This window comes from Magnolia sinica, chromosome 13 (assembly GCF_029962835.1).
Source record: "Magnolia sinica isolate HGM2019 chromosome 13, MsV1, whole genome shotgun sequence".
In the NCBI taxonomy this organism is placed as follows: Eukaryota; Viridiplantae; Streptophyta; class Magnoliopsida; order Magnoliales; family Magnoliaceae; genus Magnolia; species Magnolia sinica.
In genome coordinates this window covers 44,891,852-45,036,030 of record NC_080585.1, presented here as the reverse complement: position 1 = coordinate 45,036,030, position 144,179 = coordinate 44,891,852, and the positions used below count along the sequence as shown (strand labels likewise).

Sequence of the window (144,179 nt, the reverse complement as noted above, 5' to 3'; positions counted from 1 at the left end):
TCAGCACTTTACCTTTCCTTTACCCTTGCCCTTGGATTTGGATTTAGAACTTAAAGACCCTGTACCTTGTTCAGAATTCCCGCTCCTCGTAAACAGTGCATCAGAAGATGTCCTCATGTCATTATTTAGCTTTCTCATAGCCTTCCCTTGAAAGGTTGAGATAACGGTGTCGACACTCAGGGTTTTATTCGTGGTGCACATTGTGTCCTTAAATGACTCATACGATGGTGGAAGAGAATTTAGTAACATACATGTTTGATCCTCATCTTTTATCACTTTCTCCATATCTAGCAATTTGCAAACCAATTTATTAAAGTTGTTGATGTGAGCCTCCAGATCTCCACCCTCTGCCATCTTGAAGTTATATCACTGATGCTTCAAGTGTTGGCGATTTTCAAAGAATTTTTTCACATATACATCCTCTAACTTTGCCCATAATTGAACCGTCATTTTCTCCCTCATGACATTATGGAGAACCTCATCCGTGAGACATAAACGGATTGAGGATAAGGCCTTCTTATCAAGAGTATTCCAATCATGATCAGTCATAGTAGATTTTCACTCCTCAAGAGCACCATCCTCACCTTGCTTAGTTAAAAAACTGATCATCTTGATATTCCATAACTCAAAGTTATTGTTCCCTGATTACTTCTCAATATCATACCTAGTGCTTACCATTATTGTTTATCCCTTAAATTCAGATCTGTGCCCCAAAGATTGCTCTGATACCACTTATTGGGATTTAGTCTGCGGAATCACACAGATATGGATCTAAGATAGTGATCCAAGAGCACCAAGCAAACATAAGAGAACACAAAGATTTAACATGGAAAACCCTTTCGGAAAAAAATCATGGCACAAAGCGACAGAATTCCACTATGAAAATAGAAATTACAAAGAGAAAGGACTTCTCGATTCAAACAACCTTGAATCTCACCCTTGCTACACCCTTTAAAAATCCTAAAAACCTATTAAGAACCCTTGGAATACCTTTAGAAAACCTTAGCATACATGAGAATGGCCATAGGGACTCCTATTTATAGATGGGGAAACCCCACTTATACACCTCCCTAGAAATTGCCTCAAATTTATGCAGTCCGCGTAGAATCCGCGCACCATCTACGTAACCTTTAACTGGTCGAGCCTCCCGAAAATTCCAAATACACCGTCGCTAGACTTCAAGTCGAGTAGGTTTCGACCAGTCGAAGGGACCTTCGACTAGTCAAGCCAGTCCCTCGACTGGTCAAGCAGCACGGTGAACAAGATTTAAGACATCTGTTTTACAACAATAGTTAATTGAAGTAGATAAGTAAGATGTGGATTCATAAATTTTATTTTAAGTTTTAAGTTTTGGTTATTATGGCTTGGATGGTTAGTCGTTTGGTTTGGATATATGATGTATTGAATGTAAATGTGATGAATAACCGTAAATAATTTAGTTCACACCTTAAAACTCAAGATCAGGATCATTGTACTTAGGTTCTGAATTTTAGGGCGTGATACCATCCTTTGAATCCTCATTTGCAATAATATTAAATTTCTAGAATATAACTATATGTATAAATGGTAGAGTTTATACTTACATGCGATGTACACAATTCAAATGTCTGTGATAGAGATATCCTAAACCAATGAGTCTCTCCCTGATCTATCCCAGCACTGGAGAATCAAAATAGCCCAAAGTCTAATCATTTGGTAGGTGTTGGAGAAAACATATACCGTCCACAAAAGTAGACAATATGTGAGGATGATAAAAGAAGGTGGAGTGGATCTTATCTCTTTCTCTCAAACTTTCTATCTTTTCCTCACACTCACACATCCCATGGGTGTGGACATCCAAGGCTAGCTCTAACTCTCCTCTGTGATAAGATCATATAAATAAGGAGGGGTTAGGATTTCAAGGGTGCACCTAGTATGGTGATCTGACACTCTATGGACTTCTGTGTAACCTATTGTGAAGTAAGAATGTCAATCTACCTTATCCACACATAGATTCATGGTCCAACCCCTCCACTGTTATGGCTATCCACTAATGATCATATCACATGCCAAACAAAAGTGAATCATCATATATGAGTAGTCATGTCATCATTAAGTATGGTCAAAATAGTTTAATGTTTAAAACAAAAACTTCAACGATTGTAAACTTTTGAAAAACTTGTTTAAAACATTTCAAGTGTTAGTCCTGATGAGTCCATGATATACATGAATCAAAGTCATATATATGTTCCTATGAAAACTAGCAGATCCCTTGTTGGCCCATGCAAGAATTAATGACTCTTGATAGAAGCACCTAGCTACATCTACTTTATTGACCCTTGCATGAACCTCATAGGATGAGCCAAAGCTAACTAGTTAAGATCACAACTCTTACACATCCTCAATTTCGAAAATCAAACCATCTTTTATGCATTATTAGTCTTAATTTCATAATCTCAATCCAAGCTAATGAGCCTCCAGATTGTTAACTTGATCTCGATCCACAAATGTGAGTGACCAAAGGTCCAAATCTGAATCCTTTATTCATGGCACACTCACACTCTTCTGCAAGGTAAGGGTAAGACATTAACTAACACTAAGTTAGCTCCCGATGGTGAAGACTATTCATCCTAACCCAAGTTAGTCCCTTCATATAAGATGACTATACATCTCATGACCTAATGTCCACAAGTATATCCTACATACTTGTGAAGGTCATGCTTTAACATGGTACTAAGATCCATGGACCATGACTCTCTTAGGTCAATGACCATTATGTCCCATCTCAAGTTCCCAAAGACTACCAGAGGAATCACTCCTCAACAAACCTAATAAATATAAGATGAGAATAACACTAAATCTGTTTAAGGCATATCGAATGTTCAATCTAAGGCCCATGGTCATCATGATCAATGACTGTGATCCACCTGATCACATCCACATGGCTAGTGGATTAGGCCGCAAATGGTTTTCTAGGGCATTGACTCTAACAGAATCACCGGCGCAATAGTTACCCGCTTAGAATTTTTCTAAATGAATGTGAAACCTATTTTTTAGAATGAGGGTTTAAAAGAAGTAAACATATCCATTAAAATCAATATATTCATTAGAATCCTTGGTCATAGATTCATTTTGACTTGGAGTTTTTATAAATAAATATGAAACATGCTTTTTGAAACCAAAGCTCTTAAAAGGATTATGCCATGAGAATTATATCTGCAAGAGAGTTCGAAAGGACACATCTACACATTAGTGAGAGTAGCCTTATAACATATTAGGTTCTTATGACTAAGTGGGAGATCTTGGCACATTGGTAGTTGTAAAGCCTTTAGTTGTAATAAATTAAGTTTATTGATTAAATATTTATTTCAAATAAACTTTAAATACAAAAAAGTAGGAATCCACTTGTTACAAGTGGAGACAAATCTTTCTCAATAGGCCGTTAATAATCAAAACGTCTAAGGCATTTAATCAATCATCTAGGTATTATATATAGTGACAACAACACCTGTGTAAAATGTCTAAATTAACAAAGGGAAATTACATATAGAAAGATCTAAAGGGTTCTAAGCGATCACTTGTCTCATGACGTCCACTCTGCCTTGCTTATGTAATGTTTTGGATTTGATCATGTTCTAACATTATAAGACCGTACTTGGATGATTAAGATAATTAGTCTAAATTCGAGGTTGGATTGTTCCTCATTGCAATCAAGCAAAATATTGTTGAAAAAATTTCTCTTTTTTTCATTAATGCTTTAAAATTACTTAAATAGTTATGGCATTTTACAAAATTCAAATTCAAAACTTAAATTTACACTTAAGGCTAATCCATTATCCTACAATCAAGGCCAAATATTCCCTTAATTGTTCGACTATTATTCCAAACTCAAATTTTAAATTGAAATTTATTGTAGATCTTAAGTGAGGATGCTTAACCCCCTCTGTTTGCCCGAATGGTTTGGCCCACTAATTGACCTATGGATTATAACATTCTTCACCCATTGAGCAACAATATTGTCATCAAGCTTGGCATTGGAAAATCAGTGCAAAAGATAATCTTGGTCAATCCATGAAGCATTATGGACACTCTCCTACAGCGTGATTGCCCCCACGCAAATCTACGTATGGAGTGGAAGCTCATGTGTGGATTCTTGATCGAGGGATATAATATTGACTCAAGATGATATATGTATGGCTTAGAGTCGTCACTAGTCAAATAACTCATAATCTACAGTCGGTTAAACACCGTTGAATAACTTTCAGTTGAGAAATCAAAACTCCAATTAAAATTACTATTTGAATGGTCTGTGGCATAAAATTCTATGTAAGGACATCGATGGCAAAGAAGGAAGGGGTTAGGCACATTTCTTCGTCTACACTCATGTACGATTTCTACTTTGTGAGATTTTAGAATTTTTAGGAATTTTGTTGTGTACTAGATAGCCTTATTAACTAGTTAGTTGTAAACAAGATCTGAAATTTGCTAGGGAACTACCACTCAACTCAAATCACTACTTAAGAAATCACAATGTCTTAGCCTTAATAGTGATTTGAGGAAACTATAGTTACAAGAAGGAAAATAAAATAAAAGTTAAGTGTCCCTTAGTTTTTGATGTACTTGGATTTGAGATCTCGGCAAGGCATAAGTCATACACCCATTTATGACTTAAAAGAGTAAGGGGTGTATAAGAAGATAGATGGACAATATAAATAAAAGCATAATAAATAGATGGTTAAATCGCAGCCCATGAATGTAGAGATTTGAGAGAAGTGAGATTTATGACACTTATCCTAAAAGAAGATGATTGTGGATCTTAGATCCCGACCCCAATCCGATTGACTAGGCTAGATGGTTGGGATCAAATGGATGGATGGGAGTGCACACCCTTTATTTTTCATTCTTTCTTTCTCACACTCACACTTGCTCTTATTGTCCCCTTAGTAGAGAAAATGTGTTAGTGTGTGTGAAATGAGGAACGGTGAGGGGTATTTATAGATTCGATGATGACATTTGGGTAATAAGTCAGAAGTTTAAGGGTGAAAATGCTATTTGGAGAGACTTGGTTGATTGTTGGACATGTGGCTTCTTCTGATTGGCTTGATAAGTGATAAAACTTATAATTTTACTACGATTCAGGAGTAAATCATGATTTTATTGTCGTCGGGTATTTAAATATCAGTACAACTAACTTAGAGATCTTAGAGATTTTTGGGCAACTCTTTAGAAATTATAGTTAACTTTTGTTTGGCAACGGCAATATGATTGTCAATACCTCTAACACTTACATTTTCTCCACGTAGGCTGCCTGTGATGGTCCAATGTCACGCCCCGAACTCAGAAACCGGGCTCACAAAATTTTCGATCGCGGAATCCGGCGCCGACAACCTCCGTAGAACCCCATTCTCGGCTCCCGGCACTCATTCACCAGGTTTCGATCCTGGGATACTACAAGGAGGATTTATATTCATCAGTCTGATTCATAATGAGCATAACAGAAGCATAACCCATGAACAATAAACACAAGAACACCACCACAAAATCCACTATGATCAAAAAATTTTGAGTACAATGCGTCTGAAAGGGGAAATACAATGTAATACAAAAGATAGAAACTCCAAAGCTCGTCTGCACGCTCCTGCTGGTACTATGCTATGGCTGCGTCCTGGCGTCACCTGCACGCATCAATCGTGCATAAGCTTATAGGAAGCTTAAAGGGTGGTGTAAGTATGTGCGCGATATAAGCGTGCTCAGAACGCAAGGTCAGAGTAATGCGGAATCATGGTGATGAGTACATGAATGCAATCAGCCGTACCAAGGCTATGCAGTGCAAGATATGAATGTCATCGGCCATAACACGGCCATGCAATGCAAGATGCAACTCAAGCATGTCAATCCTCATCATATATTAGTACAGTTCTCATTTTGGATAATCACCGGGGTTTAGTACACTCCAAGAGGTACTGCCGCTCTCCAAGCCACACAGTCCAAATGAGAGTAAGAAACCTCACTATCCGCCTGGCCAATAGTTTGCCAATACCTATCCGGCACATCGATAGCGGACCCATTCGCGAGCTGGTCAAACTCAGCCTAGTATTACCCCCTACCCTCGGGCGAGTAAGGCCACACCCCTTTCCAACCGACCACGACAAAGTGGGAGACGCGGCCTCCTGGTATTCGGCCCTCGTGCACTCATATATCCACTCGGTCTCGACATTGGAGTCATCCTCTGGTACCATCGGGTTTAGGAATTTTCACCCAGGGACGTCTATGGCGCCCGTATGCTAGAACCAAACATTTTCGGTATCCAACCCAGCCATCCACGATGTGTCTATGAAGGCTATGGCCCTGATGTCGCTAGGGCATACAGTAATTACAATCACACAAATACAAGTGCATGAGTCACACTATCAGTCATGCAACAGTCCTGTATATACCATGCACTTATATGGGGTAACTCCGTCAATCAGGGAGCCCATAAACAGTCTGCCTAAAGGCATATGCTATGATCAGTCACTCCTCACATCAGGCATACATATGGTGCGAATGATCATGAATCATAGATCTATACTAAACATGTATAAAGAGATGGGCTCTGGGTATAACGGAGATGGGCCTAGACGGCCTACTTACCACAAATATGGGCCTATCAGTGGGCCTTAGGGAGAGTTATAATGCGGACATTTAACTAATATTATCCATTCAATGTGGACGTCAAACCAGCATTGCTCCCAAGGTGTGGCCCGCTACAAAATCAATACATATACCATGGTGGAATTACACTACATTGGGCCTTATGTACGTCCTATTGGGCCTTGACCCATAGGCCTCCAGTACCATAAATGGGCCCCATATATGGGTCTCGTATATACATATCAAGGTGGGCCTCAATGACGGGCCACAAACGCATCAACATGGGCCTAGTCACATGGGCTTAAAATATTTTCCAAAATGATTGGACGGTTGGATGAAACATATGCATCATGGTAGGACCCACACTAATGGAGGGTGTGGATCACAATATATACTTAAGTGGGTCCCAAGTGGGGCCTACCATAATGTTTATTTTCCACCCGACCTAAGCCCAATGTAATGTTTAATTGCCATCCAACCATTCATAAGGTCACTTGGACCAAGTAGGGCCCACTGTAATATTTATTTTCTACCCAACCTTTTGATAAGGTCACACGTGACCCGGGCCCACTGTAATATTTATTTGCCACACCACCCGGTCAAAGGGTCACGTGGACCTGGGGTAAGGCCCACTGGACTGGGGCCCACTGGAATGTTTACTTTCCACCCAAGCTGTCCCTAAGGTCACACGGCCAGCGGGGGGGGGGAGCACGGTAATGTTTATTTGCCATTCAAATTGTTGATGAGGCCACCCGATTCTGGGGCCCACCATAATGTGGTCCACAGATCCAGCCCGACCATTATGCGTGTCGCACTTGGCTGACCGTTCAGACCAAGTTTCAACTGCATCCAAATTTCAGGTAGGCCCCACCAACTGATTTTATATGTTTCAGCATGTCTTCTCATGATTTTAAATGGTATGGCCCACCTGAGTTCCGTATACATCTGATTTTTGAGATGGACGGCTGGTACGTGGGGACCCATCCAATTCATGGAGCAGATGTTCGAAACGCATCACTGTGGGGCCCACAGGTGGGGCCGTGACCCCCAGCCGGTCCGTCAGTCGTCGGGCGCAGGCAGCACCTGTGGCGCTCTAATAGCAGCAGCAGCGCTGCTGCATGCTGTTTTTATTATTATTTTTTTTAAAAAAAATCTGAAGTTTTTCAGAGGTATGGCCCATATCTGAAAAATCCAATCCGTTCATTGGATTCTACGGCCTCTGATTGGCTAAATGAGACCAATAAGTAACGTAGTCTCGACGAATAGAAGATTCAAAGTGTTTTCTTAACGGTAATACCGCTGTCTCTTATGGTCTGGCCCATTCAAGAATCGGATTGGTCCCAAAATTTGGCTCAACACCTAAAATGATCTGAGGAGAAGGATGAACGGCTTGGATTGTGTATATACATCAAGGTGGGGCCTTCATGAACGGCCCACCCCAAAAGTAGCTTTTCCTTTTTTTTTTGTTAGTACACACCTGCATCAGTATATACACTCCATGTTGACTACCCCTGCCTCACGTCCAGTGTCCAGGGCTGGGATAAACACACTGTCATGGTGGGTCCCACATGTATGTGGCCCACCGGTTTGGACCATTCGATATTTATGTTTTCCCCCTCCATCCGGGCCCGCTAATGGGCTAGATGGGGTAGATCCAACACACCCGTCAGGTGGGTCCCACATGAAGATGAATGGCATGGATAAAATTTAAACTTCATGGTGGGACACACAATAGATGGGCCACACACCCATTCATCATCACTATTTTACAAAGAAAGAGAGAGAGAGAGAGAGAGAGAGAAGATACGGTGAGATAGAGAGGAAGGACCCCGCCACTATGGGCCCTCCATTGATACAACACATACATCAAGTGGGTCCCACAACAAGTGGCCTAAATTTTAAAATTACCAGTGGATCACCCACCTTTAAGCCTCCTCCTTGCTCCCTTGGCCTCAAATACTCCTTGCCTTGCTTTTTGATGGAGGTTGATGGAAGATCGATGGTGTGGATGAGAGATGAGAGGGTGGACCACACTTGGGAGGGAGAGGGAAGCTTGGACGTGTGAGGCTTGAGTTGTTTTGGGAGATTTGAGAAATGAGAGAGAGAGAGAGAGAGAGAGAGAGAGAGATGATATGGATGGATGAGGTGTGATGGGTGATGGATTGGGTTGAAAATTTATAAAAGTGGTATGGTTGAGGTTGAAATTTGGAAAAAGAGGAGTGGTGAGGTGGAAAGAGAGTGGACTTTTGAAAAAGTAGGGATGGGTTGATGTACTTGGGATAAGGGATGCATTTATGGTTGATTGATGGGACTAATTGTAAAGATTCCCTCGAAATCCGCAACGCGCGGTGTTTCTTCGGAATAAACGCAGATCGACATCTTCTTGCCTGGGTATCGGTTCGGTACGCAAGTCGCGGGGTTGGAACCGCGGCGACGACGCAGTTGCCAAGACATAGGTTTCGGATCGAGCCGACGTCGGTGTGCGGGACCTGACTTAGGATCGCGCGCAAACGTCGGATACAGAGCGAAGGTTGCCGGAATTCGACTGGAAGGACCGCGGAAGCTAACGGAACGGTACGGACTGGGACACGGGTCTTACATCCAAGGTGTCATTTAGTGGGTTCAGATTTGCCAAAAGATAGTAGAAGTAATTAGATGGATGTTAGTATGAATTTTACACTTTGGCCTCTTCTACTTGGCCCAAGTGCGTCGGTAGGGTTCCCGTCATGCCCTGAGCCCAATACATAGATATACACAATCTTGATACTGCACTGGGGATGAGACTAAGTATTTGACATTCACATTCTACAAATTTAAAGATATGTCATCATAAATATCCATAAAATAATCAAGGAAAGAAATCATCATTTCATAATCATTCGGCAATTAGTTTTCAAAATAATAATAATCATCCACAATTAAGTAAAATCTGAACTCAAATTTATTATAAAGAAATGTTTAATTAATTACAGAACTAAAAAAATAAAATAAACCATCATTTCTTTGGCACATTGCCCGATCTTGTAAATCATCAACCATAATTTTGGATGAGCTAATGGCAAAATGAATAAATCTCTACATAAACATTTTAAAAAATAAGGCATGAATATTTTTAAAAGATTATAAAAAATCATGAATTTGAGAAAAATAAAATAGATACAATGCATGGATAAGTGATGGGATGCATAAAGGGTTAGCCACAATAATTAATACATTTGTTTATATTGAACAGAAAAGCTACTTTACTATAGTTGGCCTCAACTCTTTTAAACACCTCACTTGGTTGTGTAGGTAATCTGTTGCACCCAACTATGCTCACCCACCTGGCTATTATCAATGAGGGGATTGATTCTTATGTTGGTTGGTCATACTACTACTCCACATGGCCAGTGTAAGTGTAGGTGGTTTGTTGTTGTAATATACTCAGAAATTTTGGGAGTATAAAATAATTTTTTATTGTTTTACTTATAACCGACCATCAGGTGGATCATCTGGACCATTTAAACCCAGATCTATGACAATTCATCTGTTGGACACTAATCTAAACCATGAATTGTTCTCCAAACCATCTAGATTGAAGATTGACCATTGGATTATGAAACTTATTGTTAAAACCTTCATTTGATAGACAAATTGTCAATATCTTAAAATTTAACCATTGGATCACATGATTGATTTAATGATCACCATCCACTTTGTTTCCTACTACATTAATAGTGAGATTATATGAGTTTCATAGCCTGATCATAAGAAAAGACTCAAATTAAGGGCTTAGAATGTTGATGGACATGATTAACTGATGATTTCAAATGATTTAGTTGACCCTCATAAAGCTAAATGACTCTAGTATATCCAATGTGAATAGATCTTATGATATGTAGTTTAATTGTTATTTGTTTTTATGTGAAACCAAGTTTATTCAAGCATACATCCATGGCCATTAATCATGAATGTGATATATCCTACTCATCACACACTTTTGGTCACTAAAATTATTTTTTCCAGGACATTTGGTATCATGAGCATCGTGATGATACCATCTGATCATTGTAGATCATATGCATATACATTATACAAGTGTGGTGAACATACTTGATACTTACACCCGCACATGTGGGAGTGTGTGAGTGCACTTGTCAGGTGCACCCTCATCTATATGAATGCACAAGACACTTATCTTTCAAACTAAGCATCATTTGATTATAGAACCAATTTTAATACCTTGCCCTCGTTCTAGCCATCATTTTTACTATCTCGGATCGTGTGGACTAGACACATTGGACCTGTGCTTGTGTGGCTTGATCGCCAAACTCCTCATGCACCCTCATGGATTAGCTACCGGCGACTTCAGTAGCGAGATTCGATGTCATGAAGTTCCGTGAGCCCAACATGATGTATGTGTTGTATTCACACCGCACATACATTTTGACAAATCATTTTAGGGCATGAGCTGAAGAATGAGGCAGATCTAAAGCATAAGTGGGCCCATGACAGAAAATAGTGGGGATTGAACACCTACCATTAAAAACTTCCTAAGGCCATAGAAGTTTTCGATGAAGTTAGACATTTGTATTTCCCCTTGAGATTTTTCCCACTGTAAATCTCACCTTTTATCCATCAGCTTTTTTAAATCTCCCAAACTTTACTTTTCGTAATTAAACCACTGTTGTATGGATTAACTCTTTGTAGATAAAAATACCTTTACTTTCACAGTGGCACCATGATATCAGTAGTGACACCGGACTTTGTATTGTCTACGGTGTCACAGTGCCATCGTCCACTACTAGAAAAAGGGTCAAAGGGCATGGCTAAAGACATATGGTTACGGATTATAATTGTAGCAAGGCCGTAGCCATTGGTAGCGTCGTCATTGCTTCATTAGATTCGTAGTTAATAGTTTTATAGCTATAGATCTAATCTGTAGCCATTGCTTCTGTAGTAAAAAGTATATACAACTACGGATAATTGATCGAGCCTAACATAAAATTGAGCGAACTTCAAATGAAATTGAGCTAGCTTCACATGAAATTAAGCGAACCTAACATGAAATTAAGTGAGCTTCACATGAAATTGAGTGAGCTTAACATGAAACTGAGCGAGCTTCACATAAAATTGAGTGAGCCTAACATGAAATTGAGCGAGCTTCAAATGAATTTGAACGAGCTTCACATGAAATTGAGCGAGCTTCAAATGAAATTAAGCGAGCCTAACATGAAATGGAGTAAGCTTCAAATGAAATTGAGCAAGCCTAACATGAAATTGAGCGAGTTTCAAATGAAATTGAGTGAACTTAACATGAAATTGAGCGAGCTTCAAATGAAATTGAACGAGCCTAACATGAAATTGAGCGAACTTCAAATGCCTAACATGAAATTGAAAGAGCTTTAAATGAAATTGAGCGAGCCTAACATGAAATTAAGCGAGCTTCAAATGAAATTGAGCAAGCTTCACACGAAATTGAGTGAGCTTCAAATGAAATTGAGCGAGCCTAATATGAAATTGAGCAAGATTCAAATGAAATTGAGCGAGCTTTACATGAAATTCAACAAGCCTCAAATGAAATTGACCAAGCATCACATGAAATTGACCGAGCTTCACATGAAATTGACCGAGCCTAATGTGAAATTGATCGAGGTTCACATCAATGTATGTGGTCTATCCATGCCATCCATCAGTTTTTCTATCTAATTCAAGGGGTTAAGCCTAAAATTGAAGCATATCCAAAGATCAAGTGGATCATACCATAGGAAATAGTGGGGATAATCATTTCCACTATTGAAACCTTACTAGGCCCCACAGTGATGTTTTATTTGTCATCCAACGTGTTCATAGGATGATGTAAACATGGATGAACGAAAAACATAGATACAAGCTTGATCCAAAACTTCTATGGCCTACAAGATATTTTTTTTTGGTTTTGGTTTAGGTCAATTTGATCAAATATACATGTAATGCATGCTTTCTTCGATGGATACACCATTTTTATCCTTTCTTGACAAACTAAAATGAAGACAAAGAAGTAATGATATGGTGGCAAGGTATTCTTATATCAAGAAGAGAAAAGATTTCAAAAAATGGGTTTTAGGTAGATGGGTATTACTGTATGAAGAGGATAGAAGATTTTACAAAATGTGTTATAGATAGAGGGGTATTGCTGTATGAAGAGGAGAGAAGGATCCAGAAAATGAGTTTTTGCAGAAGATGATAGGAGAGTATATTATAGAAAATGGGTTTGTAATGTAGGGGTATTTTCGTCCAAAAAAAGGCAATGGTTTAATCTTGGAAAGTAAAGTTTGGGAGCATTCAAAAAAGCCAGTGGATGAAACGTGAGATTTACAGTCAGAAAAATATCTTTTCCCTTCGTCCGTGTCTTTGTGAACTCATGAACAGGTTGGAATATCTCAAATATATTATGATCACCAAGTTCCATGGACCCACCATGATGTATGTGTTGGATCCACATGGTCCATACATAAGACATGAGGTGAAGAATGAGGCAGATATAAAGTTCAAGGCAACCTACAACAAAAAATAGTAGGGATCGAACACTTACTATTAAAAAAATTTAGGGCCAAAGAAGTTTCTGATCAAGTTGATGTTTGTCTTTTCCCTTCGTCCATGTCCACGTGAATTTATGAACAGGTTAGATCTCAAATAAACATCATAATGGGCCTTGGGAAGGTTTAAACGATGAGCATTACTATCCCACTATTGTTTGTGAAGAGAACGCTTGAGCTTTAGATCTGCCTCATTCTTTGGTTCATGTTCTAAAAGATCTCGCCAAATGAATGGATGGTGTCGATGCAAAACATACATCATGGTCAGCCCCACATAAGTTTGTGACGTCACTTCAATGGCGAGATTTGCTGTTGAAGGCATCAGTAGCTATCCGCATCCCTATCCCCTCCTTGATTCTCTCCCTCTCATAATGCATATCGGTTATGAGAGGGGGAGCTCCCTACAAAAGAGGGAGCGTCTTATGCAACCACTTATACACACGTAGAGAGAGATCGAGATCCTAGTAGGTGGGTCTAGAGCTGTACACGAGCAGAGTTAGCTCAGTAGCTCACTCGACTCGACTCGGATTGAAGCTGAGTTCGAACAGAGTCAAGCTGATTTTTGGAGCTCGAAACGAGTTCGAGCCGAGTTCGATCTTGCCCCAGCTCGACTCAACTCGACTCGAATACTGCTTGAGCTCAGCTCGACTCGGTACAGGGTATATGTACCCTTCAAAAAAAAACCCCTACCCCCTTTTCAAAATACATCCCGCCTGCACGACCCAAACCCTACCCCACCGACCTCTTCCTCCCTCTCTGTCAGTCCGGCCAGCGAAGCTCCTCCCTCTCTCTCTCTACTCTCCCTCATCCTCCCTTACCCGCATGGCCGCACCGACGCACGGCCATCTTCCTCCCTCTCTGTCAGTCCGGCCGGCGAAGCTCCTCCCTCTCTCTCTCTCTCTAATCTCTCCCTCATCCTTCCTTACTCGCACCGACGCACGGCCTGTCTTCCTCCCTCTCTGTCAGTCTGGTTGCCCCTGCGGCCCTGCCACTTTAGCTCGTCCACTATGGTCGCCCCTACGGGCCTGCCACTGCTCGGTCGCTCTTGCGGGCCTGCCACTACTCAGTTGCCCTTGCGGGCCTGCCACTGCTCTATCAGTCTGATCGGCCCAAGCCAGTCCGGTAAGCCCCTGCCCTTTTTTATATCATGTATGAATTAATTAATTTGATTTTTGTTAAAGAAATCTGTATGATTTGGGCATATTTTACTGTTAAGAGCATGTTGTTGGTTTATGAATTGATTTATGTTAAAGAATTGATTAATTGATTTATGAATTAATTTTTTGTATCATATATGAATTGATCATAGTTTATGAATTAATTGGTTTATGAATTTTTATTGTTAAGATCATGTATGTTGTTGTATCATGTATGAATTGATTAATTCATTTATAAATTAATTTTTTGTTAAAACTTTGTTAAAAACACATTACCCACTTAGAACTCAAAACATTACAGGAAAAAAATGCATTATAGTTTTCCATTGTTTAGAAGAAAATATTTTGTCTTGTCGGCTACAAGTGATGCAATTATATCCAAAATGAGTTCATATCATTCAAATGCCATACAATACAAGCATAAAACACAAATGCTAGGACGAGTTGATTAGTTATGTGGAAACAATAAGATCCATTATATTCTCATTCAATTTCAAGCTCTCAACAGCCCGTTTGGTAGAAGAGGTAACACCTCTAGTTGTGCTCTCTGAGCAGTAGCTCCTTTAGATCTCGTTTTCACATCGGCCCAAGGGTCTTAGCGTGAAACTACCAGATTTGCTCGTTGAGTCTAAAAGAGAGACACAATGTTTTTTTTATTTTTGTTAGCTAGTCTTAATTTATGTTTATATCCATTGGCTATTGGATATCTTTTATTTTTATAAATGTTTTTAATAGTTATTCTTTCAGCCTGCCCTTTTATTTACATAAATATTAATTATTTTTATTATTCTAGTTGTAGTATAGGATAATCAATTGCCCATTTGAGGATTTCTATATTGCCAGACATAAATTCAGTGTGTTCTTGGATGCATAGAAATTCTCAAATTGTTCCTTTTTGAACAGTTCAGGGTTAGATAGATTGTAATGTCTTCATTTATTCCAATTTAAATGCATATGCCTATTCTGGTTTCGTCTCTCATTTTTCTCTCTAAATATATTTCTTGTATTTATTTCCGTCATCAAATGTCCACACTTTGTGTAGATGATTGACATGAGAATCAAATATAGGATTAATATATTTTGGAGAGATAAGGGGAGATGCTGCTGAAATTTCGGCGTAGCATTTAAATTGAAAAATGAAGGCATTACAATCTATCAAATCTTGAATGGGTGACTGATTTAGACAATTAAGTAAGTATGCTCGTCTAGTGGTCTAGGTATAGCCGTAGGCATTACATCCTGCAATTATATATAACGGTGTAGTGGAGATTATAATATATCAAGAACTTTATTTTATAGATGACTAATCAAGACAAAAGCCCAAATACTCCTGGAATGGGTGCATCAGCCACATCTCTTCTAATCGTAGAGGAAGACACGTTAACTACAGGCAAAGGAAAGAAGAAGAGATCAGCAGTGTGGGATGACTTCGAAGAAGTCACAGTTAACGGTGTGATGAAGATAAAGTGTAATCATTGCAAAGAGTTATAAGCAAGATTCCAGGAGGATCTATAACACATTTAAACAAACATTTACAGATGTGTCGTAAGAGACCAAGACTCCCTCTTCCCGGCCAACAATTACTGTCATTTACAAAGTCAGAAGTGGATGACTCACAAGGCGTGGTGTCCACTCGTAAGTTTGATAAAGATAAACTAAAAGAGTGGCATGCTAGATTAGTGATTCTAGAAGAAAAACCTTTCAGAATAATAAAAAGTAAAGGGTTTAGGTCTTTCTGTCAATTTCTGTAACGCCCTGAAAATCGGGGGTCAAGCAGGAGCCCAACTCCCAAGTTCCAACACATCACTTATGCAACATAAATAATGATGATTAAATGTTGTCTGTATTAGTGCATTAAACATGAGTGGGATTATACCAAATCAACATATCATACTTCAAAGACAGTTAAATTACACAAGCGGAAGACTGTGATAAGTATATAAAATGTATAAGTGATTGTACGTCCCCAGAGTATGAAAGTTACCACGTTAAGCATTTACATGTATAATTCCAAAAATAACAAAATGATAAAATGTGATATCGTCTATCTATATCCTTGTAGCCCCGATGCGCAACTCTAGGCCTACATAGACCCGCCAGAGAGTTGCATGTAGGAGAACTCCTCCTCGTCATCATAAAAGTCCAGCTCCGCTACGTAAGCATCGCCATCATCTGCAACTACAACAGGGTTTGGTTGGTGTTTAAAGCACCGTCTCAGAACGTGGGAGTGAGTAATCAACTCAGTGGAGCTATAAAGCAAAGGTTAACATGTTATCAATTCAGTCAAGCAGTAATGATAAAGCAGTACAACAATCATGTCCTAAGTACTCTTGTTAATACAAGTATGAAATGCGATAATGATGCATGCCCTCGCCTACACTCTCTCAGCGACATCATCTCATGATCACGGTATGCAACACTCTCGCTGTGTTCAACTCCAATGCCAAAGGCACATGCAGTGCGGTGCATGTGCGTGATTAGCCAAGTTCTTAGATAAGCATATTCATACAGTAGGATTAGGAACCTAAGGTACCTCCGTTTATAACATTGCCCCAAACATTGATCCATCTAGGGTCGTTAGTCCTAATTAGTTACATAAGAAGAACAGTTCCAGGTAGCTGCGGAGCAGTTCGTCACCTCGGCACAGGCTTGGTTTATACTCGAGGTTACTATGGAAAGGCTCGTCACCTTAACGTAGTCCTAGTGTATACTCGAGGTCACTACGAGCTCGTCACCTGATCGTAGGCCGATAGCTCAAATACAGTGTCCCATACCACCGTATTCGGCTCACGAATTTGGTTTGCTCATTAGTCACTACGGGGAGGCTCGTCGCCCCAGCGTAGGCAGACAGCTCGACCACAGTGTCCCATACTACCATGCTCAGCTCATGAGTCTTAGCGGATCGAGGTACTAAGGTTAAACAGGCTCACATTGGTAAGTTGGTACCTTAGGTTCAAGCAGTAGCATCCATACATGGTGAACATATATTAGGCCAATCGGATTACTTGACAAGCTCGACTAGTACGAGAGTACGTTGAGTTAATCGACATGGAGCGCGTACGCACTCCGTGTGGCCTAACCACTATCGTTAATCACCGTACGACTCGGATTCATCGGAACGTGTCCAACGTAGCCAGAATAGTTCAGCCTCTGATCGTAAACCATTGTCGATCGCCTGGACTACATCGTAGCCCCAAGTACACTTCAAAACAATAGCATTCACATGTGATAGTCAAAGACAACATGTGATAACCAATCCAAATATAAATCTTATTTGAGCATTTTACCAACACAGTGTACATGTAGCATACATAGGCATTTCATCCACAAATCACATAATAGTAAGATAGGTTACATAAAGGAAACTGTAACTATAGATAAGGGAATTGAGAATCCCATCTCAACACCCTCGTCAAATACATTTCAATAAGCATGTTCTCATTAAAGCATTTTATCAAACACTTAGACTACACATATCAATATACATGTAATATTTTGATTATAACATATATTATGGCAAGTCCTTTCTTAAAGGAGTTGTCACACCTACAACAATCATGTACTTACAATTAATAATTATGGCAAGCACAAATCCAAATTTCATATTTATTCAAACATTTCAACAAACACATGGATTGCATTATAATCAACATAGTGTATATGTGTGTGTGTGTGTAATACGCGAAAAACATCGTATCTAAGCATATGTGATAGCAATCAAGTCAAACATAAATCATTGCTGACATTGAAAGCCTTGAAAACTATAACCTAAACATTTATAGTCCGCACCTTTCACCGGTAGACTCGTAACGAACTCAGTTTAAACACTAAGTCTTTGTCTACGGCGCCACAACAACCTATAGCATGAAATAGGTTAGTTATTCCACCATTTGCTCTATTTGAATCTCTAAAACAGGTTAAGGTTAGGATTTCTTACCCAAGAACGGAGTCGGAATCCCCGGAATAGCGATATAGAAAGGCTGATTCAGCACGTGGGGTGGTGGGATTGAATCCCAGGGACTGTCTCCTACTTTCTCTCTCTTTCCTTCTGTCCTTGCTCTCCTCTCTCTCCTGGGGTTTGGAATTCGTATGGAATGAGACAGGGGTGGATTAAGGCCCTTATATAGGCCCAGAACTGATGAGATTGGCCCCAGGGTGATGGTATACTTAGGTTATAGCCAAAAGTTAGCTGTTTCGATCCAACGAAGAGCATCTGGAGGCCCCTTTTCTGCATACGGTCGGGAGTAAATCCTCTGACGATGGATCTATGCCAGGTTAAGTTTTCGGTCCGATCGGATTTACAGATCAACCACGGAAGACCAGTTTCAGTTCAACGGTTTTGACAATCGATCAGGGTCACAAGTACATCGACCTGTGTTGGAAAATTTTCCTGATCCGAGGGTGTAGTTGGGTCAGAATCTGACGGTATGTAGCCTTAGATTCGGCCTACAAGTGAACGACTCAATTCACTTAAGTTTCGGTTCATTTCTTAAAGATATTCGCGTTCCTCACACACTTCGCTCTGGGCTCAAGTTGTGCGTTTCTAGATACTATTAGGACTTGGTTTTCGAGATGGTAGTCAAGCCCAATAAGGCGGTCATAACCGTATAGTTTTGCGATAATCGGACTTTCAACGCACGGTTCGGGTCCGATACGGAGTTTCGTGATGCTCTTGAGAGCAACTGGGTTTTGAGATGGATCTTAGATTTTTAGGCAATGTAACGTTAGCGGTTCTACTAGTTTTGGGTCTTGCAGTTCGTATTGAAAGCTGTCCAAGCTAATTCGACAGGTGATTTAGTTTAGCACTTAATTAATCTTCGTCAAATTTCTAAAGGATTTGATCCTTAATGATTTCTGCCTAAGGTGGTCCTCAGGTCTTTATACAGATTTTTCTAAGACGTTACAATTCCTTAACCCTCGAGCGAAGAATGTCTCCCGCGTCACAGTGTAGAGAGAGTGCATGAAAATGTACGCAAAGGAGAAGATGAAACTGAAAGAAGTTTTCACTTCAGTGTCCAGAGTAGGTTTGACGTCTGATTTATGGATGACGTCTAATCAAAGAAAAGGATACATTTCGTTAATCGCTCACTATATAGATAAAGATTGAAAACTCTGTAAGAGAATTTTGAAGTTGTGCAACCTTCCTCCTCCACATACTGGTTTACTTATTTCAGATTGTATCTACAGTTGTTTACAAGACTGGGGCATCAAGAAGAAAATTTCAGCAATAACTTTAGATAATGCTTCAGCAAATGACAGTGTCATTTCATGCTTACGTAACTAGTTCAGGGCTACAGGAAATTTATTTTTTGATGAAAAAATATTCCAAGTCAGATGTTGTGACCATATTCTAAATTCGATTGTAAAAGAAGCGCTTAAAGAAATTGACCACACTGTAGAGAACATAAGAGAAAGTGTGAAATATATAAGGGGGTCGTCATCGAGACTGAGTGTATGGAATGACATCATCCAACATTTGAATGTGTCATTTAAAAAAATGTTAAAGTTGGATATGTGTACACGTTGAAACTCGACATATGAAATGTTAGATGCGACAATGGAATTACAGCTTGCATTTTCTGAATATGCGGCGCATGACAGAACGTATTCTTAGTTGCTGAGCACAGATGATTGGGCCAAAGAAAAACAAGTTCACACCTTTTTCAAAGTTTTCTACAATTGCACGAAGATTATTTTTGGGAATCAGTATCTAACTGCGAATCTATTTCTTTCATCTCTTTGGAAGATTAAGGATGCTCTACAGAAAAATGCTAGTGCGGGGCCAAATTTCATATCCCAGATGACAGTTGGTATAAAGACAAAGTTCGATAAATATTGGGACGAATGTCATCTGTTGATGTCCTTAGCAATTATTCTTGATCCTCATTATAATATGGGGTTAGTTAAGTGTAACACCCTGAAAATCGAGGGTCGAGCAGATGCCCAACTCCCGAGTTCCAACGCATCACTTATGTAACATAGATAATGATGATTAAATGTTGTCCATATTAGTGCATTAAACATGAATGAGATTATACAAAATTAACATATCATACTCCAGAGACAATTGGATTACGCAAGCGGAAGACTATGATAAGTATATAAAGTATATAAGTGGTTGTAGGTCCCCAGAGTATGAACATGATACCAGATTAAATAATTACATGTTTAGTTCCAAAATATACAAAATAATAAAGTGTGATGTCATCTAATCCATATCCCTGTAGCCCCGGTGATGCAACTCCAGGTATATATAGACCCGCCAGAGAGTTGCAGGTAAGAGAACTCCTCCTCGTCATCATAGAAGTCAGGGTCCGCCTCGTAAGCATCGACATCACCTGAAACTACAACAGAGTCTGGTTGGTGTTTTGAAACACCATCCCAGAGTGGAAGTGAGTGATCAACTCAGTGGAGCTATAAGGTAAAGGTTAACATGGTATCAATTCAGTCAAGCAGTAACGATAAAGCAATACAACAAGCATTCCTAAATACTCTGGTTAATGTAAGGATGATATGTATTAATGATGTATGCCCTCGCCTGCACTCCCTCTGCGATATCATCTCACAGTCGCGCATGTAACACTCTCGCTGTGCTCAACTCCGACGCCAAAGGGATATGCAATGCAGTGCATGCACGTGATTAGCCAAGTTCTTAATTAGACTTATTCATACAACATGTTTGAGAAGCTAAGGTACCTCCCTTTATATCATTGACCTAAACGATGATCCATCTAGGGTCGTCAATCCTACTTAATCACATACGATAGGCAAGTTCGCGAGTTTACACTATAGGTTACTATGGGAGGCTCGTCACCTTAGCATAGGCTTAAATCATACTCGAGGTCACACCACCAACGCCCTACCAACTGGCAGTCTATTTTTGAAGGCTCGTCACCAACCCGACTGGGGACCACACTCAGGCTACGCCAGGGTAGGCATATTTTATAATCGAGGTATAAGACCCATGTCTTAATCCGTACCATTCCGTTGGCTTCCGCGGTTCTTTCGGTCAAATTCCGGCAACCTTCGCATCGTATTCGGTGTTTGCGCACAATCCTAACCCAGGTCCCGCGCACCGACGTCAGCTTGATCCGAAAGTTGTATCATAGCGACCGCGTCGTCGCCGCGGTCCCAACGCCGTGACTTGCGCACCGAACCGATACCCAGGCAAGAAGATGCCGATCTGCGTTTATTCCGAAGAAACATCACGCGTTGCGGATTTCGAGGGAATCTCTACATAATTAGTCCCATCAATCAACCATAAATGCAACCATACCTCAAGTACAACAACCCATCCTTCCTTCTCCACAAAGTCAACTCTCTCTCTCTTCACCCATCTCTCTTTTACTCACCTTTCAAACAAACCCATGCTTCATTAATTACACCCATCACTCAATCACCTCATATCACTCCCATCCTCTCATTTTCTCTCTCATTTCTCAAATCTCTCCAAGCAACTCAACCCCCCACACGTCCAACCCTTCTCTCCCTCCCAAGTGTGGTCCACCTTCTCATCTTCCATCTCAACCATCTAAACCCCATCAACCTCCATCAAAGTTGAAGCTAAGGAGCATTGGAGTCTAAGGGACTAAGAAGAAGGAAGATAAGGTGGGTGATTTGCCATTATTTTAAATTTTAGGGCCCACTTGTTGGTGGGACCCATTTGGATGTATGTGATTTAATCAAGAGGGCCCATAGTGGCGGGGTTCCTCTATCTCACCATATATCTCTCTCTATCTCTCTATCTCTCTCTTTCTTTGTAATGGTGTGGATCCCACCAATATGTGTTACATCTACCCCGTCCATCTACATCAGACGGTGTGGCCCACTCTATTACAGGTGATGATCCACACCATCCACTGTTCGGATGGGCCCAAGGCATTTCTTTTGTTTATATACATGTTTTATTTTATATAATATAATATATATATATATATATAATATAATATGTATTATATATATATATATATACATATATATTATAAGATGTATATTATATGTATATGTATATACATATATGTTGGTGGGCCACGTCCACGTGGGACCCACCACGATAATGTGTTTACGCACGGGACGCTGGACGCTGGCAAACAGGGAAGTGTAAACTGGCATGGGCTGTACTATCTAGCTAGCCGAGAGGAGGGAGTGGTGGGCCACTCATGCAGGCCCCACCTTGATGTATATATAAAATCCAAGCCGTCCATTTTGTTCCCCATCTCATTTTAGGCGTTGAGCCGAGAAATGAAGTTGATCCCCTTCCTTAGCGGGCCATACCATAGGAAACAGTGTTCTCACCTTCAGTTTACTCCCTGATGCTCCTGTATATCAAAAATAGCCCAATATTGGACTCTATGGGCCTGTATCAAGCCACAGGGACCCATGGCTGGAGTGGATCTTGCGAATACGGGCCCCATCTACTAAAATCCGTAGGAAAACAAAAATAAAAAAAAAAGGAAAGCAGCAGTGTTGCTGCTGTTGTCAGCGCTTATGCAGGCGCTGCCTGCGCTGGTCGCTGACGGGCGGACGGGCTGGGGGCTCACGGCCCCGGCTGTGGGCCCCACCTTGATGCGTTTCGACGATCAACACCGTGCATTTGATGGGTCCCCTCGATCCACACATCCATCCCAAAAATCAACCTTATACGCAACTTAGGTGGGCCATACCATTTAAAATCATGTGAAGACATGCCAAAACATATAAAATCACTCGGTGGGGCCTACTTGAGTTTTGGATGTTACTGAAATTTGGTCTGGACCGTTAGTCCAGTGGGACACACAAAATGGGTGGGCTAGATCGTGGACCACATCACGGTGGTCCCCAGATTTGGGTGGTTCCTCAACGGTTGGAATGGCAAGTAAACATCACCGTGCCGTGGGCCTGGTCCACGTGAACTCCCACGCCAACACAAAAATAATAATAATAATAATAATAATAATAATAATAATAATGATGATGATAAGTATTATGGTGGGCCCCCTGGTCCACGTGACCTTATGAAGAGATTGGATGAAAAATAAATATTACAGTGGGCCCTATCCAGGCCCACGTGACCTTATGAAGAGATTGGATGAAAAATAAATATTACAGTGGGCCCTATCCAGGCCGACGTGACCTTATGAAGAGATTGGATGATAAATAAATATTACAGTGGGCCCTATCCAGGCCCACGTGACCTTATGAAGAGATTAGATGATAAATAAATATTATAGTGGGCCCTACCCTGGTCCACATGACCATATGAACAGTTGGTTGGAAAATAAACATTATGTTGGGCCCTAGGTTGTTTGGAAAATAAACACTACTATGGGCCCCGGCCTGAATGACCTTAACAATGGGTTGGATGGGAAATAAACATTATGGTAGGTCCCTCATGGGACCCACTTATGTAAGTATTGTAAACCACACCCTCCATTAGTGCGGGCTCCATCATGATGCATGTGTTCCATCCAACTGTCCAACCATTTTGGAGATAATTTAATGCCCATTTTATGAGGCCCATTGTGATGTATGCAAGGCCCATGTGACTAGGCCCATGTGGATGCATTTGTGGCCCGTCATTGAGGCCTACCTTGATATATGTATACGAGACCCATGCATGAGGCCCATTCCATGATTTATGTGTTGACCCTTATAGCGGCAGTGCCTTGGGAGCAATGATGGTTTGATGTCCACATTGTAAGGTTAATGTTGGTTAAATGTCCGCATTACGACTCTCCCTAAGGCCCATTTATAGGCCCATGTCTGTAGTATATAGGCCGTCTAGGCCCATCTTCATGTTGATCAGAGCCCATCACCACATAACATGTATAGCATAGATCCATGATTCATGATCATACGCATCATATGTATGCCTGATATGAGAAGTGACTGATCATAGCATATGCCTTCGGGTAGATCGTTATGGGCTCCCTGATAGGCGGAGTTGCCCCATATAAGTGCATGGTACATGCGAGACTTTTGCATGATTGATAGTGTGATTCATGCACTTGCATTTGTGTGATTGTAGTTACTGTATGCCCTAGCGACATCAGGGCCATAGCCTCCACAGACACATCGTGGATGGTAGGATTGGATACCGAAAATATTTGATTCTAGCATACGGGCGCCATAGATGTCCCTGGGTGAAAATCTCTAAACCCGATGGTACCAGAGGATGACTCCAACGTCGAGACCGAGTGGATATATGAGAGCATGAGGGCCGAATACCAGGAGGCCGCGTCTCCCACTGTGTCGTGGTCAGTTGGAAAGGAGTGTGGCCTTACTCGCCCGAGGGTAGGGGGCAATACTAGGCTGAGTTTGACCAGCTCGCGAATGGGTCCGCTATCGACGTGCCGGATAAGTATTGGTAGACTATTGGTCAGGCGGATAGTGAGGTTTCTTACGCTCACTTGGACTGTGCGGCTAGGAGAGCGACAGTGCCATTTGGAGTATATTGAACCCCGGTGATTATCCAGAATTAGAACTGTACTGATACATGATGAGGATTGGCATACTTGAGTTGCATCTTGCATCGCATGGCTATGTTATGGCCGATAGCATTCATATCTTGCACCGCATAGCCTTGGTACGGCTGATTGCATTCATGTGCTCATTACTATGATTCCGCATTACTCTTACCTTGCATTTTGAGCACGATTATATTGCTCACATACTTATACCACCCTCTAAGCTTTCTATAAGCTTATGCACGATTGATGCGTGCAGGTGACGCTAGGACGCAGTCGCAGCCATGGTCTCGCTGTAGTTGGAGCGTGCAGCCGAGCTTCTGGAGTTTTGTTTCTTTTGTTACATTGTATTTCCCCTTTCTGCCGCATTGTACAAGTTTTTGATCATAGTGGATTTTGTGGTGGTGTTCTTGTGGTTATTGTTTGTAGGTTATACTTTTGTTATGCTCATTATGAATCAGACTGATGATTATAAATCCTCCTTGTAGTATCCCAGGATCGGAACCTGGTGAATGGGTGCCAGGGTCCAAGAATGGGGTTCTACGGAGGCTGTCGGCGCCGGAATCGGCGATCGGGAATTCTGTAAGCCTGGTTTCCGAGTTCGGGGCGTGACACTAGGTCACTACGAAAAGACTCGTCACCTTAACGTAGTCCTAGCGTATACTCGAGGTTACTACGAAAGGCTCGTCACCTGATCGTAGGCCAACAGCTTGAATATAGTGTTCCATATCACCGTATTCGGCTCACGAGTTTGGGTTGATCACTGGTCACTACGGGGAGGCTCGTCACCCCAACATAGGCCGACAGCTCAACCACGATGTCCCATACCACCATGCCCGGCTCATGAGTCTTGGAGGATCATGGTACTAAAGTTAAACTGGCTTTTCACTGGTAAATTGGTACCTTAGATTTAAGCAGTAGCGTCCATACATGGTGAACATACATTAGGTCAATCGGGTTACTTGACAAGCTTGACTGGTACGAGCGTACGTTGAATTAATCGACATGGAGCACATACGCACTCCTTGTGGCCTAACCACTGTTGATAATCACCGTACAACTCGGATTCATCGAACGTGTCCGTGGTAGCTAAACTGATTTAGCCACTCGATCGGAAGTCGTTATCGATTGCCTGGACTACATTGTAGCCCAATCACACTCCAAAATAATAGCATTCACATGTGATAGTCCAAGACAGCATGTGATAACCAATCTAAATATGAATCTCATTTGAGCATTTCAACAAACACATAGTGCACATGTTATTGTACATAGGCATTTCATCCATAAATCATGTAGTAGTAAGATAAGTTTCATGAAGGAAACTATAACTATAGATAAGGGAATTGAGAATCCTATCTCAACACCCTCATTAAATACATTTCAACAAGCATTTTCTTATTCAGGCATTTTATCAAACACTTAGTCTACTCATATCACATACATATAATAAATTAGTTAAAACGTATATTATAACAAATCCTTTCATAAGGGAGTTGCCACACGTACAACAATCATGTATTCTCAAACAACAATCATGGCAAGCACAAATCATAATTTCATATTCATACAAATATTTCAACAAACACATGAAATGCATTAATTTTAACATAGTTCATATATATATATATATATATATATATATATATATATATATATATATATATGTAATACGCAGAAAACATCGCATCTAAGCATATGTGATAGCAATCGAGTCAGTCATAAATCATTAATTGACATTGAAAGCCTTGAAAACCATAACCTAAACGTTTATAGTCCGCACCTTCCGTCGGTAAACTCATATCGAACTCAGTTCGAACACTATGTCTTTTGTTTACGGCACAACAGCTACCTGAATCACGAAATAAGTTAGCTATTTCGTCGATTCATCTACTTAAATACCTAAAACAGATTAGGATTTGGGTTTCTTACCTAAAAACGGAATCGGAATCGTCGGTGTAGCGATACAGGAGGGATGATTCGGCATGTGGAACAATGAGATCGAATCCCAGCAGCAAACCCCAACTCTCTCTCACTTCTCCTCACTTTCTCCTCTCTTTTCTCTCCTCTCTCCTAAGGTTTTGAAATCCGTATGGAATGAGAGAGGGGTGGGTTAAGGCCCTTATATAGGCCCACAACTAGTGCCAATGGCCCTAGGGCCATAGTATACTTAGGATATAGCCAAAGGGTGGCTGTTTCGAGCCAACGGAGCCCATCTGGAAGTCCATTTCCTGGATACTATCCAGTGAAATTTTCCTGCCAATGGATCTATGTCAGGTTAAGTTTTCAGTCTGATCAGATTTACAGATCGACCATGGAAGTCCAGTTTCAGTTCAACGGTCATCATTACTCGATCAGGGTCACAAGTACACTGACGTGCGTAGGGAAATTTTCCTAATCTAAGGGTGTAGTTGGGTCAGAATCTGATGGTCTGAAACCTTAGATTTAGCCTGCAAGTGAACGGCCCAAATTACTTAAGTTTGAGTTCATTTTCTAAAGACATTAGCGTTTCTCACGCACTTCCCTCCGGGCTCAAGTTGTGCGTTTTTGGATATTATTTGGATTTGATTTCTGAGATGGTTGTCAAGCCCATTAAGGCAGTCATAACCGTATAGTTTCGCGTTAATCGGACTTTCGACGCGCGGTCCAGGTCCGATACGGAGTTTCAATGTGCTCCTGAGAGCAACTAGGTTTTAGGATTGATCTCAGGTTTTTAGGTAATGTAGAGTTAGCGATTCTACTGGTTTTGGGTCTTGCAGTTCGTATAGAAAATAGTTCAAGCTAATTCGAAGATTAATTCAGTTTAGTACTTAATTAATTTTCGTCTAATTTCTAAAAAATTCGGTCCTTAGTGATTTCTGCCTGAGGTGGTATTCGGGTCTTTATACAGATTTTTCCGAGACGTTACATTAAGTTTATTTTCATAAGGATTTATTCTACTAAAAAAGTGGCAACAAATACGTGTAAGGTTCATCAAGCCGTTGAAGATTTGTACAATTCGTATGTTACTACTTTACCTGCAGTAGGTGTTGAAGAAAGTAGAAAATATATGTTTTTATACCTGATAATGAGGATGTACTAAATGAATACATATCATACTTGGCACAAGAATGAATAGGAGTTAAGACTAAGGAATCAGAGTTAGAAATGTACCTCAATGAGCCAATCATAGTGCGATCCAAATTTAATGTGTTAAAATGGTGAAAGGTGAGGGTTAGTGAATCAAAATATTTTACATTATCTGTGATGGCATGGGACATATTATCAATACCAATTTCAATAGTGGCATCAGAATCCGCATTCAGCACAGGGAGCAGGGTTGTGAGCAAGTATCGAAGCTCACTTTCACCAAATACAGTTGAAGCGTTGATTTATACGGAAGATTGGTTGCGCCTGATATGGGGATGAGATGATATGAATGATGATGAAGAAGAAGAGATTGAGATTCATGATGAGTCTCTACTTGTAGATCTGTAATTATTTTCAATTTTTCAATTCTTTTTTGTTGAAACTTAAATGATTTATAATATTATTTAACTTGAAATATAAAAGTGGTAGAATGTGATTTGTAAGACTTTGATATTTATTTACTCACTATTGTTCATTTGCTTTTATTTTTGATACATTTATATTGTTTTTATTTTGTTCTTATATCAAGTTCAAATTATTTATCCATATTTAATTTTCTTAATTAAAATTTGAGTGTAGATATGTCGTCATCTGACCCATCGACAAACATTTGGGACTACGCTTCCCTAGTTGAATCGCCACCAAGGTCTGAAAGAACAAAGATTGTGTGTGGTTTGTATGGCGCAAAGTTTGTAAATAAGACTAATCGGTTTCAGTTACACTTATCATGTCGAGGTGTTGATGCAAAACCATGCCCCAATGCCCCTAAGGATGTCCAAATTTTTTTTCAGGCTCTTTTAGATTCGAATAGAAAACCTTCCACTCCATCCAAACCTTCTAGTTCTGGATCTAATATACGAATAACTTTCACGAAAGATGTAGAGGAGGAAGTTAGATTAAAAGCTTTGGAGGAAGAACAATTCCAACTTGCCTTAAAACACAGTATGGAAGAAGTTTCTACACCTCAGCGATATTCTCAAAGACAATACAATGTTGAAGCAGGATCGAGTACGACAAGCAAGAAGAAAAAGAAGAGTAACAAATTAAAATTTTCCGCCTCGGTGAATTTTATAAGGCATTTGGTACTACATACAATTCTTCACATAAAGAAAATTTTAAAAATGTATTTCAAAGTGTAAAAGAGCACGAAGGAAATATCTCTTCACCTTCTGACTCAGAGGAAGTGAATTAATATGTATGTGAAAAAATATATAGTAGTTCGAATGGATCAGATGACAATACAGGAAAGTACTCCTCTTATGGAGGTTATTAGTTGTAAATTGTAATTATGAATAATGTAAATATGTAATTATCGAAGTTTTTTAATAGTAAATTATGCATTTTATATGTTTTATTGCTTTGTTCAACTTTGATTTCTAATTTGATAATCGAATTCAAATTCAAATGAATCTCAATTTATAATCCAACTCAGCTCAAATCTCAAACTCGAAACTCAAAACTCAGCTTGAAAACTCGAACTCGAAACAGGCTTCAAAACTCGAACTCGAAACAGGCTCGAAGACTCGAACTCGACTCGAAAACTCGACTCGAACTTGGCTGAGCTGAGCACGAGCTACTGTTTCGAGCTCGAAGGCCGAGCCGAGCACAAGCACAAGCTGGGACTCGAGCAGTCCGAGTCAAGCACAAGCTGGGCAACGCTCAACTCAGCTCGACTCATGTACACTTGTATGCGGGTCCCAACTTCAACAGTATGTGATCTGAACCATCCAACCTTCCTGAGTGCATTTTTTTGAGGTACTATTCCAGTTTTGATTTAAAAATAGCGGTTAACTCCACCTTTGTTTTGACTAAGAAAGTATGTGATCTGAACCGGCCAACCTTCCTGAGTGCATTTTTTTGAGGTACTATTCAAATTTTGATTTAAAAATAGCGGTTAACTACACCTTTGTTTTGACTAAGAAAGAGAGAAGTGGACCACACACAAGATGTGGGAATACCCATGCTGACATGTGGCAGCCATGTGGGCCCCACACGCTGGCTATTTGGTCAGACGTGTGGACCCACACATTGTCCAAAAGGATGGTGGTGTGGACCCCACACCGCTGTCCATGTGGGCAATGTGTGGGGTACATGGTAGCAGTGTGGACCCCACATACTGTCCACATGGGTCTCACACATGGCAATGCTACATGCTGTTATGTCAGCATAGTGGGCCCCTCTAACTTGGGTGTAGGTGTGGTTGGGCACCTCTGTGTGCGAAAGTAGGCCCCACTTGGGTGTATTCTTCATCCTTGCGTATTGTTAATATTGTATTGTTCCTGCAAGTTAGCCTTTTATACTGATTCTTTTTGTAGATAGATGACTCATCACAAGCCGTGATGGTGGGCCCCACAAATGAAATGATAAACAAGAAAGTGGGCCCTACCACATTGTCATGTTATGGTCAGAAAAACTTAAGGTTAGATTGGAATGTATATACTTAAGAGCCTATTGATTTGTATAATTGTGATAGTTTTAATGGTGTAGATTATATAGATTTATAGTTTAAAGTTATTATTACATGGCAATTCTAAACTTGGATTGTTAACCATTGCCTCTTTGCATTTATATTCTCATTCTATCTCTACAACCAACTACTCTTTCCCTCTCTCTTTTTAATTTATTGTTGTGGGGCTATTTAAATAGACAATTTAAAAAGGAACAGGTAAGCGTGTGAAGAGAGGTTGGGTCTTGCCGAACCTCCCCCTCAGTACTCATTCCGAGGTTCGGAAAACCCAAAGCATAAAGACTAGGTGGTGAGGCTGTGATTAGTCCACCGCCTCAAAAAATTGAAACCGGCCCTAGAATGGATGGTTTTGATCGAAACCAAACCAGTCATGGGACAGGCAGTTTTGATCAAAACCGACCATCTTATGGGAGGTTTTGAATCTTTACCCCTATCATGTAGGGCCCACCTTGATGAATATGATGTGTATATTCATGTCATCTACTTGTTTTCCTAGCTCATGACTTTTAAAATCTTTTTGTGGGCTTTTTATATTTTACCTCCATCCAGGTCTGGTTGACCTTATCAATGGGTTGGATGGTAAATAAATATTATGATGGACCTTATGAAGTTTTTAATGGTGGGAGCTCAATCACCACTACCTCCTATGGCGTGGTCCACTTGAGATTTGGGTCTACTTGATTTTCCAGACCATGCCCTAAAATGTGCTAGAAAAAGAACGAACAGCCTAGATATATGAAAAATTATCAAGGTGGACCCCACGGTAACACCTAATCTACTCCCATTCTAGATGAAACTTGAAACTCATGTCCCACATCAGCTATATTTTTTTAATTCCAACAATACCGTTACGTCATTTTGAAATGTCTCCCATGTCCTTTAAAATATATAAAATCCCCACCTTGGAAAAATCTACATGAGAGGTCAAAATGGTCCAAAACTGGGTATCATGTATAATATAGATTTACTCAAAAATACCAACCCATGCCACTTACAAATGAGCCGAATAAAGAAATATAAAATTCTCTTCGGAAACTGCCAAACAAGGACAAGAGTCCACCCACAGCTGATCAATATCCCTCCACCATGAATCATAGCTAATATTTTATGGATGAGACGTACGGTCATGTTTGGGGCTCCGTGGGCCCCACTGTGATCTATTTGTTTTATCTACACCGTCCATCTATTTTGACAGATAATTTTAAGTAATGAACCTAAAAAGGAAGTAGATAGAAGGCTCAAGTGGACCATACCATATGAAGCAGTGGGGGATTAAACTCTTACCTTTGAAAACTTTCTAAGGCCCATTGTGATGTTTATTTACCATCTAACCTTTTCATAAGGTCACATAGAACTATGCGAAAGGAAAATACAAATACGAGCTTAATCCAAAACTTCTGTGGCCCACAAGAAGTTTTCAACGGTAGATTTAAATCCCCACAGCTTCATTTTTTTGTAATCCACTTGAGCCTTTGATCTTTCTCACTTTTGGGTTCATGTCCTAAACTGATTTGTTAAAATAGATGGACAATGTGGATAAAACATATAGATCATAGTGGGCCCATAAAGCCCCATGAAGCAGATCCAACAGTCCAATGAACCACAACACAGATGACTCTTGCATTTAATGCAACTGACATTTAATGCTTCGTGCATTTTAATGCAACCAAGCATATCATTTGGTGTGATCCACCTGAGCATTGGATCTACCTCACTTTTGTGCTCGTACCTTAAAATAATATGAGAAAAGGGATTGATAGCTTGGATGTACAGATACATCACGGTGGGCCCACTCACAGAACTGCCCGTACAGAGCTAGGGACGGGCGGGGGTAGCACGCAATCCGCGTCCCCTACCTGCATCCAGCCACTTGAAATTGCATGGATTTTTGCATACACTCGTATTTCATCTGGTCATTGATATATTTAGGAGTGCCCTGTTCAGATACAAGCAGAGCAGCTGTATCTGATACATCCATTTTTTTCTTGCCAACATCTCATACGTGTAGAATATCCAATCCATGCATAAGGTGGACCACAATATTGTGATGGCTGATATGAAAATCAGGGTGATCAACTCATTGGTTGGCCACACCAGTCACTGTATCGTACCGTTGGATGTCCATTGATTTTATGTGGGGTCTCATGCTTGAGGAGTGGATCAGCCTGATTTTTATGTCAAGGGGTCATCATGGGCTGGCCTGCCTTTTGTATGGATTGGATGTTCTACACATGTAACATGCATACCGAAAAAAGTTCTGATACAACTGCTGTATGGAAACATTTCTCTTTAAAAATGTGCTTATTTCAATACCCAAAAATAAAAACGAGTCTGTACAGATCAGATCACCATGTCGCTTATGTAAGACATGATCTCATTATCTGTGGGCCCCACCATCATGATCACCTGGCAAAAAAAATCAGGCCCACCCACTCATCAGGCAAGCTAGAAAATTTTCAATTAGGGAGATGCCAAGAAGGGAAATGCTGAAAATTAACGGCTAGGAATTTCCGATTGGCGAGATTTTTGAGGCTTGGTCATCGCAAAGGACCCAAATGAATATGTCCACATGGTGATGAATCCTGACCGTCCACCAATAAGCCGATAGTTGGTCGGAGTACAAACATTCGTATGCATGCACACAAATAATGTACACGTGGCCTGCATGCACCTCTAAACAATCCAAATCGTGGGGCCCACTTCAGATGAATCGTGACCCATAAATCACACTGGCCTGTTGGGCTTAATCGACCCGTTGGAGGACATTTAATGAACGGTTGAGATGGAAACAAAAAAGTAATTCTTTGAACTCAATAAGCAGATGTCCACCTCCCATTGTACATTTGGCCCAGGGAAGATGAATCTAGACTGTCCATACAGCCCCAATGGTGTTCCAGGAAATCAACCAGTTAGGGCATAGTCCTTGGCTTTTTAATGGGAATTTTATGATCAATCCAGGAGATGAAAGAAATGATCATTCTGTTGACTGAGGCTGTGGATTGCAAATATATTCATAGCAACAAACGACCCACGAATGTCAAAGGGGCTCGCGGTAAGTGAGTTTGTGGCGAGAGCGAGATGCTTTTTGGCCAATCAAATGTTGAAGAAGAAGAGTGGACTTATGCAGATCAAGGGGTGCCTCTTGAAGAATAGACTGACGAAAAAGATAAGTGACCTATACAAATGTAGTAGGCCACACAAGAGGAAAAATTGGGGAAAGAAATACCTACCGTTGAAACCTTCCTGGGCTCCACCTTGATGTTTATATGCCATCCAAACCGTTTATAAGGTAATTACCACTAGGATGAAGTGAAAATACCAAAAAATAAAATAAAATAAAATAGCCTGACAAAAAAATGTTTCAACGGTTCTAACTGAATTCACACTGTTTCCTCTCGTGTGGCCCAACTGAGTTTTGGATCCACCTCATTTTCAGTCAAATCTATTAAAATGAGCTCGCAAAACGGATGAAGGGAGTAGATTTCTCATAAACATGGCGGTGGGCCCCACCCAGCACCGTTGCCCCGTAACTTCTGGTTTGAACTTTCACATACTATATGCTTCCTTTCCTAGCAACGTATTACTGTTAGAACATCGCAGCGGTTGAAAGAGTGGGCCATATCATGAAGATCTGCTAGCCAACAACCTGCTGATGGTCGACTTACAGGCATGCCCACCTAAATGAATGGATTCATCTGATCTTTTGCTCCGATGAGGCCCCACCTTTCTCCTGATCAGATGGGCCACACCATAGTGAGTGGATCGATCATCTCGATTTTCAACAGAGATGATCTTCATGGTGGGGCCCACCGTTTTCATGGTACGGATGTCTTACTCAACCGGTTTGTTAGACGATCTGAGTTCTCTTTCCATCTGATGGCAACCAAAAGGGACGTACGGTTATGATCATCTCGTGAATATTGCATTTAGATTACGTCCAAATCGCAGTGGTCCCCACTGTTTGAACGGGTTTCAATATGCCACGACCACCGTGGCCATGTGAAGTCTGTATCTTGCCACGTTATCTAAAACAAGAAAAACTTTGATACTCTGGCGGGGTGTGATAGACGATACGCGGGCACTAAGAAATTACTTATAATGCATACTTAGCATATGCGTAAGTTAAATTAAACTGTCCAATTTATGGTCGACAGTCTAGATGTATTACGAACCAAAAAATAAGCTTATTTGATTATCTAAATATCTCTGATAAATGAAAAATATCCAACGGTTCTATCTCAACAAAATATTGTATACGAGATCAGAGGCTAGGATTGTTTAGTCAATCTGAATTTGGGATGTACGTTAGAGACAATAGGCTACAAAGCTTAGTCGGTTTAAATGGAGTTAATATAAGCCACGTGTGCGTATCAAACTTCATCAGCCGCTCGAGTATCACATTACTCCCTATGTCGAACTGTGGAGCGGATTAGTTAAGACTCTGGCCTGACCCAAAATGGTACGCCCCCTTACAATAGGGCCTACCTTGATGTATATATTCTGTATCCACTCCGTCCATCCGTTTTTAAAGATTATTTTAATGATATAATATAAAAATTAAGAAGATCCAATTATCAGGTGTATCATACCATAGGAAATAGTGGTGAATGAACGACCTACCATTTAAAACTTCTTAAAGCGTTTATTACTATTTAAATACTTTTTATTGAAAATAAAATCTGTTGATAAGATCATATAAGCCTAGATAAAGGATAAAAATGAATATCATATTGATCCAGAACTGTTATGGGCCATTAATGGTCAATCACTACTATTTATATAGAAATAGTCACCTGATAATTGGATCTAAAATAATTTTTTGTAAAATGACTTAAAATGACCTTTAATAACAGATAGACGGTATGGATACATAATACATACATCAAGGTGGGCCTTATGGTAAGGGCCGTACCATCGTGGGTGAGTTCGGGTCTCACCTGATCCGCTCCCGAACCCAGTGTTACAAATCTCTGAATATTTTAAAATATCGCGTTTTTATCGCGATATTATATTTTGCCGACAATATTAGGAGAAAAACTTCAATTTGAAAATATCCCGAGAAATTACCGAGAACGAGATTTGTCCCGTTGTCACTCGCCGGTGCGAGGAGTCACGGGAGAGTAACTATTGCCTAGCCTGCGAGCTTTCGCGTGAGATTGATGGCTCTTTTCGTGTTATGCATGCTAACTTGACAATCTTATCCTAAGATCTGATCCATTCATCAAGTGGGCCATCACATTCTATGGCTAAGAAATTTGGATTTTTATCCCCATAGATCCGCTCACATGCTCAAGAAGATAGATGGAAATTTAAAAAGCCAATATTTAAATTTCCATTTTGAACATGTGGTAACTGGAACATCTTAGCATTATGATAATTTTATGATTTTTTAACATCCGTTAAACGGTCCAGATCTTGCTAAAATTTTCTAATTTAGTAGTTGTGATGCGAGGAATATTCTTAATATCAAGCAAGCAACTCTTGTAATTGCGTTGTTTAAGTATGAGTAACATGGAAATGAACTCGAGCGAGTTTGTTATGGTTGTCTCTTCGCACATGAAATCAGGTACCATGTGAGATACATCTTAGCCGATCATCAGACGGTCCTCATTATTTATATGCTTTCCATAAACTAAAGACTCCATTCTGATAATCAGGTGAACAGAAACTTTTTTAAGAGTTATGAACGGTTGAAGGAATTTTACTGACTCTTCACTTTTATTTTACAAGGCCCACCTGATGATCAATCAGTTAAATCAATTTCAGCATTGACAGTTTCCTGACCATCGGATCCGATCTCTCACACGTGTACCAAATTTCCATGTGTGATGCGAGCGCGTGAACAAACTTCTATCGCTCGAATGCACTTCATTTTCCGATCATCATAAGTGCGATTGACTGCTCGAATATTCCAGTAATATATTAATGATACGCGTCTGGATGCGCTGAACAGTACACGCGAGTTTTCAAGTTTGCTATGTATGGCTACGCTTCCGTAATCAAGACAGCTGGTCCACTGCGCCCCACCTAGGATCGACCTTGACCCTAAAATACGCTCAATATATTAATCTTAGGCTTTCAATTGGTGAATAGAAAAATGGGCGGTTAAGATGTGAAATAAACAGTCCATACCGAGCAGAAAATTACAAAATTAATGATCATATTATCTCAGATATATTCAGTTTATAGTCTATTCAGATGAGATTCAAGAGATGAACGGTGTAGATTATTGAATCTTTGGCTTACTTATAAGAATTGATAACGCACATGCAGTCAACAAAAAACCTCTTGCGGCGTATCATATAATTCCTAGGTTTTTCCAACTGTATGCATCACTTTTAAGCCATGGTCCACTCTCTGCCGCTCCAAACTTTTTTTACCATGCTAAAATACTTCTGTACGGATACTTTTTACCAGATTAAATTGTCCCTGCAATATCTGAAAGCTACTGGATGCCTTACGTGGACTTCATGGCTACGAATTATAACCATAGCAGTAGGCAAACATGAAATTCGATGAACCTAGTATGATATTCACCGATTCTAACTTTTTATTTTCATTTTTATTTATTATTATTAGTTTTTTTTTGTTAGATTGTTAGTATACAAGACATTCATTTTAGACTTCGCTGTTAGGGCCTGTTTGGCCAGACCGATCCCATGGTGTTAGGAGGGATGGGATCGTGATATCCTAGGATATGCATGATGAGCCAAACATACCTGGTGAACTTGTCCATGGATATAAGCAATCCTATGGATCTTAAAACAATACATTGACATCACCATCATTATCTTAAAATTGATCCCATCCTTTGGTTGGACAGATTGGAAGGTAAAATCTCGAGATGTGTCGGGCGTGCCAAACAGACCCAGTCAACTTGTCGCAGGATATAGCAATCCTATGGATCTTAAACCAATCCACGGACACTACTATCATTACCTTAAAATCCATCCCATCTCTCCTAATCCCATAGGATTCGCCTGGTCAAACAGGCCCTTAGCCACCCCTTGAAGTTGATCGAGCATAACATGAAATTCACCGAGCCTAACTTGAAATTGACCAAACCTAACATGCAATTTATCGAGCTTAACTTGAAATTCACTAAGCCGGACATGAAATTGACCGAGCCTAACGTGAAATTGAATGAGCCTATCATGAAATCCACCGAGCCTAACTTGAAATTCACCGAGCTAAACATGAAATTAACTGAGCCTAACATGAAATTGAACGAGCCTACCATGAAATTCACCGAGCCTAACTTGAAATTCACCGAGCCTACCATGAAATTGAGTGAGCCTAACATGAAATTCAACGAGGCAAACATGAAACTACTTACCTTCTCTTTGGCATCTCTTATGTTTATGAGTATTATTAAATTGTTTTGGTTTACATTGGATCCCCTCTTTCAGCACAAACTTGAAAACTTTAAACCTTTGATTCACATCCTCCTATCCATACATCGTGTGAATCGCTGCTTTTAGTTTATTTAAAGTTTTCAACTTTGAGTTAAAAAGAATGTTGATGCAACCTAATCGAAATAAAACTTAATATTTATAGTAAAAAATGAAAATAAAATAGACTTTTGGTCATCGATAGGTTGGTTGGCCAAATTAGCATCTCATACCCCAAAATCATATATGATATATCAAAAAACTTATTCCGGTTTGCAACATATAATTGTTTTAAGGTTGGACATGCAGCTAGTCAGGGTCGACCCCGACTGGACCTGGTCAACCTCATCTTACTGCTTGACCACTTAGCTACATGAAATTCAATGAGCCTCAAAGGAAATTGAGCAAGGCTAACATGAAATTCAAGGCAAACATCAATTTCATGTGAAGCTCAGTGAATTTCATGTGAAGCTCGATCAATTTCAAGTTAGGCTCGGTGAATTTCATGTGAAGCTTGTGAATTTCATCACTTCTCAGTCGATTTCACTCACTTCTCAGTAAGTTCACTCATTTCGTGGTAAAGTTCACTCACTTCGTGGTGAATTTTACTCACTTCGTGGTCAAGTTCACTCACTAATCGGTCAATTTCACTCAGTTCGTGATCAATTTCACTCATTTCAAGGTTAAGTTCACTCACTTCGCGATGAACTCCACTCACTTCGCGGTGAATTTCAATCACTTCGCAATGAATTTCAGTTACTCCGCGGTTAATGGCCTGTTTGATTTTTGAAGTAAATGGTAATTACCTGGTAGATAAGTAATAATTACTTATCAGGAAATTACCCCATTGTTTCCTGCGCCTAAGTTGACGGCATATCTTTTTGGCATTAAAATCGAAGATCGCTGCCAAATGAATATAGGGCCCACTGTGATGTAAGTGATGTATCAACACCGCTCATCCTATACGTCAGCCTCATTTAGACCATGGACCCGAAAATGAGGCAGATCCAAAGCTCCAGTGGACCACACCACAGGAAACAATGGAAATTTAATGTTTGCTCTATAAAAATTTTTGTGGCCCTTAGAAGTTTTAGCTGAAATTGATATTTGTGTTTACCCCTTATCATTGTTTTATGACCTCATGAACAAGTTAGATGACAAATAAACATTAATGTGGGCCCAATAAACAAAATAACTTTTAATGGTGGACGTTTAAGGCCATTGTTTCCTGTGATATGGGCCACTTGAGCATTGCATTTGCCTCAATTTTGGCCTTAGGCCCTAAAATCTTCTGATAAAACAAATGAACGATGTGGATATGTCATACACATCACAGTGGGGTCTACAAATGCAAGTCAGCCTTTTCAGACCAATTTTCGAGGCGAGAATGCATTTGAAAATTCAAACAGGGGAAAAGGTAATAATGACCTTTTTCAAGGGTATTTCCCTATTCCCATGAAATCAAACAGGCCCTAAGTTCACTCACTTCGCAGTGAATTTTACTTCTCGGTCAAGTTTACTCACTTTGCAATGAATTTCACTCACTTTTCGGTCAAGTTTACTCACTTCACAGTCAATTTCACTTACTTTGTGATCAATTTCAATCACTTCACGGTCAATTTCAATCACTTCACGGTCAAATTCAACGAGCCTAACATAAAATTCAATGAACCTAACATGAAATTCAACGAGCCTAATGTGAAATTCAACGAGCCTAACATGAAATTGAGCGAGCCTAACGTGAAATTGAGCAAGCCTAACGTGAAATTGAGCAAGCTTAACGTGAAATTCAATGAGCCAAACATGAAATTCAACGAGCTTAACGTGAAATTCAACGAGCCTAACATGAAATTCAACTAGCCTAACATGAAATTCATTGAGCTGAACATGAAATTCACAATATTAACATCTTCTGTAATGATTAACTACATAGGTTTAAAGTTTTCAAGTTTGAGTTAAGAAGAATGTCGGGGCAGCCTAATCGAACTAAAACTTAATATTTATAGTAAAAATGAAAATAAAATGACGACCCCGACTTGCTGCCTACCTGTCCAACCTTATATTGTAAATCGGAATGATTTTTTTGACATATCATATATGATTTTGGGGTAGGAGAAGCTGATTGAACCAACTAACCTAGCAAATTTGTGATATTCCATCAAATCAATGGCTGAAAGCCCATTTTCTTTTCGTTTTTAGTATAAATGTTAAGTTATAGTTGAATGATGTAATTCACTACTATTTAAGTCTTATAATGACTGGTTGGATATTTATGTTGACTTTATCCATTCATAATGGGTCATATGACCTATCTGGTTTGGATCGAATTGTAAGAGTACTACGTAGGTTGGATGAGACACCATAGCCTAAAAAAGAGGTAAAGTATCACCATCCATTGTCAATTTCATATTAGGCTCTATCAATTTCAAGTTCGGCTCGGTGAATTTCATGTTAGGCTCCGTCAATTTCAAGTTCGGCTCATTCAAAATCATGTTAAGCTTGTTCAGTTTCATGTTAAGCTCATTCAATTTCAAATTAGGCTCGGTGAATTTCATGTTTGCCTTAGTCAATTTCATGTTCGCCGCAGTGAATTTCATTTGAAGCTCGGTCAATTTCATGTTAGGGTTAGTGAATTTTAAGTTAGGCTCTTTCAATTTCATGAAATGCTCGTTCGAATTCATGTTAGGATGGGTTTGAACGATCTCTCTAAATGGATGAACGGTCTGGATACAAAAAAATACATCATAATGGGGCCCAATATGAATTTAGCCAAGCCCAACATAAAATTGACCAAAGCAAATATGAAATTGACCAAGCCTAACATGAAATTTACCGAGCCCAACTTGAAATTGATCGAGCCTAGCATGAATTTCACTGAGCCCAACATGAATTTAGCCGAGCTTAACATGAAATTGACTGACGCAAATATGAAATTGACTGAGCCTAACATGAAATTCACCGAGCCCAACTTGAAATCGACCGAGCCTAACATGACTTTCACCAAGCCGAACTTGAAATTGACCGAGCCTAACATGAAATTGACTAAACCCAACATGAAATTCACCGCACCTAACATGAAATTGACCGAGCCTAACTTGAAATTGACCGAGCCTAACATGAAATTCATCGAGCCCAACATGAAATTGACCGAGCCTAATATGAAATTCACCGAGCTTCCCATAAAATTCACCGAGCTTCATGTTGATTCACCGAGCTTCGCGGTGAATTTCAGTCACTTCGCGGTCAAGTTTACTCACTTTATGGTCAATTTCACTCACTTCGCGGTAAAGTTCATTCACTTCGCGGTCAATTTCACTCACTTCGTGGTAAATTTCACTCACTTCGTGGTCAATTTCAATCATTTCACAGTCAATTTCACTCACTTCGCAGCCAATTTCACTCATTTCACGGTCAAGTTCACGGTATTTCTTACAACATCAGCAAGAGATTTACATGGAATGAATGGTATAGATGCTTATTTTATATTTCTATCGTGTTGCAATAGGTTGTAGAGGAAATTGGTTTTCAGTTAGGACAGTGGGCCCATTAGCCAATGACCCATATCATTGATCTATTGGGCTCTGTGGTGGATGAAACATGCTGGTAAGATCTTCATGATGGGAAGATCATAGCCACCAATCTCTTGCCTTCTCTCAGTTGAATATGGACTAGTGTTGTATTAACTAGCTATTTGCAGGCCAAAGATAAAAACAAAGATTAGGATGGTCCAATAGAGGAGAATTTTGGGCATTTTGGATCCCCAATGGTAGCTCCCATCCAATTAACGTTCTAGATCAACCACCATTGGCCCCACTTGTCCAATTTGAAAATTTGGGTGTTTCTCATCCCACCACCACACCCGGTGACAAGATTCAGAAAGAAGAATATGGGTCTCAATCCAGAACTGAGATGATGAATATAGATTACATTATTCCTTTAGGGCCTGTTTGATTTTCATCGTTTCACCGGGAAAAGGTAAATACCTTGGAAATGGGTGATTATTACCGTTTCACCTGTTTGAATATTCATGGGGATTTCACTTCTTGGAAACTGGTTCAAAAGTAGTAATGGCTATTTTAGGACCCCATCTCGATGTATATGATATATCTGTTCCGTCAATCCACTTTATCACAACATTTTGAGATATTAGAAGAAAAATGAGTTAGATCCAACACTCAACTGGCTCATACCAAAAGAAACAATGGCCCCAAGAAGTTTTTAACGGAAAGTATTTAATTCACATTTTTCTATGGCGTGGTCCACTTGAGCATTGGATATGCCTCATTTTTTGGCTTATATCATAAATTTATCCGACATAATGGATAAACAATGTGGATATATTATATGCATGGTGGTGGGAACTACAAATGTTCTACAATATTTTTCACTTTTACCTCCAAAAAGTAGGCCATCAAATCAGTTACGGGCAACTACGGAGGGAAATAATTATTACCATTTACCGAGTTATCTTTCATTTCTTTGAAAAACAAACACACCCTTAATGTATTCTTATGCAAGTGGGTAGGGAAAGATGTGAGTGGATGAGTAATAACAAAGGAGCATGAGGGTCCCACGCAAACATTGAGATCCATGACTTGATTGCTCAGCCCCATGTAGCGTGGCGGCCTCTGATGAGGGCACGTGACACATCATCAGGCAGCCTAGCACTACCGCCGTGAAAGGAATGGAGGAGAGATTTTTGGAGTCACAACAGTTCTGTGGGTCTTATCATGAGGTATGTGTTATATCCAAACCGTCCATCTATTTAGCGAGCTCGTGTTAAGGCTTGAGACGAAAAATAAGACAGATCTAACGATCAAGTGGACCACACTGTAAAAAGCAATGGGGGATTGAACGTCTACCATTGAAACCATTTTAGGGGTCACAACAATTTTGGATCAATATGAAATTTGTTTTTCCTCTTCATCCAGGTCTTTGTGACCTTGTGAATAGATCGGGTGAAAAATAAATATTATAGTGGGCCCTATAAAATTTTTAAAGGTGAAAATCAATATCCCTGTTGCCTTTTGTGGTGTGGTCCAGTTGATCTTTGGATATGATTTTTATTTTTTTTTTATTTTTGAATAATGCTCTAAAATGATCTCCAAATATGGATGAAAGTTGTAGATATAATAAATACATAACTGTTAACTTAGTTCTCCTTTGAACCGTTCGTACAACTCGGTGGTGGAGGAGCGTCCGCGCTCGTCTTATTACACCAGCCAATCCGCTTCCGAAGGGAATGCGGGGTGCATTTTGGTTTAGTAAAAGTTGGCCCGTACAACAGGTGCTAATTTGGTACAGTAAATTCGGAGGAAACGACAAATGTGGGTGGCTTAAAAGTGTATCGTACAATGGGAAAAAAACTCACACGGATAGTATAGTGGAAAGCTCACCACGATATAGCGTGGTGTGGATTCTCTGTGGGGCCCACCGTGATGTATGTATTTTATCCACGCCGTCCATCCGTTGTTTCTGATCATTTTACGTTAAAATACTAAAATTTAAATATATTCAAAGTTTAAGTAGGCCATACCATAGGAAACAGTAGGAATTGAATACTTACCGTTATAAAAATCCTGGGGGCTAGAGAAGTTTTGCATCAAGCTTATATTTGTTTTTTCCCTCCGTCCGGGTGAGTTTGACCTTATTAATAGGTTGGAAGACAAGAAAATATCATTTTAAGCCCTAGAAAGATTTCAACGGTGGACGTTACCATCTTCACAGTTTCTATGGTGTTGTCCACTTGAGCTTTGGATATATTTAAATTCTCATATCATGCCTTAAGATAAGATGAAAAAAATGGATGGACGGCGTGGATAAAACAAATACGTCTCTGTGGAACCCACAGAGAATCGACACCACGCTATAGTAGTGCGGCGATCTCCTCACCACACAATAGTCGTCTTTTAAAAATAAGCTTTTGAACGTTGCTCTTGAGTCTTGAGAGAAAAGAAAAGAAAAAGGATCGTTGCTCCTTTTCTTCCACGTTATACCCTTGACCGCGTGAATATCTGTGGAAATCCCAGCTGTCTCGATCATGGCAAATATGTAAATATAACAGAAGAAGAGGGCTAAGAATAAAAATAGAAAAAGTGACTGATCATGGAAAACAGCAGTCGTCTACGTGACCACTGTCTGCGACTAAACGTGTTAGCTGTCTGTGTGTCGCGGCTGACAATTACCAAAATTTGTCTCTTCATGTGGCCCACATGGAGAGATATCCAGTGATTTAAACCGACCATTTCCTTTTAAAATAACTAATCATTAAAAATAGCTATTTTTTATTTTTGAATTAAATAGGAACCATTTAATGTTCCTATCCAACGTCATATATTTCAGTAATTATAGTTGTAATTTCATTCAGGGTTGTTTCCTAAATTTTGATACTAAAATTCATTATTCAGAACATGGACAGTTTGGATCATAAGATTATCTCATGGTATGGGCCAAAATGATTCGATGCATGTTAAAATTCTCAATCGCGACATGGGCAAAACGGACTAAAAGCAGGAGTGAGTTATTTGATACTCTGGAAGAGTATGAAGGTTGATACGCATGCACCACCACTACAAAACATGTGTAAAATTCTACTCAATACAAAAAACTTTGGACTCTCTCTGGATAGATCATCATCCAGAATTCACATTTTGTCAAACAATTTTTAACCTCTTATCAAAAGGCATTTGCTTCTGGAATTCAGACCGTTGATCTGTTTCATTTGACAGTCCTATAAGAGCCAACTAATGAGCCAAGTAACTCATCCAGACTAGATTAACTATTTAATTTACTTGAATGCCACGTCAGCACTTCCTTTGCGCCTGAGTTTCAAGTATCATATTCTGCCAGAGTACCGAAGTTCTGCCAAAACAAAGAGGGAGAGAGATGCTTTCCTTACTTTCACAGACTCTGCTCATCTGAAGCTGAGAGAGTGAGAGAGAGAGAGAGATTTCAGAAGCAGCATTTTCAGCTGATCTTAGTCCGGAGAGAGAGAGAGAGAGAGAGAGAGAGAGAGAGATTTGGGAAGGAGCATTTTTCAACTGATCTGAGTCCAAAACACTCTGTTTTATCTTTCTCTGTGGAATCGAGATGAGTATGTACGGACGAGATCCGTGGGGTGGGCCGCTGGAGATCAACGCGGCGGATTCAGCGACGGACGATGAACGGAGTAGGAACCTCCAAGACCTGGACAGGGCGGCCCTGTCCCGGCAGCTGGACGAGACCCAGCAGAGCTGGCTGCTGGGTCCCACTGATCAGATGAAGAAGAAGAAGAAGTATGTTGATCTCGGTTTCATCATCGTCAGCCGCAAGATCTTCATCTGGACCGTTGGTGCCCTCCTTGTTTCCGGCCTACTGGCGGGCCTCATCACCCTCATCGTCAAGACCGTGCCCCGCCACCACCACCCGCATCCCGCCCCCGATAATTACACCATTGCCCTTCACAAGGCTCTCATGTTCTTCAATGCCCAGCGATGTAATGCCCCTTTTACCCTTTTCTACATTTTGGTTGTTTTAATTTTTTTTCAATCCATTTTCTTTAGTTTGCTATCTTCCCAATTTCGTCTTGATTATGTATACCAAGATGAATTAGCTACCAACCTGTCTTCTGCACAGAATATCTGATCCGTGACAATGATGGGCCGCATCGTGATGATCACATGGTGAAAGAAATTGCCATGCTAGCATACATCCTCCTTTCAATTCATTTTGTTGAATATGCTATATTTGGAATTGCATGTTGGTAATGTTACTAAGATAAAATAGTTGGGGGAAAGAACAAAATGAGAATTGATCACATACAGCGCGTGCCATTTTTTTTTACTGCAAGTGTCGGATTTGTATAATTTCCTATCTGTGAAAATGGTGGGCCACACCATTGATGACCACATGGTGAAAAAATTGAGTTGCTCTAGCATACATCTTCCTTTCAATTCATTTTCTTGAATCTGCTATATTTTGAATTGGGTGTTGGTAATGTTACAAAAATGAAATAGCTGGGGGATACAATAAAATGAGAATTGATCACATACAGCACATGCCATTATTATTATTATTATTATTATTATTATTTTTACTGCAATGTGTCGAATTTGTATAATTTCCAATCCGTGAAAATGGTGGGCCACATCATGATGATCACATGGTGACAAAAATAAGCCATGCTAGGATACCTCCTCCTTTCAATTCATTTCTTGAATATGCTATCTACTGAATCGATTGTTGATGATGTTATAATGAAAAATTAGTTGGGAGAGAGAGAGAGAGAGAGAGAGAGAGAGAGAGAGAGAGAGAGAGAGAGAGATGGTGGCCGCGCTAGTGTACCTTCTCATTTCAATTCATTTTATTGAATCTGCTATCGTCTGATTGATTGTCTATGATGTCATAAAGACAAATTAGTTGGGCTAGAAAGGGTCCAATTTGATCTGCATCTGGATCTACCAAGCGGCTGATTAAGGGAAACTGCCTCCACCAAAAATGAGAATTGATCACATGCATCGCCTGTGAAAACAAAGAGAAGACAATCCTCCTTTGGTTTTCTTATATTTGAGACAACCCTAAAGGGTTGAATATATAGAGATCTACAATCATCTATAAAAGGTAAATGATAAAAACAGACTTATCTATCTATACATGGAAATTAGCTATACAAGGCATGTAGCCTGTCTAACATGGAAATTAGTTATACAAAGTATTCTTGTCTAACATCCTCCCTCAAACTGATGCTGGTCATCGACAAGTAATAGTTTGCCAACTAGAAATGAGTGACGTGCATAAGTGAGAGACTTCGTGAGAATGTCTGCAATCTGATCATGGGATGCGACATGTGGAAGAGAAATGAGCCCAGACTGAAACTTCTTTTGGATGAAGTGACGGTTAACCTCAATATGCTTTGTCCGTTCATGAAAAACAGGGTTAGAGGCAATCTGAATGGCACTGAGATTATTTACATGGAGTAGAGTAGGATTCTGTAGATGAACGCCCAAGTCGGAAAGAAGTCCATATAACTAGATAAGCTCACTACAAGCAGCTGACATTACTCGATACTCTGCTTTCGTGCTTGATTTGAAAACAGTGGCCTGCTTCTTACACTTCTAAGAGATGAGAGAAGAGCCGAGAAAAATGTAATAGCCAGTTGTAGATTTTCGTGTGAGAGCGCAACCAGCCTAGTCAGCATCCGAATAAGCATAAAGATCCAGAGTTGCCGTGGAGGAGAAGAACAGTGATCGATCCAGAGTTCCACGTAGGTACCGTAGGATGCGCAACACCGCAGTCATATGAAGAGTCCGAGGAACAGATACAAATTGGCTGACTACTTGGACAGCATAGGCAATTTCAGGGCGAGTCATTCTTAAGTAAACCAGACTCCCAACCAAAAGGCGGTATAATGTGGGCTGCGCAAGGAGATCACAATCGTCACGGCCATATTGAACGTTAAGATCTAAGAGAGTCTAAACTGTCTTTTGATCCATCAATGAGGCTAAGGCAAGAAGATCGTTGGTATATTTACGCTGGCTGACCAGGATTCCATGTTTAGAATGTGAAAATTCAAGCTCAAGAAAGTATGTTAGATGGCCAAGGTCCTTCATATTAAAGGATGATTTCAGAACCTCCTTTAATTCCGAGATGCCAGTAGCATCGCTACTAGTCAGGAGTAGGTCGTCACCATATACGAGAACAATGACAATTCCGTGATCAGTGGTGCGCAAAAATAAGGATGGGTCATGACCACTTTGAGTAAAGCCAGCACCTGTGAAAGCGTTGGAACTATGCCCGAGGTGCCTGTTTGAGGCCGTACAGAGCTTTCTTTAGGCGACATACCTTATCGGTAGGGATTAAAGAGTCAGGAGGATGTTTCAAATATACTGTTTCTTAAAGGTCTTCATGAAGAAACGCATTTTTCACATCCATCTGAGCGAGTGGCCAAGAACGAACGGATAATATTGCCAGAAGAGTGCGAACAGTTTTCATCTTGGCCACATGAGCGAATGTCTCATCATAATCAATTTTGTGTTCCTGTTTGTATCCCTAAACGATAAGCCGAGCCTTGTATCGATTCAATGATCCGTCAAACTTGAGCTTTACAGAATAAATCCATTTACTACCAATTAATTGTTGGTTAGTGGGTTGATTAACAATGCCCCACGTATGTTTATCATCCAATGCTTCAAGTTCTTCTGCCATAGCCTTCTTCCAACAATCATGAGTGGCTGCCCGAGGGTATGAAGTAGGAATAGATACAGTATCCAGAGTAGCATTCATGGTAGACATAAAGCATATCTAGCGATCAGGTTGTCGATGTACACGAGCGGAACGACATATCAAGGTGGGTTCTGGATTGGCTATAAGTACAGTAGGGAGAGGAATAGGTAGTGGATCTGTACGTGGTTGTCGTGAGTAAACTTGCAACAGACGAGAGAGTGTACTGGAGGCAAAAGGAATGTCAGGAAAAGCGGTAAGACCAGGAGAGTTTGGTGCATGCGGAGGAGGAATGGATAAATGAAAGGCAATATGCTCAAGAAAAACAACATGTCGTGATACCCGAACACGACGAGAGACTGGATCATAGCATTGAAAACCCTTATGAGTTTCTCTAAATCCCAAGTACATACATTTGACTGATTTTGGGGAGAGTTTGTTAAGTTCTTGTGATGTCAGGTGAACATAACATACACAACCAAAAACACGAAATCTGAAATATGTAGGGAGTAAACCGGTGAGAACAAAGTAGGGAGATTTACTGTTCAGAACTTTGGTTGACATCCGGTTAATCAAGTAGACTGAATGCATCATAGCTTCCGCCCATAAAGAACGAGGAGCACTCATAGCTGTTAGCAGGGTGTTGGCAGTTTCAACAATATGACGATTTTTTCGTTTAGCCACCCCGTTCTGTTGTGGAGTATCAGTTGGAGTATTAGAATAAGTGGTCTGATGAATAATCCCATGACCCTGGAGATATGTATGAAAATTTGTAGAGAGATACTCTCCCCTAGAGTTAGAGCGGAGAGTTTGAATTTTTACCCGAAATTAAGTGTCCATCGTAGAGTGAAATATCTTGGATTTTTCAAAAACCTGTGACATAGAGTGCAGAAAGTAAATCTAGGTGTAATGTGTGAAATCATCAATGAATATAACATAGTATCGTAGTCCAGAGAATGACATAATTGGTGAAGGACCCCAGACATCCGTATGCACTAGCTCAAACATAGATGATGATTTTGTAGTACTTAGAGGAAAGGGAATACACTTACTTTTTGAAAGACAACAGGAAGAACAAGAATAATCCAAATTACTTTTATTGAGAGAAATATTCCCTAACATGCCAGAAGAAAATAACTGAATCAACCGATTTGAATGTAGATGACCCAGGTGAAAGTTCCAGAGTTTTCACATTTTATTTGCCAAACAAATATCTAAGGAAGATGGAGAAAAGAAACAACGAGCTGGAGTGACAGATGAGTCAAAGTCCAACACATACAGACGACCATGCCGCCTACCCCTCCCAAGTACCTTCCCCATTGCTAGATCCTGTACAAAACAACAGGTTGGAAGAAATATGACTAAGCAGTTATTGGATATAAATTGACCAACAAAAATTAAATTTGAGAAGAGTTTAGGGACATGGCACAGCAGGGGCCCAGGGGGCCAGAACAGGGTTTCTGACGCAAGAGGGGCCAGATCTGTTAGGAGGTGGTGCCGGTGACAAAGGAGGTGCCAGATCAGGATGTGCAGCTGAAGATGGTGGAGCAGAGTTGGATTGCTGGAGATCGTTATGGCTCTGATACCATGAAAACAAAGAGAAGACAATCTTCCTTTGGTTTTCTTGTATTTGAAACAACCCTAAAGGGTTGAATATATAGAGATCTACAATCATCTATACAAGGTAAATGATAAAAACAGAATCATCTATCTATACATGGAAGTTAGCTATACAAGGCATGTGACCTGTATAACATAGAAATTAGCTATACAAGGCATGTTTCCTGTCTAACAGCCTGACCCCTTTTTTCTGCTAACATGTTGCCGTTGTAAAATATCCGATTTGTGAAAATGGTGGGTCACACCATGATGATCACATGGTTAAAAAATCAGTCGTGCTAGCATAATTCCCGTACCAAGAGCCACGTGAGTGGAACTTTCATGAGATCCACCGTCCATCAGGTATGCTGCATCACATTCACCTCGGAACCCAAAAATCATGACCATCCAGAACTCATGATATACCACACCCAAGGAGAGAGGGAATGGGACACCCCACCACCAGTTTTGTTTATATGCCATCCAATCCATTCATCTGATGTGCCTTGTTAGGACGAACAATTTCCAAAAAATCTCAGTTTTCCAAAAGTCAGGTGAGCCATACTGTGAATTTAGAGGTTTTTAGGTATAATTTTATGGCGTGGTCCACCTGTGTGTTGAGTCAGCCTGATTTTTGGGATCAAGGCTAAAATGGGGTGATGCACCTGATAGAAGGGGTGGATTTCATTCATGTTAAGTCGTTTTCCCACTTACACAAGGTATGCAAGTGCTTTCTTGAAAAAATCAGGTCGATATGCAGATGCCAAAATTGGTGGACAGCTGTTGGCATGATTCAGCATACTATTGCAACCCACACAATGCATGGATTGGCCTGACTTTTGTATCAGGTGACAACGTGGTGTGGCCCACCTTTTGTGTGAGTCAGATAGTTTACTTATTTGATATGTTGGTGCAAAAAATGGCTGAGAATATGGCAATGTAATTGGCATTATCACAATATGGCAATGTAACCAGCAATCCAGTTTGCACTAATCTGGGATTTCACTGAGATTCCACATTGTTTATTGTTCATGCACTTTTGTGGAGAATTTCCTGATGGAAACTGCGAACTAAGTCTGTCCTGTATTAAACACTAAAGAGTAGTCGGTTGTACGAATCCCCTGTTTATTTTACATGTTTAGAATAGGTAATATGTGGGGAAAAAAAAACGAAAGAAGAAAAAAGAAAAAAAAAAAAAAGAAAGAAAGAAAGGAGTTTCATTACACTGCTGATAGAGTATGGGCTGTTGTTTCATGTTTTACCAAAAAAGATAAACGGGCAGTGTCTGGGTTTTGGAGAAGAAAATACTAGATAGTTTGCTGTGTGCTTTCTTTGTTGTGATTTTTCTGTAGTAAGATTGCTGTCTTTGCAAATTTTGAAGGACCTAGGGGCCATTAGCGAGATTTCTACATCTTCTGTTATTGACTAGAAATTCTATATAAGATGGCTTTCTTATGTTTTTCATTCACCTTATTGTATTTCCCATTTTGTTTCCTTCAAAACTCACAGCTGGGCCACTCCCGAAACATAACAATGTTACCTGGAGGGGGAAGTCCTGTATGAAAGATGGACTATCCGATCACTCTGTTAATAAGAATCTGGTGGGGGGATTTTATGATGCTGGAGATGCGATCAAGTTCAACTTTCCTCAATCCTTTGCCATGACCATGTTGAGTTGGAGCGTGATTGAGTACAGTGCTAAATATGAAGCTGCTGGGGAGCTGAACCATGTCAAGGAAATCATCAAATGGGGGACAGATTACCTTCTCAAGACCTTCAATTCCTCTGCTGACTCCATCGACAAGATTGCTGCACAGGTAATTTCAAAGATTTTTTTCTTATGTTTTTCCCTTTTCCCTTGTAGTGCCTGTTTGGAAGGTGTTTTTGAGGCCTAAAGGCTGTTTTGATCCAAATGATAGTTAATGTTGTGAGTTTCCCCCATCTCATCTCCCACTCAACAAAATAGGTGCCTGAATGCCAACTCGGCAAAAACCATCCTATTGGTTTGCTGAGTTGACCAGAAAACAGGCTGAGTCGACTGAAAAAGAAGGCTTGAAACCCCCTTTTCCAGAAATCCCCTTTGGAGGATATGTGTCCAAAACAGGCTCTTTCTAAGAATCCTTAACTCAGTTACTTGTTGGAGGAGGAGCCAAATTATTTCTATTGTATTCAGCATGTTTGTGATGCCTTGATTGCTAAGTACACATTTAGGAATTGGGACTGATTTAGTTTCCGTTCTTGCAGGTTGGTGTTGGTGACACTTCGGGGGGAGTTAACCCTAATGATCATTACTGTTGGATGAGGCCGGAGGACATCGACTACGCACGCCCTGTATATGAGTGCCATGGCTGCTCAGATCTTGCTGCTGAAATGGCAGCTGCTTTAGCTGCTGCATCCATTGTTTTCAAGGACAGCAAGACCTACTCACAGAAGCTTGTCCATGGTGCCACAACACTCTTCAAGTTTTCTAGGGAACAACGAGGCAGATACAGTCCAAGAGGCTCTGATCCGTCCCTTTTCTACAATTCCACTAGTTACTGGGATGAGTATGTGTGGGGTGCAGCATGGTTATATTATGCTACTGGGAATTCTTCCTACCTCCAGCTGGCTACTCACCCTACTATGGCCAAACATGCTGGTGCCTTTTGGGGTGGCCCAGATTATGGGGTGCTCAGCTGGGACAACAAGCTTGCTGGAGCTCAAGTAAGCGACAGTGCATGCATATAAACTCCTCCTTAGTAGTAGTTGTTATATATATATATATATTTTAACCTTATTGATATGCAAACAAGGGCAAAGGCATCACTAAAATCTAGAACCTAGAAACTCAACTGGAAGGAGCCAAGTTCAAAGCAACCCAAAACTCTGGAACAATACTCAATTTCAAGTTTTGACTTAGCTAGAAGCTTGAAGGACTGTTTGTATTTGTGAAGAAAAATATCGGAGCTTCCATTTCCAAAAAATTGTTGGACAGGAGTTGTTTCCCCTCTTGATTGTTTGTCAAGAAAATTTTCCAGGAAAAAATTCTTCCATTTTTAAAGCTGTTGTTTGCAAAACAGGATTTTCCATGAAAATTTTGCTTGAAGATTGAATGGGTAGGGGAACTAGAAGATGAGGTGTGGCACATGGGGCGCGTGTGTCACATGTGTGGCACTTGGAGATGAATCATGGCACATTGGCACACGGAGGGTGCATGAAGATGGACAATGACTCATTTTGCCCATGTGGCACAGTGGTACATGTGGGCTGCTTGAAGACGGATGGTGGCATGTATGGGGTTCTTGAAGATTATGGTGGCACATGTGGCAAATTCTGCCATGGTTTTATACCAAGTGGTATCAGTTTCGAATGGCACATGTGGCACAGTGACACATGCATGTGGGCTGCTTGAAGATGGATAGTGGCATGCATGGGGTTCTTGAAGATGAGGGTGGCAAATGTGCATAATGTAGCAAATGCTGCCATGGTTTCGTACCGAGTAGTATTGGTTTCAAACGGCACATGTGGCTGCTTGAAGATGGATGGTGGTATGTGTGGGGCTCTTGAAGATGAGGGTGTGCAAACTGTGGAGTAATATTGGTTGCTAGAGGACAGGAGCTTGGGAGATCTATGTTTGAATGAAGTTTGTCTGACCATTCCTGTTCGTTGAATTTTGTGTGCATGTGTGTGTGTGTGTGTGTGTGGCATAAGTTGATTGATTCTACTCTGCAATGATAACCTCAAAAATGGCACAAGTTGGTGAATTTAAAGGCTTTTGTTCATGCTTATGACATGCTTACTGTCCTTGTTCTTTTGCTATCAGGTCCTTCTGAGTAGGTTGAGACTGTACTTGAGTCCTGGATACCCTTATGAAGAAATTTTGAGGACTTTTCACAATCAGACCAACATCATCATGTGCTCATTCTTACCGGACTTCACCAGCTTCAACCGAACAAGAGGTTTGCCAGCAATTGTTTCTCAATTTCTCATCTTTTTTGTAAAATTCGAAATCTCACTAACCAGATCAACCATGCAGGAGGTTTGATACAACTGAACCATGGAAGGCCTCAGCCACTCCAGTATGTAGTCAATGCGGCTTTCCTTGCTTCTGTTTACAGTGATTACCTTGAATCTGCTGATACACCAGGATGGTATTGCGGACCGAATTTCTTCCCCACAGAGTACCTTCGTAATTTCGCAAGGACCCAGGTATGCTTTCTTGTGTAGATGAGCGTTAGGGACTGATGGTTGCTGAAATGAAATATGCTGAGACTATTTTTCTTTCTCAAATTTGCATGGAGTGTAGTTCTAAAACTTGTTGACTCAGCTTGAGACTTGGCTGAGTCAATTCAACTCAGCAAGATTTTGAGCTGAGTCGCTGGAAAAGTAAGTACTGGGCATGACTTGGCCTGGACTTGCAGAGACTCGTTGAGTCGACTCGATGACTCGGTTGATGCAATGCAACTTGCCATGACTTGAACCAAGTCACTCAGTTATGAAGGGCAAGATTCTATTATTAAAAATAATTTTTTTTTTTTTTTAAAAAAAAGGGATATGTCAAACACCCCAGTGGAGTCCCATATCTTTTATGTTGATTCAAATATCTTCTATTTCTTCTATTGGTTTTGCAAAAGTTAAAATAATCTTACAGCTTGATTGAATCCAGTACTCTGCTGTCTTTCACATGTTTTTCGGGACACTGATTGGTAGTTCTGATTTTGACAGCTTGATTACATTCTCGGTAAAAATCCTAGGAAGATGAGCTATGTTGTGGGTTTTGGTAATCACTTCCCGAAACATGTCCATCATCGTGGCGCGTCGATTCCAAAGAACAGGATTCGGTATGCATGTAAAGGAGGATGGAAGTGGAGAGACAGCAAGAAGCCAAATCCCAACACCATCATTGGAGCCATGGTTGCTGGTCCCGACAGGCACGATGGGTTCCGAGATGTCCGTACCAACTACAACTATACAGAGCCAACACTTGCAGGCAATGCCGGTCTAGTAGCTGCATTGGTGTCTTTGTCAGGTGACAAGACTGGTATCGACAAGAACACCATATTCTCTGCAATCCCACCAATGTTTCCAACTCCTCCACCACCACCGGCACCTTGGAAACCTTGAGAGATGAGATTGTCTGATTGTCATACCCCGTTGGGATTGTGATATGTAAATGGATGGTTAAGAGGGAAAGAGGACCTTGTGGCCACCAAACTTGTGAAAGACAAGAGAGCTGTTGTTCTTCAGAGTCTGTAAGAGTATAATTCCTTTAGATTTGATTTTTACCCCCTCTTTTCTCATCTCCTACAAGGTGCACTCAACATGTATTAAAAGGAGCAGGTATTCTTTTTAGAGGAATTATACCATGCATGGCGCATCTTTGCGTAGGCTGTGGATGGACCAAGGCTCCAAATTTCAATGATCTCATGTGAGGACATTTTTTTTGAAAGGTGACCTGTTGTTGTATTTCTCTTTTCAACCCTCTTTATCTGTGGGCCCCAAATTGAAGATATTTTCAGTGCAGACTCCATCTACAGTCCTATGCAATAGAAATAGTTGAGAACACTGAATAATGGCCCCACTTGAAACTAGTTGCAAGGTGTGCCACATATTGTATAATTCCTCGTCATTAATGTTGAGTTTCACAGTGAGATGTCAACTATCTGAATAACCAAGTCGATGTAGCCCTTCAACAACTTTGAAATCTATTACTGTTATCTATGTATGTGAATTTGTTCTTATATAATGCGATTTTGTTGTCTGTTATCTTTGAGTAGATTAAGAAGATGGACCATGTTTAGTGGTACGCGTTGTTTATACAATTGCTGCTGTATATTGCTTGTATACATAAAAGTATCATCCTTGAATGATACAGCTGTATCATACTTGTATGCACTGTTTATACAATCACTTCTGATGAAGGTTTAAAGTATCGTCCATCATCCATGAACGATACGGGCTGTATCGGCATGAAACAGCCTGATATGGGGTGATATAGGACCATATCAGTAGCGACGGCTACCATACCTTATACACCAATTTAAACCTTGCTGATGATACAAGGATCACACAAAACAAAGTATATCCCCCCTCTTTTCCCATCTCCCACAAGGTATAAACTCTTTTCCCTCTTTTTTTTTTTTCTCTAGGGTACCTCTTGGTTACCATGCCTTTACTAGGGATATCTCCAAGTATTTATAAAAGCATGGATTGAGCAATGGGGCCCATTTCATGAGTTTGGATGCGATGAGGCTTATCCCTATCTCATCTATCCTCTCCAGCATCTCTCCCTCATACATATTCGAAATTCAAATTTATGTTTTCAATTTGAAGCTAAGTTCAGAAGGAGAAAAATAGCGAAAAAGACATGTAGGAACCTCCTCTAGTGGTTGCCCACAAATGGGCCCCACCGGCCCATATCCAAAGGTTAATGCACTGCTCCAATGTTTAGAAAGTCCCTTTGGATTCTCCCCAGTTGCTTCTCCACTCTATAAGGACGTGTTTGTTCTACAACTTTCACAGTATTGTAAAGCAAATTCGTAATCATTACTTACACCACCAGCAGTTGACTGAAATTAAAGTAATATTATTACTCAAAACTTCTGTTTGTTTACTCATGTAATTACCAGTGAAAACCTTTGATGTGACACTTCCCATGTTTGATCATATCTGTAAAACGAAAATGTATTCCACCAAAAGAACGTAACATTTATGCCCTCAGAGGCAGATGCAGCACACTACCATCATCAGTGGTGTGTTGATGTGGCAAAGTAGTTCTGTGGCCCCATGATTATGTATATTATATCCACACCATCAATATGTAGAGGATGGATTGCGTGCGTGTGTAAAGAAGTAATCATATGTGTGGATTACAATACATCCGAACTTTCACATCGTGATTAAAAACAAATCCATGTTTGATCATGCATTTTTCTCCCTCGAGCCAAACAGCAGATGGTAAGTAATTATTATGTATGTCAGGTAAATGTCATGGTAAGTGGTTAAACAAGTCATGAGTGAGTGCTCATGTGGTGTGTGGAAAAAAAAAAGTGTATAAACAAATACGTCCTAAGCAACCAAAAGGTGGCATGAAAAAAGTTAAAAGGGCCCCTTTGATTTGATGGAAAAGAAAAGAAAATGTAAGTCATCCGATGATGAATTTCATGAGCACTCGTGAGCATTGTTGAAATATGAATACCCATCGATCCAGGTTGTTGAAATATGAATTCCCATCGATCCAGGTTTAGCGGTTTTGTTTAAATAGCATGTGAAAATCTTATACATGTGAGACAATGATCAATGATCATGTCGTATTTTGTGCATAAGAAGTGTATGATGCTTGATAGATAGGCACTTAGGAATGGTACGTGTCATATATTTACCCAAATTAAATGGATTAAATTGTGGAACTCACTGCCATAAAGTTATGGTCAAAAAAAAAAAAAAGAAAACCTAACCTGTTATTTTTTATTTTTTTAAAATTAGACCATTCAATATTTTTCATTTCTAAATGTCCAGCAATATAACATTTCGATGACCAAATATGAGTGATTTTTGGTTCATGATACATCTAAACTGGTGCCTGTAATTTGGATGGTTTAGTTTGAATTATTTGTACGCCATGCAAGCAATTTCTGAATAATTTCTAACTGCCTGCATGTTGTCCATCACACTGCCAGACTATATTAGTTTTTTTTTAAAAAAAAATAAAAAATCTTCCTTTGCTAACCAAATATAATGAAATGTCATGTGATTGGAAAGGTGCCTCGTTTTCTTTTCTTTTCCTTCTTTCAAACAGGCACTAAAGTTTAGATATGGCAGAAGTCAGTGGGACCTAAAACAGATATTGACTCTTCCATTAAGAGATATTTCTTTTGTATGCCACCTTTTTGTATGTTTAACAACAAGAATATCTACATAACACTCATCAGCCAATGAAAAGGTGGCATGAAACAAAAAAAAAAAAACCCAACAACTCCGCTTAGGGCTTGTTTAGTAGATGCCTAAAGAGAAGTCATCTCATTCTTGTTGATTGTAACTACTTATTAGAGATTATATCTCTTCTTGGTAAGGAATAAAAATATTTTTGATAATCAATGTTGACGCTGAAATCTGGTCGTTACTCGTGTGCCTGCAAAACTAAGTGACGATGGGGGCCCTGGTCGTAGCAGGGGATCCTCTGATGCTTAAGTCAGAATAAGCACACTGGGTCTAGCCGAACTAGGATAATGGTGCATACCTGTTTCCGTGGGTTGGGTCCTAATTTATAACCCTCTAGTTCCTCTTACGTATGTGGTCATGCATCTATAAGGCAAGTCCTAATTTATAACCCTCTAGTTCCTCTTAGGTATGTGGTAATGCATCTATAAGGCAAACGCATATCATAGCAGGGATCTTCTCCTGAATATGTTGTGATTATCTTGGCAGGAGCCTCGGTGAAAATTTTGGAGAAGTGATCATCTCCGTATACAAATAGGCTCCTAGTGGTCAGTATCTGAGGAGGTCGGGGTTGATAGCGGAGGTTGACCTCCAAGTCACTGGCAAGATCAGGAGTCTCGGTGGTCGTCTCTTGAGGTCGGCTTCTATGATTGTTCTTTGGTTGAGACTGAGATGTCAACCAGGTGATCAAAGTCATTACTCGTGGTCGATGCCCGAGTTGGTCGCAAGGGTTGTGCTCGGTATCTGTGGTTGAGCTCATTCATGGCCTCTCACCCGAGCTATTGGCCTTGCATTGCTTCCATCTAATTGTTTGGTCAGTCCACTTTTACCCATAACAATTACAACCATCATAACTTAATGATTTTAGCTTAAATAAATTACCAAACAGGCCCTTGAAAGGTTGGGCAAAGCAGCTGCTTTGATTAAGGTGATGCCACTTACAAAAGATATCAAACTCTTTCGGTCGAGAGAGATCCCTTTCTGTTTGTTTATAACAGGATTGCAAAGACTGTTGGAATGTTTTACCCACACAAAGAGGAAGGCTAAGGGAAGTGGATAGAAGAAAACCCCTCCACCTTGCCATCCTCCACTTCCTCCCCCATCACCTCAAAAAACTCGAGTCAACTCAGTATTCGGCTGGGTCGGGCTGAAGACTCAGGCCTTGAACTTGAAGACTGGACTGAATGTTCGGTCGGGTCAGGTTGACTCAAAGGCTTAGATGAGTCTTTAAATTGAAAAATGAAATATTAAATAGCCCTGTTGGTGTGCTGCTTAGAGGTGCAGGTACAATCCCTCAGTCCTTTGAAAAAAAAAAAAAATTCACTTTTCAAGCCAGTGACTCGGTTCAAATCATGGCAAGTCATATTGAATTGACTTGACAAGTCACGCTAAGTTGAGACTGAGCGACTTGGCTCGAAATCTCCTCAAGTCGAATTGACTCGAGTTTTGAGGTGAGTTGCCATGTTTTAGAACTATGGTCCATGGAGGCACATTTTAGAGGCCATACAAAGGACCATCCCATACAACTTTGTTGAATCTAACACCTTTAAGATATAGGGGGTTTCGGGACCCTTTTAGTTTGGGTTAAAGTAGTCCATGTCGTCACTATCCTAAATCCATTGGCCTTAAATCTACTACAAAAGAAGTTATCAATGCACCTAGCTATGATTAGTTGACAACAGCAACCTCAGAAGGGGGCATTTGGATCGTAAGTTGTTAAGATAAGCTACTTATTTCACAAATAGCTTATCTTAGTTTCTACTTAATAAGAAGGTAAGTATGTTTGGCAAACAACATACTTATCAGCTTCTCCTCTCTTTCGTCTCTCCTAATGCCTCTCTTCAGCAGCTTATGAAAAGTAGAAAAGTTTTTTTTTTTTTTTAAAAAAAACCAAAGTGATTATGAACTTTAAAGTAAAAAAGTTAATAACTAATCATAAAACCAATCTTACTTATCTAAAATAAGTCACTTATCTACTGTTGTAAGTAGAAAAGGTAACTTATTTGGTGGTATTCAAATGGGCCCTAAGAAACTACTTCCTCTGCAAAGTTTTATTTATTTATCTTTCTTTATATAAAGTGGGGTAGCAAATGGGCAAGCATGAAGAATGTGCATATCAACCAATGGTAGGGACCGCAATCCATTCCCAGCCCAGCTCACAAGGTACCCTGCTATCCAATATGTAGCCCACTAGTGTTAAATTAGTTAGGCTAGTCCATGTCAAGACCATGTCCAGCCCAATTAGTAGAAGGGTCCAAACCCAGTCTCAAGTTCCAACCATTGAGCCTCGAGGCTGTCCCCGTCCAAATCCAGCCAAAAGTATAGGTTGAACTCGGGCTTGGTACACCAAGCTCATTTTCTGCCCTAATGTTGTTGGATTTATTGAAATGCAGTGGAAAATAAAAGTTTTAGATTTTATAACCTTACTCAGTCCCTGTTTAAATATCTCAGGTTTCTACAAAAGAAAAAACTCAAATCCTTAACGTCTCTTCCCGATCGGACGCCCATTTCCTGCTAAAGCCTTTAGCACGAAGTTCCGTGGGGCCCACTGATGTTTGTGAGAAATCCAACCCGTCCATCAGTTTTTCGAGCTCATTTTAGGGCATGCAACCAAAAATAAGGTGGACCCAAAACTCAAATGTTCTACACGAGAGGAAACGGGGTGGATTTAGTGACCACCGTTGAAATATTTATATGGCCACAAAAGTTTCGTATCGGTCTAAGTTTCTGGTGTTTTCACTTATCCTAGTGAAAATGACCTTATAAAGGGTTTGGATGGCATATAAACATAAAGGTGGAGCCTAGGAAGGTTTCAACAGTAGAAATTCCTTTCCCCACTGTTTCATCTTGTATGGCCAGTTGATACTCCTCATTTTTTTTATTATTTTTATTTTTTATAGAATGTCCTAAAATGAGCATCAAAATGGATGGACGAGTTGTATTTCTCATAAACATCACGGTGGACCCCACCTTGCATCCCAGCGCAGGAAATCCGTGTCCTTTCCCATCTATCATAGAGTGGTGGATGAGAGCCACATGTCACCCTTAGGATAGAGAGGGCTAAGAGAGACGCCAGAGCAATCCATGTAGAGGAGAGGCCTAGGGCTCTCTCTCTCTCTCTCTCTCTCTCTCTCTCTCTCCTGTGGGAGCTTCCTATGAGGTTGAGCTCTGTGGACCCCTCTAGGTTATGGGATGTCCCAAAAATCAGTTTCATCTGTGGAAACTCAGGTGGGCTACACAATCTAAAATCAAGGATAAAAAACATCTAAAAGCACTTGGTGGATCCCACTTGAGTTTTAGAATAACATAAACTTTTAGGTGACCAGTCATCCAAATGAGACACACAATGGATGGGTTAGATGTCTGAACAACCTCTTAGTAAGCCCTATAAACAATCAAGAAGGTTTCAATGGGTGGCTATCCACTCTCAATTGTCTACCACGGTGCGGTGCAGCCCACTGAGTCATGGATTGGCATGATTTTTAGACCGATGGCCCACAATGAATGGTGCATCTAATTGATGGTCTGAATGTCCAACACACATTTCACTGGAGCCAACAGAGCTCGACCTTATGGCAGTGGGGACAGGGCAGCCTGCCTAGCCCAACAAGCCACTCCCAACAAACGTGGAACGAGCAAGGGCTCCAGTCATTTTAGCTCGACCCAGCCCAAACCAAATTATGATCATTTTAGCTTGACTTTGCCCAGACCTGTCCGGCCCAATCCATAATATGATAATTTTAGCTTGACTTTGCCTGAACCAGTCCTGCCCAACCTGTAGTATGATCATATGAAGGATCTAGATCATGATCAGACTATCATGGTACCATCTGTTGTATGATATGATGAAGTGGTCTCAAATCTTGCCAAAGATAACTTCCAAGACCAGCTCCATTTTTCAAACCTCCCCCACAGCATCCTTCTGGAAAAAAAAAAGTAGAGGAGAAGACTCTTAGCCGCTCTAGTGTTATACTGCCTTCCGACCAGATCAAATCACCTCTTCCAGCAATCCTGAGAACAATTTACAAATAGAACTGACTGAAAAATAACCATTGAAATTGAAATCAAAGCTTCAAAACAAGGAGATGGCACCAGTCCCCTAACGGGGCACGGTATCCTCATCTGCAACCAACTTCCACACTCTCACCAAGGCTGCCACCACCAATGCAACTCATTACAAATTTATGACCAAACCCTATAAGAATGAAAATAACCAAACCAGCATCATGATCGAATACTAGGTTACCATTACCATTTGAATATTTGAAAAGAAAATTCTTTGTGTATTCTTGCTGTTTTCTCTGAACATAACTTTTTAAAGGTGGTAGCTCATGAAGAGTATGGAATCCATAGAAGTGCTGGCATGTTATTTGGCTAACCCATCTTCCATGCCTTTTGTGTTGGTTGTCCCGTGAAGGTGCTCTGTGAGCCACTTTCTATCGCCGTTCATGTAACAAGGAGCCCATGCAACAGTCAACCTGGGTGACTTACAGGAAAGCATGCTTCTCAAGCAGCTTCAATGCCTCCTGCTGGTTGTTAAGCTTAGCAACATCAATGGGCGTCTTCCCGTCTAAGTTCTGAAGAGTCCTGCATGACAACCACCACTCGGATGATGAGTTGGAAATGAGACGGGTCAATTTGATGACAGTTGAAAGGTCACAGCAACTCACACAGCTGCACCATTCTCCAATAGAAGTGCCACACACTCCCTCCTGCCATAACCAGCAGCATAGTGAAGGGCTGTGTTTTTGTTTTTGTCCAATGCATCCACTGTTGCTCCAGCTTCGAGGAGGACTTGAGCACATTTCACCTGAATTGCACACCAAACCAGGTCAGTTCCATTCAAAGCACATTAGCACCCATTGCTTGCTTCTATTTAAGGGGCACACTCCAATGGTACCAGTTCCACCGTAGGCTTACTGTGGTACCAGGCTGATGTGGGGCCCATATGACTAATGAATGAGATCCAAGACATCCATCTGAGACTTCACCTGAACTTACTCCCAGGGCCCAAAAGTCATCTCCATAGGTGAATCAGTTGGGCCATAGCTTAGAAAACAACTTGGGAGGTACGTACACCATTTATATTCATTGGGCCCACCTAAATTGCAAAAATGCCTGATTTTTAGCCTCATGCTTTTATCAAGGCAAGATAAAATTGTCTGAATGACCTGAATTTTGTATACACAATATGGTGGGCCCCCCCATGGAAATCAACAGCAGGCATGCCCTTTCAAATTGTTCCATGGTCTGCCCCATCTGATTATGGATGTGTCTGGATTTTGGGCTCCGGCAGTAAGATGAGTTGAAGCATCTAATGGACAGGTTGGATTTCGTGCAAACATCACATGGAGCCCACCACATTCCAGTATCACCATAGCTTATGGTAGTAGCGATGCCACTGGAATGCACTGCACACTACGCACATTTTTTTTTTGAAACTATGAGAACTTTTATTAATAGCAGGCCGAAGCCAGACAGGAAAAAAAAAAAAAAAACTATACAGCAGTCTAGGCAAGACTTTACAACTCAGCCCAACTTTCTGGGAATCGAACTACAGCCTTTGAGACCACTGCCCATTCTATTACAAGCCATTTCACTGATTGAAAGACATTCTCTACTCGTCCCGCACGATTCCTGAAGCATCTATGGTTCCTTTCCTTCCGTAGGAACCATAAGCCGGCTAGCATCACCAGTCGCTACACTTTCCTACTAGCCATCGTATGCATACCATCATGCCACAATAGGAAGAACTGCCCAATGGATTCAGGCAAGACCCATAGAATACTGAATAGATCAAAGAATTTTTGCCACAGCTGCCGCTCATTAAAATGATATCATTGTAGAATTTTATTTTATTTTATTTTATTTTTTAAAAAAACATCTTATGCAAATTGAACACAACAATTCATTTTCTTATCGAATGTGAATGTAGACAGTTATATGGCCCATTCTTAGGCCCATCTAGGTTTTAGGAAGTAATGGGTACCTTTTGCTTTTGAAACCATGTTAATAGACTCTAGAGAGGTGGGGAAATGTGAACCCTAATCCATTCTCTCTCTTTTTCTTCTCTTTCCTCTTTTCTCAATCGGTCCACATGGTTTCAGAGCAGAATTGATCGCGGCATCAATCTCTTCCTTCTTCAACATTTCCTCTCTCTTCTTTCCTTCTACTGTTTTGAGGTGAATATCTAAGGTTGTTAGGGGCCGATCTACTCAAATGTCTCTCAACCATAATATGGTGGGCCATGTAATCGTGTTCCCTGAATGTGTGAGGCCCACTTTCATATAGATCCATCTTGATAGACAGAAGTGAGGCATCATGCGTTTATTGACAGAGTTGTGTTCAAATTTTATATATATATATATATATATATATATATATATATAAAGTGTTAAAGATGAGCATTGCAACGGTTAAAGAATCACCATGCATGTGAAAGTGTTGACATAAGATGTTTCATCGAGTAATCGTGTTTGTTGATATACATCAGTTTTTGAAATATGTGCAAAGTTAAAAGTTATTTACTCCACCATGGGTGTTTGATTTCTCCTTAATGGATGTCAAGAATGAAGCCAAGAGTCTTTTGTCTCAATATGAGTCGATGAACTTTCAGATTACATCAGCTAAACTCAACGGGGTAAATCACTTACAGTGGGTCACATCAGTAGAGGTATTCCTTACGGGTAAAAGGAAATTAAAATATTTGACTTCTCCCAAACCTAATGAAATTTCAATAAAGTACAAAGATTAGATGGTAGAGGATTCCCAAATTAGGGATTTGTTATGGAATAGTATGAAGCCTCTAAGTAGTGCAAATGTTATCTTTTTCGAGACAATGAAAGAGGTCCGGGATAACCTAAATGAGATGTATTCAAAGAATTTAACTCGGATCTATGAATTAATCCAAATTAAATTCAGAGTATTTGCGTTCTTCAATAAGAAGATAAAAGCGTCAAAGAGTATTATTTAGTCTTGCAAAGCACATGCGAGGAATTAAACATATGCCAGCCCCTATCTACAGATTATGAGACTATGCAATGGCAGGGAGAGGAATTCCGTGTTGCCAAATTCCCTTTTAGCTTTTGCCTCAAGTTCGAGCCTGTCCAAGCTCAGATTCTTGAAGGTAGAGAGATCCTACCTACTATTAAGGCTTTTGCTCGCATTCAGCGTGCGGTCAGTGTGCAAAGTTCATCTTCGTCAGATCATTCTGCAATTATGCCTACATCTGGTAAAGGAGAGAAGAAAGTCATGGTGGTAGTTGTGGTCATGGTGACAGTTTTTGTGGTAAAGATACAAGCGAAGGTCACTTTGGAGGTCGAAATAATTTGAAAGTCATTGTACAGATTTTAGTGGTAGCCACAACCATGGCCATGGCAGTCACTCATTGTGGTCTCAATAGCCACACAGCAAACACATGTTGGGATCTTATTGGTAAACTTGCTTGAGCGAATAAGGTTCGTCCCTCTAATGGAGCCACCGAGAGTTGTCTCCAAGCCTATCTCCTTCACTTTCGAGCCAGTACTTCAAGTGATACAATTACACTGTCCAAGGAAGAATATGCCAGACTTTTGAAGAATCGCTCCACCCACTCATCATCATTCATAACTACTCCTACGCAGTCAAGTACTGTTTGTCTTGCATTGTCTAATAGTGTACCCTCATTGACTCTAGAGCTTCTGATCATATGACCTATAAGCATAATGTGTTATCTCAATTAGTACAGTACTCAACCATGTCTTCTGTCACATTAGCAGACAATACTTCAACTCAGGTGTCTAGGTTGGGTACAACCGTACAACAAGTCCTACCCCATCGCTTTCATTATCATCAGTACTTTACATTCCTAAATTTCCTTTAAGCTTATTATCAATGAGCAAGCTAACCAAGTCCTTGTTTGTCTTCTCTACAAATGGACCACATTACCTCAACCGTAGAACAATTGGAGCTGCATTACGGACATACATCTCTCCTCATAAGTGACATTTCAGGGTTGGTCATCCCTCTTTAAGTAGTTTGAAGAGTCTAGTCATATCATTGTCACATGTATCCATGTTAGATTGTGAGGCCTGTGAGTTAAGTAAACACCATAGAGTATCTTTTTTTCTTCGTCTAGACAAGAGAAGTAATAAACATTTTTTATTTTATACATTTTGATATTTAGGGTCCAATTCATCATATGGGTTTATCTATTTTCAAGTACTTCATTGTTTTAATGGATGATTATACTTGTATGGCATGGCTATATTTGATTAAAGATCGATCAGAAGTGCTTTCTTGTTTTAAAGAATTTCATATGGAAGCACAAACTCAATTCGATTCTATAGTTTGTGTTTTGCGTTCAGATAATGCTAGAGAATATTTATCTCGTGAAGTTTAATTCATACCTTTCATTCCTCCCAAGGTGTTTGGTTGTGTATCTTTTATGCATAAGCTTGATCATGTTTATAACAAGTTTGAACAAAAGGCTATCAAATGTATCTTTCTTGAATACTCCCCTACCAAACGTGGATGCAAATGTTATAACCATGTCTCTTTGAGACGTTATGTGTCAACCGATGTCACATTCTGTGGACAAACTCCATATTTTTCCGAAGCAAGAAAGTCTTTACAGTTTGAAGAAGGCTCCATAACTACTCTTCCCACTGTACCAGATATTACCATTAGAGTAGGGGAGATGTTTATGCAATATACATATCAACCTTTGCAGGTTTACTCCAAACATTACAAACATACAAATGGAGTACATATGATCATGATTTCTACCAATCCTCCTAATTGATCGGAAGATCATCTTTCTTCTGAATCCCTGCCTCCACTATCAGGTGAAAGTAATCTATCCATTGCTCTTTGTAAGGGTATTCATTTATGTACACAACATGCCATTTCCAACATTGTTCCGTTCAGTGGTTTATCACCATCATTTCAATAATTTGCTTCATCTCGATTGTTTGTGTGTCCATTCACCATTCTTTTTAGGAGGCTCTAAGCTGTGATAGGTGGAAATGAGCTATGGAAAAAGAAATGATTGCACTTTATCAGAATCAAACTTAGACGTTAATCAAATTACCTCCTAGAAAGCGCGTGGTTGGATACGGATGATTGTATACCGTAAAATACAACCTTGATGGCTCTCTAGATCATTTAAAAGCTCAATTAGTTGCTAAAGAATACTCTTAGACCCTTGGAGACTGGAGTTGACTACTCATAGACCTTCTCCCTTGTGGCAAAGCATCATTCAGTGTGAGTAGTTATTTCCATTGTTGCAAATTTGAATTAGCCCTCATATCAACTTGCGAAAAATGCTTTTCTTCATGGAAATCTGGTTGAAGAAGCTTACATGAAGCAACCATCTGGATTTGTTGCTCATGGAGAGTCAAATAAGGTATGGTGTCTCAAGAAATCAATTTATGAGTCGAAGCAGTTACCAAGAGCTTAATTCGACAAGTTCAATAAAGAGGTATTCAAGTTTAAGATGAAACGTAGCCAAGCCGACCATTCTGTTTTTGTTTGATACAAGTGAGACAGGCCAACTATTCTTTCTCATCTGGATCAATTTCTTGTTTCCCCTAGTCGGTTGAATGCTTTTCCTGTTATCCTTCAAGATCAACTAGTTATATTTACAAAAAAATGTGCCATACTCAGCTAGATCATCTCTTTGTTAAGTCGAGCATTGGCAATACAAGTGACACCTATAATTTACATAGTTGAAAATATTGACGATTGCATTAGCAATATTGATACGTTGGCGAAACTTAGCGATACATTGCAAATACCTGGAATTTCTGATACTACCAGCGTTATCGGTATCGCTGAGCTGGAGATAAATATAATATCGGAGATATTTCGATAATATCGGAGATAATTTGAACACTGGGTAAATCTTGAAAAGGATAAGAAATCCTCTTCACAAGTTATTGATGGACAACACTTTGTTTCTTCCCACTAACCAAGCAAATGCCCCCACTAATCCTCATTCTCTTTCTATCATTCTCTTGCCTTTCTTCTCTTTTTCTTTTTCTTCTCTTTCCTCCCTTCTCAATATGTCCACAGACTCCACACATTTATAGGAGAAGAGGTGGGTAAATTGCAGGAATACTTACGGCATCAACAGGCCCGTTCTCTTACGAGCCAAGTTTGAGCCCAAACTCCTAGGCTTAGTGGGCTGGCATGGTCATTGCTAAGTGGCTGCTCTCATTGGACCACTATAGCAAGGGTGTTAATGGGCCACAGCCTAGCGTGCACTCAGCTTAAAATCTAGGTTAATGAGATTTGGTTGTTTAAACCTTTCTAGATGCTCGATGACTTTAACCAGTCAGATAAAAACAACATTTCTTACTTCTTCCTCTTTAAAATAATAATAATAATAATGATGATGAAAATTGGCAACCTTCTTAAAGAAAAAGAAGAGCAACAACAAAGACATGATGACCCGGCACATGTGACCCTCTTTACTCGGCTACCAGGCAAATCAAGAAAACTGCCTGGGCAACACAGTTAAAAATGGCATACAAAATCCTCCTTTTGACAGTTTCAAACAACATAGCTTTATCCTAAAATATTCTACAGACCCTCTTTTCTACAAACACCTTAAGATCCCTCAGAACAACATCGACCATAAGACCTTATGCCCTTTCAATGGCATACCAAGCCATGCCACAAGCGCATTACCAATTGAATTGCTGAAGATCCAAGAAACCCCAAAATGAAAAAGGAGGAAGTTGCAAACCTCTCTCACCCCCAAACAATGAATGAATAGGTGGTTAACCAATTCTCTCCGTTTGCTACACATGACACATGTTGGGGAAGGTCAGACTCCAATTGTTTAAGCATCCAATGTAACAATCATACTCTTGAGGAACAGGATCTTTCCACACTTTTGCATGAGGAAAAGCACCCTCCCGTGCTGTCAACACCAAATATAAAGATTTAGCTGAAAATTCTTTGTTAGGGGACCAACTCTACAATTGAGTTATCAATATGCCAGGGCCGCACTCCATGCAATGGCTTCTGAGCCTACCAATTATTATATACAACAAAGTATTTAATGATGGACTCTAACTTCTTAGTGATCAAGAATTCAATCTCTACACACATTGCAATATGTGCCTCAGACAACCCACCTAAGAGCTTAGCAAAGAGGCCCAACTCCTCATCAGAGAGGTTTCTTCACAACCTAATGTTTCAAACAACGCCAACCCCACTGAGGTATATCATTCCTAAAGTTTTCTTCTTTATAAACCACAAGCTCAAACAGTGCCTGCTGTAATGACTCAAAGGCTTCATCATCCACTCAAGCATCCATCCGAAATCAAACTGTCTCCTTCACCAACCAGAAACCAGATGTCGTAATAAATCCCTTCCATGCTCACCTGAAATGTCCCCATCAGCACAGTCCTGATACTTAACCATCTTACTAATACCTTTCTACACCATGGACCCCCTGATCTATGGCAAAAGCCCAGAAACCATCTCCACCCGGACGTGCCATATTTCTCAACAGCCACATTTCTACACAAATTCCCAGAACTCCCCTATCATTTGCTCAAAAAAGCCTATCTTCTCACCCTCACACTACCAATCCTGAGGCCCCCTCATGCAATGGCTTCCAGACCCTTGCAATTAATATACATAACTAAGCATTTAGTGCTAAATTTTAACATCTTAGTTATCAAGCATTCAATCTCCACACGCATTGCACCTGCATGAGATGTTAACTGTATAGAGAATGGCCTATGAACCTCCTTCCAATTATTATATATAACAAAGTCAAAAACATGATGTGAGCACCTGGAAGGTTCAATCAGCAATCTGAACCATTCAGTCCTTCCCACACTTTAGAGTACACTGCCAAAATCGCATCAATTGAAAATTTTAAAAGAAAAGATAGGTACCAAATTGCTGATTTGAGCCATTTATTGGGTGGAAATGTGTACAAGATCCAGATGGTCTACAGTGTGGGACCCACCATAGATAGGTTGTAATCCCAAAATCAGATTGATTGGATGATCCTAACCTCTTATTAATGTACATTTTGTAGTTACTGTTGACTATTTTTCATGTTAACTGTCCTCAGATGTCCACCAATCCATGAGTTAGGACGACATTTAAAGAGTAAATTTTAATTTATACATTTAAAGTTGGTCCCACAGTTTGGACAGTTTAGTTTGAGTTACACCATGCCACATGTACAATTTCAGAGTGCGTGCTTATAAACCATCACTCTGCCGGAGTACTAAAAACTTCCAAATTCCAGTCCATGATAGGAGCATAACCTGGAAACCTGTTTGTTGAAATTTGGACAGTATATTACTTTTAATTTAACAGTCCATTTGGTGGCCACCAATTGGACAGTTGAAAGGTCAGTGTCATGCATTGGGTTATGACCCAACTAGAACAAAGATTACTATTATTAGAACAGACGCGATTGGAGTCCTCATATACCATGACTATAGAGGCCAAGTGCCTGTGTATAGATTGACATACTCCACCAGAGTGTCAGTCTTGTTCTCATAAGAGGTGCACTGAGCCCACTACATTCTCGAGAGAGTACATTCCACTTTCCAAGACTCAAACCTAAAAATTGCAGTTCCTCTTCCTGTCTCTCTTGGCATCCTTAGAAGGAGGTGAATAGTAGAAGAACTGAAGATCCTGAGGGAAAGGCTTAATGTGCATTTTTATTATCATCTTTTTCTTTCTTTTCCGAAATTGAGATTCAGATATGAAACAATGGGAGTGGGTTCATTCTAGAGAGCTTACACTCCCATGGCTTGCATGAATTTAAAGCACTTTCTTGTTACTTATTTAGAAACAGTTGGTAGAAATATCAAAGCTACCTTTACTTTCGCTTGTGCACACAGGTTTTGGATCATAATAATTTCCACTTTTTTTTTTCTTTTGATGGGGAAACAAAGTAAGGATTTTAGGTTTCTGAATCTTTTGGTCTTGAATATTGTACAGCAGGTCAGGCTGGGATCTGGCATGGAATAGAATAATTTTTGGCAGGTCAGGTTTGGCACTAGGAGTCTTCAGCTTGATGAGGCCTGGGTCAAGGCTTGGGCCCAATTATTGAACAATCAGGTTGGGGTCGGGCCGCCAATGACACCCCAAAATTGTAGTTCACAGGACCTTCATACAGGGACCCACCCTCAGTGATCCCAACTTTTCACCTAGTGGGCTGAGTGACCACAGTGCAAAAACCACCATGATTTAATGATATAGTGGGATGCACTATAGCTTGCAAATGGATGCCTCCTAATTTAAACAAACTTTTTTGCAGGCCATCATGCAGCTAGGGGATCAAACAATCAGCTAATGTACAATGCCCCTCATGGTAGGGACATGGTATATATGGTTCCAACCGCAAAGTATGTGCCCATGAATTCAACAGATAGTCCTTGATGTAGGACAATTAACCACTTGCTCTAAAACTCAAACTGATAGAGCATGGCAAATTAATCCCTTTATCTCATTAGCCCAGGCCCCACATCCATGGGTTAGGTCCTCCGCTGAACCCTCCTTGTAGGCCCCAAATCACATGGATTCCACAGGCCGCCCACCCCGAGTGTGCTCCCGCATCCCACAAGCCACCCCACTCGAGCCCGGTGTGAAAATGCCCCTGCATTAATCACCCCCGGTGAGGAGTCTCGATCACGAGACTTCCCGCTTTGATACCAATTTGATGCAAGACAATTAACCACTTAATCTAAAAGCTCGAACTAATAGAGCATGACGAATTAATCCATTTATCTCATTGCCCAGGCCCCACATCCATGGGTTATGTCATCGGCTGAACTCTCCTCGTGGGCCCCAAATCACACGAGCCACCTGCCTCACACGGGCCCCAAATCAAATGAGTTTCGCAGGCCACCCACCCCGAGTGTGCCCCCGCATCCCACAGGCCACCCCACTCGAGCTCAGTGTGAAAATGCCCCTGCATTAGTCTTGACCACAATTAGAGTTAATTTACATAGAAACAATCACATTATATGTATTGGGAACATGCAAATTGTAGATAGTGGATTTGATCCCAACTGTAAATGTTTCCCATCATACGTATGCAAAGCCTTACCACATGTAATTGATGACCTATGTCCACACACGCCACACACACATGTTGTGTGTCTTCCATCCAACCCATGCATTGAGCGTCACAACAACGGGATGCCCCAAAAATCAGGCCTATCACACTTTCCTGTGTGGAACCCACATGTTGTGTATTCCATCCAACCCATGCATTAAGTGAGCATCACAATGACGGGATGCCCCGAAAATCAGGCCTATCCAATCATTAGGTGGGCTACATCATACAAAAAAAAATAAAATTGGCAGCCGAGGAGGATCAAGATAGGATGGTGTAGAAAAAGGACAAATTGGGGAGGCTTCACGGTCCATTCATTTTACAAGATGATTCACCCGTTGTCAGTCGGAGAGAGATGCATTTATGTGTCCTATGTTTGGTCCTATGGTGCCCCTCCAAAAGTAAACAGCCTTTGTTTGGTTGGCTGGGAGAAAGAGGATCTTGACTATTGACAACCTTCAAAAAAGGTCAATGATAATCCACAGCGTCTGTGTGATGTGCATGGAAAATGCAAAATCAATTGACCATCTCTTCATACACTGCCCTTTTGCTCAAAATGTGTGGGCAAGCTTGCTTAGACTGTTTAATGTGCCATGGCCCATGGGTGATGCCAGGATCAATTGGTGACCTCCTCTTGGCATGGCACTGTGTTGGGCTTGGGAAAGAAAGAAGGGTGAGCTGGAGATTGGCCTTGATGGCAGGCCTTTGGGCTCTTTGGGGGAACCAGCTATATATACATGCATGCATACATATATTACATATTATAGAAGAAACATACCTCTCCATAACCGCATGAGAAATGCAAAGCTGCCCTTCCCTCTGAATCTACTGCATCTTTGTCTGCTCCCGCAGCCAGCGCACTCTTCAAACCCTAATTGAGCCACGGAATTACTTTAAATGTTTTTTATACATGATGGTGCTAAACAATCAACTGCGGGTTGACTACGTTAAATGCACGAAGAAAATCCACATAACAGCGAATGCATCATCACCATCATTAGCCTTGTCCTAGCTATTTGGGTTGGCTCTATGAAACAGCTAAATGTATCAATAAGAGAGCCAATATTGCTCTGTAGGCTTCACCATTACTGAGCAACATTTGGAACAGCCACTGCATAAACTAGAACCGCCAACTAGTAGGACTACGGAAGAAAAGCTCTGGGCAACTTATTGGGAGAAAAAAACATTGAGACCTCCCACAGAGTATAGCAATAAATTTCCAAATAGACATGAAATGAAACATTTACCAACAACTTATAACACTACATAAACTGGAAAATTAGAAACATACTGTATCTAATTATCAACTAATAAAGAAGACAATGGACTTAACCAATCAGTCAGTTTCGACTAAATTACTAAACCACTTAACTATGTAACAGGGACATTCCTGTTTTCTTAAAAAGAGATGAAAAAAAAAAAAAACAGAGAAGAAAAAGTTCATTGTATTCAACATAGATGTCAAACATCTGTCGCCACTTCTATTCAAAGAAAAAAGAAAAAAAAGACAAAAAAAAATAAAAATAAAAAATGCTCAAATCTATCTTTTCTTCTCGCACTTTAGCGGCATTGACATAATTTTACTATTCTTATTGCATTCTTAGTTGTGTAGATGCATTATAACTGCTAATATGCAGCTCACACCATTCAAGTTCTCAGTGGCTCCCTCACAATGCATGTGCCAAAAAGTGCTGATCTGAACTGTTGATCTGGCAGACCAGAAGCTGGCAGGTCGTATCTCAAAAGCAAAGGGGTTAGACTGCGGTAGCCATCCAATTAGTAGCCTTCTAATGGAGGGGAGGGTTGGCTTTCAACAAGCAAAACTCACAACATCATTAGTCAGAGTTGTACAATCACTGCAATTTCTCACCCAATCTATAGCCCATCCATGCAATGGCCTACTAGATCAATGCTCCTCGCCAAACAGTTGGACATGCTTGGTATGAGGATCTGCATATACTAGTCTTTTCCATCTCTTATGCATATATGGAGAAAATGCATATACTAATCCTTTTTAATACCATTATAGGTTTTTCAAGGTCCTCATGCTTGACACATTATGTCAGTGTCTAACAACGATAGGTGTCCATTTCTATAAAATCTAATACCAATATTAAAACTGCTGAAACTTTTTTTTCTTTGGGAAAAAAATCTCAATAGTGATTGATAAATTTCTAAAACATGTGACGATCCCAAATATGTAAATTTTTTTATGGTGTCACACAAATAATAAAAGTCGTGCAGTCCGTCAATCATGCAGTCGACCAAATAGGCCATTTAAGCTTTTTTAAGGACCTTCTGCCTGATGGTGTGACAGGCCATTCTTGAGCTACTGAAAGTCAACCAAATAGGTCTCAATCGAACACAAGTCAAGCATGATTTGGTGATTTGGGCCTGTTACATATAAGAACAACAAAACAAAGATTAAAAAAATGGTCCACTCAGCTTTGGTTCATCGAATCCCACTCAAGTTGTGTTCTGATCCTCAAAAATAGTTCTACATCTAGTTTAAACTTTGTTTCTAAGCTTCTTTCATGGTGGAAATGAATAAACAGTGTATACAGGGCTTATCGGCCTCAATGTTTTAAATATTGACGATATCAGCCAATATATCTTGTATCCCACCTATGTGATATGAAATGCACAAGTAGTGCGATATATCCCACATGCTTGATCCGGTGAGCATTTTCGATTTTAAATCCTTTTTTTTTGTAAATCATGTTAAATCAGGGTCAAATCGTTATAAATCCATGAATTTTTCATATTTTGGATGAAAAATCATATATTTGGAGCTTCGATTTCGAGATTTGGAGGAGATGGGCCGAGTTACTAGAAATTAAAAAATAAAATAAAATTTCTCAATTTCTCGCAAATCGGTTGCAATCTTTAAGTCCAAACATAAATTCAAACATGTACGTAACCTAATTTAGTGATTCTTCTTTCGTTTTTTGAATGCAGTGCTTGTGTTTCCACACGTTTTCTTACATTTATAAATTATATGAATAGACTTTGAATATACTCACATCAATTTAGTTAGACAACGCATAGATTAGGACTCCATATAAAGAAAACCTATTATGCGCACTTGTTTTTTTTTTAAAAAAAAATATTTTGATTTATAAGTGTGTATTGATGTCTTTTTTTTAACGATCACTAAAGTTTCATTGAAAATTTTGACCAACTTCCCAATGTTTCCAACGACATCGGTACATTATGCGATACAACCATGGAATGCCAAATCGGTTACGTATCGGCCGATACGTAACGGTAACGGTGCGAACCGTTACCCGTTTCGGGGCCGAAACGGCCGATTCGATTTTTTGTACCCGTATCGGCCGATACGGGACCGATACGGGCGTAACGGGCCGTTACGGGCCCGTAACGGGCCCGAAACGGTAACTTTTTTTTTAGCTCTGTTTTTGCCGTTTTTTTGAAACCTCTTGCTTCCAAACTGTTTCTAAGTCCTTCTACTACTAATTTCGACCAACCTTAGCTAGGTATTTGATAGAAAAACACATTATATTATAGATTTTTTTGAATCAAAGCTCGGTGGGCCATTTTTCAGAAATTCGTCAAAAATAGGTATTTATACTTTTTTTAATATATTTTGCTGTTTTAATCATGTCATATGATGTGTTAATCATAGTAGAACATGTTAATGTGCATTTTACAGATTTGGGGTGCCATTTAATAATTTTTTAATATTTTTTTCTATTTACGCATGAATTTTGGCCCCTTTTTTTAAAATTCGAAAAATCAGTTTTTAATGGTTGTTTTGCTGTTTTAATCATGCCATTTGATGTATTAATCATAGTAGAACATGTTAATGTGCATTTTACAGATTTGGGGTGCCATTTTATATTTTTTTAATATTTTTTTCTATTTACGCATTTATTTTGGCCTTTTTTTGAAAATTCGAAAAACCATTTTTAAATGATTCTTTTGCTGTTTTAATGATGTCATATGATGTGTTAATCATAGTAGAACATGTTAATGTGCATTTTACAGATTTGGGGTTCCATTTTATATATTTTTTATATTTTTTTCTATTTACGCATTTATTTTGGCCCTTTTTTTGAAAATTCAAAAAATCATTTTTTAATGATTCTTTTGCTGTTTTAATGATGCCGTATGATGTGTTGATCATAGTAGAAGATGTTAATGTGCATTTTACAGATTTGGGATGCCATTTTATATATTTTTATATTTTTTTCTATTTACGCATTTATTTCAGCCATTTTTTTGAAAATTCGAAAAATCATTTTTTAATGATTCTTTTGCTGTTTTAATGATGCCATATGATGTGTTAATCATAGTAGAATATGTTAATGTGTAATTTACATATTTGGGGTGCCATTTTATATATTTTTATATTTTTTCTATTTACACATTTATTTCGGCCCTGGTTTTGAAAATTCTAAAAATAATATTTAATGATTCTTTTGCTGTTTTAATGATGCCATATGATGTGTTAATCATAGTAGAACATGTTAATGTGCATTTTACATATTTGGGGTGCCATTTTATATTTTTTTCTATTTACGCATGAATTTTGGCCCTCAAAAATAATTGCAAACACCTAAATGTAAGATATTTTCATATTACATTCATTCTAATATATCTATCATTGATAGTAGATAGTTAGAAAATTAAATATATGAATTTTGTAGTCAAATTCAGGTTATCTGGTTCATAAATTCATCAGACAGTCCGATACAACTTCTCACTAAAGAGTGGACCGTTACACCACCATAAACATGTTCCAATTTATAAATGAATGCATATTTGGAATGCTTAGAATATTCCGGATTTAATTCATATTTTTTCATATTTTTTTGGCAAAAAAAAAATTTTGCGCCGTTACGGGCCGTTACACCCCCGTATCACTGTTACGCCCCCGTATCCGTATCGGTTTTGGAGGTCACCGTTACGCCAACCGATACCGATACGGGACACCTTGGATATAACCGATATATCCCATGCGATAACCTACACATATCCGTATCCCAAGAATGTGATACATAACGCGAAATCGATATTTCAAACACTGATCGACCCCATATCGGCTGATATGTGGTATCATGGTCCATTTTTTTCATAATAGACTGATTCATTACCGTATCACTTAATTGTGGTGACCGTTTCCTTCATGTGTTAGTGAGCATGTGCTGCACATGTTCAATGTGTTGGAGAAAAAATGGGATCGATTGATACTGAATGACACATTTTGTTTTGGACCAGCAGCACCAACAAACAGAAAATAAGTGAATATGTCCTAGTCTTGAGTTTTAAAAGGCCGAAAAATACCTCCACATCACCAACACTAGCAGTGTGGTGAACTGCAGACTCATCCTCATATTCAGTTTCTTCTTCCACTTCATCAGGTCCAGAAAGTTCAGCTGAAGTTGCTGTGTCTCCTGAAGCCCTGAGACCCATGGCTTGACCTAACTTTTGTAGGACATCAGGATCATTCCAGTACCTAAACCCAATGAAAGAGAAAAAGAAACTAAACTAACACAAAGAAGCATATAAAATTGACAAAGCCTATTATGGAAAGATATCAAAATGTTACAGAGTTTACTAATGCAATACTATCTTAGAATCTCAAACCTCATCATTGCGGATGGGCCTCCAGTCTCGATCTCATCTAGAATAGGCTTCAGAGATGGATCTTCCTTGATGCGTGCCATTTGTTCTTCAAGATTTTCGTTGTGAGATGGATTGGTTAAATTCTCCATCATGCTCGACATAGAAGGATCCTGCAAGAACAAATTAATAAATTTCAATCACGTATTAACAAATGGCATAATTTTCAATAGATGTTATTAGGGTGTGTCTAAAGCTGAATAAGAGTTAATACCTGCATAAGAGCACTACCAAGGCGTTCAGCCATGGTCATGAACTGAGGATTTTGCATAACCTGTTGCATGGTAGATAAATATTGTTCTGTATCCACCTGAGGGATACCATCTTGGCCTGCACCTTGGACACTCTTTTGGAGCTGTTCAGCCATCTGATTAAATGAAGGATCCTTTGCTATCTGTTCTGCTAATTCCTTGATGGTAGGATCCTATGTTTATTAATATAAATCACATAAGAATCTTAGCCAAGAAGCTTATAAAGACATTATAGAACCACCAACTAAAAAATACGACAATGAGGATTGCCGAAATAATGTTGTCCACATACATGTGAAAAAAAGTATCAAGATTTACAGTAGCTAAATGCTTTCCACATGTATAAGGAACAGGATATTAACCAACATATGCCATTTCCATCACTCCTCTATCTTATAATTCTAACTAAACAGCCAACTACAATCAAGGGCTGCGAGTACTTCATATGTCGTTAGTCAAGGGACAAACGAAAATTATTGTTGCATCTGATAGAACTTGATGCATCCAGACCATTCAATCATCCAGCCAGGGCCCAGATTGAGATTGGTTAGCTGATTGAGTGATCATTCATGCCCAAGGGTATGTATTGCAAAATCAGACAGAATATGCCTATGCTAGGGTCCAGATTGAATATCAGGCCCATCCAGAGACCATATTCAAGATTTGGATCGCATTAACCATCCAGATTAAATATCAGGTCTACTGAACCTTCCAGAATCCATATAAAATATGGACCACATCAAGGGTCCAGATTTGCCTAACTGGCAATCTGGGGGCGCTGATGAAGATCAGGACCAAATTAATGGATCCTACTATGGGACCCAAATATTCAACGGATGGCCCTGATATTGACAATCAATACACTGTGAGGCCCAATAGTCCAACCATCTACCTCCTTTGGGATTTATATTTAGCATTACTTTGAATAGTTTGTGGATGCAATGAGAATAATACTAGGACTTTCGAGTCCTCAAGTAGGATTTGAATTCTTTTAAGAGAAATTCTTTTTGTTACTTCTTTCTTTCATTACAAGCTTTTATAGGATAGCTTGAGATAAATTAGGAAAGGAAATATAAGCCAATAGGAATTAAGTTTAAACTTTTTGCTTTAGTTAAGGCTTTGTATGCAATGGCAATGTATAATTAGCCACATGTATATCAAAAGGCATGAAAAGATGATATTTTGAATGAATAAAATAGATTACAGTTTTCTTTGAGAAGTATGATTCTTCTTGTATTATTCTAGTGGTTTTAATCCCTGAAGGATACTGGAATCTCCCAGTCCCCTTTATCCTCAGCTAGAGAATTTCTTCTCTATTTCTAGTTCTGAAAACAGGGCTGTTGGAAATTTTGTTCCTAGGTCTATATTTTGGCCCCCCTACCAACAATTTTCTATCAACAACTAGACGACTTGATCATCTATAAAGTGGTACGCATGTTCAATGTCTTTCTATTAATGACAAATCCTTCAATTAAGCTGCATCAGAATTCTTTGCCATCCATATACTAGTGGTGGACAGAAGCATTCACGGAGCTTTTCAACAGCTATCACAGAAGCATCACAAAAAAGTAATAATGTATCATCCACAAATTGGATATGAGAGAAGATCCTGATTTAGTGACCTTAAAGCCACTATAAAGACCAGCCGACACTTTTCCTGATCATTCTATTGAGGCCTTCAGCAGCAATAACAAAGAAAAAGGGAGATAGCAGGTCGCCTTGCCTGAGGCCTCGGGATGAGTTAAAAAAAAAAAAAACTTTAGGGGAGCCATTAACAAGGACAGAGAAACGAACAAAGGAAATGTAAGTCCTAATCCAATTGCACCACTTAAAACCAAACCCCAAACGACCTAACATGTAATCAAGATAATTCTAGTCAACATGACCACAAGCTTTTTCAATGTCAAGCTTGCAAACAATGCCACCTTTGCCTTCATTATCCCTAAAGTCATACACTCATGAGCAATTAGGGCAAAGTCTAAGATTTACCGATTAGCCACGAAGACACCCTGGACTATAGAAACAACTTTGAAAAGGATTGGTCGAAGCCGAGAGGCAAGGACCTTGGCTAGAATCTTATAGGGAACCCCTAATAGGCTAATCAGCCAGAAATCCTTGAGATGAGCTACATTGTCAATTTTAGGAATGAGGGTAATGAATGAAGCTCCCATAGCTCTAGGTAATCGACCAAAGGAAGAGAACTGAGAGATAAAGTTGATAAGGTATTTTTTAATCACTTCCCAAAAAACTTGGAAGAAGGCTAGAGGAAATCCATCTAGACCAAGGGCATTATCCCTACCAATGGAGAACACCACCTCCCTAATCTCCTCTTTAGAGAAGGGGGATTTGAGGGCAGTGGCTTCTTCAACAGAAATCTAGGGAAAGGAGAGATTATCTAAATTAGGACGAGACCAACCATCAGAAGAAAGCAGATTACTAAAGAAGGAAACAATATGATCACAGACAGACATACAATTTGTTTTCAATCTTAGAATCATCAATGAAAACACTACTTATTTTGTTGTTCTGAGCTCTAACATTGGCAATGTTGTGGAAGAAGCGAGTGTTTTTATTACCTTCTTTACGCCACCGAGCATGCGAACATTGCCTTCACTTGATTTCCTCTTGCTTAATTTTGCTCGAATACCAAGGTATTCCATAACGATAACGGTGGCTGTAACTGCCACCATTGCTACCTTTACGATACGGGTTGTAACGGCCGTTACGGTCCCCATAACGGCTGTTACGGTCTCTTTTTTTCTTTTTCTTTTTTTCTTTTTTTTTTTCTATTGAGAAAAACCCTAAAAACCTGTATCGGCCCCGTAACGGGCCGTTACGGGGCCATTACAACCTATACGGGGGACGTAATGGGCCGTTACGGGGGCTGTAATGGCCTTTATGGGTCATTTTATCCATAACGGCCGTTACAACCTTTACGACCCCATAACGTGTAACGGTTGCCACCATTACCTTTACGTAACGGCCTTTACGGCCCTGTAACGGCCTTTACGGCACACCATGTCAAATACTCTTTTAAGCAAAGTCGATCTTAACTCACTATCTGCATCAGAAAGGGGTCTGAACTCTTCCTTGGCATCCAGAAGCTGAATATTAGATAGAAGACTGTTGATTTCTACCTCAATGCCGACCAAGGAAGATCTTCCCTTCCCTTAACGATTTTGTCCATTACCGGCATCTCCGTGGCTAGTTGCTTTTCTTTCCGAGTCAATGGGGGTGTGTGGCTTTCCCCTTGCAGAAGGGGTTTCTACGATGCTGAGGTTGGTGACTTGGTTTCTCTTCTGTCCTTGTTGAAGGGTGTGGAGTCTGTTCCAAGGGAGGACTGACTGGTGTGGAGCCATTCCAATAACAGTGTGTTCTCGGTGCAGTCTCTTTAATCAATGTCGTTTTCCCCTTCAACAGACGTTGGTTTTAGTCATACTTACTAACCATGTTTGGTCATATGGTGCACCTACGAAAGTCATTGTGTTTGTCTCATTAGCAAGAAGGAACAAGATCTTAACTATCGACAACTTGCGCAAAAGTTCCTTCATCATCCTAGTGAGTGTTCATTGTGGCTAAGTGACAAGGAGTCTATGGATCACTTGTTCATCCATTGCACCTCTCACATTGTCTGGTCTAGAATTCTAAGATCGGCCAACATCATCTGGGTGATGCCATGTTAGGTTGAAGTTTTGCTGCGAGCTTGGCACGCTGTGTGGGAGGTTCGTTTGGTAAGAAATAATGGCAGATTGCTTTATTACTTGTTTTTTGGGCTATCTGGTTGGAGAGAAACAACCATTGTTTCTGTAATTTAAAGGGTTTTCTAGAGAGGATTTCTAATAGGGTGGTTTTGTATATCGAGGAGTGGGCTCCCTGATAGGGCTTTTCTTTGTGGTTTGTTTCTTTTTTCTTTTTTGGTTTTTGTTTGTTTCTTGTTTTGTATTTTTTGACATTTGGCTTTAATAATATCATCATCTTTCAGAAAAAGTGGAAGATTTCCTCCAATTAATCAGAGAAGTTTTGAGGAGCTTAAGCTTTTGGCTAAGGACAAGTCCAGACTTGGCCGAAATAGAAAACGAAAACCATTAGTTACTAATCAACGCAAAAGAAACCATCAAGTTCAAGCCACAATAGTTCAAACCTAAAAAGGCTTAGGTCCCCAACTTTCCGCGATTGAATCCAATAAAATAGAATAATGGTCGGAAACAGGTTGGAGAAGCCCACTTTGGGAAATATGTTAGAAACCATCTAACCAATTGGGCAAAACAAGATGCTTGTCGAGGCAAGAAAGGATCAGTGAGTTTTGACCGTAAGATCATATGAAGTTAATGTCCAAAAGAGGGAGGTCCACCAGATCATTAGAACCAACCCAATCCGAAAAGGACTTCATACTCGTAATGAGGCAACTACCATTAGATTTTTTAAAAGAAAAACGAATGACATTAAAGTCTCCGACAAGGCAACAAGGAAGGGACCATTTTCTACGAATCGTGTTTAGATCATTCTAGAGGAGGTGCCTAAGGGTGGCTTTACAGGATCCATATACCACCGAGAAAATCCATGAAAACCCGAAGGGAAAATATTTAAGAACAACAGAAACAAAGAAGGAACCAATCAAAGAATCAACTTTAGTTGAGGCTCTAGAAGCCTAACCCACCAAGATGTCACTCGAAGCCCTGGTTGTAGCGGAGAAAACCAATCTTTGTGAGTTGAGCTCCACAAGGTCTAAGGTTGCACGATTGACGGACTGAGCTTCATTTCTTAGAGGACAATTATCTGAGCTTTATATCTTTTAGACGTATCATTAATGTGAGTGTTTTATCCCCCAACATTCCAGGAGAGGATCTTCATCGAGAAGCTGGAGCAGCCCTATGACTTTTCTTCAAACTTCTAGAGATCGAACTTGTAATTGATAGAAGATTCAAGACTAACTGAAAGAGAGTTACAGTCCTCTCTTTAGGGGACTTTATATCTTCTCCAATCTCCAACCTTTAGGGGACTTTTGAGTTTTTTTTTGTGTGCCTCTGACTTTGACGAACTGAAAGAGAGTTACAATCCTCATTGCGAGTCCCAAAGGAGACCTCAATCGATTTCCTAAATTTGATTTGGGCATCTTTAATCCACTATGGATCCTCACAACTAAGGAGCACAGGGTGGAAGTTGGACATGGGAGGGGAATTGTAAGATTTAAGCAGGGGCTGAGAAGGCTCTGTCGATAGTGGTGGGCGCTAAACTTGTTTACTTTCCTCTTGACCTGTCAACTCCAAATTCACTTCCCTCCTACTTTTGACTTTCCTCTTAAGTTGTTGCATTGGGCACTTTGATCGATGGTCATGTCCCATGCCTTGAGAGCTTGGAATGCATACCTCATTTAGATAAATTGAGCTTCCTGCTCGTATTTAACAAATCCTCTAATGGGTCATCTCTCCCTTGAACACTACTTTCCATCAAACCTTACTAACCAATTCCCTCCTCTGACATAGCATCGTTGCCTGTAGGGATGTCTTCAAACCATTGTAAAGTCTTTTGTTCCTTGATTTCTTTGACCAAGGTACTTATTTAGATGAGCGGACTAAGGAGTGTTGCCCGAAGTGGATTGAGCCAAAGAGAGGACAAAAGATCTCATTCATTTAGATGGTTGATGTAAAGAACAAAACTTTCTCCATTATTTTGGTCTTCTTGCAATTTCATTAGCCCTTTTATAAAAGCTTCGAACCAACCAAGATGAACCATGAAGAGCAAGGGTTGCTTCATCTCCAAACCAGACCTAAGGGGTCATGACCAAGGAACCCCCTCATCAAGATTGAGATTGAAGAAAAAGAAGGGACATTTTGGCTCTCTCTTGTATCTTCCTATCATTTCTAGGGAGGGGACTAGAGAAGTTAACTCTCTTGCTAGTTAGGGATGTTTAGGCCATTTATGCCATTTGGGACTACTTTTCCCTTGTTATAAAATTGTTTTTACTTAACCATGAGGCATCATCTTTGTACCTTTCACTTTCACACAAATTCTCTTAACTTTCTCACCCATATTTGTTTTATTAACATGTTCACTTCTTTAATCTTTTAGATCTATAGGATTAATTTGACTAGTCTTTGACCACATCTGACTAGTTTGACTTTGACCAATCACATTGTTAGGCTTCTTAAAATTTATCAACGTCACTAATCAAATTCATTATTTTTTTTGTGAAAATTGACAAAAATTTTATTATGAGAGAGAGTGATAGGAGAATGCTTCCTGACAAATAGGTTGAATCCTTCTCTGACAGCGAAACCCTCTACTCTTGTGGCATTTTCAGGTCGTCCCACCAGCCCATAGAAAGTGAAGACAATATAACTTTATCATCATGCAATGCATGCCTACCTTGCTTCAGCCACAAGCCCACGAAATTAAGATTGTACCCCCCAAGGGAAGTCGTTTCCAACAAGGGACAATTCTATGAGAGGAGTCTTCACCGTTCGCCACCAAACACCAATTGAAAAGAAATTTAAACCCCGATATCCCACAACCCATTGAACTCAGCCCTTGAAGGCCTTCTTTTTTTTGGAAACTTTTTTTTTTTTTGAAAGATGGCTTTTATGATGTAGTTCTTAATGCAATCGGCCAACTTCTCAAGGTGAATCGCAGAGTTATTAAAAAGACCTCTTGTTTCTTTCCTTCCACATCCCCCAGTAAATAGTCATTGGCAACATTCTCCACTTAATCGGATGCTCTCCCCCAAAGAGGCAAAGACCACTCCAAGGGATTCATGAAAAACCTTTTCAATGTTGAAATAGATACGAAACCTAGATGTACGATGTACAGATGGAACCCAAATGTATGAGATGGTCAAGAGTAAAGATCTTATCAGCCACCACCAACCACATAGGCACCAACTCTCTCCAAAGCATTTCAGAGCAATCCACACTAGGATCTCTTTCTTGGCAGCCACCAGTAAAAGATTAGTGGAAACTCTCTTAAATTACTTTTGACCTACGCAAAAATCTTCCCAAAGTCTCACTTTGTCCATTTTTAGCTTTTAATAAATGTTGTCACAATCATCATTGTATCGTAAATCGTAATAGGGGTTGAATCATATCGAATCACAAATTGTATCATAAATTGTGAGTTTTTTCCCTTAAATTTTGAAAAAAAAAATGAAAATATATATTAAAAAAATCATTAAAAAAAAAATTAACTCATCAATCATCCGTTTGCCATCACTATGCACCAAGCAATACCATGTCATGATAGTGTTAAAGGATTTTTATCTATCCTTTAGTTTTGTCTTTCAAGAAATTTCCTTTAACAAACATACAAGGATCCTTTAATAAATTATGTTCTTGTTTCTTTTCTCGTATGTAGAATCCCGTTGGAAAAGTGGCATTTGATATTGTACACCAACGAAAAAAAAGATATTTTGACTTCTAAACATCATTCCACAATACATACAAGACAACATGATGGTAACCATCCATAAAAACATTCTAGATAAGTCATACATCAATTTGGTGTTTCAACCAGTTAATAAGTAAGAAATCATAAATAAAATAAAATAAATCCATGATTTAATGTTGAAGACAATATATATCATTTAATCTCTTATAAGGAACGAATAAAATAATTTACTTTTCTAAATGATTCTTAAAGCCTCCAACCAATTTAAAAACATAAAATGAAAGCCAAGTAAAACTTAAAATAGAAGAGAAGAATTATAATTTGAATCGTAAACCATAGGATTCAAATCATAGAATTGAAGGATTCATATGAAAATGGATTCAAGGTGGGATTCAAATCGTTTTGCTTAAGATTCGGTTCAAATCATATATCGTAAATCGTAGGATTTTGACAACAGTGCTTTTAATCTAATTCCACTTCTTATAGTCTTACCAACCTTTTTTGAATGTTTCCCACTTTATCCTTCCAGATTTGGATCCTAGCTTTCCTTTGGCACAAAATAAAGTTTGCTAAATCAAACAGGCAAAAAAAAAAGATGATGGGCCCTTCTCTTGGAGAAGGTTACTAGTAATCCAGATAACCCTGGTCCATCTCCAATCTGGAAAACTCATTATTCTTAATCTCAGGAGGAAAACTCGAGAAAGACCCTAAGAACAACTCTAATATGGTCATAGAAGTATCGTCCCAGTCGCCTTGTAATTACAAGCCTATGATCCACTAGTACCAGCAGAGTTTCTCTTTTGGATTACTTGACTAATATCTCCAAAGGAGCCCACTAGTTTCTCTCCTAAAAATATCTGACTAGCCCTTCCAATAGTAGATTAATCTTCTCCTCCACCAAAAGGGTTAAGCGACGCAACTATTCTTTATACAAAATGTTATTAAATCAATCCACCATATTTGTAGCATAAAGTACAAATGGTAAATACAACTTTGATCAACCAAAACAAGCTATCCTCATCAATTTACCATTTTACATTTATATCTAAGAAGAAATTAGATGATCTGTTTTTCTTCTTTTTTTTTGAAAGTGAAATTAGATGATCAATTGACTAATCTAACCATCTGATCTTGCAAATGTTTTATTTATTTCCTCTGGTCTGCATAGAAAACCATTCCACCAAGTCCTATCGCAACTTAAGCCCATTGTCCTTTCACATCCATGCCGATCATAGTTGCATCTTACCAATCAGAAAAATGAAGAATAAATACAAAGTATCTCAAGTTAGAGAAGCAAGATCTACATCACACATCTTTCATTCAATAAAAAGAAATATATATTTTTTAACGCAAGAACTAGAATTCCAAAATTCCATTATCTAATATGCTACAAGGGGTTACAAAGAAAAAAGCATACATCAAGTAGCCCAGAAATGGCCGAGAAGTCAAAGGCATCTGCAGGAATCCCTGTTCCTGGCCAACAGGCACTGCCTCCTTGTCCTCCTTGTGGCTCTTCCAGAGACGCTTCAGTCTTGGAACTTTCATTCTTTGCTGAAGCAGGCTTCTCATCTGACAGAACACGATACAATGGAAAGAGAAGAAAATTAACTTCACAAAACATGAGACGAAATCTGCTGACATTTCTTAATTCCATACATAATGGTTCCTACATAGCGAATGCACAATGGAAAGCAAATTGTCCCTTGCATTTTTCTTCTCTCTCTCTCTCTCTCTCTCTCTCTCTCTCTCTCTCTCTCTCTCTCTCTCTATTTTTTTAAATGATGCAAATTGACCCTTGCATTCGCATGAAACTTTTACTACATGCGTCAAGCAACACTCTCTGATCAAGAAGGCAACAGCAATAATGATATTCATAGCAACATATCATTCTTTTTCATCAGTTGATTGGATGTGTAATTTTACATACAAGCGTCAGTCATTGGAAAGTAACCCAACTTTTTCTCACTATGAAAAAGGAAAGAGAAGGAGATAGAGAGAGTGGAGGAGAAAGATAAGAAGAAAGAAGAAGACAATCACATATCAGCAAAGCACAAGGAAAATATGCATTGCATTTGCATATGCCCCAAATGCGGGTAAAAGGGCTATTGATGAGGACATCCGAGCACCATTCGGAGCATACCAGAAGATGAGGAAAGCCTTGGCCCCCAGTTCCAGCATCTATATGATTGGATGATCATTATATGGAGATTGAATCAAGTACGTAGTCGCGTTGGAAGACCCCACATACATGTTTATGAATCTTTGAAGACCCCCACACTCGGAAGATGCACGTGGGCTGCATATAGGAGCTTATTAGACACATCTAAACCCTTGGATTCATTGGATACACTTATCGGACCATTGGATGATGAATACATCGTGGACATGTGGACTGTTTTGGACAGATTTTCTTTCTAGTTTATTTTATTTCTTTTAAGCTATCTTATGTTTTATTTGAAATAGGGGGTATTTTGGACTTTTTTTACCGACAAGGGTATTTTTGTAAAAACACACCCCAAAAGACTATTAAGGGTGGGCATGTGAAGCGCTAGGGGTTATTATGCATTGAAATAAAATTTTCTCTTTGTTTGAGCAAAAGAAAAAACCCCTATAATTGGAGATGGTGTGAAGGCATGGAGTGATTCCAACTTATCTCTCTCTCTTATTCTCTTCTTTCGAGGTATTCTTTTCTCTTTTTCTCTCTATTTCTCTTCTTCTTTCTCTATATTTCTCCCTATTTCTTTCTTTTCCTTTTGTTTCCACCCAAATCTGATGGAGACATCACGCGCATGCCCCCATACGTACGCACGCAAGGAGGAGGGCCCCACCATCAATCTGGATCGATGACGACATCCGGGGAAGGCCGCCTAATTAGAGGACTGCATTTTGGTTCATTGGGGTGGACCCAATAGTCATGTGAATCCCACCATGGGTTCTCATGATCGTGGCCCACTATTCTAATTAATCTAGTACTTTGGGTTTTGGTTATTATTGTTATTAGAAATATCATGAACAATTTAGATTACTTTGATTAGTTGTTATTTTTTATTACTTCATCTCCAAGTAATAGGTTGCGCACATGGCGCGAGTTTTAGGGTATAGGGTTTTATTATAAATAGGCACCCCTTGTAATCTTTTTAATTTAATGAATATTAATAAAATTGCTGCGTTTTTCTACTCTTCTAAATTTCTGAGTTGTAGAGATTCAATTGGGTGCGAAACCCTCCCTTCCTCAAAGAGCTAACTACCGTGGTGCGAAGCTACACCTATCCCAATTCACCCCCACATTCTTCCATCCATATTTCTCCTCCTATAATCATCGACGCTTCAAATCCATCCTCTATTGCAGCCGTTTTTCTCTCTACAGCAGATTTCCAGAATCTGGCTCTACAGGAAGGTTGAAACTTCGGCGGAGCACCGCGCACAAACCATGCATCGGATCGAGCTGAGATTTGAGAGTTTTGGAGTCCATCCCTGGCCGACCATGGCCATGATAGTCTTTTTCTTAATAGTGGGCCCCACACACATGTGGTCGGGATCACACGCACATGCGTCTAGGCCACTGCTGCTGTCCACACGTGTGGTACTTCTCTGGTTCATCTCTTTCACTCATCTTTCACCCAAAATCCCTAAACTTAACCCTAAATTACTCAAATCTCCAATTTTATGCCCTTTCTTCAATCCTAGGGTTCCCCGAATTGAAATTTTTGAATCTCTTGGATTGGGAGAATTATTTCTGTACATGTGTGGATGAATTTACCCTCCTTTGATTCTTCTTTGGTCTATAATTTTAATTGATCCAACCCTAGCATGTGTAGGCCGGGATCCACATAGGATTCTCCTTGATTGAGTATTTGAACTTTTGTGTAGGATGTAGTATTTTGTGTAATTGTTTCTAAACTAGTGTGATCTAAAGCCTGAAAATCTTGCATATCATTCTTGAATTTCATGCCCTGCATCAAATTTGGTATCAAAGCTTAGGGTTTTCGTAGGGGAATGCATTGCATGTTTAGGATTTAGTTTATTTGTGATCATTATGCATCAAGTATCATCATATAGAGCTATTTAGAGGTCCATAATTTCTTATATAGGCTGCTGAATTTTCTGCTATCAGAAAATCAGCATATCTATTTGCTGGATTTTCTGTTGACAAATTTTTTTTAGGCAAATAGGTTGCTGGAAATTGAGTAGTATTGTATCATTTTCTCCATATATAGTCCTATAGGAGCATTTAATCCTATCTAGGCGCATATAGTCGTAGTAGAAGGTCCTTAGATTGAGTTAGTAGTTGTATGCCCCAATGTATAAAATATCGGTAATATTATCGAAATATCGCTGATAATATCGGTGTCGCCGGCTATGCGACACCGAAACCCCGTTTTTTTTATTCGCTCCCAAAAATCGCCGATAATCTCGCCGGATTATCGGTATTTTCCAAAATATCGTCGATATTTCACTGTTCCTACCAACCACGGGTGGGAACTGTAGCCAACAACCCCCTTTATCGATAAAAGGGGAAGTTGTCGGCGAAAAATGTAAAAAAATCAAAAAATTACCTGCTTTTTCGCCCGGATCTGGAGGAAGAAGCGAATTCAAAGCCTTGAGTGCAGATCGGCAATATCTGGTAAGATTCAACCCCAAATATTTTCGTTTTTCTGTCAAAAAATCCTGCAACTTCTCGAATCTGCTTGCGGGGCGAGATCTTGACGGTTTTTTTTTTTCTTATTTGGGAATCTAGGATGAGGGAGAGGGATTTTCGGTTGAAATTTTGGAGAAATCGATGGGATTTTGATGGAAATTTGAAATTTGAGAGGGATTTTCAGAATTTGGGGATCGGGCGGGCGTAAATGGGATCGCGTATGTGGTTCCGTACGCTGTTAACGTACCGAACACATTCTTCGGGGCCCACCGAGAATGTATCTGGTTGATCCATGTGGTCCATCCATTTTTCCATCTTATTTTAGGCGTTGAGACACCCAAAGATCGAGTGGACCATACCATTCGAAACAGTTGGAATAATGATTTCCACCGTTAAAGCCTTTCTAGGGCCCACAGTGATGTTTATTTCTCATCCAACCTGTTCATAAGATCACACAGACATGGATGAATGGAAAACACAAATATCAGCTTGATTCAAAACTTCTGTGGTCCCCAAGAAATTTTCAACAGTAGATTTCAATTCATACCGTTGACTACGGTGTGGTCTAATTAAGGTTTGGATATACTTCGTTTTTAGGATCATGACCTAAAATTATCTGCTAAAATGGATGGAAGGAGTGGATAAAATACATAAATCACGGTGGACCCCACAGTTGAAACCTTCCTGGTTCACGTTAACTGCTCAAGTGAGCCGTACTAAAGGGAAAATGTGGTTTGGGAAATTCCAACGGTTGAAACCTTCTTGGTTCAACAGTGATGTTTAGATGCCATCCATACCATTAATAACGTCATTACTGTTGAGATGAATTGAAAACAAAAATATTGGCATGAATCAAAACTTTTGTGGCCCCACAAATATTTCAATTGTGGACATTTAATTATCACTTTTTAGGGTCAATTGAGCTTTAGATACGGTTCGTTTTTGGCATCATGTCATAAAATGAACTCAAAAAACTGATGAACGGGGAGGATGTTTCACAAACATCACAGCAGGCCCGACCTAAGCTTGCAGCACAGGAAGGAAATCTCAGTCCTGCGCTGCATGGGGTGGCGCTATATCTAGGTGGTTCATCTCGAGCCATGTACCAGCAAATGTAGCAGCCAATCCTCACTTCAAAAATATGATTGAGGAGGTGCAGCGTGCCGGACCCGACATGAAGCCTCCCACGCCACAGGAGATTCTTGGCGTCTACCTTAATCAGGAGCACGAGGAGATACAGGCTTGGGTACGTAGACTCAAGCCGAACTGGAAGCAGTATGGGGTAACAATCATGTGTGATGGGTGGACAGGACCCACGAAATTGTCCATTATCAATTTCATGGTGTACTGTAGAGGACAACCGGTTTTCCTCAAATCCATTGATGCATCAGCTAGAATAAAAGATCACGAATACATATATGCTCTCCTGAAAGGAGTGATTAGAGAAGTTGGGTCCCAGAATGTTGTCCAAGTTGTGACCGACAATGGCAGTGCGTTCGTTAAGGCGGGGAAGAAATTGATGAAGAAGTTCAATCTCTATCGGACCCCATGTGCGGCACACTGCATTGATTTAATGCTCAAGGAGATAGGCCAGAGGGATTCTGTTAGGAAAACCATCCAGGATGCGAGGAGAGTGACAAACTTTATATACAATCACTCATGGTTGTTGGCTGCAATGCGTAGGTGTTGTGGAGGGGACATCGTTAGACCAAGCGCGACACAGTTCGCCACGAACTTCATCGCACTCGATAGCTTATACAGGCACCGTGTGGGTCTGAGAAATTTGTTCAGATCCGAGAAATACATGGAGTGGAATCAGAGGAAGACTGAGGGTGCAAAGACCTGTTCGAATATAGTGCTTTCTGATTCCTTCTGGGATAAAGTTCACAACATCGTTTCCTTCCTGCATCCAATGTACAAGGTCCTACGAGCCGTAGATAATGAGATGTGGCCTTCGATGGGGTCAATGTATGAGCTTATGAGAATTATGAGAGGGGATAATGACTGCAATCCCCGGTTCGTATCAGTGGGTGATCAATATCATCGATCATCGATGGACTGGGACTCTCGAGCATCCACTCCACCAAGCTGGTAAGTTTGTTAATACAACTGAATCTTTAAGCATCACTTCTGTGTGCATGTTAATACAACTGAGTAACTAATATTTGGGTTTCAGCATACTACCTGAATCCCAAATTTCATTATAAACGTCGACTCCATGAGAATCGAGATTTGACGATGGCCGTTCACGAGGCGTTCGAACGATTGTTCCCAGAATCGACAGCGCAAGCAAATTTCGGTAACCAGGTAATGCAATAAAATTTCTTCCTTATAGCCTGTAGAAATATGGGTGATTAAAAATAATGAACTGTGAATCCGTGTTTACAATTATTGCGGTTTAGGGATGCGAGGGGTACGTTCTCATCCGCACTAGCAAAAGCATCGACTGAAACGATGATGCCGTGTGAGTATGGTAACATAAATAGGTAATTGCATTTTTTGTTTAAACTTCAAACTAAAACAAGCTCCTCATGGATATATAAGTGGTGGGCGATGTACGGAGTCGACACGCCCGCACTGCAGTTATTGGCAGTCCGTGTTCTCGCACAGACTGTATCATCCTCACCTTGTGAGAGGAATTGGAGCACATAGTCACTCATACACACCAACAAGAGGAACAAACTAGCATATGAGAAGCTGTAAAAGCTCTTTTACTGCCATTAAAATATGAAGTTAAGAGAGAGGCAGTTGCGGGTAGACCTAGACATGGAGGAAAATCAAGACCCGTTAGACCTGTTGTCTATAGGTAACATGGCACAGATAGGTGATGATGATGAGGACCCACTTTAAGAGTGGGTCAAATCAGCTGATTTAGATGATGCGGAGGGAGGCCCTGCTCCACAGGTAGCCGAGGGAGCAGCGGCTCTAGGTATCGATGTCAATCAGGTAGTAGAGGAACAGAAGGCGGATACAGACTCCTTTGATCCTTTGGTGAGGAGTTCGGCGCATTCCAAAGAGGGTGAGGAAGCATCTTCACGACCCCCTCCTCATCATCGAGTCGTAGTGAGTGATGATGATGATGAGACTCAACCCCCACTTGACACTGGTCCTGGGGACGACGACGACGACGACGGTGATGAGGGATGGGACGGAGGCACCGACACTAGTATAGGTGGTACTAGTGGGGGTGGGGGTGACAGTGGTGGGGGGTACACGACGGTTCAGAGCCAACGATCCATTGGCCAGTTCACTGAGAAGCAGAGCTTTGACCATGCCACTCAGGTCGAGGATCATGGATCTCATCCACCATCCAGGGCGAGAGCATCAGAGCCCAGATATATGTTCGAGCATCGTTCGAAGAAGAAAGCTGGACGCGCCGCGGCTGATGCTCTCACACGCAGCCTATCATCTATGGGCATAAGTTCAGATCAGGGGAGCTCCACCTCTGTCCCACCTTATGCTTATGGGGGATATCACGGGTATGGCCATGGCAGCTCTGACATTCAGTCACGCTCTTCTACCCATGGGTACAGGCAGCCGGAAGATAGTTCTTCGAGTCATGACCTTTTGACAGGAGAATATTCGGGGTACCCGTATGACTGGCAACAATACTATCAAGGAGTTAGGGTTGGACTTGATCTGTTCCCTCAGTACCTTGCTCAGGAAATGCCGTCGATGTATGTCACGCAATTCCCACGTCTAGGCGTACTCGTATAGTTTGGGGAGGATAACTATCAGAGATACATAAGAGTTCCTCAATTGGTACGAGCAGAGGATAACCTGGGAACAGTACTACCAATATTTTGGGCAGCAGTACTACTCTCAACTGCCATGGGATCCGGACAATGATTACGAGTCACCTCATCACTCCATGTGGGGATGAAACATGGGCAGAAATGTGTATTTTTTTCAATTCATTTACTTTTGCATGTCTTAATTGTTGTAAGCTTGCATTTGTATTATATAAACTAATTTTAGTTACTATTTGAGTGATTTCTTATGACAACGCATACTTTTTGGCCCCCATTAAATAGAAACTTCCAATTTAATGCATTCTTTTTGCCATTCCTGAATATGTAAATATGTGTATTTAGGCATGTCCTGAAGTTTCACTGAAAAATTCCACCATTTGCCCCATTTTTCCCTGCATTTCCGGTTATCGGCGATATTATTGGTGATAACGATATTATATCGTTATCTCCGGCCAGCGAAACTTGTAGCGATACCGACAACTCGAACACTAGTATGCCCACACGTACGGGTCGTGGTTTTGGCTTACACCCTACAAAACATGGAGCAATTGTAAGAGTCAATAAACAAGCTGACCCAGTAGTTTGAGTCTTTGGGTAGGCGCTTGAAACAACGTATGGATTAACGCTTTGAACAGCTTGATATGCGCATTACCCAACTAGAGATCTCCACCAGAGCAGACCCCACCATTGGAGAAAGTGCCCAATCTCAGGCAGGTGATCAGGAGGATAGACCTAGGAATAAAGGTGGCCAAGGAATCATTTATGACCCTGATGCGCAACTTCTCAAAGGAGTTAGAGTAGATGCCCCCACGTTTGATGGTCACTTGGACCCTAAAGCTTTTCAAGATTGGTTGGCAGACATGGACCACCTTTTTGAGTAGCACGACATGTACGGCCTTGTGGCTAGAGAGAGTGTACTAGAGGCTAGTGTAGAGTTACCCACTGAGGTCATTCCTGTAGTGGATGAGTTTCGTGATATCTTTCCTGATGATCTATCGGATAAGTTTCCCTCTATGACGGATATACAACACACCAGGGCGTGGGACACCGTACTACCTATAACAGAGTTTGCGTTTAATAGTTCTGTCGATGGGTCCACAGGTCTAAGTCCTTTTGAAGTCATTACTAGTTATAAACGTAGGAAACCTATTGATCTTGTCCCTATGTCACTGCCCCATAGGCCATCAGAGTCTGCAGAGTCTTTTGCGCATCACATTCATTCATGGTATCAAGAAATCATACAGAAGATCATGACTAGTAATGAACATTACACACTTTCTGCAGACCAACATAAACGTTTCAATGAATTCAATGTAAGGGACTCTGTGATGGACCGCATCAGGCCAGAGCGGTACCCTCAGGGAGCCGTTTGTAAATTACACGCACGTAGCGCTGGACCATTCAAAATTATAAAACGAAACGGTCTCAATACGTATGTGGTAGATCTTCCACCCTCCATGAGAATTAGTTCCACATTCAATGTGAAAGATCTAGTTGCATTTTAGAGGGTCATTGATGTATTGTCCAGCTTTTCGCCTAACCATCCAGATTCCCCAGACTTTTCCCTTGATCTATGGCCCTTTCCCGACCCATTTTTTCAATATTTACCTCTCATATCTACCCTTTCCGACCCATCGTCCCGGCTTCTACCTCCCATACCTACCATTCCCAACCCATTTTCCCAGCCTTTACCTCTTATACCTACCCTTCCCACACCCAGAGAGGAGATAGATGATATTCTGGACCATCAGATAATATCCACGTTGGACGGCAAGTTTTAGAAGTACCTGGTTAAGTGGCAATCACGCTCAGCTTCAGACAGTACGTGGCTTACTCAGGAGGAGCTTCAGAGACTTGATCCTGACATCTTAGAGCGGTTCAGGAGTTTTGTTTCGCCAGTAGTGAAATCTTCACAGCCAGGGAGAGTTAATGGGGACATCACGTGCACACGCACGCCCCCCTACGTATACACAATGAGGAAGGCCCCACCATCGATCTAGATCGATGACTACGTCCAAGGAGGGCCTCCTAGTTAGAGGACTGCATTTTGGTTCATTGGAGTGGACCCGATATTCATGTGAATCCCACCATAGGTTCTTATAATCGTGGCCCACTATTCTAATTAATCTAGTACTCTGGGTTTTGCTTATTATTGTTATTAGGAATATCATAAACGGTTTAGATTACTTTGATTAGTTGTTATTTTTTATTACTTCGTCTCCGAGTAATAGGTTGCGCACATGGTGCAAGTTGTGGGGTATATGATTTTATTATAAATAAGCACCCCTTGTAGTCTTTTTAATTCAATGATAATTCAATGAAGATAAATAAAATTGCTATATTTTTCTGCTCCTCTAAATTTCTGAGTTGTAGAGATTCAATTGGGTGCAAAACTCTCCCTTCTTCGAAGGGTTGACTACCGTGGTGCAAAGCTATACCTATCCTGATTCGCCCCCACCTTCTTTCATCCATATTTCTCTTCTCCTACAATCATCTAAGCTTCAAATCCATCTTCTATTGCAGCCGTTTTTCTCTCTACAGTAGATTTTCAGAATCTGGCTCCGCAAGAGGGCTGAAACTTTGGCGAAGCACCACGCATAAACCGTACATCAAATCGAGTTGAGATTTGGGAGTTTTGGAGTCCTTTACTGGCCGACTAGGGCCAAGGTGGCCTTTTTTCTGAATAGTGGGCCCCACACACGTGTGGCCGGGATCACACACGTGTCTGGGCCATTGCTGTTGTCCACAACTTCTCTGGTTCATCTCTCCTCTCTTTCACTCATCCTTCACCCAAAATCCCTAAACCTAAAATTACTCAAATCCCCAATTTTATGCCCTTTCTTCAATCTTAAGGTTCCCCGAATTGAAATTTCTAAATTCTTTGGATTGGGGGAATTATTTTTGTGCGTGTGTGAATGAATTTACTCTCCTTTGATTCTTGTTTGGTCTATAATTTTGATTGATCCGGCCCTAGCATACGTAGGCCTGGATCTGCATAAGATTTCCCTTGATTGAGTGTTTGAACTTTTGTATGGGATGTGGTATTTTGTGTAATTGTTTCTAAACTAGTGTGATCCAACGCCTGAAAATCTTGCACATCATAATTGAATTTCATGTCCTGCATCAAAATCCCATCCCTATCATCTCACAAACTTGTTCGAACAACTATGCAGACGCAACTATATAGTTATCCATATGGCTAGCCCCATTCCCCTCTTCTTTCCCTCTTTTTGGTCATTGATCCTTCCCCTTTAAAACCCTATAAACCTAAAGCCTAAAACCCTAACCCTAGAACCTAGAATTTCAAACCCTAATCTCCCAAATTATGAAAACCTTAAATATCCAAACCCTAACAATGCGCAAGTGAATCCTCATATTTAGATCGAATCCGATGCTAGACTGAAGTTCTACCTTCCATTGGGCCATTTCTGATCGATAATCTTAAGGTCCATCTGCAAGATAGTGATGTGGGCTTAAATTTGAGCATAGTTGACTAGATTTATTTAAATTTGTGATAGATTGGCAATATTTTAGATTTTGATTTACTCTAATAATCTATTTATTAATTCATTCACATCATTATAGTTTAAGCTATCCGTCCTGCATCAGCCATCTTGCATGAAAATTATTAGCTTTTGTAACCCTACAAGCTTGATGCCCAAAAATTAGGGCCCATTTGAATGCACTTCCTAAAAAGGGGGTTTCAAAAAAGGAGGGTCTCAAGCCTGCTTTTTCTACTGGCTACGAGTCAGCCTTTTGATGTCTATTTTGTCAAACGAGAGCTGAGATGGGGGTTTGCAAATTGCAACCAAAAGCACAACATAAACTGTCATTTGGATCAAAACATCTTTTGGCCTCAAACACCCCTGTGGAGGGTGCATCCAAATTGGCCCCTAGTAAGTTGATTTCCCAATGTGTGGATGCCTCATGTTTTCCCCAAAACCATAGTTAGGTACAAAAGGCCCCTGCCCACTCTTATGCCACTTTAGACTTGGAGGAAATTAAGTGCCAACACAAAGGTGCCGATACTTCAAAAGATTCAACTAGGTAAAATAATGGCACTTAACGATCCTTCACTCACAATATTTGATTGGGATCTTTAGATACCACACTCAACGAAGTGTTCAAGCTAATTAACCCATTCATCATGGAAAAAGGATCATGCATTGTATTGAGAAAAACATATTGCAGAACTTCTTGAAGTACCCACCTTAGAGCCCAAACCCAAGTTTATCCACAACAAACCCACGACCAACGCTACCCAAACTTGGCTATGACCCAAAAATCTTCCAAGTCCCATTTGGGGCTCAAAATGGACCAACAACATGGGGGAAAAAAAAGTAATAATAATAAAAATAAATTATTCTACAACCCCAAGAAGCATGCCACAAGAAAATGGTCCTTGGATGCTTGAAACATTTTCCATGTCCAAGGACAGATTGGGGGCCAATTTTGAACCTTAATTTATTAGGTTCCTGTCATCCAAACCGTATGACCCATAAGTCCACTTTGTAGCCCAAATAATCTTTCCAACGAGCTTAACATCAAGCAATCTGATCTTCAGGAACATAGTTACAGTTAAATATCAAACTGTGAGAGATCTTTTGACAATTGCAGACCATGATTTGACCTAACTTGCAAACCCCACATCTCCCTAACCCCTGGGAATTTTCACCAAAACTGGAACCATTAGTTAGCCCATCAAGTCTCATTTCCAACAAGCTATTGATCACCCAAATACGACACCCAAGCCTCGATTTTTTATTTTTTATTTTTTTGAAAGGTAAGACTACCAGGGATTGAACCCTGGATCACTCACACACACTACACTGTCTCTACCAGCTCATCTAACAAGCCAGAGACTAGATTACTCGCACACACCACACTCACTCACCCAAGCCCCAATCTATGATCAGAAATCTGAAAGGTGCACGTGCCAGATTGTGTATAGGAGAACAATGTCTAAAATTATCAATACGTCCCTGCATGAAAATCCAAAACCCAATTTCAATTTTCCTTTGACCTTTTGACCCACCTTTTTACCAAAATACCCATAAAAGCCTTAACTTGACCCTAACCTATCACCTTTACAAAACTACCCCTCTAGCTATCTTAGATAGTGAACTGCCAAAATCAATCTTCTTCCAAACCACGAGATTCTCTTAAGTGTCTTCATGCCAATCATTCATTTCCTAACCTATAGAAACCTCCTAGAACCTTCCCTAAAACCAATTGCCCCTCAATTCTCTACAAGTTACAACCAAATTGTCCAATTCACTCCAAAGATCTTGCCACTTGTCAATCATCTACAATTAGCCTACCCCTTAGAGCACCCTCAACCTTCTTACAATTCACAACATTGCTACTCTTTTATAAATAGAGGCCTCCTACGGCGAGGGGGTTGCCTTAAAATTCAAGTCCCTATAACCTATCTCTAAGAGCTACACAAAGAAATTCTACAAATCCTATGGAGAGAAGAGAAGATGAGAAAGAGGTTAAGAGCTTGGGAATTCCATCTCTCCCAAGGCCATTGAGTACAGCTCTACTCTCAAAAGTGATGAGCCAAGGCTTTGGCAACCTTGAGGGGTAGAGGAATTCACTTGTTCTTTCTGGTACTCACTTCTCTTAGAAGACACACAAGGCAAGACCCTCCTTCAACACAAAGTGCAATTTCAATTCAATGAGTGCAAATTCAAGGCATAAGCATAAAAATTTGAAGATTCATCCAAGCCAAGAGAAGACAAGCGGGCTGTCAACTCGCCACATCCCCAAGCATCCCTCTTCTTTCCCTCTCCTTCTTCATTCCAATTCTTTCCTTTTTCTTTTCTCTTACCTTTGGGACACAAGCCAAACGTTAGTCAAAATTCCAGCCAGTAGAATTTCTTTCTCCTCAAGTAAAGACCTTATCTTTACGGGTGGAGTAGGCTGCCTTACCCCTTCCCACTCAATGACCATGGTCCTTACCCAAAAGAGCGATTCAGAGACTTGATTGGAGTCAATTCCTCAAAATCTAAAAGACTATTCGCTTGGATTTTGAGAAACAAATAAGGATTCTAGCTATCTTTGAACAATACAAAGAAATGGGATAGCGGCAACTCCCAAGTTGACCCCACAGGCTGCACCACACACAGTAGACCTTTATTGCTACGTTGACAAGATGAAATGTCATTACTTCATCCCGAATAAGCAACATATCCTGGGTAAAAAAATGGAGTGCAGGGGCTGGCATCCAAATCAAGGGCAATGATGGTATTTGGGTGAAATGGATTCCGTTGCGCTTGATGTTTGGGGCTGCTCAGGAATACTTCCAGAAGGATAGGGTTATTCTACCTTTTTATTCCGCCCCAAATTGCAAATTGAAATGTCTCCAACAGGGATTCAGATGTAAGAGGCATTCTGACCATCTTTGCGAATATATCAAGGGAAACCTGAGACTGTCTGGCTCACAGACATTTCGGGTATTAGTGATTTTTGGGACTTCTACTTTTAGGGGTCGTTGGCTCTCAAGAATATAAAAGGGCCTAGAATTTGTTTCCATTAAACAAAAACAAAATCTCTGAAAAAGATTCTTCTCATCTTGTTTGGATACTAGGAATGCAATTCTGTGGAATCCATATACCATCTTTAGTTACTGGGGAAGAATTGACAGGAATTCTATTGTGCTGGTACCATTTATAAATTAAAAAATCAACCATGGAGAAGGAATCCATTTCTGTAGCCAGTTGAGGGTCTGGTTGTATTTTTCCTCTTCCGTTTTTGTTTTGCTTTTAGTTTTCTGTCTTTTTTACTTTGATTAATAAAATTCTCATCTTTCAAAAAAAAAAAAAAACCCTCCAGCCACGAATATAAGAAAAAACGGCACAAAGCTTTTCCAGTGTTCCAAACACAGGAATATTCCCTAAATATGGGTTCCATTTCCAGATGGGTACTTTTCCAGGGAGCCAAACTTCCCTACTGTAAAACTTCACAAAATCGGGAAATGGATTCCCGAGAAATTTAGGGGTCATTTTGATGCCTGTAAATTGGGCTAATGGTAGATGAATTGCAGGTAAATGATTTACAGGGAGTGTTTGGATGCTGAAAAATGCATGTAATGATCTACATGAAGCATTTACAGCTTTTAAATGAAAAGCTCTGATTTCATTTACCTGCAAATGAAATCCAGCCTGACTGCTAGAATTTTGAAACAGATTACGGAAACAATTTACACATTAATCCAAACACAGACAACTATTTACCTGTAAACAGATTACAGCTTAAAGCTAACCTGCAATTCATTTACCACTTACAAAATTTACAGGCATCCATACGATCCCTTAATTTCCGATCCGGAGATGGTAAATCCGTTCTCTTCGTTTTGTTCAAGTAGGTAGATAGGTCGATGGATAGACAGACAGACAGACAAACAGGGGGAGAGAGAGAGAGAGAGAGAGAGAGAGAGAGAGAGAGAGATCACCCTTGTTGCCGCCCGGCATGATTGAATGATGAACGTGGACACGAAATCGACGGATCTCTTTCGACGGCCTCTCCTCCGGAAAAAAAAACTCCTAAAACCCTAGATCGATCTCTCTCCCTCCCTCTCTCTCTCTCTCTCTCTATCCGTCTCTGAATTCACTAGCAGCTCTCACTGCTCGCAATTTCACGAGTTCGTTATGCGCATGGCGGTTTATATGGAGAGGGCGCAGCTTCGGTGGATCCACCTCTGTTGGGCCCACAGTATGTGACTTACATCCACGCTGTCCATCCGTTTTGACAGCTCATTTTAGGGCATCATCTCAAAAACGAAGCAGATCCAAACCCTAGGAGGACCACACCAAGAGAAACAGTGGTGATTAACTATCCACCATTAAAAACTTCCTGCGGGCCACCGGAATGTCTATTTGCCAAACAACGACATGTTGATAAGGTCACAAAGACCTGGATGGAAGACCGTGCAAACATCATCTTGATCTAAAACTTCTATCTCCCCCGAGGAGTTTTTAACGGTGAATAACCATTATTTCTTGTAGCATGGTCCACATGCGATTTGGATCTGTTTCATTTTTTAACCATGCTTGAAATGAGCTATCAAAACAGATGAACGGTGTATGTAAGGCACATACATCACGATAGGAACACGGCGAGTATTATGGACCGCGCGGATTAGGTACTGCCACCGCCTGGGAGGCTCCGAGGGCAACTGAGGGGCCACCGTGATGTTGAAGTTTTATCCACACCGTCCATCCACTTTTCCATACCATTTTAGATTGTGATCTCAAAAATAGCAAATATCCAATGTTTAAATGGACAACGCAGAAGGGATTAAATTCTTGCCGTTGAAAAATTCTCAAGGACCACAAAGGTTCTTGATAAGATGATTTTTTATTTTTTATTTTTTTCACTTCATCCATGTGTATATAAACTGGTTAGATGGAAAATAAATCACACGACGGACCCTAAGAAAATTTCGAATGGTGGATGTCCTTAGCACCTTCGGAAATTTCAAGAGAAATTGACCACCGTAACGCCACATTTTACCCCGCGTCTTCTCCAAATGCTTTCAAACTTACTTTTCTAGTCTAAACCTTTCACGTATGGACGAACTAATTGAGGACGAATATACACTTGCGTTTCAAAGTAGATGTATTTTCATCCTCAATTAGTCTGTCCGAGGACGAAAATACAAGCAGGTGTATTTTCATGCTCAATTAGTCTGTCCGTACGTGAGAGGTCTTGACTGGGAATGTAAGTTTAAGATGGTCCAGAAAATACGCTGGTTAAAAGGTGGGATTTACCATAGTCAATTCCTCAAATATCAAATGGTGGATGTCCTTAGCACCGACTGTGGTACACTTGAGCCTTGGATTTCCCTTATTTTTTGTCCAGTAATATAAAATAATATGAAAAAATGGATGGATAGTGTGGATAAAATTCATACATCATGGTGGCCCCTCAGTGGCCCTTGGAGCCTCCAATTGTCCTCAGCGTGGAACAGGCGGGGTAGTACCTAATCTGTCCCCTGTGGGCCACTGTGATGTAGCGTTTTATCAACACTATCCATATCTTTTCTTTTAGCTCTTTTAAGGGCAAGAGTCCAAAATTAGCATGGCTCAAGTGAACCACACCATACGAAATAATAGGAGTTAAATGCATACCATTGAAAACTATTTTTTAAGGTACAAAAGTTTTAAATCAAGCTAATATATGTGCCCTCTCAAACATCATCATGACCACAAGAAGGTTTCAACAATAGTTGTCATTATTCCACTATTTTCTATAGTGTAGACCACCTTGACTTTGATCGAGCTTCAATTTTAGGCTCATACCTTAAAATGTGCTGAAAAAGTGGATAAGCAACATGGATAACGGCACATGCACAATCTGCTCACAGATGAACAGTTGAAAAGCATACATACTTGATATGCAAACACTAAGGGTGGGTTTGATTTTTCAAAATTGGTGTAAATATCTTGTAAATGGGTAATTATTTTAGTTTCACCTTATTTGAAAATCCATCCAAATTTTTTCATTAGAAATTGGTTCAAAAGACCTAGTTTAAATTTTTGGACCATATTTTGATGTATATGATATATCTATTCCCTCCATCCATTTTAATACAACATTTTGAAGCATGACTCAAAAAATGAGGCAGATCCAATACTCAAGTGGCCCACAACGAAAGAAACTGTGGTCCTAAGAAGTTTTTAACGGTAAGTGTTAGATTCCATTTTTCCTATGGCGTGGTCCAGTCGAGCTTTGGATATGTATCATTTTTTTGGCTCATGCCATAAATTCAACTAGCATAATGGATGAACAGTATAGATAAGCAACATGCATCACGGTGGGACCCACAAACATTTTGTGGTATTCTCAATTTTTGCATCTAAAAAGCAGTTCGTCAAACCGAGCATAGAGAAAAGTGTTTTAAATAATTATTACCCATGCCGAGTGTTTACCAAGGAATTGGAAAACCAAACAAACCCTGAAAGAATGGTCATAAATTGCCCTTTACCTGTGCTCCGACCCACCGGAAAAGCTATGCTGGGCCAACAAAAATCCCCATGAGAAATCCACTCTATCCATCAGTTTCTCCATGTCATAGTAAGACATGATTGCATATACAAAACTCAAGTAGGCCACATCACACAAAACAGTGGGGATTGAACGCCATCATTTAAAAAAAAAAAAGAAAAAAAAGAAAGGGAGCCACATTAGTTTTGTTTAAGGGTAATATTTGTTCTTACAATTTATCCCAGTGGCAATAACAATATGAATGGTTTGAATGAAACAAAATGCCATGGTCGTTTCATGGATGGTTTTAACGGTGGACGTTTCTATTCTCATCATTTCATGTTGTGTGGCCCACTTGAGTTTTGAATCTGGCATCTCTATATGCCCACACAGCCTCCAAGCACAGCTGCACAGGCAATTTGCATCCGTCATGAGTCATACATGGACTCAAGCTGAACCGGCTACATTGTGGAACACACCCACAAAAGTCGCCAAAATCAGATTGTGTGAACGACTGTACCCTCCGATAGTGGATGGTTGTTTGTTGAAATATGACCAAAATGATATTTTTCATTTTTAGCCGTCAGATGTATGTCCACCGATCTGATAGTTAGCTGATGATTAACCATCACATGGACAGTTTAATCTGAGTTACTTATATGCATCCTATATGCAATTTGTGAGTTTGGTATCTATACTTTAATTGTTTTTTTTATGAGGGTATCAAAGTTTTTCTCCTGCTAAGTATTCCTAAAGCAGAGCACTATATCAGCCCGATGGATGCTTCCATAAAATAATATCAAATTCTGTGGGGCCTACCATGATGTATGTGCTTCATCCACACTGTCCATCTATTTTGGTAGATCATTTTAGGATACAAGCCCAAAAATGAAGCAGATCCAAAGCTCAAGTGGACCACACCAAAGAAAACAATGAGAATTGGTAGTGTAGCGTTAAAAACTTCTTCCAAGCAACAGAATATTTCGATCAAGCTTATTTTTGTGTTTTCCTTCATCCAGGTCTGTCAGACCTTATGAATTGCTCTGATGATAAATAAACATCACGGTGGGGCCTAGGAAGGTTTCAACGGTGGGATCATTATCCCCGCCACTGTTTCCTGTGTGGTGCGGTCAGCTTGAACTTTGGATCTACTTCATTTTTGGGACCTTGCCCTGAAACGAGCTGGCCAAATGGATGAACAGCATCGATGAAACACATACATCATGATGGGCCCCACAAAGATTGGTTAGTAGGTACATGGCTGGTGATCAGGTCACCAGGCAATGCGCTTCCCTCCATTAGCTAGAGCTCTGTTGGCCCCATCATGATGTGTGTCAAACATCAAACTGTCCATTTGGTGGGTTTCCTCCAGCTTTTGGGTTGTCCCAAAATCAGCCCTATTTAGAATTCAGCAAGCCATGCCATCTAATCATGTAAAATCATACTAAAACACTAAAATCACTCAGTAATGCCCATCTTAGCTTTAGAATAACTCAAAATTTAGTGACCCTTATCTAATTGGGACCCACACAATGGACAGGTCGAATGTCAGAAGCACATCTCTGTTGTAAACAGATGTCTTCAAATCCGGTTTTACATGGTTCAATGACATCGAAGTCAGTCGATGTGTCATCGAGTTTTTTTAGGATTTTTAGCCCTGCTCACTGGACAGTTTTGGTCCTTCTACAATGACATTGAAGGTTGCTCGATGTCATCGAAGGTTTACGCAGATTCGTTTGCAGAAATGTAAATTCTACAAATTTTGTTTCCTGTTTCGTTTCCACTTCCTTCTAAGTCTATAAATAGGGGTGGATACGAGACAAGAAGATATTCTAAAAGATTCTAAGTATTTCTAAAAGGGTTCTAGAGTTTCAAGGGGTGGAGAAAATGTAAGGTTTGAGGATTACTTAAGCCGAGTAAGTCCTCTATCTTTGTAATCTGTGCTTTCATAGTGGAATTTATGTCGCTTTGTGCCGTGGTTTTTTTCCCGCAAGGGTTTTCTATATTAAATCTTTGTGTTCTTTTGTATCTGCTTGGTGCTCTTGGATTATTATCCTAGATTTATATTTGTGTGATTCCGCAGACCAAATCCCAACAATCTCAATGGGCCCTACAAACAATTTGAAAGGTTTTAATGGGTGGGCCCCATAAACCCATGAGTTGTGTAGGCCCAACTGTGATGTGTTCATGGTGTACATATCCCTTGTTTGGATACTGAGCTCAAAATTCAGGCCAATCCATGAGTCAAGCAAACCACACAAAAAGGAACATTTGGGAGGGGTAAGGTGTGCCCTCTCAAATGTTTCCTGTGATGTGGCCCACCTAGATTGGCATGAATTTTGCTTCCATGGCCAAACATGGAAGACTGCATGATGGTTGCCATAGAGTTTGTTTGCACCACAATTGTGAAGAATGCATTTGTAGTTAAAATTTTCCATACATTTGTGTGTGTGTGTGCGCGTTTTTAATGCTCCCACACAAGTAGTTATATTTTCAACTAGCGCCTGAATTTAGAAATTTATTAATGTTAATAAATGTTCATCAGAGAGGAGTTTTTAACACTTGGAAAAGGACCATGGCAACTTAATGTGTAGATGTTTAGCTCAAATTCAGTTGTTCATGCAATGTGTACATGTCAAGTATGTGAGAGCCAAATGTGGCTCCAATAGAACCAAATGCCTATGACCCCATATGTCAAATAGACTGTGAGACCAAGTTCCATATGGAATGGCCATCTATCTAATTGTCGATTATAAAGAATATTAGGGCGATTTACAAAGGAAAGGATTTATCCTTCTAATGAGTTCTTGTTATCTTTTGAACAAAAGGACTTTTAATTAAATGCATGATAGCCTGTATAGTTCAACAACAAAGCAATATTGATAAAAGGGAAGCATACATGAAGCTGAAAGTATTCTATTAATATTTAATAAATGATTACAATTGGTTAAAAAATGATAACTGATGAAAATTTATTCATCGCTTAACAAGATATCAAGCTTTGTAGGCAAGACAGTCGTTGTGCATGATAGTTTGTTCTCATTCAGCTGGCTTTATAGCCAAGACAATTGTTAATAATAATGATTCATTTGTTGCTTGATTGAATTTCATATGTAAGATAATTGTGGTTTGCAGGATGGTCATGTGATCATCGCTTGATGTGAACCAGGCTTTATAGGTAAGAAAACTGATGGTGGGAGAATCTTCGACAACTTATTTGTCATGTGGTCGGGCTTCATAGGCAAGAAGGTCATGATAAAATGACAATTTTTCCATCACTCAGAACCATACTTAGTAGGCAAGACGGTCAGTAGAGATGACAATATGTTTGTCGTTTGGAACCAAACTTTGTAAGCAACATAGTCATAACCATATGTTCATCACTGGTAAGCTCACTTTGTAACCAAGATTCTCGTGATTTGACTGTCTGTTCATCATTTAACTAGAAAAGCTCCACTGGCCTTTTGTTTAAAACTTAAGGATCTTACTAGGGCTCCAACAATGTGATCATAAATATAAGTTGGAAGGATAAGCAAATTGGTCAATGCTTTTAGTATTGTAATGGGTACTAGTACAAGAGTTAGCTCGAAACTAAACTAAAATAGGTATTCATGTGGGACAACAGATAAGCAGTGTTGTGTTATACAGGAGAGTTGTGTTGGATTAGCATAGGCCATGGAGTTTTTTCATTCTTTGCTTTGTTTATAAGTGTGTAAGGAAATTGCTAGAGAATTGTATTTGGAGTCAATCTCCATGATCTTCTCTCAATCAAATGGCTAATCATCCCTGTGATCTTCATGCTCCCAGCAAATCATTAACTAAATATATCAAATCACATTGCACCATGTGTCCTTGAACATATCAGGGCCAATTAGCTATTCAATTGTGCACACTTTTTTAGGCTATTACGAAACTATTGTCATTCATGCTCCACCACGCATCCGTATGACAATTGCATGCGATCGATCTTTTTAACCACTCAGCACATGTCCCTTAGCCATTTTGATCTCTCACGATTTTCTTCCGCCAATCATATCAACTTCAAGAATCTCATCCTGATCTTCCGTAAGGCGACGCTGCTACATGTTGGCTTTCTAGCCGTTGATTCTGACGATATCTGGTTGGGTGTAAACAATAGATACTATTGACCATTATATTGGGCAATCATCGTGTTAGAGCCAACCTATTGAAAGGGTTGGATGTCACTCGCACATAATACTTATGAAGCTATCACATGATGGATTGTAGCTTGTTGTCCAACCACACGCACTTAATACTTATGAAGCTATCACATGATGGATTGTAGCTTGTGGTCCAACTGGTTAAACTTAAGAATTCATTTTCTTAGGAATGCATCGGTTTCTAGGAATGAGCAAGTGCCAGACGAATGCCCGCCATTTACTTTTTAGGGGCCCACCATGATGTGTACTAGAAATCTAGTCTAACTATTAGATTTGTAATTCCATGATAGGCCTAGAGCAAAAAAAAAAAGAAAGAAAGAAGGTTGACCTATGATTCAAGTGGGCCACACCGAGACATCCATGGCCCACCATGATGAGCATGTGAAATCCACTCCATCCATTAAATGCCACACCAAAAGCTACGCCTAAGGCCAAAAAAGTAGGCTGTGATTATTCCAGTACACCACACCAAGGGAAGCAATTTAAAAGGTGAGTTTTTACTCGTACACTATTTTCCAATTGTGTGATCCACCCAAACCACCAACGGGGTTGATTTTCAAGCCCTACGGCTAACATGGGTGACGCACCAAAGAGTTGGTGTGGATTTCACATTAACACCATGGTGGGGGCCACCCAAGCTAGTAACTCATTTCCCTCTTTAAAATAACTTCTGTGTCAGCAATATTTATTAACATTAATTAGTACCTAAATTAGGCAGCTAATTGGACATGCAACTAGTTATGTGTGAACATTTCTCAATAACTAATTGGACATGCAATTAATTATATAATTTATAGACTAGTTAATGCTAATAAATTTTGCCAATAGAAAAGTTATTTCAAAGAGGAAAAGGAGTTAATGGACTGGGTGCCCTGCCCTGATGTGAATGTCAAATCCACCCCAACTATCAAGTGATTCAACCCAAAAATATGTGCACACGGGTTCCTATTTGTTCCCATGGAACTTAGTTCGTAGATGAAAGGCCTCATGGTGGGTCTATCCAAACCATTGATCTGATGGCCCCTTCTTGGATGAACCACTCCCCCAAAACATCTCAAATTGGAAGATCCCGGCAATCAAGCCTTTGGTCTTTTCCTAACAGTGAAGTGTGATCTGTCAGTGGGTGTACCAAGAAGCTAATTAAAAAACAAAGCCTTTGGTCTTTCGTGTATTCAATGTGGGTTGTTCACGCGTTCTTTATAACCATGCATTTGCAAGTCAAAAGGAGAGGTTAGAGTTGATTATTTGAGAAGATATTTTGGGAATTGACTCCATGATGGTGGCCATCAAATCAATGCCTTAGATCAACCATAGCCCTTACAATAGCAACCTAGGTTCATAACTATAGTGGGGTCCACCGTATAGCTCAATATCTGAATAATCTAATGATCAGATCAAAACCAATGATCACGTGTGGCCCACTGAATCAGAAGGAACTCACCTCACACATCCATAGCTCAAGTGGTAGACTGAGTGAAAGATACCTCGTTTCAACACTGAGGTCTTGGTATTGATTCCCTAGTGGGGGGTGACTAACAGTGAAGTGCGAACTGACAGTGGGTGTATTAGCAAGCTAACCAACAAAAAAAAAAAAAAAAGACTTATAATATAAGTCTGCACATGTTCCCATGCATCCCCTGAAACATCCTATTAAAAACTTAGGTAAGGCATGCCTAGGACCTTCATATTCACATGGTTTGGACCACCTAAGTTTTTGAATTTTTTGGATTGTCCTGTCATGCTGGTGTGATTAATGATGAATCGACTGGATGGTGCATGATTCACAGCACGGTTGTAAAGGAGCTCACCGTCACTAAATCACATATACCCAAAACAGATTGGCTGAACAACTGTAGCACCGTTCTTGGAAATTTGTTTGTTGAAAAAAGATCATTGAATATTTTTCATTGTTAACGGTCCACTGCTTTGATGAGCATTCATTTCCGTTCACCATACATCTAAACTGGGACTCATAATTTGGATGGTCCAATTTTAAAATCTCATACCCAAAGAATGCAATTTTTAAGTGATCTCAAATCAGCGAGACATCCACTTCAAGGAAAATAGTAGGAAGTGAGACATCCACCCTTAATATTTACAAGGCTCACCGTGATTATTATATGAAATCCACTCCAATTATTAGATGCCACACTAAAAGTTAAGCTTAAGGCCTCAAAAAGTAGTCATATTCATGATTCAAGTGGGGACACCCCACCCATGGTGAAATAGCTAATCTAAATGCTGCAGAACCCCGAGATCCATCCCAAATTGAAGCCCAAACCTAAGGCTACTCCAAGCTCAAGTCCATGCCCATTCAGCCTTAAGACCTAATAAAGCAAAAGGGACCAGGCCCGGAGGATACCCAAACCTCACCAGGGCTCTCGGTGAAATCCGGGTCCCATACCACGTGGAATTTCGCAATATTTTACTACAAGGTAAGTAGAAGAAAGAGAAACAAAACCCCACCTCAGGAGTCATGCTTGGGCTTAAATGACCATTTTACGCCTAGTTTTCTTTAGAATTACACCATTTATCACTTATTCAACCAATCACAAGGTGTCACCTAACATATCCATTCCAATAGCCAATCACAAGCCTTCTTTAGCCTCCAAACTTTTCAAAAATCACACAAATTCCACCATTCACACCTATAAATACCCAATTCCATTCACTTTTCACATCACTCGCTAATCATTAAAACACCTAAGATTACCCATCTTAACTCTTAAGAAAGAGAAGAAGAAAGGGAGAGTGGGTCTAACCTGAAGACTGCTAGGAGAGAGGAAGAGTGAAAGGAGAAGAAGCCCTTCCAGCCTTCGGTCAGTCTAGCCAAGCTAAAATCCTAGCCACCTGAGCCATTGAAAGGTTGATCCAGTCCACTTCAATCGATCCCTGTGATTATCTGTTCACCTCACACAACTTGAATCATCTTCATTTATATTCTCAGCGGCATTGTGCATAATCATTTCCTTTACTTTTCTAGTCTACTTGAGTGTATGCTTTGCAGCTTGTTGGTATTCTAAATCTTGCCCATCAAAAAACTCAGATTGACTATGATGCCTCTCATTTGCATCATCTTAGCATAATATCAATATAATTTCCCCCTAATCCTCCTATTGCTCTAGCCGTTTCAAGTGTATGCTCTTAGACCTGCTGGATCACCGAATCTTATCACACCAAAAACTCAAAACAGTCGGATCCTTTTCTACTTATTTACACCGCATCATTGCATCGTGTTCATTCCTCATAGCATCTAGCGCAAGATGAATTAAACCCTTATATTTCATTGAGTTTTGTGAAGTAGCGAGACCGCGCATTTGTGCGAGTAGAGAAGGTACCTAACACTTTTATTCTCTATCATTGTGGTCTCTTACTCAAAATCTTAACTTGTAAATCAAGAGTAATTTAGATAAGAAAAATTTTGAATTCTCTATTTTATAGATTCTCCAAGGTTTAGCATACTGTGAAAATCTGAGTAATTGATTATTGGTGTGTCTAAGTCAAATATATAATACCCCAAGTCATAACTTTACAAGAAAGCCTAAAAAGGCTTTGTGAGCACAATCCATCTACGATCTAGATTCCAGAGCTACACTAAGGTAAACAGTTTGGAGTGTGAATTTTTCCTTATACACTGTTTCTAATCATGTAGTCTACCTAAACCATAGATGAGGCTGATTTTAGGGCCCTATGTCTAACATGGGGTGACACATTTGATGATCATGGGGGATTTAACATTACCACCATGGTGGGGCGCACCCAAGCCTCCTCCCCTTTTCGAAGAATGTTAAACAACTCTATCTAAGGAACATTTATTAACATTAATAAATTCCTAAGGTCAAGAACTAGTTGAATGTACAACTATTTGTGTGTGTGAGTATTATAAGCACACACACACGCCGCCGCCCAAGAACGCACATGTGTGTGGAAGCAATCCATCGTAAATGCATTCTTCACTTTTGTGGTGAAAAAAAACTCTATAGGCTCTACAATGAATTGTGTTGATGACATCAACTCCAAGCACCATGCATAATCTTCCATGTATGGCCATGGACCCAAGAAAACATGCCAATATATGATTCAGGTGGGTCGCATCATAGAGAACATTTGAGAGGGTAATGCAGTTCGCTTGACTCATGGATTAGTCTAAATTTTGAGCCCATTATCCAAACAAGGGATGATGTGCATGGTGGAGTGGATGCCATGAACACATCACAGTGGGGCCTACACAACTCATGGTTTTGTAGGGCTCATCAGAGTGGGAGCTCACTTATTAAAACCTTTCAAATTATTTGCAGGGCTACTGACATGTGGTTCTGACATTCAAACCGTCCACTCCGTGGGTCCCAATTAAATAAGGTTCACAATATATTTTGGGTCATTCCAAAGCTAAGATAGAGTGATTTTCGTGTTTTACTACGTGATTTTACATGATTAGAGGGCGTGGCTTGCTGAATTCTAAATAGGGCTGATTTTGGTACAACCTATAACCTAGGGAAAACCCACCAAATGGACAGGTTGATGTTGACACACATCATGATGGAGCCAACATAGCTATTGCTTATGGAAGCCATTTCCAAAACTCCGTGAGGCCACCATGATTTATATGTTTCATCCACGCTGTTCATTCCTTTGGCCAGCTCGTTTCAGGTCACGATGCCAAAAACCAAGTAGATCCAAAGTTCAAGTGGACGGCACCACACATGAACAGTGGGGATAATGATCCCACCATTGAAACCTTCCTAGCCCCACCATGATGGTTATTTGTCATCAAACCTGTTCATAATGTTTGACAGACCTGGACGAAGGGAAAACACAAATACAATCTAAATCTTTTGTGGCCTGGAAGAAGTTTTTAATGGTAGACATTGAATCCCTATTTATTTTATGTGGTGTGGTGCATGTGAGGATTGGAATTGCTTCAATTTTGGGCTGATTCCCTAAAATGAGCTGGAAAAATGGATGGACGGCATGGATGAAGTACATACATTATGGTGGGCCCCACGTAGTTTGATCTTCCTTTATGGAAGCATTGATGAGGTTGACCTCATAATATAGTGCTCTGCTTTAGTAGTACTTCTCCCTCGACGTGTGTTAGGAGAAAAATTAGATACCTCTTAAAAAAGCAATTAAAGGATAGATACCAAACTTACAAATTGCATATACGTGGCATATAAGTAATTTAAATTAAACTTATCTAAGTAATGGATAATCATCAACCGAGTATTAGATTGATGGACATATATCGACCGCTAAAAATGAAAAATTATCATAATGGTACTTATTTCAACAAAGAACTGTCCACTATTAGATGGTACAGTCGTTCCTGCCATGATTTTTGAGACTATGGCTGGTTTGTTAACACTGAAAAAAAATATTACTTAATGTGGAATTGAGAAAATGTTCAATGTTAAGTGTTGTTTGTTAATGATGTATTTGGAAAGCGCTACATGATTTTTCATTGATTTTTTTGGGTAACGGGGTCTGACTTAATGGCGAATACGGAATGCTCTCCATGATTTCTTCTGTCAAAAAATTTTTCATTTTCAAAATTATCCCTCCTCAAGTAACCAGGGAGATTTTTTTCTTATGAGTAGTTTGCGTGATAAGAGAATCCAACTTTTAACATGTGGATCCAACTTTTAACATGTGGAGCTTCTTCAGGCCCGACCATGATTTATGTGTTAGATCCACACTTTCCATCAACTTTTTCAGATAATTTTAGTGAATGAGCTAAAAAATGAGGCACATGTAAAACTCAAGTAGATCACACCATAGAAACCAACGGATATTGAATAACTATTGTTGAAACTTTCCTGGGATCCAATGTGATATTTATTTCCCATATAACCTCTTTCATAAGATCACATGTACCTGGATGAGAATGGAAAAACACAAATATCAACTTGATTAGAGCCTTTTTTGGCCATAAGAGGTTTTCAACGGTAGGTGCCCAAATTTCCACTATTTCCGGTAGTGTGGCCCTCTAGAGCCTTATATCTACCTCTTTTTTTTTTTTTTTTTAATAAATAATCTTATGCCCCCAAATTGATATGAAAAAATGTATGTACGGTATGGATAAAATAAATATATCACGTTAGGCCCCACAGAGCCACTGACAGGGCCACCCTTCTCTACCGGCATCGGCCCACGAATTTCCCGCTAAAGCCTTTCCCAGAAGTTCTTGCACTGGGAAGTAAGGTGGGGTCCACCATGATGTTTATGAGAAATCCAACCTATTCATCCATTTTCCAGCTTATTTTAGGACATTGCAATAAAAATGAGGAGGATCCAAAACTGAAGTGTGCCACTCGGAATGAAAAAGTGGGGAAATGAATGCCTCTAGTTGAAACCTTCCTAGGCTCCACCTTGATGTTTATATGCCATCCAAACTGTTTATGAGGTTGTGTTCATTGAGATGAAGCGAAAACACCAAAAACTTTACTGATATAAAACTTTTGTGGCCATGTAAGAATTTCAACGGTGGTCACTAAATCATCACTATTTCCTCTCATGTGGCCCATTTGAGTTTTGGATCCACCTTATTTTTGGTTGCATGTCTTAAAATATGCTCGAAAAATGGATGGACGAGTTGGATTTCTCATAAACATCACAGTGGGCCCCACCCATAATCGTTGCCCAAAAACTTCCAGCGAAAGGCTTTTTGCGTTGAATCCGCGTGTCATCCAGTATTGCCCAATGACGCTACATATGTGTCTCACCAGTTCTTATTGTGTGGTCCACCAGAGATTAGGATTTACTTCAATTTTGGGCCAATGCCTTAAAATGAGATGGCCAAGGGGATGGATGAAGCGGATATAAAACAAATACATTATGATGGACCCCATGATACCCAACATATCAAATACAATGAGAATCAAGCAGGGTGTTCCCATTCAAGTTTTGCTAAAACACAACAAGCCTCTCTCATTCACTTCTCGATTGCATCATTGGTTATTTCTTTAGCTTCTTTGTAGAAGATTAGAAATATAATTTTTTCCTTTGTTTTTTTTTTCTTTTTTCAATTTTATGTATAATAATATTTTAATTTTTTATTAAGTACTTTAGTTTATTTGAATTAAATATAATGATTTTATTTTTATTTAATAAAAATAATTTCTTCATAATGTAAAATTTTCCAAATAGGAGAGAGGCCAAATTTGTCAAATTAATAGATTTCAAATATATCAGACGGTTGTTTCAAATTCAATACTTAATTTTCGGACTACAATAGGTATCAAATAAGTTTTTTGACTTCATATCTAGACTTGGTGTTCAGATTTTAGATTCAGGCTAGATTCAGGCTTTAGACTTCAGATTTAATAAACGAGGCCTAACTTTAGCAAGTGTGTTCCACCATGTAGCTGGTTCAACTGCAGTGCCTCGTGTATAAATCCCGAGGGATATGAATTTTCAATGACCAACGGGAATTTTCAGTGCTAAGAAGCTAGGTGGGTCTTATAGAAATGCCCGCTTTGTTTATGACACGGTCTGGCTAGTGACGCCGCCACCAGCCAGGTGGGTAATGGTCAGTGCTATGTGGACCCCACTATGATGTATGTGTTTTATCCATGCCGTCCATCCATTTTGAAAGATAACTTTAGGGCTTTATCCCAAAAATGAGGTAGGTCTAAATCTCAAGGGGACCACACCATGGGAAAACAGTAGTGATTGAATGTCCACCATTAAAAACCTCTTAGGGCCCACGGAATGCTTATTTGACATCTAACCTGTTGATTAGGTAATACAGACTTGGATGAAGGGAATATATATATATGAAAAGGTTCTATTTGTCGAGCTCCTGGGAACTTCTTATGAGGTTGAGTTATGTGGGCCCCATTGTGATATATATCAAACATCAACATCGTGCATTTGATGGGTTCCCTTTAAATTATGGGATATCCCAAAAATCAACCATTTACGGGACTTAGGTGGGCCATGCCATCTAAAATCATGTGAAGACATGGCTAAAACATACAAAAGCACTTGGTGGGGCCCACATGAAATTTAGATGCGTTTGAAACTTGGTCTGACCCCTCATCCAATTGGGACACACATAATGGATGGGCTGGATTTGTGAACCAGTTCTCAATGGTCCCAAAAAATAATTATGAATGTTTTAATGGAGGGTAACCCCTCTCAACTTTTGTATGTGGTGTGGCCTACACAAGTCGCAAATGGACTTTATTTTTAAGCCCTAGGCCCACCATGGAATGATTCATTTGTTGCTTGATTGAATTTCATATGTAAGATAATTGTGGTTTGCAGGATGGTCATGTGATCATCGCTTAATGTGAACCAGGCTTTATAGGTAAGAAAACTGATGGTGGGCGAATCTTGGACAACTTATTTGTCATGCGGTTGGGCTTCATAGGAAAGAAGGTCCTGATAAAATGATAATTTTTCCATCACTCGGAACCACACTTAGTAGGCAAGACGATCTGTAGAGATGACAATATGTTTGTCGTTTGGAACCAAACTTTATAAGCAACATAGTCATAACCATATGTTCATCACTCGGAACCTCACTTTGTAACCAAGTTTCTCATGATTTGACTGTTTGTTCATCATTTAACTAGAAAAGCCCCACTAGCCTTTTGTTTAAAACTTACGGATCTTACTGGTGCTCCAACAATGTGATCATAAATATAGGGTGGAAGGATGATCTAATTGGTCAATGCTTTTAGTATTGTAATGGGTACTAGTACAAGCGTTAGATCGAAACTAAACTAAAATAGGTGTTCATGTGGGACAACGGATAAGCAGTGTTGCATTGTGTAGGAGAGTTGTGTTGGATTAGCATAAGACATGGAGTTTTTTCATTCTTTGCTTTATTTATAAGTGTGTAAGGATATTGCTAGAGAATTGTATGTGGAGTCAATCTCCATGATCTTCTCTTAATCATTCCTGTGATCTTCATGCTCCCAGCAAATCATTAACTAAATATATCAAATCACATTGCACCATGTGTCCTTGAACATATCATGGCCAATTAGCTATTCAATTGTGCACACTTTTTTAGGCTATTATGTAAACTATTGCCATTCATGTTCCACCACGTGTCTGCATGACAACTGCATTCTATCGATCTTTTTAACCACTCAGCACATGTCCCTTAGCAACGGCCAGTTTGATCTCCCACAATTTTCTTCTGCCAATCATATCAACTTCAAGAATCTTGTCCTGATCTTCCGTATGGCGATGCTGCTACATGTTGGCTTTCTAGCCGTTGGATCTAACGATATCTGGTTGGGTGTAAACAATAGATACTATTGACCATTATATTGGGCAATCATCGTGTCAGAGCCAACCTATTGAAAGGGTTGGATGTCACACGCACTTAATACTTATGAAGCTATCACATGATGGATTGTAGCTTGTGGTCCAATCACACCCACTTAGGGCGTGTTTGGACGGGCCCATCCCATTGGATTAGATTGTATTAGGGTGGATGGCAGGTAATGATGGCTGCGTCAGTGCATTGCTGGCAATCCCATGGGATTGCTATATCTAGGGAATCTACCACCGAGTATGTTTGGCCCGCCTAGCCAATCCCGGGATTACGCCCAGCCAATCCCTTCCAATCCGTCCACCCAAACATGTCCCAGGCAAAATAGATGGGATTAGAAGGGATTGGGTGGATTTCAAGGTAATGATGGCTGCGTCAATGGATTGCTGTGGGATTGCTATATCTAGGGAATCTACCACCGAGTATGTTTGGCCCGCCTAGCTAATCCCGGGATTACGCCCGGCCAATCCCTTCCAATCTGTCCACCCAAACATGTTCCAGGCAAAATAGATGGGATTAGAAGGGATTGGGTGGATTTCAAGGTAATGATGGTCGTGTTAGTGGATTGTTGGCAATCCTAGATTGTTGGCAATCCCATGGGATTGCGCCAATCTAGGCAAAAGTTCAACGTGCTTGTTTGGCACGCCCGGCCAATCCCGGGATTGCTCCTTCCAATCCCTTCCAATACAATCTAATCCCTTCCAGTCTGCCTGACCAAACAGGCCCTTAATACTTATGAAGGTATGACATGATGGATTGTAGCTTGTGGTCCAACTAACTTAAGAATTCATTTTCTTAGGAATGCACCGGTTTCTAGGAGTGAACAAGTGCGAATGCCCACCATTTACTTTTTAGGGCCCCATCATGATGTGTACTTGAAATCTAGTCTAACTATTAGATTTGTAATTCCATGCTAGGCCTAGAGCAAAAAAAAAAAAAAAAGGTTGACCTATGATTCAAGTGGGCCACACCAATAGAAACAGTTGGGAGGGAGACGTCCATGACCCACCGTGATGAGCATGTGAAATCCACTCCAACCATTAAATGCCACACCAAAAGCTAGGCCTAAGGCCAAAAAGGTAGGCTGTGATTATTCAAGTACACCACACCATGGGAAGCAATTTAAAAGGTGAGTTTTGACTTGTACACTATTTTCCAATTGTGTGATCCACCTAAACCACCAACGGAGTTGATTTTTGAGCCCTATGTCTAACATGGGTGATTCACCAAAGAGTTGGTGTGGATTTTACATTAACACTATGGTGGGGGCCACCCAAGCTAGTAACTCATTTTCCTCTTTAAAATAACTTTTGTGTCAGCAATATTTATTAACATTAATTAGTACCTAAATTAGGCAGCTAATTGGACATGCAACTAGTTATGTGTGAACATTTCTCAATAACTAATTGGACATGCAATTAATTATATAATTTATAGACTAGTTAATGTTAATAAATTTTGCCAATATAAAAGTTATTTCAAAGAGGAAAAAGAGTTACTGGACTGGGTGGGCCGTACCATGATGTGAATTTCAAGTCCACCCCAACTATCAAGTGATTCAACCCGTAAATATGTGCACACGGGTTTCTATTTGTTCCGATGGAACTTAGTTCGTAGATGAAAGGCCTCATGGTGGGTCTATCAAAACCATTGATCTGATGGCCCCTTCTTGGATGAACCATTCCCCCCAAACATCTCAAATTGGAAGATCCCGGCAATCAAGCCTTTGGTCTTTTCCTAATAGTGAAGTGTGATCTGACAGTGGGTGTACTAACAAGCTAATATATATATATATATATATATATATATATATATATATAAGCCTTTGGTCCGGAAGATATTTGCAAGTCAAAAGGAGAGGTTAGAGTTGATTATTTGAGAAGATATTTTAGGAATTGACCATCCATGATGGTGGCCATCAAATCAATGCCTTAGATCAACCATAGCCCTTACAATAGCAACCTAGGTTCATAACTATAGTGGGGTCCACCGTATAGCTCAATCTGAATAATCCAATGGTCAGATCAAAATTAATGATCACGTGTGGCCCACCGAATAAGAAAGAACTCACCTCACACATAGACTTGTAATATAAGTCTGCACATGTTCCCATGCATCCCCCTGAAACATCCTCTTAAAAACTTAGGTAGGGCATGCCTAGGACCTTCATATTCACATGGTTTGGACCACCTAAGTTTTTGAAATCTTTAGATTGTCCTGTCATGCTGGTGTGATTAATGATGAATCGACTGGATGGTGCATGATTCACAGCACGGTTGTAAAGGAGCTCACCGTCACTAAATCACATATACCCAAAACGGATTGGCTGAACAATTGTAGCCTCTGTTCTTGGAAATTTGTTTATTGAAATAAGATCATTCAATATTTTTCATTGTTAACGGTCCACTGCTTTGATAATCCAATGAGCATTCATTTCCGTTCACCATACATCTAAACTGGGACTCATAATTTGGATGGTCCAATTTTAAAATCTCATACCCAAAGAATGCAATTTTTAAGTGATCTCAAATCAGGCTGACCAGTGATTTATGTTGGCCACACCAAGGAAAATAGTTAGAAGCAAGACATCCACTTCAAGGAAAATAGTAGGAAGCGAGTCATCCACCCTTAATTTTTACAAGGCTTATACTGTGATTATTATATGAAATCCACTCCAATTATTAGATGCCACACTAAAAGTTAAGCTTAATGGCTCAAAAAAATAGTCATATTCATGATTCAAGTGGGGACACCCCACCCATGGTGAAATAGCTAATCTAAATGCTGCAGAACCCGAGATCCATCCCAAATCGCAGTCCAAACCTAAGGCTACTCCAAGCTCAAGTCCATGCCCATTCAGCCTTAAGACCTAATAAAGCAAAAGGGACCATGCCCGGAGGATACCCAAACCTCACCAGGGCTCTCAGTGAAATCCGGGTCCCATACCACGTGGAATTTCACAATATTTTACTACAAGGTAGGTAGAAGAAAGAGAAACAAAACCCCACCTCAGGAGTCTTGCTTGGGCTTAAATGACCATTTTACGCCTAGTTTTCTTTAGAATTACACTATTTTATCACTTATTCAACCAATCACAAGGTGTCACGTGACACATCCATTCCAATAGCCAATCACAAGCCTTCTTTAGCCTCCAAACTTTTCACAAATCACACAAATTCCACCATTCACACCTATAAATACCCAATTCCCTTCACTCACATCACTCACTAATCATTAAAACACCTAAGATTACCCATCTTAACTCTTAAGAAAGAGAAGAATAAAGGGAGAGTGGGTCTAACATGAAGACTACTAGGAGAGAGGAAGAGTGAAAGGAGAAGAAGCCCTTCCAGCCTTCGGTCAGTCTAGCCAAGCTACAATCTAGCCACCTGAGCCATTGAAAGGTTGATCAAGTCCACTTCAATCGATCCCTATGATGATCTGTTCACCTCACACAACTCAAATCATCTTCATTTATATTCTCAGCGGCATTGTGCATAATCATTTCCTTTCTCAATTCCTTTACTTTTCTAGTCTACCTGAGTGTATGCTTTGCAGCTTGTTGGTATTCTAAATCTTGCCCATCGAAAAACTTAGACTGACCATGATGAGGACATTGCACCTTCATTTGCATCATCCTAGCATACTATCAATATAATTTCCCCTTAACCCTCCTATTGCTCTAGCCGTTTCAAGTGTATGCTCTGTGACCTGTCTGATGACCGAATCTTATCACACCAAAAACTCAAAACAGCCGGATCCTTTTCTACTTATTTACACTGCATCGATGCATCAAGTTCATTCCTCATAACATCTAGCGCAAGATGAATTAAACCTTTATATTTCACTGAGTTTTGTGACATAGCGAGACGGTACATTTGTGCGAGTAGAGAACGTGCCTAACACTTTCATTCTCTGTCATTGTGGTCTCTTACTCAAAATCTCAAGTTGTAAATGAGTAATTTAGATAAGAAAAATTTTAAATTCTCTATTTTATAGATTCTCCAGGGTCTAGCAGACTATGAAAATCTGCGTAATTGATTATTGGTCCCTCCAAGTCAAATATATAATACCCCAAGTCATAATTATACAAGAAAGCCTAAAAAGGCTTTGTGAGCACAATCCATCTACCATCTAGAGTCCAGAGCTACACTAAGGGAAACAGTTTGGAGAGTGAGTTTTTCCTTATACACTGTTTCTAATAATCATGTAGTCTACCTAAACCATAGATGGGGCTGATTTTAAGGCCCTATGTCTAAAATGGGGTGACACATTTGATGATCACGGGGGATTTAACGTTAACACCATGGTGGGGCGCACCCAAGCCTCCTCCCCTTTTCCAAGAATGTTAAACAACTCTAAGGAACATTTATTAACATTAATAAATTCCTAAGTTCAAGAACTAGTTGAATGTACAACTATTTGTGTGTGTGAGTATTATAAGCACACACACACGCTACCGCCCAAGAATGCACATGTGTGTGGAAGCGATCCATCGTAAATGCATTCTTCACTTTTGTGGTGAAAAAAAAAAATCTATGGGCTCTACAATGAATTGTGTTGATGACATCAACTCCAAGCACCATGCATAATCTTCCATGTTTGGCCACGGACCCAAGAAAACATGCCAATATATGATTCAGGTGGGTCGCATCATAGAGAACATTTGAGAGGGTAATGCGGTTCGCTTGACTCATGCATTATCCAAACAAGGGATGATGTGCATGGCGGGGTGGATGCCATGAACACATCACAGTGGGGCCTACACAACTCATGGGTTTGTAGGGCTCATCAGAGTGGGAGCTCACTCATTAAAACCTTTCAAATTGTTTGCAGGGCTACTGACATGTGGTTCTGACATTCAAACCGTCCACTCCATGGGTCCCAATTAAATAAGGGTCACACTATATTTTGGGTTATTCCAAAGCTAAGATGGAGTGATTTTAGTGTTTTACTAGTGATTTTACATGATTAGACAGCGTGGCTTGCTGAATTCTAAATAGGGCTGATTTTGGTACAACCTATAACCTGGGGAAAACCCACCAAATGGACAGTTTGATGTTGACACACATCATGATGGAGCCAACATAGCTATTGCTTATGGAAACCATGTCCAAGACTCCGTGAGGCCCACCATGATTTATGTGTTTCATCCACGCCGTTCATTCCTTTGGCCAGCTCGTTTCAAGTCACGATCCCAAAAACCAAGTAGATCCAAAGTTCAAGTGGACGGCACCACACATGAACAGTGGGGATAATGATCCCACCATTGAAACCTTCCTAGCCCCACCATGATGGTTATTTGTCATCAAACCTGTTCATAAGGTTTGACAGACCTGGACGAAGGGAAAACACAAATATCATCTAAATCTTTTCTGGCCCGGAAGAAGTTTTTAATGGTAGACATTGAATCCCTATTTATTTTATGTGGCGTGGTCCATGTGAGCATTGGAATTGCTTCAATTTTGGGCTGGTTCCCTAAAATGAGCTGGAAAAATGGATGGATGGCATGGATGAAATACATACATTATGGTGGGCCCCACGTAGTTTGATCTTCCTTTTTGGAAGCATTGATGAGGCTGACCTCATAATATGGTGCTCTGCTTCAGAAGTACTTCTCCCTCGACGTGTGTTAGGAGAAAAATTAGATACCTCTTAAAAAAGCAATTAAAGGATAGATACCAAACTTACAAATTGCATATACGTGGCATATGAGTAATTTAAATTAAACTTATCTAAGTAATGGATAATCATCAACCGAGTATTAGATTGATGGACATATATCGACCGCTAAAAATGAAAAATTATCATAATGGTACTTATTTCAACAAAGAACTGTCCACTATTAGATGGTACAGTCGTTTGTCCACTATTAGATGGTACAGTCGTTCCTGCCATGATTTTTGAGACTATGGCCAGTTTGTTAACTCTGAAAAAAAAAATTACTTAACAGGGAATTGAGAAAATATTCAATGTTAAGTGTTGTTTGTTAACGATGTATTTGGAAACCGCTACATTATTTTTCATTGATTTTTTTTGGGTAACAGGGTCTGGCTTAATGGTGAATACGAAATGCTCTCCATGATTTCTTCTATCAAACAATTTTTCATTTTCAAAATTATCCCTCCTCAAGTAACCATGGAGATTTATTTTTTCTTATGAATAGTTTGCGTAACAAGAGAATCCAACTTTTAACATGTGGAACTTCTTTAGGCCCCACTATGATTTATGTGTTAGATCCATACTGTCCATCAACTTTTTCAGATAATTTTAGAGGATGAGCTAAAAAATGAGGCACATGTAAAACTCAAGTGGATCACACCATAGAAACCAACGGATATTGAATAACTATTGTTAAAACTTACATAGGATCCAATGTAATGTTTATTTCCTATATAACCTCTTCATAAGATCACACGTACCTGGATGAGAATGAAAAAATACAAATATCAACTTGATCAGAGCCTTCTTTGGCCCTAAGATGTTTTCAACGGTAGGTGCCCAAATTTCCACTATTTTCGGTAGTGTGGCCCTCTTGAGCTTATATCTACCTTTTTTTAAAAAAAACAATAATAATAAATAAATCTTATGCACCCAAATTGATATGAAAAAATGTACGTACAGTGTGGATAAAATATATACATCACGGTAGGCCCCACAGAGCCACTGACAGGGCCACCCTTCTCTACCGGCATCAGCCCATGAATTTCCTGCTAAAGCATTTCCCAGAAGTTCTTGCACTGGGAAGTATGGTGGGTTCCACCATGATGTTTATCTATTTTCCAGCTTATTTTAGGACATGCAATAAAAAAATGAGGAGGATCCAAAACTCAAGTGTGCCGTTCGGGATGAAAAAGTGGGGAAATGAATGCCTCTAGTTGAAACCTTCCTAGGCTCCACCTTGATGTTTATATGCCATCCAAATTGTTTATAAGGTCGATTTCATTAAGATGAAGTGAAAACACCAAAAACTTTACCAATACAAAACTTTTGTGGCCATATAAATATTTCAATGGTGGTTACTAAATCCCCACTATTTCCTCCATGTGGCCCATTTGAGTTTTGGATCCACCTTATTTTTGGTTGCATGTCTTAAAATATGCTCGAAAAATGGATGGACGAGTTGGATTTCTCATAAACATCGCAGTGGGCCCCACCCATAATCCTTGCCCAAAAACTTCCAGCGAAAGGCTTTTGCATTAAATCCGCGTGTCATCTAGTATTGCCCAATGACGCTACATGTGTGTCTCACTAGTTCTTATTGTGCAGTCCACCAGAGATTAGGATTTACTTTAATTTTGGGCCAATGCCTTAAAATGAGATGGCCAGGGGGATGGATGAAGTGGATATAAAACAAATATATTATGATGGACCCATGATACCCAACATATCAAATGCAATGAGAATCAAGCAGGGTGTTCCCATTCAAGTTTTGCTAAAACAAACAAGCCTCTCTCATTCACTTCTCGATTGCATCATTGGTTATTTCTTTAGCTTCTTTGTAGAAGATTAGAAGTATATTGTTTTCCTTTTTAATTTTTGTTTTAATGTATAATAATATTTTAATTTTCTATTAAGTACTTTAGTTTATTTGAATTAAATATAATGATTTTATTTTTATTTAATAAAAATAATTTCTTCATAATGTAAAATTTTCCAAATAGGAGAGAGGGCAAATGTGTCAAATTAACAGATTTCAGGTATTTCATACGGTTATTTCAAATTCAATACTTAATTTTCGGACTACAATAAGTATCAAATAAGTTTTTTGACTTCATATCTAGACTTCGTGTTCAGATTTTAGATTTAGGATAGATTCAGGCTTTAGACTTCAGATTTAAGAAACGAGGCCTAACTTTAGCAAGTGTGTTCCACCATGTAGCTGGTTCAACTGTAGTGCCACGTGTATAAATCCTAACGGATATGAATTTTCAATGACTCATGGGAATTTTCAGTGCTAAGAAGCTAGGTGGGTCTTATAGAAATGCCCGCTTTGTTAATGACACGGTTCGGCTAGTGACGCCGGCACCAGCCAGGTTGGTCAATGCTATGTGGACCCCACCATGATGTATGTGTTTTATCCATGCCGTCCATCCATTTTGAAAGATAACTTTAGGGCTTTATGCCAAAAATGAGGTAGGTCTAAATCTCAAGTGGACCACACTCTGGGAAAACAGTAGTGATTGAATTTCCACCGTTAAAAACCTCTTAGGGCCCATAGAATGGTTATTTGACATCTAACCTGTTGATTAGGTGATACAGACTTGGATGAAAGGTATATATATATATATATGGAACAGGTACTATGTGCTCGACTTCACGATTAGCTCCTGTGAGGCCGAGTTGTGTGGGCCCTACCGAGATGCATGTGGACCATCAACACTGTATATTTGATGGGTACCCTCTAAATTATGGGATATCTCAAAAATCAGCCATATACGGAACTCAGGTGGGCCATACCATCTAAAATCATGTGAAACACCATTAAAATATATAAAAGCACTTGGTGGGGCCCACCTGAGTTTTGAATGCTGCTGAAACTTGGTCTGAACCCTCATGCAAGTGGGACACACATAATGGATGGTCTGGATTTGCAAACCACATCTCGGTGGGCCCAAAAAACTGGTTATAAATGTTTTAACGGTGCACAGCCCCTACCCACTTCTGTATGTGGTGTGGCCCACACAAATCACGGATTGACTTGATTTTTGAGACCTAGGCCACAATGGAATGGTGCATCTGACTGATGGGTTAGATGTTCGAAACGCATCACAGTGGGGTCCACACAGCTCGACCTCATGAGACGGGACTCGTGAGGTCAAGCGCATGGTACTTTTTCTATATATATATATATATATATGGGAAAAGGTTTTATGCATGGAGCTCATGGGAACTACCCATGAGGTTGAGTTGTGTGGGCCCCACTGTGATATATGTCGAACATCAACACCGTGCATTTGATGGGTCCCCTTTAAATTATGGGATATCCCAAAAATTAGCCATATACGGAACTCAGGTGGGCCATGTCATCTAAAATCATGTGAAGAGATGGCTAAAACATATAAAAGCACTTGGTGTGGCCCACCTAAAAATTGGATGCATCTGAAACTTGGTCTGACCCCTTATCCAAGTGGGATACACATAATGGATGGGCTGGATTTGTGAAACAGTTCTCAATGGGCCCAACAAATGATTATGATGTTTTTCATGGAGGGTAACCCCTCTCAACTTTTGCATGGGGTGTGGCCCACACAAGTGGCGAATTGACTTTATTTTTAAGCCCTAGTCCCACCATGGAATGGTGCATCTGACTGAAGGGGTAGATGTAGATGTTTGACGGGCATCACAATGGGGCCCACACAGCTCAACCACATGAAAGTTCCCGTGAGCTTGACCGCATAGAGCCTTTTCCATATATATATATAAAAATATATATATATATATATATATATATAAATATATAAAGATATATGTGTGTGTGTATTTATATATATATCATCTTGATCCAAAACTATTGTGGCCCCAAAAAGTTTTTAATGGTGGGCGTTCAAGGTCCACTTGTGATTTGGATCAACTTCATTTTTGGGCTCATACCATAAAATGACCCCGAATAATAGGTGGACGGCATGGATGAAACAAATAGATCATGGTGGCCCATGGAACACCGACCATTAGCCGTTGACTATGAGCAGGGAATAGCCAATCCCTTTCCCTTTGTTTATCAGTTTCCCAAGCTTAGAACATGAGTTCAGAAATCAGCGGTTTAAAAACCCAGGTGGTGGTAAGAATGGAAACACCTGGAACCATCTATGAACTGATCATAATATTTATACGCCATCCAAGCTGTTCATAGTTATTACCAGTAGGATAAACTCTCAGATCAAGTTCCATCTTATACTTAATTTCTTGGCTCTAAACAAGTTTCTGATGGTGAGCGTTGAATACCCCCTGTTTTGTGTGGCGTGGCCCACCTGACTTTTGATATCCCTGATTTTTGGAATCTCAACGTACTATAAGCTTGAGAAACTGATAGACGGAGTGGATTTCTCACGGGTATCATCTATGTTGGCTCAACATAGCTTTTCCTGTGCCCCGTCACGGGCAATTTGCGACCATTCCTGATTGCTACGGCCTACGTGCATCGTTCGTACGCTTCCAGAACATCATATATGGCCGTTCCCCAGTGCTACGTGTATCGGTAGCACGCTTCCAGAGCATCATATAGATTGGAACGTATTTTGCTGTCCGCTGCACTGACGTACGTGAAGTCACGTTAAACCAAAGGGTGGAAATGACGGTATGGCTTATTTGGAGGGAAGCGGATTGGCTGGTATATTGACGTCAGCAAGTTCTGTGGGTCTGATCATGAGATATGTGTTATATCCAAATCGTCCATCCATTTGGCGAGCCCATGTTAAGGCTTGAGACGAAAACTAAGATAGATCTAACTATCAAGGGGACCACACTGCAAAAAGCAGTGAGGGATTGAACATCTACCATTGAAACCCTTTCTGGGTCACAGAAATTTTGGATCAATATGAAATTTTGTGACCTTATGAACAGATTGGATGGAAAATAAATGTTATGGTGGGCCCTATGAATTGTTTAACTGTGAAAATCATTATCTTCACTTCTATTTGTGTCGTGGTCTGGATGATTTTTGGATATGATTCATTTTTTGGATAATGCTCTAAAATGATCTCTAAAAATAGATGAACTGTGCAGATATAATAAATACATCACTGCAGGGCCATGTAACTTTGATCTCCTTTAAACCGTTCCTACAACTAGGAGCTCGCGGCACCTACAACAGCTATATAGCTGGTGTGTGGTACACCAGCCAATCCGCTTCCTATTTGGAGCTGGTAATTAAATGGAGATAAATAGAAAATGGAATTGGAGATAAATGAATTGAGATTAAATAACTTACTCCATTTCATTTGGATGAGAGTACATGAAGTGCATTTGATATTTAACTATTATGTTTAAATGAAAGTTAATGGAGGAATTCAAATGCATAGAATTTTTTAAAATATATTAATGGGAACATACGTAGTATTGAAAATTAGCTTTAATATCCCAAGTTAGTATATGCGATACTTAAAAGAATAATTGTAATAAGCCCGTTGAAATATATACTTTTGCTAAGAATGAGAAAATTTCCAGCCTTTGGTGCACCACAAATGTAAAGATTACAAACAGACAACTTGATAGCATTTTTTAACCATCGATTTAGATGGTCAACCTTTAGACGGTTTGGATCATTCTATTGGTGTGATTGTAGTGATGTAGCTAATAATCTAATTATTTTGGAGTATTGTCAATGTGCCATGTATATGGTAGATATGTGCCTAGCGGCACCTTTGTTTACTTATGTAGCTCTTCAAAGGAACTCAAAAATCATTTCACCTCATTTACTTCTAAATGCCCTCTCAGAGAGATGCTTTCATTTATAGGCCTGTTTACTCTCATAGATAGGGTCCTGCTCTAGCTAGGTCTGCTTTTTTCTATGTTTCTATTATCAATACACATCCATGGCATTGATCCACCTCAAATAAAAAAGAAAGAAAAATTTGGCCCCACATGTTAAATGTGTTGGACTTTAATTTGGGCACACATGTAATGAATGATCCGATTTTGATTATGCATGTGTAGGTATATGTTAAACATGCTAGAGTCGTATATGACTCAAATAGAACTGAATGCCTTGTGACCCCCAGGTGTTAAAATAGTTGGATTATGACAAAATTTGTGAAGATTGGCCCAACTACTCAACAATCAATTGATGAGGAATCAGGCGATTTATAAAGGGGAGAGTTAGTCCTTCAGATGAATTCTTTTTGCCTTGAAGACAATGACTTTTATCACAAAAATAATAGATTTGTTACATTCGTCAATAAAATAAACGTTAATAAATAAAATAGGAAAAAAGGCCAAAGTATTGATTTTATTAATTTGGATGAAAATGCATTACAATTGGTAAATAAATAAATAAAACAGAAAATTACTGATAGTTGTTCAAGCAGCCAAGATGGCCATGGATGACTGACAATCTTTTGGACTTGAATGGTTGTGAGATAGTTGTCAAAACCTAGACAGTCTTGAGACGATCGTAGTTTGCGTAGGAAACTATGGATGAAGAAATCATTAAGGATTTAAGGGCATTGATGACGAGATTGTGGATGATTAACTAAACTAGATCTAACTTATTGTAATGATGTGCTAAAAGGATTTAGGTTCAAGATTATGGTGTCACCTGATTCCTATAAATATATCTTACTTACTCTAATATTGGTTCAAGTGTATGGTGACACTGACACCAATGCACAACTATTACGCATTAATTCAGAAGATTTATTATTATTATTTTGAAACATGTGGGGGAATAAAGTATTTTTTTCAAATTTTATATTTAAAAAAGAAGAAAAATTCAAATATTTCTATTTTCTTCCAAATTTGAAATTTTTATTGCTTTTGAGTTGTGGGTTTAATCCCACATCAAATTTTCTCAAGAAAGTTTTCTTATATATAAGATAGGTTTTTTTCCCTTATGACTTGAGCCTCATTCAAGGGCCATGTGAATTTGGTCTTGGGGGGCCTATACCAATAGATCTAATCTATGCCATTGACCACACACGCGTGCGCGTCAAGCCAAGCCACGTTGTGCCATGCCGAGTCCGAGTCCTTGTCCGCGTGTGAGTGTGGGTTGGGCTGAGCCAGGCGACGGGTCCAAGTGCACTCGCGCAGGTGTGTGTGTGTGTGTGTGTGTGTGTGTGTGTGTGTGTGTGTGGGTGTGTGTGTATGGGTACTTGCGTGATTTTATTTTATACGAGAGCGTACTCGCACTTGCGCCTTTTCGTTTTGAATCAGTAAGATGTGACCGGGTTGGTTAGTGACACCTGTTGGGTTTAATGCCCCTGTTGGGTTAAATTGCAAGTGGTTCAAGCCCGCGTACAGTGAGTGCATTTCTGGGACCGGGTTATAGTCGTTGTATCCTGGAGGTAGATTGCTCTGAAAACCTGTTACACTTGGGACGTTGTCCAAGGGGAGAAAATTCAATTTCAAGTCGAGTAACTCACTTTATGCCTCGACTCAACTCTTTAAGTCTTCTATTTTTTTATTTTTTTTTTGGTTTTTTATTTTAAATAGTCAATTTGAATCAACCAAATATTCCAACACAAAGCACCCTGATTTTTTTTAAAAAGAGTTTGTAGAAGTGGGGCCATGTTTCAACTGTCTTGGCTGTGGAGCTATTGGCCCCACTATGGCTTAGAAATCAATTTAGAGCAGTCCTACTCCTTCGATCATGGCCTGCCAATGCACATGATGAGAAGGATAGAGCAATAGTTTGTATTCATCGGAGTCCTTGACCTTGTGCACGTGCGGGCTGAGCCGCATCATGGCGTGCCAAGTCTGAGTCCTTGTCTGCGTGCGCATGAGGGTTGGGCGAGCCGGGCCGTGGGTGTATTCGTACGGGTGTGTATATAGGTACTTGTGCGACTTTTTTTACATGAGGGTGCACTCGCACTTGTGCCTTTTCGTTTTGAAGCAGATGTGGCCGGTCAGTTACTCGCACCTGTTGGGTTTAATCCCCTTGTTTGGTTAAACTGTAAATGGTTTGAGCCCGCATACAGTGAGTGCATTGCTGGGACCGGATTATAGTTGTTGTATTCTGGAAGTCGATTGTTATGAAAACCTGTTGCACTTGGGACTTTGTCCAATGGGAGTAAATTCGATTTCAAGTCGAGTAACTCACGTCATGCATCAACTCAACTCTATAAATCTTCTATTTTATTTCTTTTATTTTCTTTTTGGTTTTTTTATTTTAAATAGTCTATTTGATTCAACCAAATATTCCAACATAAAGCACCCTGATGTTTTTATAGAGTTTGTAGAAGTGGGGCCATGTTTAAGCTATCCTGGCTATCGAGCTAATGGCCCCACTATGGCCTAGAAATCTCTTTAGAGTAGTCCTACTCCTTCAATCATGGCTTGCCAATGCACATGAGGAGAAGGATAGAGCAATAGTTTGCATTCATCGGAGAAGAAAATGCTATGGATTGGGCAACTAGGATCGTTTAATTGTAGACATTTATGGTGCAAGCATGTCCATGGTGGGGCCCATCAAATAATGGTTTGGATCATGATACAAGGGGCTCTGCTTTTTCAAACTCGATCCCGGAGGGTTATTGCCTGTTTGGTAAAACTTATTTATCCAAATCTCAAGTGGACCACACCATAAGAAAAAGTGTGGATTGGAAGTCCACTGTTGAAACATTCCTAGGACAACTCAAGTTTTGGATGAGGCTAATATTTTTGTGTTTCCATTTCATCTCAATAGGAATGACCTTATGAATGATATAGATGGCATGTAAACATCACACATGTCTATGTGACCCTATAAATAGGTTGGATGACAAGTAAACAAAATGGTAGGCTTTAGGAAGTTTTTAATAGTAGGAATTCAATCTCCACTACTTCCTTGTTGTGTGGTCCATCTGAGCATTCAATCTACCTTCCTCTTGGGCTCATGCCCTTAAATGACCTGTCAAAATGGATGGATGGCATATATATATATATATATATATATATTGGTTGAATGATGGTGATTAAGATTTGGTGGCGTGTACACCTATGAAATAAAATTTGTACATATGTGGCCTGCTAATTCAATGGGATGAGAATATTTTTTCCTAGGACAGTAGAGATGAATGGTCTAATATTGTTCTTGTATGAGACATCATGGTCCACCAATCGAATGGTTATGATTAGTTTATCAAGAAGAGTATATCGCATGGTCCATCAATTTAGGGGTCATATTTGAGAGATGTATGTGGATGGGGCATAGGTGCTCCAAATTTAGCAGTAAGGTAATAATATGTTGTCTCATATTCTATAAAAGATAGAAATTGAGACAATGAGCGCAAATATGACAAATTTCAAATTTCAAACATTTGTGGTTTGTTTTTGGCAAACGGGGTTTTTTTTTATATATGAAAAAAGTACTTATTTTCATATATTAGTACGTGTTTTTTAACAAATTACCAAATAAAATTTTCAGTACTCATAAGTATTGGAACTCAACATTTTAGATTTTTAGCAGCTAAATTAACTTGTAGACTTTATTTTTCAGTTTACCAAACAACACCTTAGCTCAAAAACCTAGAATCTTGACCGGACTCGATATCTAGCTGGGTTGGTTGTCTCAGAGACTCATCTGGACTGAACTCTATATTTAATAATTAAATTAGTAAGTATATTTGACTAATAAAATAGTATGAGTATAAAAATGGACCACCTTAAATGCACACATAACTCCAAAAGGTTGGGAGTTTGGATGTCACAATGCATTTTCACTTTATTATTGGAAAGAAAAATAAAATAAAATAAATGAGCAACTCGGTTCTAGTCTTGCTGAGCCAGAACCGAGTCGGACTCATTAGCAAGTTTCTTAGTCACCGTGGATGTTGGAGAGCAGATTCGCTGAGGGTACGGGAGATCTACTATCTTCTTTCCATTTGGTTGCCTCATTTGAGGGCTTTGTTAAAGAGGGTGAAGGTGTTATATTTGACCAGAGTCACTACTAACCAATTATTACGATTCTACACTTGGTTAGAGCCCATAGAAACACTTACGATTGAGAACTTGAAGATCCTTAACCCTAAGATGACTTGTGAGTTTACGTTCCAGAGATTCCGAGTAAGGGATTGTGGTTACATAGAGGGAAGGTGTTAGGCACCCACTCTACTTGTATGGATGTATGAGCTTTTCTTCATAAGATCTGACTAATTTCTGAAGGGTAGTTCTTGCGTGCAGAAAATGTAATGCGATGTAATGATACTGGTGATTAATTGATCCGGATTTTCTGATGGATTAAATCCGACTATATCAGCAAGCCGTAGAGCATATATTCAAAACGATTAAGTGCAGGGTGTATGTATGTATGGGATGCTTGATTTTGTATGGATGCTTATGATAAAATGACAGCCAATACACTAAGGTTTTTGATAGACTTGCAACGATTATATCGGCAGGTCTCAAAGCATACACCCACCAGTCAGATACGATGGAAAACGATGGAGTGCAATGTATATGCTAAAACGACGGCCAACTAGCTAAGGTTTCTGATGGGCACGATCCGATTATATCAGCAAGCCACATAGCATAAGCCCACCAGTCAGATGCGTGAAAATGATGAAAATGGACTATGATACCGATGTATATGAGGAGCAGGGGGTTGAGAAGGGAATAAATGTTGCACAATGATAATGCACTGATTTGATGAAACTGATAGAGGCTTGGATGGCAGGATGAATGGTAGTGTCACAAGGCTATATCGAGTGACTCAGATTTAAACTTAGGTGACTCAGGAGGCTTAGACTCTGGCTAGGCTAGGCTAAACTAAACTAGGGTTGGGCTCTCTCTCTCTCTCTCTCTCTCTCTCTCTCTCTCTCTCTCACTCTGACTCTCCTTGGTGAAGGGATGGCTAAGGCTAAGGCTAAGGGATTTATGGAAATGGGAGTGGGTTGGAATGAGAGTGGATGCTTGAAATGAGAAGGGGTTGGGGCTATTTATAGTCTCAAAACCTGGTTTTCTGGTAATTCCTCATGATCCTAGGGGGAAAATGTGGTTGAATGATTGAGATTGGATATTGCCGCATGGCATCATCTCATGGGTTGGATGAGGTGGTAAAAGTGTAATTTTGGGTAAGGAGATGGGCATCAGAGTAAATGTACCTCAACCTCACACTTAAGGTTCAAAAAAAGGAGAGACCCACATGCTTGAGGGAAGTTGCCCGAAAGAGGGGGAGTGCCACGTGGTCAGCAGCAACCTAGCTCCCGCCGGTCCCCACTTGGACTCCCTGCTTTGGCAGACATTATCCTCCAAGTGTATGGAGGCTCTGTTGTGAGGGCTACTGCTTTAAGGTTTCGGCCATTTCTTCGATTGGGCTTAGGTTCGGGCTTAACAGGTGAGTTAATTGGGTAATGTGTTTAGGTACGCTAACCGGGTGAGTTGATTGGGGTTCACAGGGTTTAGGCTTCTAGGGTTTGGGTTTAGGATTGGGGTTTGGTTGTCTATCCATCCGTTCAAACTCTATTAGCTTATCAGCTTGGGTAGGGGTATCTATAGATGCCCTTCTTTGGTAGAGGTTGTGTGCAACCGAATGCCAAAGTGAGTGGACACCCAGCCTTTGCCAGTTAGTCACGAATTGCGATCTGAATTCGTTGCTTGCCTTTGTGTTTGTGTTAGCTGGTTGCCCAAAAATAGATAACTAGAACATATCGAGAGGGTTTAAGGAAAACGTTGTGACTATCCCTGTGTAGGCAGCCAATCACAATCCTTTCACTCCTGATCGGTACTAACATCGGAAATAGAGCTCTTACACTTTCTGTGGCCTTACGGGGATACTGACCCGGTACTGGATTATCCGTTGCTTCCTAAATCACCCCAAGAGTACTTGTTTTATTTGATTGTCAAAGTGGTTAGCTGTCATGCACTTTCTGTGGCCTTATGGGGAACTCACTATGCCGACTTGGACTCGATCAAATTCCGCAAGCATCCACGCCTAGATATGTGTGGGTAACCTTTTTCTATGCAATCTTCTAGTTTTGACACTTAGGTTACAATTCATCTTTTTCACCATTTGGATGATTTCTTCTGACCAATCTTGGCCTATTATCTTTTCAGAGCATTAGCATTTGATACAATAGAGTTGACACTAGAGTTCAGTCTGATCGTATTTTAATGTGCATCCGAATCCGATAATCTCTAGGGAAATTGAGAGATATCAGATCTTATTTAATTTTGCACGGACTCTCACCTAGAGATATGAAAGATCTCTTAGTGCCTCGGAAGTCCGACACTTTATTTTGAAAATATTTTGTGGTTTTGAAAGTTGCCCCATCTTGGGGAGTGATACTTCGTGGGAGTTTTTATTGTCCATCTACTGGTCGTCTCCACTGGGGATGCATATGAGACCTCAAGTATGCTGGTTTTTGTGGAAATATGTAATGGGTTAGTGCGCATGCCGGGGATTATGGATTTTGGAGATTTGTATACTTTATTTCTTCAATTTTGGTTGTCACAATTGGGACTAATATTTACTAGGGATGGTTTTTTATGCAAGTCTTATTAGTGGTCATGATCAAGAATCTAATGGTTGATCGATTCTATCAACTCACAGGGTAATCAGACTTAATTATTTTTGGGTTGATCCGAAAGATTGATTGTGATCAACTCTGGCTTCTACGAATGATGTAGGTCTATCCGTGGGTGGTTGTGACCAATCAAGTTATCATCCCGCAGTTTTATGGTCAAGATTTCAGTCTATGATTGATTGGATCCGTCGTCCCACTGCTGTGTGGTCAGAATTCCGATCTATGATTGATCGAATCTGCCATCCCACTGGTGTGTGGTCAAGATTCCTATCCATGATCTATCGGATCCATTGTCCCACTAGTGTGTGGTCAAGATTCCGATCCATAATCGATTTGATTCGTCGTCCCATTGGTGTGTGGTCAAGATTCCGATCCATAATTGATCGGATTCGTCGTCCCACTATGTCATGGTCAAGATTCCGATCTATGATCGATTGGATCCGTCCTCCTATTATTTTGTTCTCTAGGGAGATGTTTTTGTATTTTCGAAATATGACACGGTCCATCGAATCACAAGTTAATGGTCACGTTCAATGATAGTTTTTATTGAAAGAATCTAGTTCATCAGATCGCGAATCGACATTCGTGATCGATGCTAAATTTTAGTTTTTAGAAAAGCTCTAGTCCATCGGATCGTGCATCAATTGTGGTGATCGAGATGGTTTTTATTAAAATAATCAAATCCATTAGATCATGGATCGATGGTCGTAATCGATGCTGGTATTTTGAGTTTTTTAAAGGATCCACTCCATCAGATTGTGAGTCAATGGTTGCGATCAATGCTAATTTTCATCGGAAGAATCCACTCCATCGCATCTTGAATTGACGGTCGCGATCGATGCTGATTTTTATCGAAACGTTTGTGGATTTTTTTTTAAATGATCTAGTCCATCGAATCGCAAATCGACGATCATGATCAATGTTGATTTTTGTTAGGAAAATTATGAAGTTTTTGAAAATGATCCGATTCATCGGATCGAGAATCGACTGTCGCGATCGATGGTAATTTTTATTAGGAATTTTAAAAAGTTTTTTGAGAATGATCCATTCCATCGAATTGCTAATTGATGGTCGTGATCGATGCCAGTTTTTTTTAGGAATATGAAAAGTTTTTAAAAATGATTCGGTCCATCGGATCGCGAATCGACGGTCGCGATCAATGCCAACTTTTATTAAGAATATGAAAAGTTTTTTAAAATGATCCAATCCATTGGATCATGAATCGACAGTCACGATCAATGTTGGTTTTTATTGGGAATATGAAAAGTTTTTGAAAATGATCCGGTCCATCAGATCACGAATCGACGGTTGCAAGCAATGCTAATTTTTATTGAGAAAATTGTGAATTTTTTAAAAATGATCTAGTCCATCGAATCACGAATCGATGATCGCGATTGATGCTAAGTTTTATTGGGAATTTGAAAATGTTTTTTAAAAATAATGTAGTTCATCAAATCGTTAATCAATAGTCGCGATCAATGTCAATTTTTATTGGGAATATGAAAAGTTTTTTTAAATGATTCAGTCCATCGGATCGCGAATTGATGGTCGCGATCTATGCCGATTATTATTGGGATAATTGTTATTGTGAAATTCAAAAATGCATGGAATTCTCTCTCCTCCACATCACCCTTCCAATTTCTCATGAGTTATTGGATTTTGGGATAAAAATTAAAAATTTCCCGCAATCTTCATCGTTTATCCTCTTCTCTCTTCTATCACCTCACAATGGGCAATCCGTGCAAGATTCCTTGAAATGTTTTGGTGTTGTTACTTAATGTAATCGAAGGTGTTCGATGCCATCAATAGATCGTCAATGTCATCGAAGGTCCCATCAAGAGCTCGCGCAGAATTGCGTAAGTGTAGGATTCGTTTCCTATTCTGATTATGATACTATATATATTGGGTGTAATAAGGATTTGGAAGTGGTAGAAGAGTTCTAGAGCTTTTTAATTCTTTCATTTAGGTTTCAAGGGCATAACCAGGGCTTGTAAAGTGGATTCTAGTCTTGTTCAAATCAGTAACACTATCTCTGTAATTTTTGCTTTCATAGTGCATACTTGTAGCTTTGTTGATGTAGAGTGGGTTGCGGACAGTTTCATGGCCAAGATGGATCAGAAAAGGCCCGGTTGACGACAGAAGTGATCTAGATCGTTAGACCTTAGATCAGGCATATCTTGCAATCCGGAATGAGTTATCGGGTGTAAAATATATGATTTTAGGGTAGAACGAGCTACTTTAGCTACCCAACCCCGCTACGCCGAGTTATGCAAGCCGGATTTGTGAAATACCCTCTGATTGATGGTCATTTCCTTATTTTAATTCCATTTTTAATATAAATAGTAAGTTTTAGTTTGATTATAACTCTTCATCCGTTGGGCTTTAGGAGTTACGCCTAACGTGAAAAGAGCTTAGAATAATTAGGAGAATAGCTTAGTGAAGCCAAATAGGACACTTACTATTTTTGGCTAAAAACCTTGCGCACTAGTAGACATCACGACCATCTGTAAATAGTAAGTTGCGAATTCTAGGAGTTTTAGTTGTAATTTACTTTTGATTTCTCTCCCATTGCTTGGTATCCCTATTTAAAGGGTTGTGAACTCATTTATTTCATTCATCTATCAAATTATGAATTTATTAGAATTTATTTCTATTCTTCTTGCTTTCTTTCCTCGTTGATTCTAGAAGTCTCCGTGAGGAGTCCAAAGAAGCTCCGTGGATTTAGAGTAGTTATCCTTGAGGAAGATGGTGATCAACCTCATCACGTTCATCCTTGCGTCATTTGTATTGTGGTTTTATTCTACAAGGGTTTTTTCACATAAAATTCAGTTTATTTGTGTTTGGACTTAGTTGTGCGATTGGTATTTCTTTGCTTGATTCGTCTCTGTGTGCTTCTATGGTTCCCCAACACGAACTTAAATATTAAACATGTCATGCCTAATGTCACAAATGTAGCCATATGAGCCGAAGTTGCAATAGAAATAGTAGGAAAATGCTAATTCTAAAGTTTTTTTTAAAAATAAAATAAATAGAGATACGCTTTTTGAGTAAGCATAACCTTCTCTCCAACATATATGGCTGCTAAGTTATAGAAGTATAATTAGCCAGATGAAACTCACTACTCTTTTTAATGTGAAAATGCTACCTTTCTATTATGATCATAATATTTTTTAATAAAATGAATCATAAGCCCACAATGGATGCACTTCCTAGGTCTAAGATCTTTACCATGGCCTCTTCCTGCTTCACTATGACCACCTTAATTACCTTTGCTACTACAATCATCTCCTTAGCCTCAATTATTAAAAGATGTTAAAGCAAAGTTGTTAATGGAATCAGTTGTAAATCTAAGAAATATACTTTACAGGTAAGAATACACATTGTTCAGAAAATTGCACATCCTTACCATTTAAATCTGTTCACTAACCGACTTATGCTTAGATTCTAAATTGAATAAAAACTTAGCCACCTGAATCTCCTCATATTGTTGACATTGCTTTTCCAAATTAGTAGTGAGAGGTTGGTACACCCCAAGTTCTTCCCACATTTCTCAGATGTTTGAATAATATTCACACATGGATTCATCTCTTGGTTGAAATTCAAATATCTTTGCAAATGGCTGGTACGTACAAGAGATGTTTTTATCAGATGAATAAATCTCTCATAATACATCCCACACTTTATTTGCAGTATAAAAAAACATTATGTTTGCACTAATGGATTATTCCATACTATTCTAAAACCATGGCATAATTTGAGCATTCTTCTGGATCCATAGATCATATGTACTAGCATTTTTATAAGGTTCCCCTATTGTCAAATATTTTAATTTGTCATTGGCCATTAAAAATGATTAAATAAACTTCTATCATTGGTGATAGTTTGTTCCATTTAATTTAATAGAAGTTATTAGGACCTTTAAAAGCTAGATGGATTTATGAACTCATTTTTTAGATAGCTTCTCCTCTCCATTAGGGTCCTTACTTATGCCTTAGTACTCATAAGAATTTTAATATGAGGCCGTGGGTTTGAGTGACCATTATAGTGTGAGTGTGTGTGAGGGTGTGAGTGCATGTGTTTAAAAAAACTTCTCATCTCCATTATAACAAGGGATAAGAGGAATATTACAGTGCTTGCACAAACACGACCACCAACATGGACTAACCTATCATGATTGACAAACTCCTTACTTGCACACACATAATGTGTAAACTAACTTGGAGAGAGAAACCAACTCATACCTCTATGTTTTCCAACCAGTCATTGAAGATGATGATTATAAACATGACATCCAATAAGGGAACTGCCTCATATGCTTCAAATTACCACATAAGAGGTGATGATCACATAAACCTCATTCACCTTCTCACATACGGGCCATTATAAAGGCCGAATACTTAAAAAAGTACACGTAGAAACCTAAAGATTCTTAAAAAAGCTTCAGCACGAGATAGAAAAGAAAGACAATAAGAGAATGTAGATAAAAGAATGGAAGTGTATATGACCCACCTTCGTATTTGTTAGCAGGGTTCACTCACAAATCATTTTGTAATTTTTGATCTCTTACCCAGGTCCTATTGTTGATTGACCATTGGCATGAAAATCAATCCAACTCATGTTATACTAGCTATTTGATTAAATAACCTTTTGCTAGTTGGATGTGTACGCCAATGTGTTGCTTTTTGAACTATCCATTTGTGAACCATTGTTTGATTTGGGTTATGTCCAAGCAGAGTGAGTTTTAGCCATGTCCTTGCCACTGTTAGATGAACAATATGGAATATGATGTCATGTGGTTAAGCCTAAGGGTCTGACCAATAATTTTGTGAAAGGGGTCGAATGGAATTTATTATTCTTGTTATCCTTACTAGTGAGTATGGTACATACAATGGACATGTAGAGATATGGAGAGAGAACAATGAAAGACAAAAAGGAAAGAGTGTGGCTATACAGAGGTACGGGCCCCACACATACATAAGAGAGAGAGAGAGAGAGGTGCACCCAAGATGGTTTTGTTCTAGCTTCTCATACAAGCGTTTGATGCTAGCAACACAAAATCACGAAAAGAAAGATCCAAAACAGAAAATCAAAGGCCAAACCAAAGTTAAATTGAAGAAACAAGGGGCATAAAGATTTACATGGTTTGTCAATATACCTACTTCATGGGGCAGTAATATAAAACTGTTTCATTTACTAAAAACAAAAGAAACTAAAATTACAAGGCTTATCTCTCACTCCCAATGTATAAAAAATCTCACCTGAAAAACTCATAAAAGACGCTCTCTAAAAGATATTACTCTCTATACTTATGCTCCTTATATAGATAACACCATAAGAGAGAGCTTTAATCAAAACCTAAGAAAACTAGAATCCACAAAATATAAGAGGTGAGGAGCTATAAATACATATTTATATACGTATAAAGAGGTATGAAAGAGAAAGAGAAAAATATCGAGAGAGTGAAAGAGAGACATCCCTAGTGGACGTCTCTCATTAGAAGACTATATATCTCACTTGAAGACTTGTTTATCTAATAACTCAGAAGACAAAAGCACTCCATATAATAGTTGGCCAAACATCATCAATTGCTAAGTAAAACCCAGCTTAAGAGAAGTCCTGCACTAAACAAACTTTTGTCTTGTAACGGATTTCTTCAACATATATGTTATGTTGTTATTGGTATGAATCATTTGCAATGGCACTATGCCTTAAGAGATAACCTATCAAATATAATGATACCAAACATATGTGTTTGAAACTTGCACGGTAAACTTGATTCTTAACTAAATGCAAAGTATCTTGACAATCACAATAGATACAAATCTTCTCCTATTTTAAATCGAATTTACTGATCAAGGTTTTTAACCATAAAACTTATTTTACATCTTTTAATTTGTCATAATTATATAATCTACCTTAGTGGTAAATAGAGCAATTATCGATTGTAACATTGATTTTCAAATAATTAAACCATTTGCAAGAGTGAAACATAACTCGTAGTAGATCCTTTCTTTTCCAAATCACTTCCGTAACTAGCATCTATATATCCAATGACATTGTCTTTTTCTTGTAATTGTTCTTGTCAAATATTAATATAATACTTTGCATGTTCTTCAAGAAGTGCATAACCCATTTCACTGCTTATAGTGTACCTTTTGTGAATTTGCTAGATGCCTGCTCACCACACTAATTGAATATAAAATATCTAGCCGCAAGCACATTATGGCATACATCATGCTATTAAACGCACTAGATTTAGGATTTTGTAATATGTAGTTCCTCTAAATCATCAGTACTTAGTGATTGAGGTGTTAAAAGCTTGGAATGAGCAACAAGAGAAATAAATACTGACTTAAAGCTCTCCATATTAATCTTAGTCAAAACCCACTCAATGTATTTGCTTTATGATAAATACAATTTGCACACCTTTCTATCTCTATATATTTCTATACTGAGAATTTTCTTTCGAATGCCCAAATTCTTCATCTCAAACTATCTACTGAGTTGAGACTTCAACACATTGACTTCAGACATATCTTTTACAGCTATCAACATGTCATCAACATATATCACCAAATATATGAACAAATCATTAGGAAGCTTCTTAAAGTAAAAAATACCAATCATACATGCTTTTAGTGTAGTCCTATATGCCCATAGACATTTTAAAAATGTTTGTACTATTGCATTGGGGATTACCTTAAACCGTATAAAGATTTTATCAATTTACACCTATGGTCTTCCCTGCCTTCCATATGAAATTCTTCTAGTTGATGCATATAAATACGCACTTTTAACTCACCATGTAATAACATTCTTTTAACATGAAACGGTTCTAACTCAAGGTTAAATAATGCAACAATGACTAATAAGATCTAAGTAGAAAAGTGTTTTATAACTAGTGGGAATATTTCGTTGAAGCTAATAAATTCCTTTTGTGCATAGCCATTCATCACCAATCTTACCTTTTACACCACATCTTTAAAAAGAGGAGAATCTTCATTTTTTTTAAAGATCACTTACCATCAATAGTTTTTTTTTTTTTTCCTTATGCAACTCAACCAAATCCCTTGTTTGATTTTTATGAAGAGATTTCTTATCTATTTTCATAGCAACTTTTCACTTACTAGAATCTCTATAATCCAAAGCTTCCTAGAAAGCAGACGGATCTCTATGCTCTGTCAACAAAGAATACGCAACCATATATGGCATCATCTTAGGCCTTCAATTCCTTTTGGATTTCTAATCTCTGCATGTTTGCTATGCTTTTCCTTTTTATATTTAGCTTGAGCTTCTGATACATCTGTGGTCTTTTCTGTATCATCCACCAACGTATCACTATCTGATTGATATTAACGTCAAACTTCACTTAAATCTTGTCATGCTCATTTGATCCGGTTAATTTCTCACCATAAATGACTCATCAAACCAAAGATCTTCACTGATAATAAACTCAAGCTTCTCAAGATTATGATACCACAATATGGAATCTTTAACTCTTACTACATAATCGAGAAAGATACACTTATTTGTCCTTTGTTCCAACTTAATAATATTTACATGAACATATGCAGGACAACCAAATATACATAAATGAGAGTAACCGAGAGGGTGACCAAACAATTCCTCTTCCGAAGTTTTCAACTCTATTGCTGTGTAAGGTGACCCATTGATAAGTAAACATATTGTATCCATTACTTCAGCCGACTTGAAATTTTCACCATTATCTATCCTCAAACGCTTACACTTTTTTACCTATATGTTTCTCAACTAAAGCTTTCAACTGCTTAAAAGTGATAAATACCCCAAACTTATACTTTAAAGTGTAAATCCACAATTCTCTAGAATAATTTGATCATTAGATTGAAGGGACTTTAAAGGGACCCCAAGCATCTGGGTGTACGTAATCTAGAATACCTTTAGTATAATAAAGCACAATCTTAAAATGCAATTTACATTGCTTTTCAAAAATACAATGCTCACAAAAAATTAACTTACCAGACTTTTATACCTTTGAGCAAGTTCTTCTTATACAATTTTGATAAACCACGCTCACTTAAAGATATCAGACTTTTCTTCAGATCTAGAACATGCCACACTTTTGTCAGAGTTCTAACAATGCCATCAAACATCTTAATTATGATAGACCCAATTCCAATAGTCTTGTAAGCAATATTATTTCTATAAGAATTGTTCCATTATTAAATGACTTGCATGATCTAATTTTTATTATAACAAATGATATGAATAACCAAAATAAATAATTTAAATATTCGAAAAATTATCATCACTTAGGGCTGATAATAGAACAATATTGTCACTCTCATCAAAAGAACCTTCCGCTATACTTGTTGCATCTGAAGATTTTATTTTTTTTTCTCTTTGAGTTTATAACAGTTCTTCTCAATGTGCCTAATCTTTTTACAACAATAACATTTTACATTTTTCTTTTTAGATCTACACATGCTCCCTTGATTTTCTAGTCTATTTTCTGTAAATCTGCCTTTAGCCACTAAACTTCAACATGTACTTTTTCGTCACTCTATCTTTTAATCAGCTTTTTCGATAAAAGAGAAGATGTTACATCATCTACCATTATGGTCTCCTTCCCATAAATCAAAGTTGTAACAAGGTGACAATATGATGGATGAAGCAAACACAATAAAATTAAGGCCTTATTTTCTTTATCAATTTTAACATCAATGCTTAATAGTTGATAAGAAATCTTATTAAACTAATTCAAGTGGTCATGAACAAACATACATTCTTTCCTCTCCAAGTTATATAACTGCTGCTTTAAATATATCCCATTACTTAAGGACTTTGTCATCCAAAGACCTTTAAGCTTTTTCCAAAGCTTTTCCGCAGAGTTCTCTTTTGTAACATATAACACCCCAGTTTTCGAAACCTGAGTATACTACTCGTTCTCCGAAAATCTGAATGTTAACCTTTAAAATTCCAATTTAAATTTAAACAGTTTTATCATTAATCAGAGTTAGCAGCAAATGTCATCGGAGGAAACCATGCATTGAACAAAAACTTTCCAATCACCACAAGAATCTAAAATGTAGCGTCCATATAGAACTTATACAACCCAAAAATCAAATGTTCACTAAACAAAAATAAAAATCTATCAACTAGTGATGAAGCTTAATATGCACTACTGAGAACTCATCTGGCTCTTTAACTGCCCGACCTGCCCCAACAACCAAGTGAACCGCCTCGACTCGCTCTACACCTAGAACAACTGATATGTTTCGATAGCATCAATGGTTATCATAGTGAGGAATACATTCTAAGATTATACACTCATCATTCATAATCCAACATAGTTTGTAAGAC

At 39.5% G+C, this 144,179-nt stretch overlaps 2 protein-coding genes across 4 annotated transcripts; one reads left to right on the top strand and one right to left on the bottom strand.

The window, feature by feature from the left end:
• Positions 1-44,658: 44,658 nt before the first annotated feature.
• LOC131223700 (endoglucanase 9-like) lies at positions 44,659-55,299 on the top strand. Its single transcript, XM_058219170.1, has 6 exons — positions 44,659-45,232; positions 51,064-51,371; positions 51,799-52,257; positions 53,357-53,492; positions 53,570-53,742; positions 54,259-55,299. Exons 1-6 carry the CDS (start codon positions 44,848-44,850, stop codon positions 54,655-54,657), a joined length of 1,860 nt encoding a protein of 619 aa, XP_058075153.1. The 5' UTR covers positions 44,659-44,847; the 3' UTR covers positions 54,658-55,299.
• A 6,207-nt stretch (positions 55,300-61,506) lies between these two features.
• LOC131223699 (ankyrin repeat domain-containing protein 2A-like) lies at positions 61,507-101,043 on the bottom strand. Of its 3 annotated transcripts, none has more exons than XM_058219168.1 (8): positions 100,676-101,006; positions 86,246-86,397; positions 77,412-77,621; positions 77,162-77,310; positions 76,859-77,030; positions 72,330-72,422; positions 62,142-62,281; positions 61,507-62,058 (listed from the first exon to the last, which is right to left on the bottom strand). In XM_058219168.1, exons 1-8 carry the CDS (start codon positions 100,692-100,694, stop codon positions 61,959-61,961), a joined length of 1,035 nt encoding a protein of 344 aa, XP_058075151.1. In that variant the 5' UTR covers positions 100,695-101,006; the 3' UTR covers positions 61,507-61,958. The 3 variants fall into 3 exon arrangements, 2 of the variants coding, with proteins under 2 accessions (XP_058075151.1, XP_058075152.1); XR_009160632.1 differs by lacking the exons at positions 61,507-62,058; positions 62,142-62,281 and adding exons at positions 63,350-66,461; positions 66,542-68,377 and having other exon boundaries at positions 100,676-101,043; XM_058219169.1 differs by lacking the exons at positions 61,507-62,058; positions 62,142-62,281 and adding an exon at positions 63,350-68,377 and having other exon boundaries at positions 100,676-101,043.
• Between the last annotated feature and the right edge of the window lie 43,136 nt (positions 101,044-144,179).

Coding starts and splice junctions, on each gene's coding strand:
- LOC131223699 (XM_058219168.1), bottom strand. Junction 77,311..77,411: donor TTGGTAGTGCTCTTATGCAG/GTATTAACTCTT, acceptor TTGTTCTTGCAG/GATCCTTCTATGTCGAGCAT. Junction 62,282..72,329: donor TCTCATGCGGTTATGGAGAG/GTATGTTTCTTC, acceptor TGTGCAATTCAG/GTGAAATGTGCTCAAGTCCT.
- LOC131223700 (XM_058219170.1), top strand. CDS start 44,848: ATGAGTATGTACGGACGAGATCCGTGGGGTGGGCCGCTGGAGATCAAC. Junction 51,372..51,798: donor TCGACAAGATTGCTGCACAG/GTAATTTCAAAG, acceptor CCGTTCTTGCAG/GTTGGTGTTGGTGACACTTC. Junction 52,258..53,356: donor ACAAGCTTGCTGGAGCTCAA/GTAAGCGACAGT, acceptor TTTTGCTATCAG/GTCCTTCTGAGTAGGTTGAG.